Source organism: Mastigoproctus giganteus, chromosome 3 (assembly GCF_048544385.1).
Source record: "Mastigoproctus giganteus isolate SK-2022 chromosome 3, ASM4854438v1, whole genome shotgun sequence".
NCBI lineage: Eukaryota > Metazoa > Arthropoda > Arachnida > Uropygi > Thelyphonidae > Mastigoproctus > Mastigoproctus giganteus.
Window position 1 is genome coordinate 50,006,653 of NC_143577.1, and position 108,504 is coordinate 50,115,156.

At 35.9% G+C, this 108,504-nt stretch overlaps 1 protein-coding gene across 1 annotated transcript; it reads right to left on the reverse strand.

The window, feature by feature from the left end:
* Positions 1 to 11,615: 11,615 nt before the first annotated feature.
* On the reverse strand, positions 11,616 to 95,811 carry LOC150087945 (mitochondrial adenyl nucleotide antiporter SCaMC-like). Its single transcript, XM_090370523.1, has 10 exons — positions 95,542 to 95,811; positions 81,302 to 81,413; positions 70,263 to 70,350; positions 65,023 to 65,134; positions 49,954 to 50,112; positions 32,247 to 32,393; positions 26,706 to 26,816; positions 20,885 to 21,052; positions 16,470 to 16,617; positions 11,616 to 11,950 (listed from the first exon to the last, which is right to left on the reverse strand). Exons 1-10 carry the CDS (start codon positions 95,752 to 95,754, stop codon positions 11,760 to 11,762), a joined length of 1,449 nt encoding a protein of 482 aa, XP_090226649.1. The 5' UTR covers positions 95,755 to 95,811; the 3' UTR covers positions 11,616 to 11,759.
* Positions 95,812 to 108,504: the final 12,693 nt, after the last annotated feature.

A 108,504-nucleotide genomic window follows, 5' to 3' on the forward strand; every position in this document is an offset into this window, starting at 1 on the left:
GATGTATGATCTGTTTCCAGTTATTCTTCTAAACATGTATAACAAATGTCTTTTAGAGGATGTTTTTCCAGAAAAATTAAAAAAAAAAAAAAATGGAAGTCTGCTCTGTTAAAGATATTAAGGAAGCCTGGAAAAGAGGTGACCGGTCTCACAGCATACAGACCTATATCCTTGCTAGCAAATTTGGGCAAATTGTATGAGCGACTATTGTTGATTCGAATACAACAGTTAGTGGATGGTCGCAATTTAGAAAAGACAAATCAGTATGGATTTCAAAAGGGCAAATCTACAGAGGGTGCTGTAAATGATTTGATTGTAATACATCAGTAGAGAAATATGTTATGGCAGTGTTTATCGATTTCGATTGCGCGTTCGACTCCCAGTGGTTGGAAAATGTTTTAGGTGTCCTTAGGAAGCTTGAATGCAATTCCCAGGTATACCAAGTCGTTAGGAACTACTTTTCAAATAGAAGTATTCAAGTTAAAGCACATCTGTCATACAGTAGGAGGGTATATAGAGGCTGTCCCCAAGGATCGGTTTTGGGTCTAACTTTTTGGAACTTAGTATTGGATGACTGGCTTTCTCGGAATCACACACTGCCACAAGACAGCGTATGCGGACGATTTGGTTATTTGAATCACACGCAGATCTAGGAAGAAGTAGTTGCGCCTGTTTTACAAGACATAGAAAATTGGGCTGATATAAATAAATTAAAAATCTGATCTAAGAAAACAGTAACGATGATTTTTTATCACCATCTTAATTATCGGAGACCACGAGGAGTTTTAATGGAGAACAGATACCATATGTCCCCAGAACTAAATATTTAGGAGTAATCAGTGCTTTTTTTTGTGACGGTACGGTGTACCGGCACTTTTATTATCAGTGACCTGTGACATTTGGATGCAATGCAGTTCGAAATTTATAATATTCCGTAAATTTTTTCACATGTTTACCTACTGTTCAAATAAGCTTAAAATGACTTAACTAAATTTGCATTTTTTACTGTCTATTGTTAAGATATTTTCTATGTAAAACTGTATAACCATTTTTATAATTCTAAATTACTCAGTCGGACCTCTGTTTAATTATTTTGAATCCCCCTTGGAAGTTACATTTAAAATAGTTTCGGTTGAGGGAAGAAAATTTTCATGTAGCGAACGGATTAGGAGTGAATTAACTTGGTACGGCTTGTTCGCATTTCTGACCTTCAGGCAATTAGTGCTGCTGCGCGAATTAAGAGAGCTAAAGTGATTAGTATTGTATAACTTAGCGGTACCTGGTGAAACCTATCCCACATACGGAGAAGTCGCGCTGATCAAGAGTCAGCAGATCAAGGGGTATTCCCAAAGGGCTCTGGTGTCCAACCTATTCCAGTACCGGAGCCATATTCAAAAAAATTCAAAGTTTCTTTAGTGTGTTACATTTTTGATATCTTATTGCTTTTACAATCTTTTTTGCTTTTATCAATTTTACTTTTACATGTAAAAGTAAAATTGAAAATATTCAAAAATTTAATTAAGTATAATACACAATTACATTTACTGAACAAAACATTTAATGAGAAGAATTTGTTGATAATAAAATTTAAAATGCTGTTTAATTCACTTTCCTCGCGGGTCGTAGGTCGGACATCTTTGTGAATCAACTGAAAGCGGGCGCTTTCAGTTCGAGAATTAGAAAAGTGATTTTCTTTTACCCCATAAATAATCATCTGTTATTTCGCGGAAGTGCATTATCCACATTTTTCCCTATCTCTGTTTACACTTTACTTTACCTGAATATCCGAATAATACCGATATCTTGGACAGTTTCAAAAAAAAAAAAAAAAAAAAAATTAAATTTAAGAAATAGTGACAATACCGATGACGAGAGAAGGAAAACGAGAACAACGAAGGTATTAAACCTTCTAAACATGAATTGTTGGCATTTAGTGAAAATGAAGTTAAAAAATTGTCAATTAGAGTCTGAGTACGATACCAGTTTTACCAAGTGAATGTGAACGAGGATTTTCAGAAATAAATCTGATCGCCAACCAGTGCTTCGTTAATGACAAAAACAGTTTCTTCACTGATGTTCCTGCTGCGATCAAGCAAAATATGTCGATTCGTGGTTGCTTCAGAAACGTCATTCAGCAACCGATACAAAGAGCAGGAAAAGAAGTCAGCATAGGGCGTCGGCTGAGAACTTAATAAAAAGTTGGAATATTCTACAAAAACTTTATTATGAAATTATTTTTACTTATTTTACTCACTTTTTTATATACTTAAATAATAAATTTATGCTTAATAAACTGGGTTAATATACTTAATTTCTTGTTTTTATTCTAAAAAAAAAATTACTACTAAAGTAACAATATCGGGGGGGGGGGGGATTAGAATACTTTTCATATCCTTTTAATTTTCAATTTTTCCCGATAGCAAAGAATGAGTACGGGCACCTATTTTTTTTTTTTTTTTTTTCAAAAAAAGCACTGGTAGTAATAATAGATGACTGGTTTAGTTTTATGCCCCATATTGCTAGTATTACGGAGAAAATAAAGTTCACATCTGCGGTAGTGAGAATTACAAGATCAGAGTGGGGTTTACAGAAAAAGACCTTGATGCTATACTATAAGGTTGTCTTTTTACCTATACTTATGCAGTTGGAATATGGTAGAATAAAGTGATTATGAGTAAAGTTCAGATTAAAACCGTTATCCTCACAGAGGTTTATGTTACTAGCCATATTTCGAGCATGCAGAAGTGTCAACCAATGCATTGCAAGTAATGGTGGGGGTTCTACTTTTGGATCTTTATATAGTGTACAGATGGTTATCATATGCTCTGAGAAAGAAAATTCCAGCAACCATTATGGAGATCAGTATCCAAAGTAACAGTGATATTAAGAAAGGAAAAAAGAGAATACTGCAGCTTTTATGTAACTTATGGCAAGAAAGGTGGAGAAGCGAGACAGGAAAAGTTATAATGAAGTTTATTCCTGATGTAAAGTATATTACTTTTACATCTGCCAGAAAATGGTTCTGTCCCTCCATGGTCACGTGTTATATTCTAACTCGACATGAGTCGATTAAATCTAAGTTCTGTTACTTCGGATGAGACGTTGATAGTCAGCGTGACTGTGGTTTAGAAGAAACCTGGGCACATGTGGTCTATGAATGTCCACATTACTTTGACGAGAGGCAGGAACTGATGGTGCTGGTTCCATGACTACAGCCAGGAGTGGAACAGTAATTACTACTACTGGTGTAGTCTGTGTTGTAATCCGACTCCACGTGCCGAGGTTCGCCACCAGGAATCAGCTATCTAGGTGTTAGCTGCTCCCTGGTGGCAAAGTGGCCTGACATGAACAACACATACTACAGAATACACACTAATACTATGTCAGGCCTGTTTACAGAGTCTGTATTCCATCACAGAAACATTAGATGGAGATAGGCATGCACCTGTAACCACCATGGACAGGAAGCACATACATACGCCTTTCCGACTGCGCGGTAGCACAGTAGTATCGTCACCGTCCTACCCACACCGAGTGGAAAAGGCCCAGGTTCGAATCCCGTCGATGACGCGACGGGCTTTTTTTTTTTCACTCCATGGCCTAGTTAGTCGGTCTCAGGAGTAGATAGCATGGTTTTCCCTCCAGAAACTGGGATTTTTCGTCCAACAAAACAGGCAAAGCGACCGGAGAACACACCAATTATTATTATTAGCTATATAGTGCAAAAAAGTCTGAGGTTTATGCTGCACCAGCCAAAAAAATTTTCTAAATTATCCAGAGAAACACACAATGTGAGGGAGTGGGGGGAAGAGAACAAGAACCAGAAGGAAACCACCAAACACATGTAAGAGACAGTATACACAGAGCGATACGATATGGCCTAAATCGCTGATGCTCCTATAACCCTACATTGATTAAGGTATATCAGGCTTAGTGTCGAAGTTTGCAGATGATACAAAGGTTGGCAGGGTTGCTAATGACTGTGTGCTACTGCAACAGGATCTAGATAATTTGGGCAGATGGACTAAGAAGTGACAACTGAAATTTAACCTTGACAAATGCAAAGTGCTGCATATGGGTAGAAGTAACCCCAGAGAAACGTACCAACTGTGTGGTAGAAAATGAAAAAGACCTGGGCGTAATTGTGCAGTCAGCTATGAAGTTTTCTGAGCAATGCAGACAGGCTGCCAGGGCAGGTCATGTCAATGATATATAGGAATTTTGCTAAGAGGGAAAAGGAGGTGATTGTCCCTCTGTATAAGGCAATGGCCAGGCTATGCCTTGAGTTCTGCATACAGGTCTGGAGGCCTCATTTTAGGATGTAGATTTGCTTGAGTGTGTACAGAGAAGGCCAACAAGATTGGTGAGGGGATTGAAGGGATCCTCTTACCAAGAGAGGTTTAAGTTCTGCAAATTGCAGGGGCTGGAGACTAGGCACCTGCACGGTGATCTGATTGAGGTGTATAAGGCCTTGAATGGATTGAGCATGCTGAATTCTGATGGGATCCTTCCACTTGTTCAGATTACGAACCTAAGGGGGCATAAATTCAAATTAAGCAAAGACAGATGTAGAATAGATGTGCGGAAATTTGCCTTTAGCCAGCGGGTGATTAACTGCTGGAACAAACTTCCATCCGTCATTGTGGAAGTTGATAGGTTGAATAAATTTAAGGAGGAACTGGACAGACATTTGGAGGGAATGGTGTGATTTTTATTTTTTTGGCTGATGCTGCATAAGCTCATTCATACACTTGCTTTCTTGCATCACATGCCACTACTACCCTACAAGAACAACAGCAGCCAAATGGCACCCTTTTCGTCAGAGGCAATTCGTAAGTATGAAACTGTTCCTTCCCACAACTACACTACACTCCAAAATGTCTGGACACACACTGGTTTCACAATGACGTCACTTCCATTCGGATATAGTTACCATCCTTCCCACACTGGGCAGAAAAGGCCTAAATGCAATCCCGTCAATGATTCGAGAATTTTTATGGGCTGCTTTTTTTTTTTTTTTTCCCCTCCACAGCTTATTTGTTCTCTTGATAACTCATTTTTTTGTCCCAGCAAACAGGCATATCAACCACATCACATACGAAATTTACAGACATAGTATACTGTCACCTTACTTGCTTTAGCATTACATACAAATTTACACTCAATTTAATAGTGTGGCTTCTCAGCCTTCCTTTTTCAACGAGTGACCTTCAGGATTGAATATTTTCTTGATAAACGAGGTCAAAATAATTAAAGTCTACACCTAGGAGTAGATCTTAATCAGAAAACTGTTAGCGAATAAGTCTTGAATGACGCACTCACTAAATGCGGCTCAAAACAATCTCTCCTTTAAAAGGACAGTAATCATACACGTTTTAGCATGTTTTCAACTCGAAAACTTGGTTTTTTTCGTAAAGAAAAAAAAAAAAAAAAAACGCCCACAGAATGCATGCAACCGACCTATTATACACAGCGCGATATACCCTGAATTGTTAATGCGCTTTTCAGGATGTCATCAAAACCCTCGTGGTTAGCACAGTTAATATCTTCCCGCACACAGTGGAGGGCGGGAAGACCTGATTCGAATCCCATCAATGAAGCGAGGAATTATGGGCCTTCCTCACGTGACTGAGTAGAGGGTTGTAGTGTTTCACCCGAAAACTGTTTTTTCATCCAGAAAACAGCAAATTTCCCACACATATTATATAGGGCACAATTTGGCCTATATTGCTAATGCACCTAAACCCAACATCTCATCAAAGAATGGCACAATTATGAAGTTTGCATGAACCCACACAAACAGTAACCTGCAGGCATCGAAGAGGAAATTCATTCATAATATATGAAGGTTCCCATGCCCAACAATAACCACCAACAAATACGGTCGAAGGCTTAGAACCAAATGACATGAGTCTCATTAGTTCATCTGATGCTGTCAGATGAACTAATGAGACTCATGGCAGAGCAGAAAAATGGAGTGCATATAAATTACTACATGATGCAGAAGCCTACGGCACATATAAACTTTCTGTAATCAAGTCGCGAAGGAGGTCAGGCAAGTTTCAGGAATATCATGAAAAATCATTGGCAAAGAATGAAATGAAAAACAAAAACACATCTTTAGTTATGTAAATGCTACAATAAAGGGTATGGATTAATTCATCCACTTGATATCGATTGTTCAACTGGTGATAATCCTGCTCAGGTTAACAAATAAATTGAATAAGCGTTTTGCATCTACATTCACACGAGTCTTGACATGCCACATGAGGGTAGATATTGGCAGAAATGCAAAAATTTACACCACACCCTCTGTTTTCAACACTTCTGAATGATCATGGAGTTCGTGAGCTATGAATAAAGTACTTATTTTTATAATTTATTTTACGAAAAAACAGGATGCAGCCACTCATTCAGAAACAGAAGCAAGCAATAGTGATCTTATTCAACTTTGGTGTAATTTGAAATTGCACATTTCTAGATTGCATTAGAACTGAATTTTTTTCAAGTAATAAATGAAAAAAGTTAAAATATTTAAAATCAAAATTAAACACAAATCACATCTCACCACTGTTGTCTACCACACAGAGGAGCGATAGTGGAACAAAACAAAGGAAGACAGCTGAACTGTCTTCTTTCAGACTTGGTTCCTTGGTCATTTTTTTTTTTTCCCCATCTTAACTGCTCTAACTGAGCAGTGGGAATCTGTCCTGTCACTGGACATGGAAACCATCGGAAAACTAGAATAGTCCTATTGATTTCCATATATATTATGGCACTAAAGTTATCCACTTTTTTGGTTTATTAAAATTTTATACTGTATTATAAAAAATGCTTTCAAAACTACACTATGCAAACATTTACTTTTGTAGTTTATATCTCATTCTATCTGTTATTGGTCTTAAAATTGCTATTCAAGTAAAATAGGACAAAAATTATTAGTGTTAGAAAATTTTCCATTAGAGGTGACCCCACTTAACGCTGATAATTCGTTCCGGAAAAACAGTGCTAAGTGAATCCGCACTAAGCGAGCGGCACATTCCCATAAGGTAACATATGTATTTGTAAGTTGTGGTCAGTGCCATAGGATATTTCCTAATCAATAATAAACGGTAGTGAAAAGATGCACAAATGTCGGTTAAAATATTTAATATTCAAATATTTGTACATATAAAATATTCTGCATTACATAAGTATATAATTATGTGGTAACTACTTACGTAGTAAAATTAAACTTAATTCCAATTACAATCATGAAAAATGTGTCGATTTTCGGTTGAACTTTGGCCCTCTTCCAAATAAACTAAAGGGGGCTTTAATTTAAAATCCCCCACAGCATTACCACCCAACCGATCCTTCGCCGCTTTGATACCTGGCATGTTTTTTTCTTCTTTCAATATGAAACTTCTTTTAGGCATTCGTTTCCACAAAAGTCCTGCTTCATCTATGTTAAACACTTGTTGAGAAGTATAACACATAATACCCCCTCTTCAATAATTTTAACAAGTTCTTTTTTGAAAGTTTCGGCTCTTTGATCTCCACTTGCGGCTTCTCTCTGGATTTTAAATCTACTCAACCAGTTTTAAATGGTTCCACTGTTTTTTTTTTTTAGGTGAGTTTTCTTCAGATTATCATATTGGCTAATCTCTTTCTTTTTTTTTTTTTTTTTTTATATTTAACTTAACTGAATTCTGCATTGGATATTATCTTCAATAAAATTAGTTATAAAGTCTTTCCATTTCAATCCTAATAGCCAGCCTAGCCCTAGTTGCTTGCAGTGGAACAGCTATCTTTCCCACTGCTAAAATTAATTCTTTATTTTTTTATAATTGTTCTTACAGTTAAACTTGCAAGTCTTAAATTATGGCACACATCCGCTTGTCATTGACCGGAATCAATTCGCTTCAAAACGTCTAATTTAATTTTCAAATTCAGTCTTTTTCTTACATTTATAGTCTTCGTACTGCACTCAGACGCTGTTGCTTTTTCATTCTTATTGGCCATTATTAACTCTTCGAAAATGTAACTGTGTTGGTTGCATTAATTGTGATACAATGTTCGAGTAAACTGTCCGTTACACATGATGTCTAATACTGTACTGAGTGACAACTAGTCTTCAGATAAATGCATATAACACTATATTACAAGCAATATACTTGATCATTTTCTAAAAATGTTGATCTTGGAACTAAGTAACAAGTCATGGTACTGCAATTAATTTAGCACGCAAGAAAATTTCCGAGTGTGGGAAACATTTTAATGCTGTTTTTCCTATTCATTTTCAAGCTATCGACGCCATCAAATGAAACAATTTCTTTAAATATGCCAAAAATACAACCTGTAAAAGCGTTATAGTCAGATACGGGTTATATATGAACAGTATTATAGCGAATCGGCGTAAAGCAAACCACTTTATAACGGGTGCCTGCTGTATTAGAAAAAAAAAATAAAATAAAACTCCAGTATGAAATAATTTGTCTCTTCCATGCTCCAAGAAGTTTCTTCTAATACTTTGGATCAATATTATCAACTTGTTCTGACAATTTTTAGGACTGATGAATTTTTAAACAAGTTGATTAAATTTGTGTGCCAAAGCACAAGAGAAGAAAGCTGTCAAACAAGACACCTTTTTATATTATAATAAATTTTATTATTTAAGAATGCCAGCAATAAATATGCAGATATACAACAAAACCTCAACACTATGAATTGCATTATCTAGTTTAAGGTTTTAGAAAAATGGAACAGGTACATATTTTTGCTTTTTGAAAGTAAATATCCTATAAATATTTAGAAACTTTAGCTCATTGCAGCCTCAGGCTATTTCTTATTAAGAAGATACTGTTAATATGTAACAGCTTGAAATTACAATATGATTAATTCCACTAGCATAATTACTTACAATGAGACCCATTTCAGATGACTACACTGTTTCATCATAAGCTGCCATCAAAAAAAGCCCATCTTAACCAGTTTACATCTATTTTTATGTAATACTTCTCTCACAAAAAAAGTTAAATATTAATAGCATTTAACATTACATAAATTATGCACTGCTGCTCCGTAGCCAGGAGCAGCAGTGCATAGCACACGCTTCTTGATTAGAATGGGGTTCGAGCCCTTGACCACCAGATACGGAGGATGTGGAAAGGTCAGTGAATGACCACCGCATATCCCTGGAACAATATGGCCTAAGTTGCTAATGCTCCTAAAAACTAAATAACATTACATAATTTGGATTTATACAATTTTATGGCATAACTGGCAATAAACATTTTTTTCCTATTAATTTTTTATTTTATATCGACCAGTGCGTAATGATCAAAGTCTTTCTCTTTGAATTCTGAACAGAAGAATGCAATGTTTTTAAATGTAGATGACAATGTGTGAAGGTTCCCTGTCGATATCACAACATGAAAAAACTTTCTTGGGAATAATCAGTGGGAATCACTGAAGAATAGTGTTAGGCAAAATATTATGAATGTTCCTTCAGAACTTCATAAAGAAAGTCCTGTGCGAAAGAACTTACATGTATTTTTTAAAATTTATAGTTTTCTTATACTGGGGAAGAGCTGTGTTATACTGTAGTGGAAGCTGAGCATATTGATGCATTAACATTTATTGTATGTACCTTCCTAAATGGTGTTAACTTAGGTTTTAATGCATACAATAGTAATCTGAAAGGATCTCATATAGAGAGGCCAAATAATCTAACCAGTTCAGAAACAGGTAAATGTAATTTATCTGAAAAATTACTAATCAAAACAGCTGCATAATGTTACGCACTACTCAGGGTTTAAAGTCAGAAAAAATATAAGTTGACATTTTTAATAAAAAAGGCAGCTGAGCTAAAATAAATTATAAGCAGCATATTCAAATGCATTTAATTTTGGCTCTGTATTAACTGACTGTTTTTCTGCCAGAAATGCACAATGATTACAATGTCTATTAATGTTCATTCTATTTAAATGAAGAGTAGCATGTGGTCTAATAAAACAAATCAATTAAAAGCTATGGTATTCATAACATTGCAACTGATCGTTAGAGAAGCTACAGAATGAAGTGGGTCCATTTAAATGTAGCTTGCTCTCCATAACGTCAGAAAAGTTGTGGAAAGGCAGCAAAAGTCACCAAACAGAGGCAGCAAAAATCAAGATCAGCAATAGTATAGAAACTTGGATACTTCAGAAAGTATCCAAGTATATATATATAAAATTTGGTGAAAAGTCTGTTCTGTATTTGTAGAATTACTGTGTACATAATGTGGACTAATTACATTACGGCGATATTATTATATGATGCATTAAATGTTTTGAAACCAGGAAATCTTACAATTAGACAATTTATCCTAAAACCTTACCATTCCTCAGATAGTGACTAGAATTTGACATGACATACTAGTTAACTATTTATTATTATTATTATTAATAGCCATATGATGCAAGGAAGCCTGAGGCTTATGCTGCACCAGGAAAAAAAAAGTTCCCGAATTACCCTGAGAGAGAGAGAGAGAGAGAGAGAGAGAGAGAGAGAGAGAGAGAGAGAGAGAGAGAGAGAGAGATATGCATTTATACTCAGATTTAACAAATTGTTTAGTGAGGCAAGGTTTATGATGTGAAATTAAAAGAACTGTCTACTGTTTGCTAGTACATAAATGTTAGCAATGGTATAAGCATAATTTAGGGCAATGAACAATGCTGGACAGATGTGTAGCGGTAATGTCACATATATAATATACTTATAGCAACAATAATAATAATAAATAAAATGAACACTGTAAATAAATGTCTCAGAAGCAGAAGGACCTTACAACTTTCAGTTTAATATTCAAATGATGTTTTTTTTTTTTTTTTTTTAAATTATAAATGACAAGAGATTCTTTATGTATAAATACTTGCAGTGTATGAATCCAATTAACATGATCCTGTGCATGACAATCTTTCAATTAGTTAAGGGAAAAAAACAAAAGGGTGGGGGAAATGCTACGACAGACATTAAATTACTTTTTATATAAAATACACATTTCCAATATACATATACAAAAGTGATAAAACAGTATTCCAGTAGAAATTCATGCTTTTTTACATATGTTTGAAAACAAACCTCTATACACACAAATTGAATATATTAAGATTTCAATAAATAATGTAGAAGTGCTCTCCAAGCTTAAGTAAAAAATTAAATGAACAATCAAATTAAAAGTAACAAACCTTTAATTTACAATAACTACAAAATGAAAAATATGTTAAACTATACAATAACAATAAAACTGAATCTTTGTTCATCATTCTACTTTGGCTGAATACAACAGGTACAATCACATGTGGTGCATATTGTCATGTCACTCAAACAAACTATTGCATGTGTGAAACTAGACAATACATGCAAATAAATACTGAGTCCAGTAGCCAACCATTAGTTGAGCTAATTTTGATGGTATATACAATTTGAACTAGATTGGAATTTTCAAAATATGAGCAGTCAAAATTACTTGCAATTTATTTTTCATTACTTTTAGAAACACAGAATTAATTTATTTCAAGCAAACCTTGAAGAATAAAATATTATCATAACTCTGCACAACTATTTACAATTATCACAATATGTACAAATAGTTGAAATGCAAGTAAGAATGCTCAAGAGTGTTTACTTTGAAAGATGTTCAAATTTTTTCCTTCCATGGCCAGCCCCATACTAATACTCTCAGAGATATCACATGGTCCTAAAGAAGTTAAAAGTAAAGCAGGAAGCATTTAAATTCACACGACAGATACACCTAATGCCCTCCGTGTGTGCTCGTATACCACATAGCTAATGCTAACTGCAGGTGCCACCTTCATAAAGTTGGGAGTAATACCACGATACAACCCTGCCAATCCTTCATGCCTAAGTATTGTCCTGAAGAGCCCAACCATATTCAATTCAGAGGGACTACCATTATTAGAAAACACTGTTGGAAAAGAAAAAAAATTAAAAGGTGATTTCAAAAGCTGGAATTATTTTGATAAATTACATATTAAGATAAGTCAATAACTAACACATACAGAAAAAAATATTTTGCAAATCTGTTTAGTTCACAAAATGTTTGCATATACATTTATCCCAAAATGTTCCAGGCCTGATCTTATATCACAGAAGGTACAGTCAAATTAATGACTTTTCTTTGAAAATGTCCCCTGCATCTCTGTATGTCTTTTGTGGGAATACAGCCACTTCCCAACTTACGTAAGGGTTGCATTCCGCAGAACTGTGCGTAAGTCGGAATTTCCCACATACTTGTGCAGCACTCACAACTGTGCTTGCTGAATTGATTGAATCAAAAAAGAAATGCTTGACAAATATGTAAATAGAATTATCTATTGTATTTATTCAATTTATCTCATGCACAGAAAAATTACAAAAAAAGAAAGAGGAGACAGCATATAATCAGTAAGTTTTACCAATCGAGCATCATTGTCAAAATTGACATCTTCAGCTGATAAGTATGTCGCTGCAGAGGTTGAGGGCAGTGGAGATTTAGAAGGGGGTTGGCTAATCAACCTTACAAAAGAACATATTAATGGATGACTGCACAATGGCTTTTTTCTTTTCATTGTAGAATGAAAGCATATCATTCACCCCTCTGTTAACTTTTAAGAATCGTTCAGTCAGGATCCATCTTCTCAAACCTTGCCATTGCTGATGGAATTTCACAATATGCCACTGCTATCTAGTGATGAAGCATCTCGGCTCCTCATTTGGTTCATCTTGAGCTTTGTCAGCATTTTCTTCTTTCACTATTGCTGCCTGCTTGTTTGTTTATTTTTGGTTTTTAGTAGCATTAGCAACTAAGGCCATATTGCTCCGGGAATATGCGGTAGCCATTCCCTGACCTTTCTGCACCCTCCATATTTGGTGGTTACAGGCTCGTACCCCGGTCTAATTAAGAAGCGTGTGCTGCGCACTGCTGCTCCTTCCCACCTGACTACGGAGCGCCCATTGCTGCCTGCAAGTCAATAAGTTCTTCGTTAGGTAATTCCTTCTCTTCTTCCTCTATTAACTCCTCCACATCTTTGGCATCAACCTCGAACTGAAGTAGCTCTGCAACCTTTAAAATCTTATCTGTAACCTCTTTGTATGGTTCATCTTTTTCAAATTCTTCAAAGCCTTTTACAGGCCATGGGCATATTTTCTTTCATGCACCATTTAATCAACTTTTAGTAAATTTCCATCCAGGCCTTATTAATGTTTAAGATGGCGTGGTAAATATTGTAAAATTTCCAAGTCTCTTAGCGTAAGATTTTTTCACTGTCTACTGCAGACAATGCCTGAGCAAATGAAGTGCATATGTTTTGGCAACATATGTTCAATCTGGCATTTTTTTCCAATACAGAGCAGTCTCATCAACGTATGTTAAAAATTTGCTGCGTTGAATAGCCACCTTCATCAATAATTTTTTCCAAAACATCACAATTTCTCTGCAGCTGCTGCAGAATCGGCACTGGAGACTTCACAGCATACTTTAACATTGTGGAAACCAGCGCAATGCTTGAACCTATTAAACCACCCATTGCTTGCCACAAACTTTGCTTTGGGTTTGCCATACTTATATCTTCATAAATACTTGTTGCTTTTGCTTGAATGGCCATTGGACTCAGGGGCACTTGCTTCTGAATCTGATTTTCCATCCATATTATTAATAGCTGCTCCATCTTCAATATAGAACCTGAACACTGTTTTGTGATCACTGTTTAACTTAAGTGTGTTGATCCTTTGATATGTTCTTTTATATGTGCACTGTCCTTGGAGTTCCTGTATTGTTTATACACTGCACATTTATTGGTATGGGATTTTGCCATTGTGACAGCCTTTTGCAGCTCTTTTCTGCCACAAAAAAAAAAGGGAAGGTTACAAATCTGGTGGATATTGGAGACGATAGTGACTGTCTCTTTGACAAAATTGGATAAATAGTGCTGTGTGTGTTATCGTGAAAGAGGAGCTATTCCCTTATGCCTACATCTCAGGCCAACTGCAACAAATATTTGCTACTAAGCACTGTAGAACACTATTAAGTTTTAACAGTTATATCTGAAGGAATTTATGCACAATCCCTTTTGTATTGAGAAAAAAAAAAGCATAACCAACAAACAAGGAGTTTGCTTTCAACTTCACAGTACAAGCTGGAGGAAGTGCTATTTTCCCTCCATCCTTGAATGTTTCTCTGTTAAAAGGACCATACTGGAAGCATCAACGTTTGCCTCCAGCAATAGCAGAAATTGTTAATTTAGCATATTGCACCATTGTGTATCACATCTGCACAAGTCTGTTCTTGGGCCAATCTGCATGTTGTGAGGGCTGAAAAATCCATAAACTTACAGCAAAAACTATGCCTGAGATCAGTAAACTACAGCCCCGAATGAAGAGGCCTTTAGAAATTCTTCCAGTCTACGATGGAACTCTAACCCAAATCTCTTGCCACTTGTGAGGTTTCGAATTAGAGTCCCAGCTGTCACCAAGAACAATACAGGAAGCAACAAAAGTGTTACCGGCTAAGGTAAAGAAAGCCAACACAAGAACCACAGGAAACTTTTAGGAGTCAAAAGCGTTTCCCGGTACCACAGCTTCTCCCTGCATTCTCGGTAAACAGATAGTGAGAGTTATTGGTAGTGGCAGTAGAAGTCAATAACAATGTATTGATTAGTTTTTTCTTATTATTAAAAGCAGATTTTCTGAGTTTATGAGTGGGTACACCCTCCAGACTGCTCCAGTCTTAGGGTGTTTATCCTCCCTTCCCACTATTTTAACCTGATATGAAAAATGACTTCTACAGATTATGCATGTTATCGGTAGTTGCAGTAGAAGTCATTTTCCTATCAGGTTAAAACAGCAAGGGGGGGGACAAACAACCTAAGACTGAGGCAGTCTGGAGGGTGTATCCGTAAGTAAATTTCAGCTGCAAAAGGCATTACACTCATGAACTCCAATAATCTGCTTTTAATAATCAGAAAAAACTAATTAATACATCATTATCAACTTCTATTGCCACTACCAATAACACACACACACCATCTGTTTACTGAGAATGCAGGGAGAAGCTGCGGTACCAGGAAATGCATTTGAGTGCTAAAAAGTTTCCTGTGTTAGCTTTCTTTACCTTCACCATTAAGTCATAATTGCAGAAATGACTAAAATCAGCACAAATCATACACTGAGTTCCCTTTTGTTTGTCTGCCAGGCCATGCACAACCAACTTCACACAATTTTCTTTTTTCACAAATCCTCATTCAAAATTTAGTGACAACTGTTTTTGTTTAACTTTTTCCCCTAACATCTGAACTGTTAAGCTGCAATCATGTTACATATCTGTAGTACTTTTGGCAAAAAAAAGAGAAAAAAAAAATACAAATTTACCTTTTCACCCATCATTCAACATTGTGCAAAGTACAACTAATACTAACCAAAACAAGTCGGCAATAAGAAAACAAACATGAAAGAATTGCAGGTAACAGAAGTCTGAAGTACACATAAAAAAAATTATAAAAATGGCTACTGATTCTGTCTCTCACTCACAATTGGTATTGCATTCTCTAGAGCGCAAACATTTTATTTAAAATGCCTACTAGTTAAAACCAACTGAGAGTACAAGCAATGTTAACAATAGTAACAAAGGTGTTGTCATCTGATTGGCCAATAATTGATATTGCAAGATACTTAACTTCTATAACATATGACTAATTGAGCTGTTAACTGCAATCAAATCCAATATTTACAGTTGCATCAATTGTTGGTAAAAATTAATACGGAAAGTGTACTTGAAATCAATATGCAGTTAAGCTATATCTTTTGCAGAGGTACAGCCTTTAGCAAAAACAATCAAATGTCAGGTTAGATTTTCTGCAAGTATGAATAGGTAAGAGATTTCCTGATTTGTGGCTGATCTAGAATGTCCATATGCAACATGCAAAGTATAATACAGGAAGTAAAATAAAAAAGAGGAGTAAATAACTGAACCTGGAAGCATTCGTTAGATTTTTTATGAATGGTCACATATAAATGTCATTAAATATGCTGCACACAGATTTCTATTCTGTTCTGATTTTCAATTCTTCAATTATTTTAATTTAGTTCCAATCCAGGAAATTTAATTTAGATTAATTTAGTGCATTTACTTGAAGTAAGTTTATGAATAATATTAAGAGAAAAAATATAAATAAAATTTTTACATAGACATTGTTTGTATAATAAATATTTTTGGTAACTTTATAATAAAATATGCAGGTAGCTTTCATGCATATACGCAGTTTCAATTAAAAGCCTAAATTATAATACTCAGTACATTTTTTAAAAAAATAAATTCAAAAATGTTAACCCAAATATGACAAAAAATAGCCTAAACTTAAAAATAAGTTTGTTAGACCCCAGTACCTTTAAACTGAAACACCCCGTATTTTGTTTAGGCCTATATACAAGAAAACAAGAGAATTTCTCACCTTGAGCTTGTAACCGTGTACGTACAAGTGCCAATGGATAACTAGCTATTTGCCCACAAGAACTGCTCACAGTGCCACAACCAAGAAGTACTAGAACACCTGGATCAGATTCTACTGGATGCCTTCTAATGTATGCTTTTTTTAATGTCTGAATTGAAATTAAAATAAGAGACAACACATAAGTTTCCTAAAGTTATGTAGAATCAATTTAACTAAAATTCACTATTAAATAAAATTAAAAAGTTAAAAGAACTTTTAATTTGACCAACAAGATACAGGACTCAACCACTTGAAGCTTTATTATGCAGGTCTTTCCTCACTGCAAAATTCCATCTTATATATTTTGTATATTGCAACCCCAAATGTAGCCACTTTTTTCAATGGCATATTTGTTTTTAAAACCTATAATAAGTAAGCTGAATTAATAACAAATTGATAAATAAATAGCATACTTCAATCTGTTTCTATTGTTATAAAACAGTAACTACAAAATATTTTGACATACTTCCCAAAACCAAGGATTGAGCTTATGAGATCACCTTTTTCTCAGTTTCTTTACTCACACCCACCACAACATTTATATTTTGGGCAATTGGCCATCTTCAAACAAGATTGTAATTACTCAAAATATAAGTACCACCCATTTAGGACTCGCAGTATAATATAAACTCCATATAAATTTAGAGTTGAAGACAAATGGGCCTGTGGTACTGGATTCCATGATTAAAGAGTAACAATACAGTATCCAGTGACAATTTCTTCAGCAAAAGACATACACAAATACTAACAAATATAGACGTTAGATATAGAATTAAAATAAAATAAATACCAAGTGAGTTGCACATGCTCTAATGCACACATGGCTGTGTGTGTGTTTGCTGTCAGCGCTTTGAGTTTCAAGACTGTTGATTCCAAGATAGGTGTAATCTCATACCCTTGCAGTGATTTAAGGCTTTTGGACAGCGTGATATGTTCAACGATTCTAGCAAAAGGTAGTGACAGAAGTGTCGGGATTGGTTGATCACTTCACAATCATGTCTGGGGTTAAGGTCATGATGTGTTGACCAGAAATGTTCTGTGATTGCTGAGTGGTCAGTGTCACCTAGGCAAATCTGTCCGTCATGCTCTGAAAGGCGATCCTGAAGGCATTTAGAGCTCTCCCTGTGACCACTCAGCAATTGCAGAACATTTCTGGTCAACACATCATGACCTTAACCCCAGATGCAATTGTGAAGTGATCAACCAATCTCAACACTTGGTCACCGCCTTTGGCTAGAATCGTTGAACATATCATGCTGTCCAAAAGCCTTGAATCACTGCAAGGGTACTCGGCTACACTATCTTGGAATCAAGTCTTGAAACTTGACAAGCTGGCAGCAAACCCACACTCGTCCGTGTGCCAACAATGAACGCCAATCTAGTGAATAATGTTCAATCACATAGCCATGTGTGCATTAGAGCACGTGCAACTCACTTGGTATTTATTTTATTTTAATTCTATCTCTAACATCTATATTTGTTAGTATTTTGCATGTCTTTTGTTGAAGAATGGGTTCATTTACCCTGAAAGCTTCATACTTAAGTTATTAAAAAATTTTGTCACTGGATGTGCTGTATTGTTGTTCTTTAAATTTAGAGTTAATAAACTTTAAGCAATTGAAGTTATGTGTTGGTTATAAAAGTCCTTTCACACTTAATTTTTGACCAACAGGAGACTAACTGATTTATTCACTCAATTAAAAAAAGAAATGATTCTGTGCTTGGAGAATCAGTGATTGTTGTGGTCTTATTTTTTATCATCCACAAGATGAAAGGAATAAGGGAAAGAGGGAGGAAGTGGGGGAAAAAAAGCTTAATGCAGTGTCCTTAACTTAAGTAGCCAAGTTAATTTTAAATTGCTAACTAAAGATAAAGCACTTTTATAATTAATCTTCATTATTAGAATGGCAACTGTATTATTTCATAGCTCAGTGTAATTAATAAAACTACTGGACATTTCTCATATTGAGAAATCTCAACTGTAAGATCTTGCAGCAAACATGGTTGTCTACTGTGAAAGTATACAACCATGTTTGCAACTTATGGTGGTTTTACCTCAACAGCAAATATCTCTGATTTTACCAAAAATCAGATATTTTTGATGTTTTTATGTTGTGGTTTTGCAACACAAGGGCAGCTATGGCCAAATTGTGTCATTCACATATTATTTAAAAATGGGAAGCATGTATATGTTAATTTTATGATTTTATATTTGATCACAGTCAACTTTTCTTAAGTTAATTGCAAAGCCCATTCATACTGGCTATCTCCAAGTATTCAAGTAAATGTCAGTGGATATGCTGTGCCTAGGATCAATGGGAAAGCTTTCCTGGCAGGTCCAAGATGTGGACAATCTACTAGAAAGTGCCATACTGTAAGTTGGGTTTTAAACCCTGGATTCTTGCCTACTAATAAACCTCTGAGTAACAAAACTATGTCCAATTTTCAATCTTGCTAAAATTATTTCTCTTCAATTAGGTTGGAAGCTGGAATCCCAAACATTAGTTTGGTTTTATTCTGCACAATTTATTAAATTGCTTGGTTGCTCCACAATCTTGCCCATATCTATCTACTCCTCTCTCTAATCTAAGGTCTGTAAAAGGGAGAAACTGGAAATTACTTTTGTCTTTTTTTCCCAGTTTGGTTTTTTTCAGCAGGATCAGCCCTTTCATTGCCACTTGAGATCCAAAAAATCATTACATCTTTACTTAGCTCATGCAGTTCTTTGATTTTGTTTCTGACATAATGTACTAGTGGATGTAAAACAGGGTTGTTGTTGTTTCTGTCAAGGGCTGTATAGCACATGAAGAGTCACATATATATTAGAGCAGGAAAAAGTTGGTGTCTTGAGGCCATCTAGAGCCAATTTGATTGCATACAATTCAGCAGTAGGTATACTAGAAATGATCAGAATAGTTTTCAAAATTTGAAAGCTTGGAAATACTACTAAACACATCTACTAAATGTCTTAGATCCATCTGTATATACCCAGTATTATATCATTTTTAGCACTGAAAAGCATGAATCTATTGTAAGGTAAAAGCACTGGAAGCTTTTGTTTATGCCACTGTAGGAGAGAAAGGTCCATATGAAAAAAACATGTTCAAGGAGGCTCCGAGTTAATACTTTTTTGTAGAAATGTAGCTAGTATCTATTCCCCCTTCGGCAAGGAGATAGGATATCCAATTCCAACTGGCCAATTTTCATTTGGTTTGTAATCATATGACACACCAATGTGTATCAAATATTTTCTAGTTTAGGTAGGGGATAGGTGCCAAATTTTGATGCATAAGAACTAAGAGGTAGTTTCTTTCAATTTGTAGTGGAGGTTTCACTGCTTCACATATAATCTATATGGGGAGGTTCTAAAAGCTCCTAAAACAATATAGTGCTTTATGGATATCAATGCAATTTATGAAGCACAGACAGCTGCCCTATAATGTAATCGCAATCTAACAAGAGATTTATATACAGATATATACAGTTATACCCAGTTATTTATTATTTATTATTGTACTTTTATTTATTTTATTTTATTTGTACTTTATTTGTTAATAAATAACTGGGTATAACTGTATATATCTGTATTTGAAACTATGGACCCCAGTACTCCAGGCCCATTCGTTACTAAGAGATTTATATATGTGCAACAGCATATGTCCATTTGTGATCCAGTAGTATGTGGATGAAATAGACGTAAGTATATTTAATTTTGACAGACAAGTTGTACAGAGCTTTGATATATGGTCTTTAAAATTTAGCTTTGAGTCCAGTACCAAACCTAGGAAAGAAAAGCTTCCAACTACTGGAAGAGGCATATTATTCAAGTATATGATTGGGGTCTAGGTGCATAGTTTGCAACTTACAGAAATGGATAACAGTCTATTTTTGGCTGGATAATAAAAATTAATTTATACACACTGTTTATCCAATCATATACTTGGTAGGCGCCTCCGTAGCCAGGTGGGAAGGAGCAACAGTGCGTAGCACACGCTTCTTGATTAAACCGGGGTTCGAGCCCGTCACCACCAAATACGGAAAGGTCAGGGAATGACAACCGCATATTCCCGGAGCAATATGGCCTTAGTTGCTAATGCTCCTAAAAACCAAACAACAACAATATACTTGGTAAACTATAGCAGTTATGTAGAGGCTAGGAGTAAATTACACATTCTTGTTGACACTTACCAAGTAGAAACATAGCTTGAAAATTTCTTTAGAGTGGTAAAATAAAGATGGCCTGTCACTGCTAATATAGATTCTCTCTATATATAGAGAATTTATATTAGCACTAAAGAAAATTTTTTCAAGCTACACTCCCTGTTTGGCCATGTCAACAAGAATCTTTTTTTATTATTAAAATATTAAGAAATTACCTCATATATAGCAAGGTCTATGCCAGCATATGGAATTATACCTAAAAGATTAGGTATATAGCCACGATAAAAGCTTCGGACTCCTTCTTGCCTATATATTTTGCATGCTGCATCCCAAATACCAGAATACTGACCAGTTTTTCTCAAAGCTAGACGTGTTTTTAAAACCTATAATGAAAACATTGGGTTAATAACAAACTAATGAAGGTTTAATATAAAATAAAGTGATGCTACAAAGTCATAGGAAGAGCTGCATTAAAAAGTTTGTCAAAAACAAAAAACTTTGTAAAGCAGTTAGTTCTCTCTTGCGTGCACGTGCGTGTCATTCATCCAATTTATGAAACATTGACTGCTGCCCTATAGCGTAATCACGATTAACAAGGGATTTATATAGGTGCAGCAGTGTATGTCCATTTTATATGATGCTGACATTTCTTGAAAAACTATATTGAAATTTAAAATTTAATTAACAGACATTAAAAGCCAAAAAGCGATTCATCGATTGCTGCTGGGAGAACATAACTTGCATTAGAACAAAATCTCTTGTGTATTAGTTACATAGCATGTTTGCATTATCAGGGTACTTGCCCATCCACCGATGACAGGCCAACTGCTTTGAAACGGTGACCATCTGGGTGGTGGTATCCACTGAGAATAAATAACAGTAGTTTTCTCTACTAGAGAAGCGTTACTTATTCGGAGTAGTGCAATATCCCGTTGTGAAGGTAGCCACAATGAGATACAATTAAAAACGACACCTTCACACTACGTACCTAGTTTAATTTATGGGTATGGTGTATCTACACCAATATTATATAGTTAATTTAAACCCATATCATATTATGCCTTGTGCATTTAATCTTCAAATACATATTATAGATACTTTTATCACTTCAGTTGCACTAAATAGGGTATCCCTTTCACAGGCATCGAACATAACGTATAAAATGTGTTATATAGTGTATTGTCTTAAAACAACTACCGTTCAAAAGTAGTATTTTTCAATCATACCTCCATAACTCATGATCCCCCAAAGCAGCTCTGATTCAAATAAAGCTTGTGATATCCATGTTTTTTTTTATTTGCACTATATCAAACAGGTAACTTAAGATTTTTTGATATTTTCCTGTAAAATTTTTCTTTTCCATGTCAATCAAATAGTGCAAACATGGACTGTTATATAAGGTGCAGCAATTAAATAACAAGACTGTGTATGCATCCACTACATACCAAGCACCACCAATGAAACAAAAGCACAGCAGTTCACTTTGAACCTTTCCCTAGTTGTGTGCCAAGTCACATTCGAACACATTCATTCCCTTTGCAGTAGGACAGGTTTTCATTACCTTGTGTTTTTGCAGTTCAACTGAAAGTCGAGTTGTTACGTTTATACAGTTAAACTCAGTTATAGTATCAGTGACGGGCAGCAATATTATTGATTTTATAATTGAGTGATATTATATATGATATCGAAATTTCTTGAAAAACTATATTGAAAATTAAAATTTAATTAACAGACAATAAATGCATACATATAGATACTTTTATGTAGTGCTTTTTTTGGGATGGTACGCAACGGTACAGCATACTGGCACCTTTCAAATGTCACACTGCAGTGACACATGACATTTGGATGCAGGACACATGACATTTGGATGCAGTACACTTCGAAATTTGTAATATTCTGTAAATTTTTTCACATGTTTACCTACTATTCAAATAAGCTTAAAATTATTTAACTCAATTTGCATTTTTCACTGTCTACTGTTAAGATATTTTCTGTATAAAACTTTAACCATTTTTAGAATTCTAAATTGTTTGTTGTTGTTGTTTGGTTTTTAGGAGCATTAGCAACTAAGGCCATATTGCTCCAGGGATATGCGGTGGTCATTACCTGACCTTTCCACCTCCTCTGTATTTGGTGGGCACGGGCTTGAACCCCGGTCTAATCAAGAAGTATGTGCTATGCACTGCTGCTCCTGCCCACGGAGGCGCCAATTCTAAATTACTTAGTTGGACCTCTGTTTAACGAACTCCTTTTATAGCATTTTTTTTTTTTTAAATTCTCCTTGGAAGTTGCATTTAAAATAGTTTCTGTTGAGCAAAGAAAATTTTCATATAACAAACTGCCTAGGAGAGACTTAACTGGGTATGTACTGTTCGCACTTTTGGCCTTCAGGCAACTTAGGAAATTAGTGCTGCTGCTAAGCAAGAATTGAGAGAGCTAAAGGGATTACCATTCTACAACTTAATGGTACCTGGTAAAACCTATCCAACCACCTGTCCCACATATGGAGAAGTTGAGCTGGTCAACAGTGAGCAGATCAAGGGGTATTCCCAATGGGCTCTGGTCCTCCTACTGCAGTGGTGTCCAAACTTTTCCCGTACAGGGGCCATATTCAAAGTTAGATTTCTTTCGAGGGGCTGCATAGAGTGATTCAAGAAAAATTAGTGCGTTTCATTTTCCCTATCTTGTTACATGTAAAAGGAAGTTTCTGTTTTCATGTTACCCTTTTTTATTTTCAGGCTATATATAAAAAATACAAATTCCCAACACTTTTTATGTGTAACAAATCTATGTCACAAATTTATTTTTTAGATTTCATTAAAGTTATAGAAATATTTTCCCTCTCTCTGTTTACATAAGAAAAAATTCAAATTTAAGAACTAGTGACAATACTGATGACGAAAGAAGGAAAATGGGGACAACGAAGGTATTAAACCTTCTAAACATGAATTGTCACCATTTGGTGAAAATGAAATTAGAAAATTGTCAATTAGGTTACAGTTAAATGAAAGAGATACAATTTGTGGATTTCGGGAATACCTAATTGAAAAGATGGTTTCGGAAGAACTGAAGCATTTGATGGACACTGAGTACAATACCAATTTCGTCGAGTGAATGTGAAAGAGGATTTTCACAAATTAATATCATCGTCAGCCCAACCAGAGTTTCGTTGATGATAAAAACAGTTTCTTAAAATTGTGGCCCGCTGCTGACCCGCTTCGTTCAAGCAAATATGTTGATTCATGGCTGCTTTGGAAATGTCATTCAGCAAGACACAAATAGGAAGAAAAGATGTTGGCATAGGGTGTCAGACGAAAACTTAATAAAAATTTGGAATAGTCTACAAAAACTTTATTATGAAATTATTTTTAGGCTCCGTAGTCTAACGAAGGACCCTTATAATGTCACTCTGTTGTCTGTCTGTGCGTCCGTTTGTCACAGCATTGTATCTCTGGAACCACTCAACCTATTGACTCGAAATTTTGCATGGGTTTGTACATCACAAATGTGAGCCAACATAACGCCATATTGATTGTTGTTGACAAAAATTTGTCTGGGGGAGGGGTAAAATGTGGGGGGACAAAAATGTTGTCAACAACTTATAGCTTATTATACACCATTGGAAAGCGCTCAACAAGGTTTAAAATATAATTTTAAAATATTTTTAAATTAAAAGACAGGAAAATGCGAGTAATTTGTGTCCCCCCTCTATTTCTGTCACTAATGGAGCTAAAAATTTAAAAATCACATTAGCTATGTGTTATTCAATGCTTATTAAGGGAAAACTATTCTGATTGAAATCTATCATTTACTTTGTGTTAAAATAATAAAAAAAAAAAAAAAAAAAAAACAATTTTGTATTGCACTACGATAGCACGCTTCTTTGTACTAAGTAACTCTCCTTTGGGTGACAAAAAGGTTGCAAAATAATTAGTTAATTATAAAGGTCATTTATAAATTTTGTGACAAGAAGTATTTTTTTAACAATTTTCAAAGCTGGATTTGTCCCAGCAAGGAGGCACTCAGAGAGCCAGTGTTGAGGAGGCGTCTGAGCAGTCTTGCACAGCCCTCACCTGCCAGTCACTTCTCCAGGAAGAAGTCTGAGTCTCTTCTCCCAACATTCACAACAACTGGAAAGACTCAAATAGACAACGTTTTCGTTAGTTCCTCAGTTTTAGGCCAAGCCGCGGTACTATAAACTTTTCAGTTACCATAAAGCTCTCTATTTGAGATACTACACTAACACCATTCTTGACTCTGGACCCTTCATACCGAGTGCCCTGCACTCAGCAGTTGACCAAGTTATTTACTTATATATTTTTTTTTATATACAGTACTCGAATAATAAGTTTATGCTTAATAAACTGTTAATGTAGTAAATTTGTTGTTCTTATTCCAAAAACATTACTAAAGTAACAATATTAGGAAAAAAAAAAAAAAAAAAAAATTAGAGTTCTTTTAATATCCTTTTAATTTTCAATTTTTCCTCAAAGGAATGAGTACCAGCACCTATTTTTTTTTTTTAAAAAAGCACTGCTTTTATGACTTCAGTATCTTCACCTTTTATGGGGAAGATACTATGTCAAAAGTTTGTGTTTGAATGGCACAAAACATTTTTAGAATGAAGAGAGAATGTGGAAGATGAACAAACAGGCCGTCCAGTATCCATGAAAACTGATAAAAATGTGGACCGGATAAGGACACTGATTAGAAGTGTTCATCATTTAAGCATTAAAATGGTTGCATCACAAAGAAACAAACAAATTAACTGAAAATTTAGGCATGAGCAGTGTGTGCCAAGATGGTACCAAACATTTTTAACCAAGATCAAAGAACAAGATCTAAGTTTGTGAAGATGTTTAGGGAAAAAAAATTTAACTAGATTTTGAGTACAGTAATTACTTGAGGTGAAATTGACCGTTTCAGTATGACCCAAAAACTAAAAAACAGTCAATGCAATGGAAGACAAAACAACCCCCAGAAAAAAAAAAAAAAAAAAAAAAAAAACAACAAGAATGTCAAAATCAAAAATGAAAACCATGATTCTTATTTTCTTTGATATTAAAGGAATTATTATGGCTGAATACATTCCACTAAACCAGACTACCAATGAAACATACTTACATTGAAGTTCTGACAAGGTTGCAAAAATAGCACAAGCTAACAAAAGGCAATTCTTTCATGCTACTGATGGTGATGAATTCTGTAAATCTTATAACATCAAAGATGTCATAAATAATGTTGCAGAAGCTTGAGAGGTTATGAGCACTAAATATCTGGAAAAATTTGTAGCCTGACATTTCTGCAGTCAGCCCAAGAAAGAAGAAATTCTGTAGCTTAGTGAAAACCATGGTCTCTGCATACAAATAAATATAGATGTGGGTCAAAAATGAGACCTTGTGGGCTCTCATTCTATAGACCTATCTGAGCAAAAAATAGAAGCTGCTGTGTCCGAATCAGTTTAGACCTAAGTGAAGATTAACAGCAGAAAATATTAGAAAGGTCATTACAGCAGCAGAGCAGTTAAAGAATGCTTGGAGAAATAGATTATTCCAGGATAGGTTTTAAGTCAACCAATTTTGTGGATGCTGCAGCGAAACCTTACAGGGTTATTTTGCATGAGCTTGTAAAACCCAAGATCATGTTTCAAGAAGACAACTACTTCACAACCTCAGTTTCCAACATAAAAATCATCTAATTTTCTAATTTATTATTCTAAACATAAATTTCATTACTTTTCACTGCAAAACCACCCTTTTTTGAATTTCTGAGCTTCCATGATCCTTAAGTTTGTACTAAGGACCCCCCCCCCCCAATTATTTCAACAAGAGTTTCAGATAAGAGATGTTTTTCTGGAAACAATTAATCTCTTAATTTGAGACATCACTGTACTATGTAACTAAACCTTATACTATTTAATAATCCTATGAAAAATAAATAAGCTATTTCTGGACTGAACTTCATACTAAAAAAAAAAAAAAAGTTTAAATTACAGAATAACTATTGACTAGTAAGATAATATTAGTAACTAACCTCCAAAGGGTATATCGTAGTTTGAGATAAACCACCAGCAAAAGATCCAGCAATAAACCTTTCATAAATGGTCAGCTCTTTATCTTGACTACCTCGAATTATTCGTTTTGCCTAAGGGAGAAAAAAAAAGTTTATACAATAAATGGAAGATTCAGATAAATTAATTAGAGCATTAATTACAAGTGGTATTGTAGTACTTTGTTCTTTATGAACAATTACTACAAGTAATTATAATCACACATACAAGAGAAACAAACACTAGCAGTAACAAAATGCAAGTAACATATTAACTTGCAGCTCACAGTTTAGAGAAAATAGGGTTAGGAATCTTTAGTCACTTGGTCATCCTGATGTTAAGTGAGAAAAGACATGCAAAGTTCATGAAAGATGGATCTGAAAAATGTTTGATTATTTTCATGGTCAATGAAGCATAAACTTCCACTCAAAATAAGAATAAGATGGCTTTTCAAAAAAAAAAAAAAAAAAAAAACTCAATGTAAAGAATCTATCCCAATGTTATTGCCATTCTCTGATGGATTTTAAAATCCACCTCTTCTGCAGAACTGAAATTGAGGAGCTAAGTCAAATTATGACCTAAACTGTAGAAGCATCATTCTGAGATAAAGTGGAAAAGATCTGAAACTTTGACAACTTGTATTTACAAACACTAAAATAATCCAAGGTATTTAACTTCACATGAGATGCAAAATTTGAAGAAAATTATGTTTTAGGTTATAGATAGCCTGTAAATCAATGCTTCTTAGTCATTTTTGCATGTAACAACTTTTAGAAACAAACAAACAAACAAACAAACAAACAAACAAACAAACAAACCTTTAATCATTGTTTTTGTTTCAATGCACATGAAGTCATTGGTCCTGACTGTTAATTATCTAATCCCTCATTTTTTTTTTAAATTTAATGTGGATGAAAGCCAAGAATTCCATGACAACTAGAGTAACACAAGAATATGCATTGCATAACTGCAAACTTTTGAAAAGTTGGATAATATTAATAGTGGCAAATGATGCAAAAAAGCAAGCAAGGTTATACAGAATCAGAAAAAAAAAGAAAGAAAAAAAAACTTCCCACATCATCTGTCCATCTCCTCTAACACTTTGTCTAGTTCTACTTTAAATTTATTGACACTACCCATTTCTATAACATTAGATGGAATTTTGTTCCAACAATCAATTACCCTGCTAGCTGAAGACAAATTTTTACACATCTATCCTCCAACCATCTTTCTTAATTTGAATTTGTGTCCACTCGTGCATAGCTGGAAAGAGCAAGGATTCCATCAGTACTGAGCTTACTCAATCCATTCAGAGCCTTAAACACCTTGTTCAGATCTCATTGCAGCTGTCTACTCTCCAGATACTGCAATTTGCAGAACTGAAACCTTTCCTAGTAGATAGAGTACCTTCTTGTTGCTTTTTCTGCACCCGCTCCAACATCCTTCTGCAAATGAAGCTTCCAGGCCCTGAGTGTAGTACCAACACAATTGATATACATTAATTTGGGATTACTGCTACCCATATGAAGTGCCTTGCAATTGTCACTTCTCAGGCCATCTGCCTAAATCTTGTTGCAGTAGCATACCCTGATAACTATTGTTAACCACCCTGCCAACCTTCACGTCATCTACAAAGTTGGACGGGCGCCTCCGTAGCCAGGTGGGAAGGAGCAGCAGTGCGTAGCACACGCTTCTTGATTAGACCGGGGTTCGAGCCTGTCACCACCAAATACGGAAAGGTCAGGGAATGACCACCGCATATCCCGGAGCAATATGGCCTTAGTTGCTAATGCTCCTAAAAACCAAACAACAAACAAAGTTGGACATCAAAACTGAGAATATTAAGCATTTATAGGTAGGAGGAAAACTGGAGTTAGTTTGGAAAAAGCAAGTTTTCCACATTGTACTAGAAATTAGATTTCATTAAAAAATACAGATTTTATATTAAAACAGCCATAGCAAACTTGATTGCCGTAAGGAAACACTTTGATCTTAGGAATTCACAATAGAAAGTTGCTGAATGCCAAACCAAGTCTGCAATTCAAATTTATTCATAAAGCCATACAGCTCTGTTATGTGTATATTAAATATTTGCAGTTGTCACACTTGACTGGATTGCATTGGCATATAAATCACCTTGATGCAATTTATAAATTTGCACTAACACTTTCTTTTTTACCATATGTATAAAACACCTTACACTAGTAGTTTTAACACAACCTGTTTTGACATTCAAACAGTCTTTGCACTTGTCATTTGCAACTGTGACTGACAAGGAAGGTGGCTTTTACTAGTTTATTGACAGGAAGGTGGAGTTTGTTTTTATTGCTAGCCCATTGGCAATACAAGTTAGCTGCTGAAAGAAATTTCATTGAAAATAAATCTTTAATTTATTATTTTTTAATAAACTAAGTTCTTTTATTAATCTTTGTTCTTTCTAAATTGAGAGGGGGAATGATCATTTGGTCATTTTATACATTGCATTGGAAATGAAAACATGTAGAACAAAGTTTTGTTTGTTTTTTTTTGGCTAACTGAATAATTATAGCAAGCAAGTCTAAAATAGCTATCAAATCTGTATTTATTAATAATGAAAGTGAGAAAAAAATCCACAGAATTAAAAAAAAAAAAAAAAAAAAAAAAAAAAAAAATTCTGTTTTAATGTAGTTTTACTATTTTTTTGCAAAAAGAAGACAATAAAAAACAGTTTGGGGGGAAGACAATAAAAAACAGTTTGGGGGGTGGGGGAATTCTAATGGTACCAGCTTTAGTACAGTGGTGAGATGGTCAAATCATAAAGATGGAATTTCTATCATAAATTTAGAGAGCTGGCAGCTATGACAGTCACGAAACCATTTTGAAAGTTTTTAACACACCAATTACACAAGTCATAGTGCAGTTTTTACTGTGTTCAAAATAACTCATTGGGAGAAGTCCTAGTCTCTCTGCCCAGGATCAGCTAAACTACTGCCCCAACTGAAGAGACCTTCAATTCTCCCAGTTTGATGGGATTTTAAATTATATATCCAAGTGACAAACTTATTATACTGTCACAAGAAGCACAAGGTAACATCCAGCAACCAATATGAAGGTCAACAAATTTTCATAGGATATTTTCTTGCAGGGTTTCAAGCACAGAATCATAATACTGGTCAAGATATGTATAGGATAAAACAATGTACTGATACACCATTTAAGTGGTATCAGACTTCTTTGTTTTCTTTGCCAGTGGAGATGCTGGAAACTTCAGCATGGAGCTTTGTTTTCATCAGAGCTCCACATTAAAGTTATATCTTCAACCACCATTTTATAATCACCAAACAAACCTCAATGTAGTCACAAATACAATATCCTGATAGAGTCCCCACCCTCCATAAGCCAAACTTTGAGGCTGGTTATGTCATTAATGTTTTATATAGTAACCTTTGATTTTACAATTATTGTTTTTATGCAAGTTAAATTTATCTGCATTCACAAAACTCCTAAGACCATTTAATTTTTCTTGAAATTAAGTGTCTAGTTACTTCCTACATCCTGACTTGTGCACTGTCATATTTTATCATTATTAGAGTAAAGTGATGACAATAAAATACTGAAGATAAAGAAATGGATCTTTTGCAATATCAATTCTGTCAATAGCAGTGTGAGAACCTACTGGGCACCATTATGAAAGATGAAAATTTGAGTTACAGTGGTCCTTTCCTTAATTGCACAAGAAAGCATAAAATATAACAAATTATCTGAATTCATTCTTACCATTTTATAATTTCTGACAGTAATTATAAGTGATAAGTGTCAGAAAATATTCAATCAGGTGAAGGTGGGGAAGTTTGATTCAAATATGTTTCTGGTAAAGCTCCAAAAATGAGTATATATTAAAAATTAAAAAAAAAAAAAAGAAGAAAAAAACATTTGGGCTCAAATATCTGAGAGGGTGCAAAGTCAGCAACAATAGCTATTTAAAACAAATCAATAATTGTAATTTCCAGTTTTGCTCTGAGAAACAAAATAAAAATTTTCGCAATAATTTGATGTCTAACAGATAACCCAATCAGTAATCCAAAGGGCAGAAAAATCCTAATCAAACTAATGTTTGAAAGCATACTGTTCCAGTAAACAGCCCTATTGGTGTATATTTCAATGAAATTTAATTTCTAGGGCAGTGTGGACTACATAATCTCACAACTACAATTACCTAATCTTCAGCTTTTCAAAAGTAAGCAGTTATGCATATGAAAGAATCACATCAAGGTTAGAGGAATTAGAGTAGAGTTAATCCATTTCAGATAAAGGTTGCCTAGTTCCTCCACCCTTAATGAGCAGTCCCCACTCAGGAAATATTTAAACAAATGAATGCTCTGGCATTTCTCCCCCCCCCCTCCCCCCCACACACAGACACCTAAAACCACGTAATCTTAATCTTAGGAGGAGAAGACAGTTCACTTAAACCTTGGGATTCTGAAGCAGAGGAAAACATTCCAGCTGTGTTCCTGTACCAAGACACTGTTTCAATTCACATTAGTGATGACATGATTATCAAATTTATTTGACTTTTTAGCATTAGTATAGGCATACGATGCAAGTAAGCAAGCTTATGCAGCATCAGCCAAAAAAAAAAAAAAAAACCTCCCAGTTCAATCCTTTTGTTCCAAATGCCTATCCAGCTCAGCCTTAAATTTATTTAGGCTATCAACTTCCACAACAAAAGATGGAAGTCTGTTCCACCAATCAATCACCCACTGGCTAAAGGCAAATTTCTACACATCTATTCTACAACTGTCTTTCCTCAATTTGAATCTATGCCCCCTCAGGTTCTTAATCTGAGCAAGAATCCCATAAGCATTCAGTTTTCTCAACCAATTCAAGGCCTTATATACCTTAATCAGATTGCCTCACAGGTGCCTACTCTCCAGGAGCTGCAATTTGCAGAACTTTAATTAAGCCTTTCTTGGTAAGAGCACCCCTTTGTTCCTCTCACCAATCTTGTTGCCCCTCTTTGTACTCTTTCTAGCAACTCTACATCCTTCCTAAAATGAGGCCTCAAGACCTGTACACAGTACTCTAGGTGTGGCCTGACCATTGCCTTGTACGAAATGATCACCTCCCTGTCCCTGCTAGCAAAATTCCTATATATCATTGACAAGATCTGCACTGCTCAGCAAACTTGCTATTTGACTGCACAATTACCTCCAGGTCCTTTTCACTTTCCACTTCCCTGAGTGTAGTACCACACAGTTGGTACTTTTCTCTTGGGTTACTGACTTGTGAATATAAGTCTCCTCCCCAAACTAGTTTTAGTTTTAAACTTAAGCAGGTACCTGAAAGATGAGAATGATTAACCTTATGATGTGGAGTTAAACACACAAAAATTTTTGAAGTCATGTAATTAGATCAGCAATAGTCAATGCCATAAAAAATAAATAGATGAATATTGGAAACCCAATATAACCAATCAAATTGAAGTGAAAAGGTAAGTATGATTAAAATAAATATAATTTTTCTATACAAATACTAAATTATTATACCTGCTCGTAGGCCATGAATTTTAGGGCACTTTCTGGTGCTATTTTCAAAACATTAATACCATTTCCTCTCCACATAGACTTTATTCCTCCTTCTTTCAGCATATGTTGAAGGCAAGGTGAAATCCCACAAAATTCAGCACTTCTTACCTAAATATTCAAAATAATGCATTTCAAAAATGTTTTTATTTTATAAATATATATTTAATACTAATAATACATTTTTTTCCCACTATTTCTTTAATGCCTTCACGGATTATCCCAAAATATATCTTGTTTTTAGGTTTAAAAGTTATTTGGAACATACACAAAATATCTTGGGATACAATAATACACGAAGCAAACAATAACACCTCCAAATTTAGAACTGAAACACATTTTCTCTGGTATTTATCTGGTTAATTTTGCATTAGGCAGGTAAATCCGAAGTTTTTTTTTTTTCAGGACTTTCTTACAGCTGGCAGCAAACGACTGCCTTTCATTTTACTTATATTGTACAGCAATGTCAGAACAGTATCGCGTGTTCCTGTGCCACCAGTAAGCAAAATATAATTTGCCGTCCTAAATGCATAATACTGAATCCACAAAAATAATTCACAAAAACAATATCGTAAAATATTTTGGCAGCCTCTTGAACTTCCACCCCTAAGCAACACATACCTCACCTTCCACTTGCAGCAGCCGTGTGTCAGAATGTAGTTAGTTTGCAATTACTGCTTGTGGTGGGAGGTTACTGCTTGTGCGTTCCACTTGATTTTTTAAATTTATTTATATAATGAGTAATGATGACTTTCTGTGCCTTTCTTTTAGCTGTAGCGCTAATTTATTAAAAAAAAATCTGTAATTTGCACACTTTTTGGCATACCCAAGATAACTCTGATTAGCCCAAATGGGTTAATTATTTCCAAGTATTTTCTACGAAAAAATTAATAAATGACACAAAACTATACAATGAGTATTCACATGATGCATACTTTTAATCTGTAAAAAAAAAAAAGAAAAAAAAAAGTAGATCCATTTTCTGGCACATTTTCTAGAAAAAAATGTTCCGGGAAGGGGTTAATAAAAATGTAACCATCAAAACGAACAACAATTTTTCTATTACATTATACAAGCCTTGCCAAAGTTTGGAGAGCCTATAGTAAGGTACACACCTGAAATCATACAGTTTCTATATTGAGGGTTTAGTGTCAAACAACATTAATTACAAAATAATTTTTTAGTTGATGGTTTTGCAATTAACCAAAAAAGTCTGACATTTTCCTAGTTTACTGGAAATGCACTTGCAGCCAAAGCTAACTTTGTAAAGTACTAGAGAGAGATAGTTCTATGGCATGATATGCATTGTTATTTGTATAAAGTAAAACTAGTGTTATCACAAAAAGAAAATGCAATTTTGTAGTTAATGTAGTTTGACACCAAACCCTTGATATAAATTAGCTGCACAATAATTTCACACAATTTTCAGAGTTAATTTTTACTGAAACTGATATGCCATTCAAAATGAACACTAATGCATTTAACAGCTCTTTTAATCATAATAATATAGAGTTTAAGTATCCCACACCACCAGTTATCTACCAATCAGGTGTGGTGTCCTTGTTAAGTCTGCAACATTGCTTCTGTTAATCAGTTATGTTTAACTAATGAGCAAAAATAATAAATAAAAATAAAGCAGCTTCTGCTGGATGCCACACAATTGAGAACACAATTAAAAGAATGAAGGTTGATATATTTATATATATATATATATATATATATATATATATATATATATATATATATATATATATATATATATAAAGATGTGATGTAATGTAATCACATCTTTATATATATATATATATATAAAGATGTGATGTAATGTAATCACATCTTTGTGATTACAAAAATGTGCGTGGGTGCAAGGTAAAATGTTTGTTCACATACATGGGTTGGTCCAAAAATAACCAACATTTTTCGGGCAAAATCTTTAAGTTCATCGAATTTGTCTGAATTAAGAGTATTGTAAAATACAGATTTCCTCATGACAGTGCAATTCCCTTAAATCAGTATCACACTGCAGATTTATAATCTGAAGTTGTAGTTCACTTGGGGCACTATCAATTTCTATTGAAAATGAGTCGTGCACTATTGCAGAAAGTGTCAATTTTTCGGAAGTCGCCAAATCTTTGTGAAAAGTCATCATTCAGCGCATTGATAATTTCACAATATTTTTCAAATTTATTTTCTGGAATCTTCGGCAACTTCATGGTTGGAAAGTGGTCTACCTTGTTAATCAATAAATGTCAAAGGAACAACTGGAGTTTTAACTGAAATCCATTCAAACTTTTTACCATATCATGGGCATATAAATTTTTCCCTTGTAACACGGTGTTGAAAGTATTTAAGTGTGTCACGATGTCCAGGGTAAACGCAAAATCACAAATCCAGTTATCAGTTAATTCGGGAAAGTCCATAATATTTTTCAGTTTTAAAAATAGAATGTCATCTTTAAGATCCCATACTTATCGAAGAACTTTTCTTAAGCTAAGCCATTGAATTTGGCTATCATAAGGAATATCTGTGTACTCTGATTCAATATCTTGAAGAAAATTAAAGAATTGTCTGTTTCAGGCCCCTTGATCGTATTAAATTTACCGGTTTAATAATACAAGATGTGACATGTTCAACTTTTAACACATTTTTACATAATACTTGTTGATGTATAATACAATGAATTATAAATAAATTATATTCAGGATAATTTTCACAAATTTTATCCTGAATTTTCTTTAACGCTCCAACATTTTTACCTGTCAAATTTGGTGCTCCGTCAGTTGTTACGCTTATGATTTTGTTCCATTGTAAATTATATCTTGATAAGCACTTTAACTTTTTCAAATATATCAGCCCGTTGTTTAGTCTTTAAGAGATTCCATTGAAAGCTCTTCAAAAATTTCAAAATTAGAGGTACATCCACGTATGAAAATTAATAACTGTGCAGTATTCTTTTGGTCGTTACTCGTCGAGAGCTATCGAGTACCATGTTATGGATTCTAATACTGATAATTGCTCATTAAAATTTGTATCGATACATTCAATTATTCTTACCACAGTTCGCCGAGATAAACTTATATTCTCAAATTTGTGTTTAATGTCAGGAGATATAATTCCACAAGCTTCAGTCATACATTCTTTAATATAGTCTCCATCAGAAAAAGGCTTGTTGCTTTTTGCAATTATGTGAGAAATAACAAAACTTGCCTCTACAGTAGCTTCCTGTTCCTTAGTTAGGCACGTAAACACATTTTGTTTTCTATATAAATTTTGAATCAATCCATCAGCAGTATTCTTTCTCGCTTCTGGAGTTAAATTGGCACCATATTCGGAATGTTTAGTAGTGAAATGTCTTTTAATATTGTACTCTTTCAACACTGAGACACTCTCCTGGCAGATGAGACAAATAGTCTTGTTATTTATGTTAGCAAAAAAATATTTTGTGCTCCACTCTTCATTGAAGACACGATGCTCTTGTTAAATTTTGTTTTTTATTCATTTTTAAAAGGGCGTAAATATTAATCGCTATTCGAACCAAGATAATAACCGAAGATAACGCAAAAAAACTAACTGCGGAATGACCATCAGAGAAAACAGATTAGAACTGTGGCCGGTCAGCAGTCCTATCCAATTACTCCACCACCACCACAGCAAAGCCATTGTCACCGGTTATCTGTTACCATAGTTTCACGCGGTTAGTTTATAATTGCAAATTATACCGTTATAAAAGCACCCGTTGGCTCGCACACAATTTCAAATTCTATCTCAATTTGAACAATACAGAGATGATAAAACAATTTACAAGTCGACAAATTCTATAATGCATTACATATACAAATTTATTTTTCAAAAAGGCGTCGCAAAAGGCATAAAATAAGTAAACATTGTTCGAAAATACAATTAAAGCTCGCGGACCACACAAAAATGTGTGGCAGGCCGCATGCGGCCCACAGTTTGCCCGGGCCTTTTATAGATTAACAGTACCACTGGCAGAGGTGAAAGTGATTCTTGCACTGCTTCTATTGGAATGAGCAGCAGCTTGGAAAACAAGAGGCAGGATATTTCAGAGACTGCGGGGAGTCATTGCAGTACAAGTAAACACGTGGGCTGTGTTAGGGTAGCTAAGAATAGGAAAAGGTGCATGTATACTTGCATGTACACCAATGCTAGGAGTTTGGTAAATAAATTTGATGAATTTGAGGTATTGCTCAAAACATCAAAGGCAGATATTGTTGGGATATCAGAGACGTGGTGTCACACAGATATAAGGAATGCAGAACTGGAATTTGGGGAGTACAATGTGTACAGAAAGGATAGACAGGATAAAAAGGGAGGAGGGGTTATGCTATTAGGTAAGAAACAAAATCCAAGGAAGTGAAGCCAGTCGACATCCCTGGACAGTGCAGTGTCGAGTCAGTTTGGTGTGACAAGCACTGGGAGATAAAAATAGAGAGTAGGAGTGTGCTATAGGCCTAATGACTCTGATGAGGTTATTAAGAAACTGTACAGGGAAATATAGTGGGCCAGTAAATCAGAGTCTTATAATGGGGGATTTTAATTTCCCAGATATTGACTGGAATTTGTGGGTTGGTCACTCACACACTAGGAAAGCTTTTGTGGATTTATTGGATGATTGTTTTCTATATCAGCATGTTCGGGAGGCAACTAGACGGAGGAATACTCTTGATTTGATTATCAGTAGCGATTCTTCGTGCATTAAGAATCTGCAGATAGAGGAACTAGGTGGCAGTGATCACAGTGTGTTGAAGTGGGATTTACTCAAAGAGGTAACTACCATCCGGGGTAAAGGGAAGGGTTATTGCTTTCGTAAAGGCGACTACTATGGTCTGAGACAGTATTTAAATTCTATACAGTGGGACCAACTGATGATGTTGCCAACAGCAAATTCAAAATGGGAAGCATTCAAAGAACTTATCTTGGAAGCTACTAGGCTTTACATACCAACTAAGAAATATTGTTCGAGGTTTAGGCCTAAATGGATGTCAGATGAACTAATGAGACATATGGCAGAGAAGAAAAATGCATGGGATACATATAAATTAATGGGTGACATGGAAGCCTATGATAGATATAAGCTGGTCTGTAACCAAGTTACAAAGGAGATTAGGCAGGCAAAGGCTGCCAAGAAAAACAGAAAAAGAGTTCTTTACCTATGTAAACTCTAGAAGGAAGGGGATGAATCAGATTGGTCCACTTGATATCGATGGTTCAACTGTTGATGATCCTGCTCAGGTAGCTAACAAACTAAATGAATATTTTGCATCGACATTCACATGAGTTATTCAGCAAGGGGAATGCCAGAAGTGTGTGTGGTATGGGTGTTTAATGACGCACAAGCTGCTTTGGCTATATTGCGCCTATTCATAGGAATGTTGAAAAGATAAAAATAAATAAATAATGTGAAGACAGTTCAATCTCATTTCAGGCCAGAAACTAATTATAGTAGTTCATACATTCCTATTTGTTTCAAATAACAGAAAAGTTCATTAACATAAACAGAAACACTAACAAAACATTAACAAATAACAGAAAAGTTCATTTTCACCAATGATATCATTTAATGTTATCCGTTCTCGGAGATTAGCCAGCGAATTAAATATTGAAGTTCGATGTTGCTGATAATGTGGACAGTCAATCAAAATATGTTTGACTGTTAAATGCTCAGAGCACTGTGAACAATGAGGAGGATCATCACCTGTGAGTAGATGGAGGTAAGTTAGATGAGTATGTCCTATTCTAATCCGTGCGAGAACCACTTCTTCTCGCTGAACTGTCTGAATGCATGAGTCCCAAAATTTTGGGCCCCGTTTCAACTGGAAAAGTTTGTTATTTGTTTGTTTATGCCATAGTTCTGTCCATCTTGCATGGTATGCTATTTGAATTATAATATTAAAATATTAGAAATTGGAATAAAGACAGAGGTTAAGTCTAGTGTTGACGGATTTTTAGCAGAAATATCAGCCAACTCATTCCCTTTGATGGCTGAATGTGCTGGAATTCAGCAAAAGTTCACTCGTTGCTGACGATCTTCAATTTTCAACAGCAAATACTTGATTTGATTTAATTTAATACAGGGTGATCCTTATGAGAGAGATTCTGCATTGCTCTAATTGAGCTGAGAGAGTCGTTGTAAATTAAATATTTTGCAGATGGGTGAAGAGTCAAATTTTCTAGAGCTAATTGTATTGCATATAATTCTGCTGAAAAGCTGCTGTACTCAGGTGGAAGAGAGGCTGATATGATAGCAGAGGGAAACACTGCTGCTGCTCCAACATTTGAATGTGATTTGGAACCATCAGTATATATATCGGTAAGAAGTCATAATAGTTTTGAATATGGCTAGCATGGAGTTGTTGCACATTCAGAGTCGGCAAACAATTCTTTTCCCATTGGAGAAAATAATTATCGCAGGTTGGTTCAGGAAATGGAATCCATGGTGGGTGAGAATAATTCTTTCTGTGCTGCCTATTCTGGAGAGGAACAATTCCAATTTTGTGCTATTTCAAGGAGCCGTAGGCCTGCTGGTCGTATTTTATTTGGTTTATTTCTATAGAGATTGTGAAATGGTGGATTAAAGAGATATGGTTGGATGGGGTGCAGAGAACAGTTTCGTATTCGACTGCATATTTAAGTAGTAACATTTTTCTGCGGAGGTACAGAGGGGGCTCATGGGCTTCAATATATAGACTATAGGTTGGTGATGTCCTATAAGCACCAAGGGCAATCCTCAGTGCATTGTGTTGTACAGGATAGAGCCAGTGCAATACACTCTTTTCGGGCAGAATCATAAACTGGGGCACTGTAATCCAACCGAGATCTAACCAGTGCTCTATATATGAGCAGCAAAGTTGTATGATCTGCTCCCCAAGACTGGGCAGATAGCTCTTAGCATGTTCAGCTTTTTCAGACAGGTAGTACGTATTACTTTAATGTGCTCAAAGAAGTTTAACTTGCTGTCCAGTATCAATCCCAAGAATCTAATATTGTTGGCAATTGGGATGGTGGAATTTGATATCCGAAGTTCAGGGTCTATATGTAATTTACGTTGATTGCAAAAGTGGATCGCAACTGTTTTCTGATGGGAAAGCCGATATCCATTGAAATCAGCCCATTTTTGAATTTTATTGAGGGACATTTGCAATTGCCGTTCAATAGATCTCATGCTCTGAGAATGGCAAGAAATGGAGAGATCGTCAGCATAAAGATAGGCTTCTACAGTATTTGGAATTTCTTTTGAAATGGAATCAATTCTAAGAGCAAATAGGGTTGCACTCAAAACTGACCCCTGTGGGACTCCTTCCTGCAAGAATGTAGAAGAAAGGGAGTTTTGGTATTTAACCTGGAAAGAACGGCTCTGGAGGAAGTTCCAAATAAATATAGGCAGGTTGCCTCGTAGACCAAGATTATGTAGGTCACTGAGAATGCCATACCGCCAGGTAGTATCAAATGCCTTTTCTATATCAATGGAGACCATGACAAGGTGTTCGTTTTTCACAAAGGCATTGTGAATTTCAGATTCGGCCTTGATCATCAGATCTAGAGAGGACCTATTTTTGTGAAAGCCATGTTGACAATTACTCAGTAATTGTTCAGTTTCAATGATCCAGCTGAGTCAACTGTGGATCATTTTTTCAAGAATTTTACCAAGGCAACTTGACAGAGAGATTGGCCTGTAACTATTAGGATTGGAAGGATCTTTTCCAGGTTTCAAAAAGGGCAAAACTGTAGCATGGTGCCAAGAGGTTGGATAAATATTTTCCAGGAAGATCCGGTTAAAGAAGACTAGCAGCATTTGTAAGTTTTGCTCATCGAGATGCTGCAGCATGACATAATATATGCCATCTGGCCCAGTTGCACTGTTTTGTGTTGTTCCGATGGCTTGTAAAAGTTCACAATATTCAAGAGGCTGATTATATGGAAGTGATAGTGAGGTTCTAAAGTTGATGGGCTCTGTTCAGTGGAGGTCTTAATTTTTTAGAATTTCGGAATGTAATTTGATGCAGCAGAGACTTCGGCAAAGGTTTTACCCAAGGCATTCGCTATATCTAGTTGACCAGAGAGTTCTTGCTCATTGTATGAAAGAATTGGGGAAGGGATGTTTGGAAACTTCCTAGAAAGCTGTCTAATTTTCTTCCATATTAATCTGGAGTCGGTATTTCTGTTGATAGTACATGCAAACCGAGTCCAAGAATCTTTCTTGGCTTGCCTGTGAATGAACCGCGCTTTTGCCCTAAGCTTCTTGTAGCTAATTAAATTAGCTGTCGTTGGAAATCGACGGAATAAATTGAATGCTTTATTTCTTTCCTTCTTTGCTTTCGTGCACTCTTCGTTCCACCAATAGTTGAAGTGCTGTCGGGTTGGGGGGTTTGATAATGGAATTGAGTATTTTGCTGCAACTAAAAGACGGGATGTGATATAATCAGTTACTTTATCTATAGGTTGTAGCTGAATAGTTTTTGTCCAGAATGACAGCTGATTGAAATTTGGTCCATTTGGCTTTAGAAAATTTCCATTTTCTGCAGGGTTGGTCTAATGGTGATTGTGTAGTGAGCAGGTTACAGACAATTGGAAAATGGTCACTTCCCATTGGATAATCCATAGCGGACCACTGAATGACTGGAAACAGTATCGGAGAACAAATTGAGAGGTCGATTGCAGAAGTCTGTCCAGTAGGTAATTGTATGTGGGTGTGTGTACCACTATTAAGAATGGTAAGGTTCTGTTTATCTAGTAGAGTTTCAATCAGTCGGCCCTGTCTATCTAATTTAGAAGATCCCCATAAAGGGTGGTGGCCATTGAAATCACCTAGCAAGCAGATTGGGGAGGGTAGCTGTATTAAAAGTTCTTCGATATCTTTATAAGAGTAGGTATTGTTTGGTGGGAGATAGATTGAGACTAGCGTAAATACAATCTGAGTAATCAGACGCACAGCAACGGCTTCAATTTGGGTTTGAAGAATGATTTGGCTAGAAGGGATATTTGAGTTAATCAAAATAGCTAGACCACCACGAGCAGAATCTGATGTATTCCGATCTCTTCGATAGATTGTGTAGTTTTTTTATAGAAACAGAAATTTGAGCAGTTAAATAGGTTTCCTGCAGACAGAAACCCACTGGACAGTAGCGTCTAATAATTCAGTACTGAATGTCGTTGATGTTGCCCCAAAAGCCTCTACAATTCCACTGTAAAATACAAGGCATTATTTGAGTTTAGAAGAAGCTGTACCTGACGCGGCTGTCTTGTGGCGTTCTGGCTTTGGTTTATTTCTTTTTGGAAAGGTGGGGCGACCTGTGTCCATATCTTCTTCTCCTTCTGCAAATATTTCAAGAATCGGATCTTCCTGTTTGGATGAGTACTCTTGATCCATCAATGTGTCCTGAATAATCTGTTTTGAAGTTGAACTAGCATTATTTGGAATAGTAACAATCCCTGGCGAATGAAGAGATATTGCTGGAATTGTAAAGAGGCGTATTACTTGCTTGGTCTGAGTGCGTCAGAATACTGGACTGCTGCTGCTGAGAAAGGACAGCTCGAGCCCAGTCAGAGATTGATATGTTGGATGGAACAGTAACATCAGTTTGCGTGGCTATTGTTTGATATTTTTTTGCAATACCGGCATATGTACAGTTAGGTATACTGGGTGCAATTAATTTTCTTGCTTCCTGATAACTAACTTTGTTTTCGACTTTATATTTCACAATTTTTTTCTCCATTTTCCACTTCTCACATGTTTTAGAGTAAGAAGGATGGTTACCCTTGCAATTAGGACAAGTCATTTCTTTTGCCGAACAGTCATTTTGATTGTGATCAGACGATCCACAGTTGGGACAAGCTGGGTTTCCTCTGCATGCCGTCTGAGAATGGCCATATTTTTGGCATTTATAGCATCTCAACGGATTAGAAATGTAAGGACGAATGTGACAATTTAGATATCCTGCTTTTACTGATGAGGGTAGATTTGGACTGCTAAAGGTGAGAATGATATTTCTGGTGGGTGTGAGTATATTGTCCCTTTTAGTCATAATTCTTTTGACAGCAATTACATTTTGTTCATTTAGCTCTTCTGTCACAATTAAAAGGTCCCAACTAGATATAACACCCTTAGATGTATTTAGGGTTGCATTTTAGCAAAGTTTGTCGTTTTCAAGAGTTTTTCAGAATGCCTGCAGTTGACATTTTCTATTAGTAAGTCCCCTGATTGCAACTCTTAACCGTCTTGGGAGACCCTGCAATACTTTCCAAGTGTTTTTGTATTAGAAAGGGGGATAGCTTACTAAGAGCTATTCTGATAATGAATGCATTATTAAAAATGCAGGAAACTGTCGCAGAGGAAATGGTTTTTAACCTTTTTGCTTGCGAAGAGTCATGTTCGCGTTCTGTGTCTAGCCGACTGCTTGTCGGTTCTAAGGAAGGAAACATATTTTGTTCCATCTTGGCTCCTTTTAGCCCCTAGCAGATGAACTTTTCTGCCAAGATTACCGGCCCCGCCACAGAGAGGCAGGAGCAGTGCCTGGAGTGACCAAGCGAAATTAGGAGTTAGTCCATTAGATATGAAAAATAAAGAAAGGTTACTTTCCTTCCTTGCTCTCTACCAGCTTTTGATAAAAGAGCTACTAAATAAAAGGATTTCTCAACGAGAGGAACGTAAAAGAACGCAGAATCCACCTATCAAAAAGTCGCAGTGAAAGCACAAAGAGAGATCACTCAGTCAATTGCTTGGCACCCGGGGCCAATGCCAGAAGTGTATTCAACTCTGGCAGTAAGCTAGATAATCTTGTAATAACTGAGAGTAAAGTGGAAGAAAAATTGTTGAGGATAAACATAAAAAGGCACCTGGGGTGGATGGGCTCTATCCAGTTATATTAAAGGAGGCAGCAAAGGAAGTAAGCAAACCCTTAGCCATAATTATGAGAGCTTCTTCGGACTCAGGGGAGGTACCCATAGACTGGAGATGTGCAAATGTGACCCCAATTCACAAAGGAGGATCAAAGGCTGACACAAGTAATTATAGACCTGTGAGTTTAACTTCTGTTCGCGGAAAATTAATGGAGGCACTGGTTAAAGAAGCACTGCAGGATCATCTAGACAAGACTTCAGTTATAGCTCGGACACAGCATGGCTTTGTTAAGGGAAAGTCTTGCCTGACCAATTTGATTGGATACTATGATGCAGTCACAAAAAGAACTGGATGCAGGGAATAACTTTGATATTATTTATTTGGATCTTAGAAAGGCTTTTGATACTGTTGCACATGGAAGACTGCTGCACAAATTGGAGCAGTGTGGCATTGGAGGCAAATTGCTGCTATGGATAAGGGGATGGTTGAGGTCATTGTTATTTGTTATTTGGTTTTTAGGAGCATTAGCAACTAAGGCCATATTGCTCCGGGATATGTGGTGGTTATTCCCTGACCTTTCCGCATCCTCTGTATTTGGTGGTGACGGGCTCAAACCCCGGTCTAATCAAGAAGCGTGTGCTAGATGGTTGAGGGGGAGAAGACAGAGTGGTAATTAATGGACACTGCTCATCATGGACTAATGTTATTAGTGTAGTCTCTCAGGGTTCAGTGTTGGATTCATTATTGTTTTCTGTATTTATAAATGATACTGATGATGGTATATCAAGCTTAATGTACAAGTTTGCAGATGATACAAAGGTTGCCAGGACACTACTGATGCTATGCTGCTGCAACAGGATCTGGAAAGGTTGAGCAGATGGGCTGAGAGGTGGCAAATGAAATTTAACATTAACAAATGTAAAGTACTACATATGGGAAACAGCAACCCCACAACAACGTATCAACTCTGTGGTACTACACTGATAGTGGTAGAGAATGAAAAGGACCTGGGGATAATTGTGCAGGCAGATATGAAGTTCTCTGAACAGTGCAGACGGGCAGCAAGAGTAGCTCTCATGGTGTCTTGTCAATGATATAAAGGAATTTTTCTGGCAGGGATAAGGAGGTGATTATTCCCTTGTATAAGGCAATGGTCAGGCCACACCTTGAGTACTGTATACAGGTCTGGAGGCCTCATTTCAAGAAGGATGTAGAGCTGCTGGAACGAGTACCGAGGAGGGCAACAAGATTAGTGAATGGAACAAAGGGTTGCTCTTACGAAGAAAGGCTTAAGTTTTGCAAAATACAGTGTCTGGAGACTAGGCACCGGCGAGGTGATCTGACAGAGGTGTATAAAGCCTTGAATGGTTTGAGCATGCTCAATGCCGATGGGATTCTTCTTCTTGCTCAGAATAATCACCCGAGAGGGCATAAATTCAGATTGAGGAAAGACATGTAGGATAGATGTGCGGAAATTTGCCTTCAGCCAGTGGGTAATTGGTCGGTGGAACAGACTTCAATCCCTTTTTGTGGAAGTTGATAGCCTAAACAAATTTAAGCCTCGGCTGGAAAGGTGTTTCGAACGAACGGAGGGGTGAAATGGAAGTGGGGTTTTTTTTGCATCATATGCCTCTACTAATGCTAATGTTTAACCAATCAAATCGACAAAGTCTCCACATAAATAAGGTTTCCCAAACTTCTGAGCTAGCTGACTTATTGAGAAAATTACTGGACTATCAGCAATTCCATAATAAATTTTTGATACATATAATATTGGTATTACATCAATAATTTGTAAAGGGATAAAAATTAATCAGTGCAACACACCTTTTAATATTAGTCTCAAGAAATTTATTTACTTCCTTAATGATAAGGATGAGCCTGATGATTCAGAAATATTAGGCTGCAAGTTTAAGTTTGAGTCTCAGGTCACCATACACTTATTGAATGCTCAGCTTGATTCTGTTTGCTCAAAAGTGCAGTCACATGACTGAATCCAGCTTCAACTGTGTACTGAACTTGGAGATATCAACAATAATGGATCAACAACTACACAAGCATTGGATATTTAGTAGCAGTGTTTACACTGGTCCAGTAATTACAAAATCATTTACATTTAAACAATGATTTTGCCTTAAGAATCCAGACTGATTTTTTGACAAATTCTTCTCCATATTTGTTTACACTATCTTAACATTGAAAGGAGAAGTAATCTGACCAGGAACTAACATATTTTCAAGATCATAAAAATTAGTGCATCTTCCCAGAAGTTTTCAATGTGGGTTGTATAGATAAACAAGTCTATCGGAAATACCTCTTTCTGCTTCTTTCTCTAGACATAAGATTTTGTGATGAGCTGAAAATTTTTTTTTGGCAAACTAAAGATTTGCACAGGACAAATTTTTCTTGGAATTCTAATATAGCAGCATGAATGGTCAATTACTTTCTTGTAATCTTTTCCATATTTTTTTCATTGAATTTAGAATATAGGCTAGCCAGATAGAACATACTGATTTTCATACAGCCACAATTTATCATGTGATGGTTCAACATTGTTTAAAAATTCTTATGGCTATACTAGTATTAGTATACAATGCGTAATTCATCCAAATACTGCAAGGAAGAAGACTATTTCTTCATTTGCCAAGGTGGGGGGGGGTTAATTTCCCATTCAATCATACTTTATTCATCGCTAAAAAGTAATCATCCAAAAACTAATTCTGTTTACCAAATTCTCTGGCTCAACCACCGCTGCATGCAATTTACTGCAACATGCTACCTGAAGGTAAACATCATGATATCTGGTCCTGTTACCCCCGTAGCTCCTTATTCTTATTTCCTTTACCAGTGAAAAAAACTAATCTACCCCTCTCCCTTGTTCATTCCACTGATCCCCTTTACAACCTTACGGATCTCATTACTAATACTGTTTGCTCTTTTGATTATCTTCATGGAGAGATAAAAGCAAACAAGTATTTTTTATAATTTCCTTCCCTGTCAAAGTTAAAGTCTGTCCTAAATTCTTAGCTACTTGCCTATGTCTATCTAAATTCGGTCATTTTCAGTGTGCCATTTTTGGCATTCCAAACTTTATGCTAGTATATACATACTAGAATGCACAGTGCATTTCAAGTTAAAAAAATAGTAAACATTTAAATTACAGGTATAATTAAGTGAACATATCGTATAGAATGCAATGTGAAAGTTCACTACTTAGAGTAGGTAAAAAATTAGCTATGATGTAATATTTTGAGGCTGCTTCTAACCTAAACCATGGAAAGAATTTTTTGTATAACAAAAAAAAAAAAAGGTACAAGTGAGGTAGGTTCATCTTTACAGGAACCAGCTCTAAGATGAATATAATATGCCTGCTTGCCAAGACTAAGTAGAGTAGACTTTTCAGAATAATGGCACCTCTGGGGATTCAAGGTGCTGTTATTTCGATTTTTCCGTTATCTTGAAAGTTAACGTGTGGTATTGTAATCATCCTCCCCACACTGGATGAAAAAGGCCTGGGTTCAAATCCTGTATGTGAAGAACTTATGGGCATTTTCACCACTCTGCGGCTGAGTTAGTCTGTCTCAGGCATAGATAGCAGAGGGTTTTTCCCCAGAAACAGGGGGGGGGGTTCATCCAGCAAAACAGGCAAATTGACCAGAGAACAAATGCAATTTACAGAAAATACATATTAAGTTTTCGGGTGACCCTAATGTAATAGTTTGGATTACATCAAGTTTGCCACTAAGCTTTAATGTTGTTCCTCTTTTCTTCTCCGTATGAGGTTTATTAACTTTAGAAGCCATAATGAGGGGTTTTAATTTAAAAAAAAATTAAAAAAACAGTGATATAATCCATGATATCAGTACAGAATTCACTTTCAAAATGGCGAACAAATACAGTAATCAAGTGACTTGCCATATTCTTTTTTCAGCACTGCAGGACATCTGTGCTGTATGTAAATATCCGATCTCAATGTGCCATTAGCTTGAATGTTCCATTATTTGGGGTTGCTGTTATTTTGACAGTCTACTGTACCAAGGATGGGCAATTTTATGTATGAAGCTTTGATGCAATGCAAATGGTGTATCAAAGTTGGTTAGTTGTTTGATTTTAATATGGAATATTAGCCACTTAGAGACTGCTAAGTTGAGGTGATGATTATATTTCAGCCATTTTTACCTCTTAAAATAATAATTAGGTAATGCTTAGACAGAGAAATAGTGCCATCATTTTTTGAACTGTTCCGATGACTTAATTACCGTATTTCTTCGATTCTAAGACACCTTAATTTCAGGAAAAAAAAAAAAAAAAAAAAGCTTTGATTCTAAGAAAAAAAAAAAATAAATTAACAAATATTTTTATTATAATAGAATTCAATTTACTATCAACAGTAGTACTGGTATTTATCAGTAGGTATGTTATTCATCACTTCCTTCTGAATCTTTGAGCCATCGATATCGCGTCTACTTCACATTCAGGGTCCTGCCTGAGCCATCGTTATCTTCATTATTCCACAATATATCATCTTTGAGCCATCGAGAGCGTTGGTGATGCAACATTTTTTAAATGAGTGCTTTACTATTCTGCCAATTTTGATGCCAGCGTTTTCTTAATTTTTCCGGAAGGTTGTCTGTCAACAGCCAGGAATTCATATTCCTTTCTCAAGTAATCCTTAAATGGTTTGTTGACTGAAACGTCGAGTGGCTGCAGTCGGCTAGTCATGCCATCAGGAATCACAACCAAGTCACCACGTTTTTGCACGATTTTATTTTTGACACGTTCAGAAATGTCCATGAAACGTATCTAGTACTAGCATGTACGTGGGTTACGAAGACTTCCAGGACATCTATTCCACACAACATTTAGCCAGTCTTCCATAAGCTCTGCGGATATCCATCCATTTTTTTGTGCATGCACAATAACATCTTTGGGGAAAATTTCATTCTTTGGTATGGTTTTTCTATTTAAAATTAAATATGGTGGCAACTTTCGACCATCAGCGGTTATGCATAGCATCACAGTGATATGCTGTTTTTCATAGCCCGTGCTTATAATCTTGATTTCTTTAGCACCTTTAGTGTTGACTGTGTAATTTCGAGGCATATCGAAGAAGACTGGGGTTTCATCAGCATTTTCAACTTTGACTAAACTCAGTTTCTTTTTTCCTTAATTTCATCACCTGTCGCTGAAAGTTAATCAGCTTCTGTTGAAAGTCTGCAGGAATTTTTTGAAAGATAAGTGTTTGCCGCCTTAACGATAATCCACTATGACACATGGGTATGTCACACCAGACGTGACTGCCTTTAAAAATTCTCTATTCCGAGGGACTTGGCAATTTCTCCAGCTTTCAATTGCATGGCTTGTCGAGTGATGGGTAATCCTTTTGCGTGTGTCTCCGTTTCAAAATGAATTACAGCTTCATCGACTTGTGGAAATCTTCCATTCTTAGGCCCTGTAAAGCACTTGGTTGCTGTTTTGCACAAAAATATGGAATTGCGATCATTTCTCCAACAACGAAAATTTACTTCACTAATGTCAAAATGTCAACCCACAGCTTTATTTCCATGTTCTTTTGAATACACAAAAACTTTTCGTTTCACTGCGGCTTTGTAGTGCAATCTTTTTTATATTCTGATGTGCAATAAGGGATCAAAATTAACGAAATACAGTAACTCCACTTCTTAAGTAGTTTTGAAGATACAAACAAAACTTCCTAGTTTTCGCTGAGTGAGCTCCACTATAACGATGGTTTCACATTTCTAAAGCACGTGAAATCACCCAAGCCACTTTATTCTCCAATGGAATTGGAGAATGCAATAACGGTCAAACTTGGAGGCAGGGTTTCCACGTAAAAAAAGTGGGGTGCTGTGCAAAGCGTGGGGAAAAAAAAAAAAAAAAAAACTGCGATTGTAAGACTCCGATTCTAAGATGCACCCCATTTTTAGAGACATTTATAGGGGGGAAAGAGTGAGTCTTAGAATCGAAGAAATACAGTACATCAGTCAATGAGCTGTTTGTTTGTTTATTTGGTTTTTAGGAGCATTAGCAACTAAGGCCATATTGCTCCGGGATATGCGGTGGTCATTCCCTGACCTTTCCGCATCCTCCGTATTTGTCAGTCAATGAGCAAAGCATAGAAACATGGCAAGAGTAAATAGTTGACCAGTATTCTTTGCAAAGTGGATGGGTGTGGCATGCAATCAGCTGCTTCCTTGCTGACTTACATAGTCACCATTTCAACCCAAAGAGCATTTTGTGGGATTGGTTTAATATCACTCCAACCTGCATACTGAGTGAACTGATACCAATTTGTAAATGGATAATCTTACACAACAGTAATGTAGTGTTCTTAACTGTGTTGAGTATTATGTAGTTATATAAAAACAAAAAAGAATCACTGAAACAATTCTTTTCTTGTTTGCACATAACTGCAAAAGTTCTAGATTAACAAATCATTATTTAATGATAAAATATTAATTAAAAAAAAAATAATAATAACTATCACCAGTCTATAAAATAACCGATTGTGCTGCCAACATTTTCTGTAAGCTGTTATAGGTCAGTAGGTGCAGTTTGGCCATAGTAGCCCTTGTGCCATTAAACCTCCACTCCAACAGCAACCACATCAGTAATAAAAAAATAAAAAATAAAAATTATAATAATAACAATAATAAAAAATTAGCTATTATCCTTTGGCAAAAATGCAGTTAGTTACTTTATAATCTTGTACTTCTGTTTTTAAAAGGCTTTATGTGAAACTATATTTATAAGCATAAAAAGTAAAAACAAATTACAAGTTTATGAAGTACATACCTGGAGGAATACTTTAACTCTGTCTAATGGCGCTGTACATGTTCTAGAAACTGCTCCAGCTACTCCACCAGCTAACAGATGGCGCCACCATAAACCTGTATGTAGTTCCGTTTCTGTGAAGTCATCAGGTATAAGAGAACTTTCCCCTATGTCAACAAACTAGGAGTGAAGCAAGTCAGAATAAAGGTCCCATATTATTAACTTCTCTTAGCACTGCAACCAAGTAAAAAAAAAAAAAAAACAAAAAAAAACTATGCAATTCCAATTCTATATATAGAGAAACAAACCATATAAATTATTCATAAGTAATGCTCTTCTGCATGCTTTAGAAATGTGTTCCAACATTTTTAGCAGATCCCCCAACAACTCAGTTCTAAAAATGTTTGCTTGAAAAACAAAATACAGATCGTTTATTAGAAAAACTTTTGAGCATAAAGGCAAGTAAGGTTCCCAGAGTTGGTGGCCTATACCCTGTAGTTTTGAGGCAGAGTGCAAGGGAGTATATTGAACCACCAAGCTTAATTATGAGGGTATCTTTGGACTCAGAGGAGATTCCCATGGATTGGAGAAGTGCCAATGTATAACAAATATATAAAAGCAGTTCTAAAAGGAGGTTGGTAACTACAGGCCAGTTAGTCTGACTTAAACCCAAAGAGCAAGGAAAAATCTTAGAGAGTGATTAAGAGTACAATCCAGGGACAATTAGATACATATGGCATTATGAAGGACACACATGACTTTGTTAAGGGTAAATCATGCTTAACCAACTTAGTTGGCTATTTCGACACAGTTACTCATGAGCTGGATTTAGGGAATAATTTCAACAGTTTATTTGGTTTTTGGCAAAGCACTTAACTCAGTCCCTCATGAGAGGTTACAGTATAAGCTTGAACAGGTTGGGATTATTAGTAAGATTCTAAGATAGATTGCTGGGTGGCTGCAGAACAGAAGGCAAAAGGTTGTGATCCCCAAGGATCAGTTCTTAGACCACTGTTTCTAATTTTCATAAATGAGATCGAAAGGATAGAAGGCATGATGTCAAAATTTGCAGATGACGTAAAGACTGGGAGAGTCGCTAATGATCAGTGCCAAGCAGTACCCCTTCAGGAACACTTGAACAGACTTCAAAGATGGTCGGAGAAGTGCCAGCTATGTTTTAATGCTGCTAAATGCAAGGTTTTACACTTGACGAATAGCAACTCAAATAAATTATACATTTGGTGGGGCTGAATTAAAAACAGAGGAGAAAAGGGATCTCTTTACTCACTGTATGATCCATCATCAAGCATTGGTTGTGAAGCAGCTGGAACCTGAACTGGAAGTTGTCATGAATGATGTAATTAAAATTGTCATAGGAAATAACTGTATGCACTAAGCACACGGTTATTTCATAATTTGTGAGGATGGGGAGGCTGAATATTCAACACTCTTTTTCCATACAGATGTGAGAAAAGGGAGTTACAATACGGACAGATATGTTTTCTGAACAGTGTAAACAGGCAGCCGGAAAGTCTATGGTGTCCTGTCGATCGATAATTCATTGAATGTTATCCTGTAGAGCAGGGGTTGGGGAACAGGGGTAAATTACTCCAAATTGGGTAAAAGTAAAAATTTTGGGGGTAACGAAAGTTCAGAAAAAATAAAAGTAATTAATAAAATAAAAAATAATTTATTTATTGAAGAGACACTTGGATAATTTGCACTCTCATCTTTCTTCCAAACTGCAAGAATACTTTGAGAATTTGGAAAGAACTATCAAAAGGCAAAGATTGGAAAACAACTTAATAGGTACATTTGATCAACATTCAGCATCAAGAGCTAGTTTTGAAGTGGCTTGGTTGATTGCCCGAAACAAGAAGCCATATACCACTGGTGAAGAATTGGTCAAACTTGCAGCTGTGAAAATGGCAGAAATCATTTGTGGCCAGAAAGAAGCCATGTGACTGCGTTCAGTGCCTTTGTATGCAAGAAAAAAAAATTTATCTTAGCAAAAAATGTGAGGGAATGAGAGATTTCTCCAGTCAAAGAGCAAACATTTTGCTATTCAACTTGATGAGACTACTGATGTCGGTAGTAATTCGCAGCTCATGGTGTATTTTCGATACAGGGGAACTGATGTAATTGAAGGAATGTTTTTCTGTTCTCCTCTTGAGTCAAAGGTTTGCGGAATTGATATTTTCAATAAGGTTGATGCATACTTCAAAACACCAGGCACTGATTTAAAGTGGGAAAATTGTATTGGTGTGATTGCTGGAGACTCAACATGTCTCCAGGCATGTTGAGTCAAGCTAGTGGCTTTTCGGCTTTGGCCAAAAAACAAAATCCAAAAATTGAAGTTACTCACTGTATGATCCATCATCAAGCATTGGTTGTGAAGCAGCTGGAACCTGAACTGGAAGTTGTCATGAATGATGTAATTAAAATTGTCATAGGAAATAACTGTATGCACTAAGCACACAGTTACTTCATAATTTGTGAAGATGGGGAGGCTGAATATTCAACACTTTTTCCATACAGATGTGAGGTGGCTTTCAATTGGAAATGTTCTGAATTGAGTGTGGGCTCTCAGAGTTGAGCTAGAAATCTGTTTCGTGAAACAAAAGCATGCCCTTGCAGATAAGTTGAGAACCTCCACCTGGCTTGCACATCTGGCATATTTAGCTGACATCTTTGGTCATGTGAATTCCTTGAACAAGGAATTGCAAGGAATAAAATATCAATATCATTTTCGCAAGATTGCAGCATTTGGATCAAAGCTTTTGTACCGGAACCAGAAAGTGGAACAAAATAAGATAGCTGCTTTTCCAAAGCTAGCAGAGTTTTTGGAGGATTGTGAAGATCTCAGTCTTTGTGACATCAAGGAGTCAGTTGCAAGGCATTTGACCAAACTCAAAAAGTGGTTTTCAGAGTACTTTCCAGAGCTTGATTCTCATGCTGTCAATTGGGATGTAAACCCATTCAACCGTGAATTCACAAATATACCTGAGGAGCCCAAAGGATTAGCAGAGTCACTTCTTGAACTTTGCTCCAACAGTGAGGCACATGGAATTTCAGAACAAGATGGATCTCTCATCTTTTTGGATGTCAGAAACTGCAAAGATTTTTAAAATTCCACATGAAGCAATAAAAATATTGCTGCCTTTTGCAAAAATTTTCTACCCTTATGAATTTAAAACAAAATACATAAATTGGTTGGACCCCCAAAGACTGCATCAAAATTTCTCTGACATCGATGTTGTTTTATTGAAATAGCACCACTTTCCAAATCCTGAAGCGAGGATGTTTTTAAATTAAATGATTTAATTTTTTAATCCTTTTTATTAATTTTGTATTTATGTTACAAAATGTGTGGCTTTGTATATAGTTATAATTTTATTATCATTATTTAATGTGCACAGTGCAATGGCGTAGCTGTAAGGCCCTGTGCATACGTTTGTTAAAAAAAAGTAAAATTAACTTTTTTTTACCAGGTGTCTAGTGCGTATATAACAACACTCTGACAAACTAACAGGTATTAATTATATTAACATTGCTATTAATTAGGCCAGACAACTTTATTTGCCAGTGATATTTATATACATAAACTTAAATTCAGGAGAAGTATTATAAAATATGTAATAGATGGTACTTGGCTGTAAGCAGCGTCATATTAAAAAAAAAAAAAAAAAAAAAAGTCTGGGGGTAAAATCGTTTAACACAAAAAAGGACTTCGGGGTAATTCCCAAAAAAAAAAAAAGTTCCCAGACCCCTGCTGTAGAGATGGGAGGTCATAATCCCACTGTAAGATCACATGTGGAATACTGTGTTCAAATATGGAGACTTCATCTGAAAAAAAAAAAAGACACTGAACTTATTGAAAGGGACCAAAGATGGGCAACTCAAATGGCAAGACCAGCAGAAGGACAACTGTATGAGGAAAGACTGATTATGTGGGCTACAGAGCTTGGCAACCAGGCACCTCAGAGGTGACCTTATTGGGCTGAGAAGGATTAGTAAAATGAATGAAGGTGGAATTCTTACAGTTCTAAAGAATTCTAGGGTCATAAATTCAAATTGCAGGGCTTGAGGTTTACATCAGATTGTAGGAAGTTTTCTTTTAGCCAGTGAGTTGTTGATAGCTGGAACAAGTTGCCCTCACAGGTAATTGACGCTGACAATTTGAATAAATTCAAAGGTCAACTGGATACCTGTGTGAAGAGGGAAGCATATAATTTGTTTTCTTATCTACTTGGTTGGGCTTTTTTGCCTAGTGCAGCAAAAGCCTATGGCTTCCTTGCTCTGTATGGCAAATACTATTACTAGACAATAAAGATGATTTATGTATAAAATGGGAAGGGTTGGCTGATTTCTGGAACAAGGGTAAATAAGGCCAAATTGTGCCTGTTACCAAATATGTGTACAGAATCTTTTAGCTTTATTCATGATGGATCTTAAAGGTTGAATACCTGTGTAAAGGTTGAATACTAGATGTACTGTGTCCCTTAGGAGGTTCAATGAGTTCCAAAGAGCAGTGCTGAGCTGGAAGGTATTTAAAGGATGCAAATCAAGCAGCTTGTTAGTGGGGTCAGTCAAGGAGGATGTGTTTCAATATAAGTAGAGCAAGAGAGAACAGTTAGGTGAGTCCTCTATTAATAAGTGGAACCTGGCCTATAAGGTCCTTTCAAGAACACATAGGCACACCCATCTTTCCCATTCTGGCTAGATATTATCCAGAGTAATATTCTGGATTTGCATAAGTTCCTTCAGATTCCATGAGGTTTAGTTATAGTTTAGTTGTTCTGCTGAGGAGAATTCAAAAGACAAAGCCAAATAGAATGGAAGTCTCCACAGTATGATTGCACAGGTATAGTAAATCTGTCATCTTTCTCCTAAGAAACAGATGTCTGCTTATTTATATATATATATATATATATATATATATATATATATATATATATATACATACTATCATTGAATTATATTAAATAAAATTAAATTATAATAAATAAATAAATAAATGATTAAGCATTCATTAGAGGCAGCGACATGCAATTCCTCCATATGAAGCTGAAATACATCCATTATTTTAAATTAAACAAAACATAAGCCAGCAGTATGGCAAAAACTGTAGAGCGAAAATTAACATAAAAATAACCCAAATAAACAATCAAACGAAAAGAAAAAATAGATATAAATAGTAGCCCAGAAACCCTAATATAATTTCGATCTTTAAATCCAATTAACAAATACTATACAAATTTTAGAATAATGCCAATTAGTTATTAATTTAGCGGTACCCCCCCCGAGAGGTACCAGTTCCGAAAGACGTGAAATATCACCCAAAAAGGTTTAAGGAACTACCAAACGATAACCAAATCAAAATAAACTAAAATAAAATAGACTGACCATCATGCCCCATATCGACAGAGGACCACGAGGCCAATAATGGTCATGGAATCGCTGCATTTCAATCGACATACAAAACATCGCAAAGGCGGAAATATCGAAGAACCATGTTTTGTATGTCGATTGAAATGCAGCGATTCCATGACCATTATTGGCCTCGTGGTCCTCTGTCGATATGGGGCATGATGGTCAGTCTATTTTATTTTAGTTTATTTTGATTTGGTTATCGTTTGGTAGTTCCTTTAACCCTTTTTGGGTGATATTTCACGTCTTTCGGAACTGGTACCTCTCGGGGGGGTACCGCTAAATTAATAACTAATTGGCATTATTCTAAAATTTGTATAGTATTTGTTAATTGGATTTAAAGATCGAAATTATATTAGGGTTTCTGGGCTACTATTTATATCTATTTTTTCTTTTCGTTTGATTGTTTATTTGGGTTATTTTTATGTTAATTTTCGCTCTACAGTTTTTGCCATACTGCTGGCTTATGTTTTGTTTAATTTAAAATAATGGATATATATATATATATATATATATATATATGGTATGGACTAGGATATTCAGATTTGTATTAGTTACTCTACGAGCATTCATTATGCTGAATTGGATTTAGTCACTGCGATGCTCATTTCCTTGCCATGATTGGATTATGGTATGGTGAAGGCACAATGATCAGTGCACCATGTCATAGCAAAGTACCCTAAGGATATTTCCCACCCCCTAGACAAAGCTCATATATATATATATATATATATATATGAGCTACTATTTCCCATAGTACTTTGTAACACGTAACCTACATAAAGCTATATTGATAGCTATCAACAAAAAACATAACTTCAACCCATATATTATTGCAGACAAAGTTCTAGCAACAAGATAGACTTAAACCGAGTGTTCGATATCATTGACTTGTTCACCTTCACGGGGCTTTTACATATGTACATAGTAGGCACTACCCATGGAGCAAGCCACATACAGCTTACACTCATTGAAAAAGTAGTACCTATATTTGCTCCATGGGTAGGAATAAATTTCTTTATATCACTTTATATTCCTATTTGCTATAGGCTCTATTCTCCAGAGAACCATCTACCGCTCTTCATTTACACCACCGCCTATTACAAGTAAATTATATATATAATTTGCTAGTTCTTCCACCTAGATTCCAGAGGGCGCTACAGTTTTTTGGCTTTGTTTCTGATTTTATTTCACTAACTCCTGAACCCAGAGGGCACCTACATCTACCAGCATCGGATAAATAATACACATTCTCCACTTCTCGGTCTTTCTATCTTCACGTTCACCAGTGGTACGCATACTTACTTACATATTTTTTACCAGGAATTTGTTATATACATATATATATAACATCAACCATTTGGTCCTTTATATCTATATTATGCTAATTCCTTATGATATCTTCAGCTTCCTATTTTCTGTTACAGTATATCTCCTACATCTTATACGATGTGATACTTATAACCATAAACCAGGATCCCTTTCTTTAAGGGATGGGAAGTTACGCTCCCAGTTTCTTCCCATGTACATTTGTATTCTTCCTTTTTCTATACTTTTAGCTATATACTATATAACCCTACATTTTCATACCTCATGAACAATTAGAGCAATTCAAGGGGGATTGAGATACTATTGCTATTCTTTATCCTATTTACATTCTCCTTCCTTTAGCCCATGCTGCCTATTCAACATAGATAATATAAATATCTAACAACAGTGGATGGAACTCTTGCTCTATTGTATTCTTTACGCTACTAAGCATCTGTCTGGCTAATAGTCATCTCGCCCGTAAACTACTAATCTAAATCTGCTTATCAGCTTTTGGAAGTACTTATATTATAATATAAGTACTTCTAAATTACCTTACCTACTTTGGTACTATATTATTATTATTATACTATCCTACATTTATTCTAACCAAGTTATGCGGGCAGTTGACAACAGAAACAGATAGCTGCGTTAATTATGGGCCGATATATTGAGAGGGTTAGCCCTCAATGAAGTCCTTTTTGATATATCTACTAACCCATAATTAACACATTTTATAATTCTGCTCTATTAAATTTCAATTAATGTTTTTTAGTTCATTACATTTGATGTTACTACCATTACTACTTTTATCTTATTTTGCTTTACTGTCACCTTATATTGTACATATAATGTACTTTAGGTTTTTCCACAGTGCAGGCATTTGCCTTTGCACGTTACTTGGGCTGTTTTGACGCAGAGGTCATTCTCAGACTGCACTTTAACTCACTCAACTTGTTACCTCATTGCTAATCCGATATTTTTACACTACCATATCAACCTTTAATATATTTATACCATATCAAATTAATACAGACCGATGTAATGCACAATCTTTCACATAGATGGCATTAATCTGTTCTGATTTTATTAATAACCTTAAGTTATCTATGATTTTTAAAATTTACAAATAATTATTCACCTAATATGGATGGATATATATATTCTATGTTTTAGATGTATATATGTATGGCCTGTGTTCTAGATAATTCTTATCTATCTAGATCTCAAGCCACTTGGACACTTATTGCTTGGCACTCATGGCCAATGGGAGGAAGAAGAATCAACAGCTATTAAAAAAAATATATATTCTTGAAATATCCATTGTTGCCAATAAAAATTTGATCATTTTACTGGCACAAAACCAAAACTTACCAAATATGGAAACTGATAAAGTTTTTGAATAAAATACTAGGGGGCTTTACCCCCTGATCACTGTGCTCGCCTCTTTTGATAAAGAAAAATAAAATACTTGCAGAAGCTTGACACTGTATTTCTCTTCCTCTGCTACGAATATATAAATACATTACATATGGGAATCAAGCATGGTACTGCGTGGTCATGTTAGATAAACATAGTGCATGACCACACTTAAACAGAAGCTTGTTTTATCACAGCAAAACAAGCTTCTGTTACTTATTTTAGTATTTGTTATGTATTACCTCGTAACCTGCATCTCTCTTCTCCCAGTGGCTGAATAAATATCACTAGGAGGAAAATTATTTTAATGTATAAAAAGATTAAAAATACAGTGGTAATAGTCTACGCTCTTCATAATAACCCTTTTTTTAAGGTCCACCACATTAATGACCATGTGGTATCTCCCACAAACTCAAATGCTATTTTACATTTGTTACAATGACCTTAAAAATATGAATAAATTCTCTATAATGACCCAAAAATTAACTTCTATCATATTTTTTTTATTTTTATTACAATATTCAATTTCAAAATGAAAGAATACTGAATCTAATGAAGAGCTTGCAGGCCGACCATGATAAATCACTTGGCATAATCAAATTAACTTCAACTAGAAGATATTTCATTACACAGAGACTACTGGTTTATCAGTATAGCTCCTATGAAGGGAGTAACTCTGCCAATCACAGACAAAATTAATGCTTTACAAGCTATAGATAATGGCATGCATTCTAAGATCAATATTGCTAAACAATTCAGTATTCCAAAGCATACACTGCTCACCATTCTGAAAGATCAAAAAAGAATGAAAGCTCTGAAATCTGCTGCACCAGATAGGATAAGAGCATTAAAGGCAAAGTATCACAATCTTGAAAAGGCACTCTTGGTATGGCTAGTGATGATGCATGCACACATTCCTATAGATGGAAATCTTTTAAAACTAGGGCTGAATCGTTTGCAAATTGGATGAATATTAAAGATGAAGTCATAACAGATGGTTCCAGAAAGACTCATCATGGGCTGTCTTTCAAAGAAGTGTGCAGTGAAAGTGCAGCCATCAATACTAAAGCTATGAAGGAAGGGAAGAAGAATAGTTTAGAAAATGTTCTGTTGACATACAACCAAAACGACATGTTCAATGCTGACAAAACCAACTTTTCTTTTTCTTTTTTTTAAAAAGTTGCTAATGAAAAAAAAAAAAGCACATTTAAAGGTGAGAAATGCAGTGGCAGAAAAAAGGCAAAACAACAGATTACTATTCTCCTGGCAGTAAACATGTCTAAACAGAGAAGCATCCTCTCTTAATCACTGGGAAAGCTCAGAAGCCCCAATGCTTCGAAGACCGGCATTACCAACTATGTATTGAGCAAACCAAAAGGTTTGGATGTCATCAAAAATTTATGAAGAATGAATTAGACAGATTGCAAGGTGAACAGTGAGAGAACAGAATAGAATACAGTTCTGCTGTTTGTGGATAACTATACCCCTCACTACCAAGAGAATGGCTTACATGCAATCATTGAGTGCCACCTAATACAAGATTAGTTCTACACCCACTTGATCAAGGTATAATCCAGTGCTTTAAGAAAACCACCAAAGAATGCTCTTAAACAAAACTGCACTGCATCTTGAAAACAAAACAGTGAGAAATCTAGTGCTGCAGGCAATGTATTTACATATTTCGGCATGGGACCATGTTGACAAAAAAGTGATTGGCATCTGCTTCAAACATGCTTGATGTTAACATGAACGATGCAACAAATGACACTTCACATATTAGTCATGAACAGTCCAATAATACCAAAAAAATTTTTAAGATTTCCCAAGCTTGAGATAAGCATTTAAAGACCACATTGAAGTGGACAAAAACACTGAATGTTTCAGGATATACACAAATGAAAGGAACTCATTGCAGATGCAGAACCAGAAATTTGTAGTGATGAAGAGGAGAAACACTCTTGCTGGGAAAGAAGTTTTATTAAAGGACTCAAGGATTAGAACTTGTACATTATTTTTGGAAAAAAAAAAAAGACAAACTGAAGGTAAATTAACTTCTATCATGCTTCTTCCTAATCCTGTTTAAAGATTGCTCTGCCACTGAAACAGTACATTTTAACAGATTATTTTAGTCTGAACCAATTCCCAGGTCTATGGTTAAGTTATATATCCAAGTACACACACAGGCCATAAAAAATGCAAATCAATATAAATAGATGAAAAGAAAACTAATGTGGGATGATGTGTTGTCTCACTGAATATAAAGAACTGCACAGGTTGTTTAACTGCAGTAATCTGAAGCTAGAATGGGGAAAACGTGATCTATCAGACTTTGAAAAAGGTCTTATCACAGGTACACATTTAGCAGGAGCCAAGATTCAAAAAATGAAAGACATAACTAGTTTCTCAAAAGTATTTAATAAGTGACTAAAATATATCTCAAAGGAATAAATATGTCATAAAAACAATACTTCAAGAGCGAAGCCATTGTATTTCGAGGGCTGTACGAAGGAAAAAAAAAAAAAAAAAAACCCAGGACATCCAGTGTACAGCAAATAACACTTGAATTCATCAAGCCTAGAACTGCCAATTTCAACCTGTAGAAAACATGGGGAATTGAAGAAATTAGGTACTGGCAGTCACCTGCCTATTTGGAAGCCACTATTTCAGAGAACAGAAAAATCTGCTTGCAGTGGTGCAGAGAACATTGTGATTGGACAGTGAAACACTGGAGTCATGTGGTCAGAAGAATCATGATATGGTGTTTTGCACTGTTGGTAGGCAGAGAGTGTAGCAAGAACCTCATGAAACAATGGACCCTGCTTATCTTGTTAAGACAAGCCAAGCATCTGGAGGTAGCATCATGGTATGGGAAATGTATTGTTGGCACAAACTGGGTCCCCTGATACAGTGGAAGGTTGAATGTCATCCAGGGAGTACCCGTATCTTGTATCAGATCAACTGGACCCTGCAATGTTACACTTTTATCCCAAAAGGTGATGGCCACTTTAAGGATGACAATGCAATAATGCATTGTGCCAGAATCTTGCAAGAATGGTTCAGAGAGCCATCTTCCTTGGCTCCCCACATTCACCTGATTTCAATTCTATTGAGAATTGTGTGGGATATGCTTGGGGATAGGGGAAGAGAGAGAGAGAAAAAAAAAAAAAAAAAAAAAAAAAAAAACACTATTTGGCAATGAAGACCTCTTCCTTCAACTTTTTCACAGCTACGTAATATTTTGCTGTAAGAATGGTTACAATTAGCCCAAAAATTATGGAATCCATGCTGCAACCACAAGCTTGCTGCCATTTGAAACAAAGGCAGCCCAATTCAATACTGAATAAAGGTTCTCTTTTCTTTTTTAGCCAGTGTGTGTATATACATAGTTACTGTATGTATATGCTACTGTTATATAGCAATTATAGTATTTGAAGACTAAATGCACAAGGCATAATCATTATGGATTTTGGTAATTAACTATATAATATCGGTGTAGATACACCATAGTTAACCCATAAATTTGAACAATGCTTTTTACATAGTTAACCCATAAGGATTATGCCATGTGCATTTCGTCTTCAAATACATTATTACCAACACCCTTTGGCATCTCTCATATTGTGGATATAACTTTGCAACTGTGATGGCATGTTGCACTACCAGGGTACCTGCCCACCCACTGATGATGATGAAGCCCACTAGCTTCGAAACGATTGTCTGGGTGGTGGTATCCTCTGAAAAAAAGTAATAGTCTTCTCTACTAGAGAAGCGTAATTTATTTGAAGTAGTGCAACACCAGCTATCTCGTTGTGAAGGAACCCACAATATGAGATACTATTAAAACGATGCCTTTTACACTACATAAGTAGTTCAAATTTATGGGTTAACTATGGTGTATCTACACCAATATTATATAGCGATTATTGTACATAATTTATAGATTAATGTTAGTATGCAAAATGTACAAACATCATTTTCTTCTTTAATACATAATTTGAAATGCATTCCATTGGATGCATTTCATTATATTATATTGAAATAGCAGAATAACTTCCTTTTAATATAACTGTTTTTCTCATTCCATGCGGAGGGAAGAGTCACTATAAAGAACTTCAAGTGTATTTACATTGTAAGAATCATTTCAAGCTAAAAAAAATTGATACTTTGTTAGTTAATTTAATAACAAGATTAAAACTACTTTAACAAGACCTCAATAATTTAGTTGGTCTGGAAAATGGCAACAAACATAAGGTACAATGACTACAAAGATTTAGGGGAACTATACAATCCAATATGAAATTCTCTTAACAATACAATACAGACAGGCTGCAAGAACAGCAAATGATTCAGACATCTTGTCCTCTGTGAAAGCACTGTAGATTTCACCACTCACCACTCATATGGAGAAATGTGGGTTCAAATCCCATTGGAGAAATTTGTAAAGACTAATCGTAGCTGCAGTTAGCCAATTTCAGGTTCCTAAGTCCCCCCCCCCCAAAAAAAATTAAATTTTGTCAAACAGTGAAAGCAGGCAGAATCACCAAACCCTGAAAAAGGTAAAAGGTGCAACCAAGTGCTGGCAAGGTAATACTGTCAGTTCCCCCCCCCCCCCCCCGCAGATCAGCATGGTCAGCAAGGTGTGATACTAACGGATCACCTTCAAAAGGGCTCTACTGTGACAGCCAAGTATTATTCCAACCTACTCATAAGCCACATTCTGCTATAAAAAAAAAATCAGATAGGGAAGGCTGTCAAAAGCTGTGCCCACAAATGTAGGTTTGAAATATTGCCACATCCTGCTTGCTCCCCTGACCTTGCACTCTCAGATTTCTTCCTTTTACCTGCCCTTCAAGTTCTTTCTTCATGGAAAACACTTTGCTGCTGATGATATGATTTCTGCTACTGAATCACAATTTGAAAGACAGTCAGAGGACTTCTACAAAACTGGCCTGCAGAAACATATTGAGAGGCAGCAAAAAATGGTGTCATTTTGTCTGGTGACTATGTTGAAAAAGGATAACAGTGTTTGTTTAAAACTTCTACCACAACTACTTCTGGGTGAATACAAATCTTTTTTGACCCCATAGAGACTTCTGTTAATGGGAGGGAGCTCTAAAAAATTTAGAGAGCATACAGAAAAGAAAAAAAACAAACAATCAATTAATGATACTTACAAAAACAATGAAAATTAACCTATCACAGTCACACAAAGGATTGTTCTTCCTCTATGCATGCAAAAGGCACTTGAACTCCAAGTGCATATATTGAAAAATCGGTAAAAATTAATTCAAAATAGTTTACTTTTTTTTATGCCATTTTTATTTGCAATGTTTTCTGAACACACTTTTGAAAAATCCATTTTTTATATTAAAGACATTCTAAATCAATTTTTTGAAATTAAAAAACTCCCTTTAGACCTATCAGCAAGTAAAATGCAAATTAAAAAAAAGGTATGCATTTCAACAAATACATGTAATTAGACACCAGCCTGTCACTAACAGGAGTGCTGCTGCACAAAAATGTGAAGTGCATGAGTCAACAGTGAGATTCCAGACAACACTTCAATGTCGCAAAGCTAGAGTGTCCTTAACGAGGAAAGCATGCATCAATAGAGCTAACTCACTATTAAGTGTATGTAATGGATGTCAATATAATTAGGTTTAACTTAATTCTTAAATTTTCAGTAGATGAAGCACACATTGTTGAAATAGGCCTGGGTATGTAATGGTGGGGGTCTTATCAATCCCCACCGAGAGGCTGGAGGTTAAAAGCCAAATCATTAACAAAAAAAAAAGTACACAATATTGAAATGTAAGTAAAGTAGGTTTTTTATCATCTGCAGTAGAAATGTTTACAGCAAAGGCCCAATTTTTTTCACTTTAAAACCAATATTCGTTTTATAAAAAACATTCATTAATGTTTTTTATGCCGTGATAATCTCAATCCCATTCTTAAAATAACGTTTTTTTCGTCACCCTGCATTGTTTTTTTGTATTTGAAATAATGCAATAGCAAGTTCACTCTAACACCTGTATACAAAAAACCAACCATAAAAGACTTTTAGTGCATTACTTGTTGAAGAATATTCTGAATGAAAAATAACACTTTCCCTACATGTGGGGCGCCTCCGTAGCCAGGTGGGAAGGAGCAGTAGTGCGTATCACATGCTTCTTGATTAGACTGGGGTTCGAGCCCGTCATCACCAAATACGGAAGATGCGGAAAGGTCAGGGAACGACCACCGCATATCCCGGAGCAATATGGCCTTAGTTGCTAATGCTCCTAAAAACCAAAAAAACAACAACCCTACATGTGAAATGGAAGATTAATTCTAGAGTGGATGTCTGGCACCCAATACATTTGGAGAAAACAATACTCATGAGAAATTCCCAAAAATTTCTTTCAAAGGAAAACAATTAGAAAAATAAAATTAAAAAAAAAAAAAAAAAAAAACCCAGGTATATTAAGAATACAAACAAACATGAGATGTCATTATAACCAACAAAAAGAAAATACAATAAATGTTTGCATACTCTGTTCTATACATTAAACATACACACAGCCAAATTTAATGTTGAGAATAAACTTTCATGGTCTTAATAGACTGCAGAAATTAATTAGTAGGTTTGTATTTGAAAAACTAACTAGACTTAAATTTGGAAAAGTAAACCATCAATAAACTACAAGTTAATGATCTCTATAAATATGAGAAAACAGAATTGGTGAGTGTGTATACATTCAATTCTTAAGTGAGAATTCACACCAATCTTAAGAATTTCAAAGTAATTGGTGATTGGAAGAAAAAAAAGGTCTGTAGAAAAGTAAGAAGGTTAGAGCTGCAAAATTTGCTATCATCTGGTACTATACCAAAAATGTGAAGATTTAAGAGCATTGGTTCAATTTTATATTTCAAAAGGAGTAAATAAATACTTACAGTTGCATGCCTCCAATATTTCAGGATGTCATGGACATTTAAGTTTGGATGAAACAAGAGGAAATCTCTCCATTCATCAAAAGTGATAGTGAGTGAACCATCTTTGTCCATTCTAAAATATTCAGACATTAAATGATCAGTGAAAATGTTCATTACAGTGAAAATGTTCATTACAAAAGGAAACAATAAGCTAACCTAGTATATAAAATTGTAATGTCTCAGCCACATATTGACAATATAAATTACTCCACTTATTAGTTCCATTGTATTTAACAAAAAAATTAAATTTGCAAAATTAAAATCTGCTGGAAAATACTTCAAAAGAATTTTTGCAAGACCATATTTCGAAAATATTGAAAGTCGAACTGGACTAGCAATGTGTGTCAGCATAAAAAAAAAAGAAAAGCTATTTAAAAATGTTTTTGCAGTTTAGCAGCTCCATACTTTTATTTTATTTTTATTCTCCATACTTCATGCAATCAGGAGTATGCAGGATGATCTTTGCAGTAAAAACATCTAGATTATGCTTTAGTCTTGTGTGATATGATCTTTGGAGTTACTTTAACACAACCTTGTTACTACTCTGCATGGCATCTGGGAATGTCCATATTTCTGGCATTTGAAACAACGTTGCAGGGCACCTCCATAGCCAGGTGGGCAGGAGCAGCAGTGCATAGCACACGCTTCTTGATTAGACTGGGGTTCGAGCCCGTGACCACCAAATACAGAGGATGCGGAAAGGTCAGGGAATGACCACCGCATATCCCCGGAGCAATATGGCCTTAGTTGCTAATGCTCCTAAAAACCAAATAACAACAACAACGTTGCAGGTTTGATATACAGGTCTATAGGTGACATACTAAGTATCCTACTTTAATCATTGTTGGAAGTTTTGGTATGCAGAATATCAGAATGATATTCTCAGTTTGTATGACTTCATCTCTTCTACTGGATATTCTTTTAAATCTTTCAACTTCCTGTTCTTTCAGTTCATTTATTTCTTCTTCTAGGTCTGAAGATCTCCAAAGCTTGTAGTCCAACTAACGACTTGACGCCTTTGAAACAGCGGGGTTATTTACTTTTGCCTATTACCAAAAGCTTCATTTTTTCATTACCAGCCATATTTGCAACCAAGAGTAATTCTCTCCTTACTATTTTTACCACCTAAACATTTATCACCTTTAAAAGTCAGTGTCTCGTTCGGCAAATATTTAAAAAATAGACGTTTCATTAACGTTGAATGTCTTTGAACTCTTAGTCTTCTATATATTTTTTTCAAAACTGTTTCTTTCCAATGGGTATAGTCTTCTTCGACTGCAACTCCACTTTCATCAGAAATAAGTTTTTCGAGCAAGCCATGACGCTCTTTAAATTTGTCCAGCCAACCAGAACTGGCTTAGAATGTTTTTGTGCCCTAGAAAAGATGCGTACTCCATAGTCTTTTCTTTTGTTAACAGCCCTGATATCAGCATGTTTTGGTCTCGAATCAACTTCATCCACTTAAAAATTGCTTCATCTACATTTTCCCAAAGGCATAATTTTTCACACTTCAGACCGGGTCACGTTTCCTCAAACAGATTGAGTATCAAACAAGGGTTTTTCAGAATGGTTTGCACACTACAGGGACATCAAATTTTAAAGCAATTCCTTTTTTTTTTAAAATGCCACAATCTACATTATTAAGCACTTCCACTTTTTCACACTACACTAAAGTAAAATGTTTTAGCTCTTAATTCATGGAATTAAACTCTTCAGCTATTAAAAGGATTTCCTCTTAGGCACTGTAAGGTTACTTGCACAGCAGTTAAAACAAAGCTGAAATTAGGGACCACTTATAATTACCATGTAAACAGAGACAGGTGAAATTTAATGAAAGTGTGGACAACTCATTTCTTCAAAACAGATGAATTTCCGAGATAAAGGAAAATCGCTCTCCCCTAATTCTCTAATAGGATGCTTACGGTAGAAAATAGGTTGAACAGAGCCAATGCCCACATTGGGAATATGCCTCAATCTTTGCCAATGGCTGTGGACAGCTGACCAACAGGACGTCTCTGCGTAGTAGTATATAAGTTGTATAGGTTTTACTACTTTTTAGTCATTGCTAACCCACTGCTGGGCAAAGGCCTCTCCCAAACTTTTCCAACTTCTATCCCGTGCCATGGTTGGCCAGTTTCCTCCTGCAGGGTTTTACAGGTACCATTAAATTGTAAAATGTTTTAGCTCTTAATTCATGGAATTAAAGCCTTTAGCTATTAAAAGCCACAGAGTTAATCTTTAACCCTTTTAGCTCTTAATTTGTGCTTTCTACAGCATCAGCTTTTTGCCTAAAGGCTAGAAGTGCAAACAAAGAGTCCCCAAGTCTCTCGAAATCAGTTCGTTATATTGAAATTTTCTTCCTATATACGGAAATTATTTTCAATATAATGACCAGGGGTCAATCAAAAAAAAAAAAAAAAAAAAAAAAAAATTTGCTACACAGAAAAATTCACTATATGGAAGTTCATTAAAGAGAGGTCTGACTGTAATTCGTGCTTAGTCATAACAGTAAATTATCCTGAGAGAATTAACAGTTCCAATGGAATAAACCATAAGAAAGAATGGCTACACTTAGTTGACAAGAAATGTTCATGTAAGCAGTAACATTCAGCTATTGGTCCACAGGTACCAGAAGTCCAACACTTCCCCCATCAACTTCCACTACTGACACTGGATATGACGGTGTCTGCCAATTCATGTTGCTCTTCCCATAACCCCGGAACAACTAGAACTTTTTGGACTAAGTAACCTTTATCCACTCCAAATGTCTGGTCTTCCTATGCTTACTGTACTAATAAATGCTTATTCAACTGAAAAGAGTGGAGTACAGCAAGGTCACCTTTAGCTCTGTGACGGGATTGATGCAGTTTGTTTTAATATTCTTCTGCACACCACTGTTGTACTGTGCCACCATCTATTAGACTGTACAATTCTATTCACCCATATATACATAAATGTATAGACACACATACATGTTGAGGGGGTGGGTCTAACATACATATAAAAAGTTGAATGCTGAACTCTGCTGGCTTCAACAATCTCCAGCCACAGGACTGCTCTGTTAGTTTTCTAGTTACTGAGCCATTTTCACAGCTGAGGGAATTTGTGGTTACTGAGGCACTTTTGAGAAGGGGGTAGAGTAGTCTCATGATATTTGCATCATGCATGTATAGCACAACTATCATAACACGCACACCAACAGAGTTTGTGCTGTTCGCCCATTCTATTACTGAATGACCCAATAGCATAATCTCAGATAATGAGGAACTGTGAAAACATATGCACAATTGCTCATTATCTGTTGTTAGAGGGATTAATGACAAGGGACGACAAGGCCAAATTGTGTCCATCCAATGGTTAAAATAAAAGGGGGGGGGTGAATTTATAAATAGCAGACCCATTATGGCATATTCCAGTCAAATTAAGACAAGTAAAAAGTGGTTCTGTATTAGCATCTTCAAAAAGGTGAAATAATGCCAGTGAAGTTGTACACTCACAGATAAGTGAGATTTGGCATTCATTAGGAAGTACAGGCAAGCAAGATATGTATGCCCAATATTTAATCTTGCTAATAAATACCCCTGCTTGCCAGAAGCTGGAGGTCCACAGCTTTGGCCCCATTTTATATATGATAAAGTTTGCCAGTGTAACCGCTGCTGACTGGCAAACAGCAATCATAATAGGCTTTTTTTGGCAGCAAGCCCAATCTACCTATCTACGAATGCCAACGTGTCCTGGGATCCAGTAAAAGTTTGGTTGGAACTGCAAGAGCATAACTTGTATGTTTTTAACATAGGGTGCGAAGAGGAGATTGCTTTTTATGGTATAGACTGCAATAAAGGACTGTGTATATCAAGGCAGAGAACATTGAAAGTATCAAAAATGAAAAGTAATCTAGAGCTATTTTAATAGCAGTAAGGATACTGCATGCTACTGTTAATAAGGCTGAAGTTGTAAAGGAGGAGGAACTCATTATCTGATGATCTGTTTTAAACAACAATAGGTAAGGACACAGTCTCTCAAAGTGCAGTCTATTCACTGGATTATGTTGTACTTAACCGGCCACTCATCGTGTGTATGTATATATATATATATATGATATTTTTTCCCCTACTATATTTCCCTACAATGCTCTGTGCCTTTTTTCCCTATTATATAATACATAGTAGGGGAAAAAAAAGGCACAGAGAGGATCGGGTATATTCATATTGAAATAATACTGCAAACTGTTTAAAGTTTAAAAAAAAAAGTTAAAGTTAAAGTTTTAAAATAAAACTTTAATCAAAAAATCTGGTTAGATAAAATAAAAATAACACTCAGAACTGTATAAATAAAATTATTAAAAAAAAAACTATATACAATGAACCAAAAAAGTACACAAAACCAATATAAAACCTTATGAGGAGCTCTCAAGGCATTGTGCCTCTGTTAACTCAAAATAAAAAACTTGATAGTAGGGGTCAATATACCAGCAGAAGCATAGCTTTGCACAGACATCATCCGGTGTGGATAGTGGTTGGCAGAAAAAGCAAGGAACAAAAAAAAAAAAAAAAAAGCCATTGTGGAGCACTTTTGGAATGAACAGTACCTTAATTATAATCCAAATTCTAATGTTGAGGTGTTAGACTGCATTCACAACTCCCACCATTTCATGCAGATGAGATGGTGGGAGTTGTGAATCCCACCATATAGCCACAGCAGATTCCACCATTAATCGTAGTAGTGTAACTCGCATGCATCCTGCTATGGAGGCCATTATTTTACGATCTGATGAGAAATTGTGGGCTAATAATATTGCCAATTCCCGCTGCACTGGATTTGCAGAGTCTGGGGAGTAACATCCTCCTTCACTCCCACACCCCAACCACCCCCTACTCCTTTTTGTTTCTCACATTTATTTCCCTTTCCTTGCTTTGCCAATCACAATCCACACTGGTTTGTGGTTGCCAGAAAGCAAGGAAAGGGAAAAACTATAATAATTGTTATATACACTTTTTGGCATTTTTATTTATACAATTCAGTTTTTAATTTTTTTTTAATATATGTAACCAAATTTTCAGATTAAAGTTTATTTAAACAGTTTGCTGGTTGGTGCAATATTATTTCAATATAATATATACAATTTAAGTCACAGAAGTTAAATTAGACAAATGTTAAAATCTTTTCCATTAATTCCTTAATGGCAGTAACAGAATGCTCACCTTTGTAATAAGTTGAATGCTTCACTACGATTCATCATGATACCCAGTTTTTGAAATGCACTCATGATTTCATTCAGATCAATAGAGCCTGCAAGAATCAAAAATAATTGAACAAATATATGTTAAGTGGTGATTTTTCATGAAATTTATCTCTAAATAATCATTATTATACCACATGAGTTATTAAGTTAGTTTATTCAGCCTACTGACTAAATATGATTAGATGGCATTTTGGGAACCTTGATGGAACCATCAACAGACTATGCTTGGCTGTTAACAGTACAGCCAAATATGGTCTGATGATGGGTTCCAGCAAGGTTCCCAAATATTACCTAGTTGTATAGTTTTAGTAAATTAATAAGAGGAGTTTACCTCAATATAGTACGTGGAACACTTCCGTATGATACCCTCCAGAAATTAAAACGGAAAAATCGACAACTTACCGGTACATTAAAGTAAAATATAAATAATTAAAGTAAATTATAAATAATTAAATAATCAATTTAACACAATTCAAAATCAATTCAAAACAATTAAAATTCAAATTAACGCAATTAAAAGAATCTAACGAAAATATTCAAAACGATTTTCCTTCCTGAAGCTGACAATGCTTTTCGACCGACTGTCGTGATCACAGGAATGAAAATTATCGAATCAGGCTAAACCTGCAACTTAAATAGTGATTATGTGTCTTCGCGCATGCGCGTAAAGGTCCACGCATCGGAGATCAAATATGGCCGCCGAACATTAACAGAATTCTCGTGTAATTTAATTTCAACGGTTTCTGCAATTAATAGTCGCGTATAATTACGTTGAACGTTAAGTATTTTGGCCTCGTTAAATAAAAAAGTATGTTTTTCGTTAATGGCATGAAAGGCTAATTCTGACGCTGCTGAACGAGAAGCACGAACAGAGGCTTCGTGTTGATTTACACGGATATTAAGAGAAAACCGCGTGGAACCCTGATAAGACGAGTCGCAATCACCGCAAGAAATGTTGTATACTAGATCATTAATTTGTGTTGCGAACGCCGAAAGAACCGAGCGATTGTTCAGTATAGTGTGTAACTTCCGTATAGGCCTAGCTATAATTTTAAATTCGGTATCTTTAAAGAATCTGTTAAGCTGTTTGTGCCACTGTTCAACATATGGGACAGAAATAAAGTATTTTTTGATATTACTATTGTTGATTGGTGCAGTATTTTGTATCCTATCCTTAGCTTGTACCCTAATTCGATTTATTGTGTTAATGGGATAACCCCTGTTCAAGAATCTGCTAGTTAATATTTGTATTTCTGAGTCTAAAGCAGAATCCGTCGTTGAATATTTATAGGCATTTAGAAATTGATTAAAGATAATCGATCTTTTGTAGGTGAACGGGTGGTAGCTATTATAATGTAGAAGCATACCAGTGTTTGTGGGTTTTCGATAGATGCTAAATTGTATTTTATTCGAGTCCCGGGTAAGCGTGAAATTTAGAAAGTTTAATGACTTAGTATCCGTATCTTCCCTTTCCAATGTAAATTTGAGTCTAGAATGAATATTGTTAAACGAATGTAAAATATCTTGGATAGTACTACTATTGGTAATAACTAGAACATCGTCTAAATACCTCCCATAGTATGTGATACGGGGACGAAAAGGTGTCAAATGTATCTGCTCAATCGTTGAGAGATAGATCTCTGACATTAAGCCACTCAGGCTCAAACCCATTGGTAATCCAAAAATTTGTTTGTACACCTTGTCTCGAAAGGTGATGTAGTTAGCCTCAACTAATAGTTTAATTAAGTGAAAAATCTCCTTTATAGGCAGCTTCGTATAATTAATCGGTGTCGAGTTTTTATTTAACATATCCCAAATAATATCTAATGTGTATTCAACGTTTACATTCGTATATAATGATGTAACATCTAATGAGAATAAATTGTCATTGTCGCCGAGTCTACAGTCTTTAAGATTATTAAATAATGTATCGTAATTCTTAATCCCAAATTGTATAACCTGTCTAAAAGGTTTTATAATGTTATATACATGTGTGGCTAAGGCTGAAAATGCCGAGTTCCTGTAGGAAACAATAGGTCGAATTGGAAATCCAGGCTTGTGTAATTTTACCTGACCAAAAAGTGCAGGAATATTGTATGTTCTGGACTTCAATTCCTTCAACTGAACCATAGTAATGTAGTCGTTTTTACGATATGTGGTTAACGTTTTATTGTATTGATTTACCAAATTGGTAAACAGTGTCGGGTCCACTTCACAATAAGTGGAGCTATCAGATACAACTGAATCTAACTTATTAATATAATCATGTTTATCTAGTATTACCACTGTATCTCCTTTATCTGCCCTCTGTATAATAATGTCCTTATTTTCTCGAAGTTCTCGTAAAGCTGAACTGTCATGTGTATTCAATTTAGGAAGTCGTGTTTCTTTTATGTTATTCACTACTTGGTTAACTTGTTGAATAAATACATCTTTTTGTGGAACACTACGAAGTCCAAATTCAAAATCAATTACGCATTGTTTTTTTGGCAGCTTTCGAGGTGGTAAATTATAATTTAATCCTTTGGATAAAAGTGAAATCTGGTCCTGCGATAGTGTACACGAGGAAAGATTTGTAACCTGTTGATGTGTCGGTTCGTTGGATACTGGGTGAGGGGGTGTTCGTGAACTAGCCGACATATTCTGTGGTAGTGCGTTATGTGTCTGTGGGGGGGATGTCACCCAACTCGTGTGAACTTGGTCGCAAGCTCGCGACAATGTGTTAGAATTCGTATGAACGTGTCTTGAACTATTCGATAATGTTTGCAACTTATTAACGTGTCTGTTTTTTATTTCTGAGGCTTGTGCTTCCCGTCGCAAATCTATGGAGGTCTTCAATACAGACCAATCGTTCGGATGTAGATAATTTTTTAATTTATCGCGAAGCTTCCTAACCTGGGAAAGGTATTTTTGTTTATCCGAATATCGAGATTTTAAGGCAAGCTTAACAATATTACGTGATGCCGCCAGTGATAGTTGTTTTATGCCTGAAATTTTTTGATTTAAATTCACCCTGGCAAACTTCGGAACGATGTTGTTTTGAAGGCAATATTTTAGGAAAGAAATATGGTAACTTTGGGCCGAGTACCTTAGTGTAGATTTAATGTAATTTTGTACCAAGCCATTCAAAAAATCTCCCATAATTGTGTGTATCGATTGTATACTTTATATATACGATTTACTAATATCATTATCAACGTAGAACATATTGAGTATTACAGCTCTGATTCATACTATCTAGTTGTATAGTATATTTAGTCAATAAGCTGAATAAACAAAATTAAAATAAAATAAAAAACTCATGGTATAATAGTGGTTATTTAGAGAGCTGAATGTCATACATTGATCAGAACAATTATAGGATATTTTTACATTAATTTTTGCTTTATACTGACAATTCCTGATTTCTTGTAAGTTTAGATTAAGAAGCACATAAAACAGATTCTAACAATAAGTTTATTTTTCCCTTATTTCATCAAGATAGTGAATAATTAACCTAGACAGTGGATCAAAATACTCCTCCTAAAGGTATCTCCACCCTGATGTAGTGGTGGAGCTTGTATGGCCAAATGATCCTGTTGGCTAAAATGATGGTAGTCTAACTACCAGTAGGACCTCCCATGCCGGACAGGTTATAGGTAAGAGAGCTACCCTGGTCCTCCAGCTTGGGAGTTTGAGCTTGGGTCTAACAACTCCACCCCAGAAAACAAACATTATTAAAAACCACAAGGAAATAAACAGCCAGACTGTTGCAAGTGGAATTTGACCAAAAGAATGCCAAAAGGATTAAAGAGAATTTTGAAGCTACATGGAACATCCATAGTTTGTACTAACCAGGAACAAGCAAGAAATTGGAGAAAGAATTGAAGAGATACAACATAAGTGTAGCAGCATTACAAAATATAAGATGGGGAAAATTATAGAACTCTGTGAGACTACACCCAAAAAAATAGTGGAAGCAGAGACAACATTTTGGGGAACCAACCATTAAAATATGGATGATTAATAAAGATATGTTGTGAAAAAAAAATTATGGTCATTCTTTATTGAACAGCCATTGTATTTTATGCAATGCAGAATGATAAAGTTAAACAAAGTGCAAAACCGAAGTACAGTCCTATGATCCCCAGTACAAACTCAAGGTTACCATCAGATTGTCTGTTTGAGGAGTGTAAAGGAATTTGTGAAGTGGGAGAAGAGAATTTATTATTTTGTTGTAATAGAGCAAGTCCACGAATTCCACAAATTTTTTTTTTACGATTGTAAAATTTAAAAAAAGTAAAAAAAAAAAATTTAAGCAATCAATAACAATAATATTTGGATTTCAGGAAAGCTTTTTGACACTGTTGCGCATGGAAGACTATTGTACAAATTGGAGCAGAATGGTATTAAGGGTAAGTTGCTACAATGGATAAAAGGATGGTTAAGTAGGAGAAGACAGAGGGTGGTAATCAATGGGTGTTGCTCTTCGTGGACTAATGTTCTTAGTGGAGCCCCACAGGGTTCGGTGTTGGGTCCACTGTTTTGTATATTTATCAGTGATATTGATGAAGGTATATCAGGCTTAATGTTGAAGTTTGCAGATGATACAAAGGTTGGCAGGGTTGTTAATGACAGTAATGGCAGTGTGCTACTGCAACAGGATCTAGATAATTTGGGCAGATGGGCTAAGAAGTGGCAACTGAAGTTTAACCTTGACAAATGCAAAGTACTGCATATGGGTAGAAGTAACCCCAGAGAAACGTACCAACTGTGTGGTACTACACTTAAGGTGGTAGAAAATGAAAAAGACCTGGGAGTAATTGTGCAGTCAGATATGAAGTTTTCTGAGCAATGCAGACAGGCTTCCAGGACAGGTCATGGGGTTTTGTCAATGATATATAGGAAATTTGCTAGCAGGGAAAAGGAGGTGATTGTCCCTCTGTATAAGGCAATGGTCAGAACACACCTTGAGTACTGCGTACAGGTCTGGAGGCCTCATTTTAGGAAAGATGTAGATTTACTTGAGCGTGTACAGAGAAGGGAACAAGATTGGTGAGGGGAATGATGGAATCCTCTTACCAAGAGAGATTGAAGTTCTGCAAATTGCAGTGGCAGGGGACTAGGCACCTGCACAGTGATCTGATTGAGGTGTATAAGGCCTTGAATGGGTTGAGCATGCTGAATTCTGATTGGATCCTTCCACTTCTTCAGATTATGAACCTAAGGCAGCATAAATTCAAATTAAGAAAGGACAGATGTAGAATAGATGTGCGGAAATTTGCCTTTAGCCAGCGGGTGGTTAATTGCTGGAACAAACTTCCATCTCTCGTTGTGGAAGTTGATAGGTTGAATAAATTTAAGGAGGAACTGGACAGGCATTTGGAGGGAATGGTGCGATTTTTTTTTTTTTTGGCTGATGCTGCATAAGCTCATACACTTTTTCTTGCATCACATGCCACTACTACTACTACAACGAACACGGTACACACAAATTGCACTAGTAAGATACAGAGTAATAAGCTTAAAAAAAAATATGAACGAAGAGAAGATTCTGAAAATGTTTTTTTATATTACTGAAGATTTCATTGGGGGGGGGGATACATTTCATCATAATGTAAAAAAAACCACAGAATTCCAGCTATCAGTATTATCACAAATGCAATAAGATACACTTTACTACCCGTTTATAAGGAATTGCACTAACAGAAAAGCCCAATAAACTGGAAATTGTCTTCATTATTGTATGGTAGCAACCTCCAAAAATGTGCTTTAGTAAAATGCAATCTCGCAGGAGGTGAAGTGAAACCCTGAGAAGTTTTTTTTATAGGAAATTTCATTTTCACCATTATCATGGTGCCAACTAAGAGAATAAATAACAGTACTACACTGGTGTGGTAAATATAAGGACCAGTCAGGTTTTCACTTGTACCTTCTCATAGGAATGGCCTGGATATGGGAAAAGCATACCAAAGGAACCTTGTGAGGTACAGAAATGAAGGAAACAACACCGACACAACAGCGGAAACAAAATGGTACAGAGGAAATTTATTCAAAAATGGCCACATAGCACTGGCTGCCATGATACAGATGCATCGCTGCCAAAGATGGAACAAAGGGAAGAGGTGGTCCTCAGTAAGAGATATGGCCACCCCTAATGTCGATGCAGGCTTTGCACTGCCTATCCATACTTAAAACATCGTTGATAAGTTCTTGCGGTAACATTGTCCATTCCTCTGTCAGCGTCATCTTCAGCTGGTGAAGATTTTCTGGTGGGTGTGGACGTGCCGCTAGGCATCTCCCCAGAGCATCCCACGTGTGTTTGATGGGATTTAGATCGGAAGGAACAGGCAGGCCAATCCATACGAACAATATCCTCACTTTTCAAAAGCATATCAACAGCTGCGGTGCAATGGAGTGTGACATTATCATCCAAAAACACAAACTCTGAGCCAATGGCACCTTTGAACAGACACACATTGGGAAAGATTAACTCAGTACAGTAGCATGCATCGGTTACAGTATCGCCTTCCAGTATCTGGAGTTGTGTACATCCATCCAAGATAATGCCTCCTCAGACGAGAATACCTCAATTGCCATATTGATCTCTTTCAGTGATGTTTGCAGAGTGATACCATGTGCCAACCTCTCACCAGATTAGCTGACGTCCAGAATCGCTGCCGAGACTGAATCTACTCTCATCAGTACTCAAAGAGTATCTTAAGTAAAGATTTTGTGGTTGTAGCCTTTAGAAATAGTGTTGGTCCTTAAGCTTTGCACACTAGTGTAGTAAATCTACAAAGAAAAGGAAAGCAATCGATTTGGATCAGAAAATTAAAATAATCAGGATGTATGAAAACGGTCAAACATTAACAAGTATTGCGCAGAATTTACATTTATCAGTATCAACCATGAACACAATAATAAAGGACAAAGACAGAATACAAGAAGCAGTGAAGGGATTGGCACCAATGAAAAAAAATAAAATAAAATATCCGTGCCGTTTTGTTCTGGTTAGGAGTCAGCAACATGGATGGAACTTGTCGTTCCTCCATGTTGATATGTCCAGCTGAATTTTTACAAGCTGGTTGGCCAGGCCTGACACTGTTTTATTTTGATTGTTACTTATTCTCAGTGAGTACCACCACCCATACATATTTCAAGGCTACTGGCCTATCATCAGTGGGTGGGCAGGTACCCTGGTATTGCAGGGTAAATAACAATAGTCTTCTCTATTAGTGAAGCGTTACTTATTTGAGGTAGTGCAATATCATGGCAACTCGTCGTGAAAGCAGAGCACAATATGAGAAAGAGCAAATGATGCCTACAAATACTTTGTAGTTTCTTAAGAGTTGTCTATGGTGTATCTACACACCGATATTATATAGACATTCTAATATAAAATATCAGAATGTCTAATAAAATATTAGACATTCCTGGGTTACGTAAAACTCAACTTATGTAAAGTTCTGGAATGTATCTCTTATGTATGTCAAGGACTTGCCGTACAGAAAATATTAACTAGATAGTATGAATCAGAGCTGTAATACTCAATATGTTCTACGTTGATAATAATATTAGTAAATTAATAAGAGGAGTTTAACCTCAATATAGTACGTGGAACACTTCCGTATGATACCCTCCAGAAATTAAAACGGAAAAAACGAAAAAAACCGACAACTTACCGGTACATTAAAGTAAAATGTAAATAATTAAAGTAAAATATAAATAATTAAATAATCAATTTAACACAATTCAAAATCAATTCAAAACAATTAAAATTCAAATTAACGCAATTAAAAGAATCTAACGAAAATATTCAAAACGATTTTCCTTCCTGAAGCTGACAATGCTTTTCGACCGACTGTCGTGATCACAGGAATGAAAATTACCGAATCAGGCTAAACCTTAAACCTTATTGAGGTAAACTCCTCTTATTAATTTACTAAGAAAATATTAACGAAAGCAAATAAGATAAAAAAAAAAAAAAAAAAAAAAAAAAAAAATACTGAAAATATTTTTTCAGTATTTACTTTGTAACAATAAACTTCACACAAATGAAAACTAATGCCAACAGTTTATTAATTTAAAGGGATTAATCAGGTGCTATACCAAGAATCTTTTCCCCTAAGGCAGACTATGTTCAGTAGTGACCTTGTCGTACTGCGACAAGTTCATTCTTGTGGCAAACAACAGCAAACAGCTTAACATTAAAAAAAGAACAAATAGAAAATAAAGTGGAAAACCAAATTAAGAATAAGAGTACTGTAGGGGTTACACACACACACACACCTCAGAATAAAAGTAACGATACCAAACAAAGATATGTAGTGGGTTCTATCTGTTTGGTGCCAGATAGTGTTGAAATCTACAGATATACCAACCAGGATCCAATGGTTGGTTTAGCACTTTTCTATTTATATTATGAATATTCATTAGTAATAGCTGATGGAAGTGCAGAATTTCTATAGCTAAACAGATCAGTTCAATACTGCAACTGGTTAACTGAGGTAATTACCACGATACTGCAGAAAAAATATGAATGACTGTCACTATGCTGTGCAGAATCAAGAAGAGATTCAAAAACTCGTGAGACAATGCCACAAATACAACAGCATTAAAATATAATTTTAATAAATTACAGTAGACTCTCGATTTTCTGGGATAGATAGTAAAAAACAAATCCCGGATAATTGATTTCCCGGTTAATCCAAAAATACAGAAGTCCCCGACATACGTAAGAGATACGTTCCAGGACTTCTTACTTAATTGAGTTTTACGTAACTAGGGAATGACTAATAACATATTGCTACTATATTATATTATTGACAATATCTGAATTCAGCACGATACTTGTTAATGTTTGATCATTTTCATACATCCTTATTAGTTAATTTTCTGATTCAAATCGATCTCTTTCCTTTTCTTGGTAGATTGACTAGTACCACTACAACTTATTCTCTTAGTTGGCACCATGATAACAGTCAAAATGAAATTTTCTGTAAAGAAAATTCACAGGGTTAAGGCAAAAACTCACTATTATCACCCCATGGGAGCTCACATTTTACCAAAGCACATTTCTGGAGGTCACTATCATAAAACAATTTGCACTTTCCGTGTTATTGGTCTTTTCTGTTCATGCATCTAATTATAAACAGGTAGTAAACTATCTTTTTGCATTTGCAAAAATACCAATAACTGGAATTCTGTGGGATTTTACGTTATTATGGTGAAATGCGTGTCCCCTTCACTGAAATCTTCAGTTATATAAAAAAAATAATAATAAATTGCAAGAATCTTCTCTTCTTCTTTCCTACTTTTTTTGCTTGTTACTCCGTATCTCACTTGTGCGTGCCATGATCGTCATTATTGATTGCTTATTTTATTTATTTTTTTTTTGTTTTAAATTTTACAATCCTGAAAAAAAAAAAAAAAAAAAAAAAAAACGTAAATACGTAGTTGCACAAGTCAGGGACTTACTGTATCGAAAAATGTTCAGCAACCTACGTAAAAATTATGGCGATAGATAAAAATGGGGGGGGGGGAGGAACTTACTATGCACAACTCGCGTGTCCCATCCAATGCTTCCTTTTTTTTTTTGCTATGTCGATTTTAAGTCTCATAGCTTCCCTTTATTTTTTATGTGTTGCATATGGTTTGATCACCAACATTATGATTCATTAGAGATTTAATGGATGCGCCCTTTTCGAACAATTTCAAGTTTTTATTTAACTGAAAGCACAACTCTTGCATTTACCCATCATTTTTGCGATTTCTAAACAAAAAAAATTGACATCCCTGACATAAATAACAAAACAAAATTTGTCTTTTTGCGGTGCGACGGAACACAACAATCGACGCGATGCACTAACACACACTAAATATTTGGGGTTTTTTTTTTTTTTTGAGCAGTGGGTGTGAAGACAGCGGGGTTGCACGTAACAGGCACATTAATCTCTGAATGACAACTTATAATGCCACTTCTTGTTGCTTAGTTCCGACTTGCAAAACATTTGGTTATAACTATTCTAGTTATTGCTTGAATTTTATGATTTTTGGTCGATTTTTTTTTATTTGGAGTCTTGAAGTGCCCCGGTTAATCGAGAGTCTGCTGTATATTAAATTTATACAAAATACAGTACTTACCATAACTATTCACAAGTTATGCTCTGTTATACTTGATTTTGTTTCACATATTTCATTTTAGAAGTAGTTGCTCATATTTATAACCCTTGATTATAAACATTTTAAACACTGGAGGTGATTACATGGGGGTACCCTGCCCAAATTCTGAGGAATGACGGGAAAACAAATAATAAAAAACAAAGTTTGCTTAATGCAATGCAAGTTATAGAATGTTAAATTTTGTTGGGAAATAAGAAATAAAGGTTCTAAACCAATCATTTTTAATATTTTTACCCTCCAACAGGTCACTAGAAGCCTTGTGTGCAGGTTAGGTGCTGCCTAATTATGGGTTAAATACTACTCAGATCAATGTTAAATCTCAGTTACCCACTGGATAACATTCAGATAAGAACTGAGACTAGTGGCTAAGCCTCAGGCTTCCTTGCACCATATAGCCAATAATAATAATATCAAACCCATTAATGTTATATGCTTCCAAATGTGTGTGGGGGGTGAAAAGGTCTAACAGTGGATATTTAATGCTAAGAGCCTCCGTATCCGAGTGGGTAGGAGCGGGAGTGCAGTAGCACACGCTCTTTGAGTAGACGGGGGTTCAAGCCCCTGACTGCTGAATACGGTCGATCTGCCAACTCGCACTGGACCAGCGTGGCAGATTATGGTCCATTTCCCTCAGCATGAATTGTTGAGGAGGCTTCCATCCTGCAGTGGGTTGATAATGGCTGCACTTTACTTTTTATATGAAATGCATAGAAGGTTATACTCTGTCCAAGCAAATTAAATATAAATTTCAATAGCTGTAGTTCTTGAAAAGCATTTGAAAAATTAAAACCAAGTGATATAAATAGCCGATTTCATAAATCATTGTAAACTTACCGTCACTATTTTCATCTAAGCTTTTAAATACACCCATGAGTTGCTTTTCATGTTCTAAAATATAATGAACAAAATCTACATACGTCAAACTTCCTTTATCTTCAACAAGCTTCTGCAAAAAATATTTTTTAAATCTCTTAGTATTAATGTCACAATAACAGCATTATATAAATTGCATTATAAAAACAGCATTACATAAAATAATCAAAAACAAATATGTTGAACTATATTATGAGATGGATAATTTCACAGATATAGGAAGCAAATAAGGAAGAATTTGTCAAAAAACAATGGACAGTTAGTATGACTGGGACAGTACTTATAAATGGCCATTGCACTTCATGAACTAATGTTATGTATGAGTAGGGCACCACAGGGTTAGGCAATAGGCACACTATTACTACTTTTAATATTTATTAATAATATTTGATGTAGATTTCCTTCATAATTTTTTCCCTTCATTTTTGTACATTTGAAACTGATCATGGTCCAGTTTCCTTTTTCGGCATAAAATTAATAAAAAGGTGAAGGAAATGTTTTTTTTATTTCCTTTTTTTTTTATCAAAAAGATTTATTAGAAAACACAAAGAAAGGTGCATCAAATATAACATGATCATCTTTTAAATGTCGCATGACATTAAAGGAACATACAAAAATTTACGACTACAATATTTGCGTGTTTTTTGTACAAATTACTGATTTCAGTTTCAAACACTTGTGGAAATTCAAACCACATGCAGAGCGCATTCATCAATTGGTGATCCCAGTACAAAGCAATGGTTAGGTCACATTTTGAATACTACATACAGGTTTACAAACCTCATTTAGGAAATTCATCTCTTTCCAACAGATCCCTGTTGGAAAGAGAAGAGCAACAAGAGTGAGTGCACATAAGGGCATTTTACTTAGTAAGAGGATTCTGTAAATTACAGTGTATAGAAACTACACATCTGCATGGGGATCACATGTTCAAAGCTTTGGAAGTGTTGAGTAAATAAATGCTTATGGCATCTTTACTCTCAAACCCACATTAAAGGAAACACAAATTGAAAGATGGTTGCAAAATACAAGTTGAGACTAGTAGATGTAAAGGTTAGTAGTTTGTATAAATTTAAAGAATTAGACAAACTATTAAAAGGAACAAGCAAATGAATTGGGTAAAAGCTGTTTTTTTTTTTACTATCCTGTATACATTTCTTGGTTTCATGTAAATAATGAAACTCTTGCTAGACCAAGTAGCTTTGGTTTCTAAAAATTCCCATCCATTAATAAAATCTTTTCACTTTTTGACAGAAGGATCTGTGTTGTAATACCCTAATGCAGTGGTTTTCAACCTGGGTGCCGCAACAACATTCTTGGGGTGCCGTGTAATTTGGATTTAAGTTACTTAAAGCTATTATGTTTTTTCGAAATTTATACATTTATATCATTATAAAAAGGTGTACAGTATCCATTGTACTATATCTTTTTAATTTTGTTGTTATTATTATTATTAATATTTGGTTTTTAGGAGCATTAGCAACTAAGGCCATATTGCTCCGGGGATATGCAGTGATCATTCCCTAACCTTTCCGCATCCTCCATATTTGGTGGCTCACGGGCTCGAATCCCGGTCTAATCAAGAAGCGTGTGCTATACACTGCTGATCCTGCCCAAGGAGGCGCCCCTTTAATTTTGTGGTGATCTATAATTGATCTTTATTTAGTACCCCTACATAAAGAATAAAATTATTATATAGGTATATATTAAAAGGTCGAAAACCACCGTGTTAGGTATTTATTTTGGCCTAGGGGTGCCGTGAAAAAAAAAAAATAAAAAAATACTGGGACACTAAGGGCACCATGAACCAAGAAAGTTTGGGAACCTCTGCCCTAGTGAAACAGGTGTTTGTAACTGGGCTTTATCCAACCATAGAATTTTGTTTAAAAGGGCAAGACAACAGACAACAAACTAACCTTCCATCAACATACCTCTGCTGCCAGTTACTGGACATAATACAATTTCCAAGGTCTCCACATCAATTCTTTTTGTTAGAATCTTCTGCAGTTTGACTATCGGTTTAATCTGGTATAGCTTGTTTGCAGTCTGACCATGCCATAAATTCTTGCCACCATTCATACTGTCTGCCTGTAGTCAGTATATCTTGTGCTAACTTTAAATTTATTAAAGTATTTAATTATTCTTTGCATGAATTCTCATTTTCTGCACTACATGGAATTTATACATTTGGAATGGAATCTAAACAAGCAGAAAGTGGAACACCTATCATATTCTATTACTAAAATAGTAACAAGAGAGGTGATAACTGGAGTTAATGCCAAAATGGGTCCAAGCAAATTAAATCAAAATATTGTGGCTAGTTACTTCTGCATGGATTTTTGGAAATTAATGAACTTGATTGAAAGAGAAGGTTTCTAAAATTACTCTTCATCATGTCAAATGTTTGTCTCTTGTTATTAATGCTTAATAACACATACTTTCCAATGGCCACAGGAGCTCTGTTTAACATTAAGATTTAACAGAAGTTAAACAATATGATGCTTTTATAGTATTGTGCTTATCTCACTGAACAGAATTTATTAAAAAAAAAAAAAAAAAAAAAAAAAAAAAAAATTGTAATATACCAAAATTACTATCTAAAATTCAGTTTCACAATCTCAAATGAATTTCTAATGTTATTTAATCTACATTCATAAAAGAGAACTATTAAAACTCTTAAATGTATTGAATGCACAAAACTTCCCATTTCAGATCAGTGTAAGGTGAAACTCTAGTCACTTGATAGGTATTTTAAGAGTTGTTTATAAATATTTAAATTTTTATGTTGAAGGATGCAAGTGTGCAGCAATTTATCTAGATCTGTATAAATTACAACTGTTTCATGCAACTAGTTACTGCCCTAAGCTCTTAGTGTTCTACTTAATATTTACCTTAAAGTATGCTAACTAGGCTCTTTCTTTGACTGTTAATAAGACAGAAAGAAAAAAAGACAGCACAGTGACAAATATTCATCAAAATATGAACATTTATTATTTGCATACTTTTCTGCATTTAAAGAAATATTAATTAGTACCATTACATTTTCAATTATCTTCAGCACACCCCCCCTCAAATTTTTTATATTCCCATTGCCAGTGGCAGACCTAGCATTAGTGTGCATTCTGTGGCAGACAATGCATTTTATGTTTACATTCATTAATTCTTGTGCAGTTCTGAAGAACTGAAGGCATACTATTACTGGGCAATTACATTTTCTCCAGAATGTTTCGCTTCTACAACAAAATCACAATTTTGACTTTGTTATAGGAATATTTTAGTATTAATGGTAACAAATGATGCAAAAAAAAAAAAAACAACCCCACATTTCACCTCTCCATCCCCTCTAATAATTTGTTTAGTTCTTCCTTGAATTTATTCAAACTACTCACTTCCACAACAATGATTGGAGCTTGTTCCAGCAATCAACCACCTGTTGACTGAAGGTAAAACGTCTACACCTCTATTCCGCAACTGTCCTTCCTCAGTTTGCTAAAGCCATTTAAATCCTTACAAACCTCAATCAGATCACCTCGCAGGTGTCTAGTCTCCAGATGCTAGAATTTGTAGCATCTGGAGTTTTTCATTCTCCACTGCCTTGAGTGTGGTACCATACAGCTGGCATATTATTGTGGATTACTACTGCCCATATGCAATACCTTGCATTTATCAATGTTAAAACTTTAATTGCCACTTCTCAGTCCACATGTCTAATTTCTCTAGGTTTTGTTGCAGTAGTATGCCTTGATTCTTGTCATTAATCACCCTGCCAACCTTTTTGGTCATCTGGTCATTAGAAAATCTATATTTGCCTTCATCAATATGGTTAATAAATGCAGTAATGGCTCAAGGATAGAAACCTGAGGAATGCCACAAAGAACATCAGCCCAAGAGCATTGTCCATTAATAACCGACCCATCTTCTGACGCTCAATCTTTTTATCCACAGCAGCGTTTCATGTGGAATAGTGTCAAAAGCTTTTTGTTGAAATCACAGTATATGATAAATTATTTTTTGCATCCATCATAGCTAACTGGATTGGTCAGATAAGTTCTCCCTTTAACAAAATCTATGCTGCAATTGCTGTATGACCCCATTCCTTGTCAAAATGGTCATGCAGTACGTCTCTAACCATTGATTCTACTAATTTTACTGGAACAGAAGTCAAGCTTACAGATCTATAATTATGCACTCTACCCTTTAATCCCTCTTGATGAATAGGAGAGATCTCCAATCCATGGATGCTCTCATAATTATGACCAAAGGTTTGCTTATCTCTTTTAATATAAGTGGATAGATTCCATCAACCCCAAGTAACTTATTTTAGCTTCCATCTCTCTCACTTTCCTCTTGGATACCAATGAATCATTTAATTCCTAGTTAAACTTGGTATACTCTTTGTATTCCTATTACTAAAAACTTCTTCATGAACAAAGGTTATTGTTTCTCAAGAGTTTTATGACACAATGGCATCAGAACCCAAGATATGCCTTTTCTAGATTTCTTAAAATGTTAACTCATGTTTTGTTGTTTTTTATGAAAGCAGATTTATTGAATGAAACAAAATAGTTTCAGATCTGAGGAGTTACCTAGAAGGGCAGGTACAGTTCTGATTATTACATCAACTCTGGAGGCAAAGTAATCTAGAATTTCTGAACCAAGGGCATACCAAAAGAATGAGGGGTGTTTTCATTAGTTAATAGGGTGCAAGATGTGTGGCCAATTCACAGTCTAGCAAGCATTACTTCTCTGCAAGTTTTCTGATGCTGGAGTCTCATATTTGTGGATCAGATTTCATGTAATTTATTGTTGGTTTGGTTTCTCCATGCCAGGCCCACTCATCTCTTGCTCTTCAAATAACATGTCCAAAATAAGAGCCTATCATTGTTTTGTCTAGCAGCTGTGACACTGACTTAGCTGCAATATCTTTGTCACTGCCTGCTATTCTAAAGCATCCTGGAATCCAAAGGGTTATTTCAGAGGGATTTTTTTGATAGATTGATTATAATGCCAATTTCCTGTAGGAGAGGATGATAACAAGGATGTTTACCCTGTAGAGCTGAGATGGCACTAAGCCAATCAGAATATATTAACATAGAAAGTGATGACTGCAACATATTTCATTTAATGCAAGCTGGACACATAATTCTACAGAAAGTATGCTTATACTCAAATGTAGGGAATTTTGAGATGGGAATGCAACTGCTACACCTAGATATGAGTGGGATTAAGAGTTTCCCCGGAGTGTTCTGAAGCATGATTATCATGTAGCTGTTGGATGTTAACTGATGAAATGGCATTTTTTGACCACTGAGCAAAGAATAGATTAATGTCTAACTGATGTTTATCCCATACAGGTAAAGGGCACATTTCAATTTTCTTGAATTCAATTTTCCAGTTGTGTACTATTTCTCAAAAGGCATATCCTAGTAGACCTAATTTCATTAGGCTTAGCTTCATACAATGTAGGCCAAAGATGATGGTTGAGGTGGAAGGCTTCCTATTTTGGGAGTGGATTAACAGAGTGGGCTTTGTCTTCTAAGATAAAGGGGGGGGGGGGGTCACATGCTTGTAAGTACAAGCTGTGAACCAAGGTTCTGCAGACACCTAGCACAAGTCGAAAGGCACAGTGTTGAGATATAAGATGTTTTTAGCTGAAGCACCCTATAGCTCCATAGTCTGTGACTGGATTACAGCATGGTATATATTCAGCAATGACTGCCTGTCAGCACCAAGATATTGAGGATACCGCACAAACGATTTTTAATTTCTGGAGGCATGTAGTTTGCAGGTGGGTAAACTTTATGAAAATTTAGTTCGATGTCTAAAACTAAACCTAATAGTATTAGGGAATTTGTCATGGGTATTTCTATGCCTTTCAGTTTTAAGAGAGGTTCCATATAAGAGGCTGAAATTTTCAGAAGGGTATTGCTGTAGTTTTCCCCTCAGTTAAATAATAGCCACTGCATTTTATCCAAGTTTCAATTTTAGTTATTGCCAATTGAAGTTCTCTTTCAATGGTAGCCATGCTGTATGATTCACAGAAAACAGCAAAATCGCCAACACACACAAGTTTTCACCATAGCTGGAATGTCTCTAGTTATGTTACTGGTATGCAATGAAGAAAGAGTTGTGCTTAAAATCAATCCTTGAAGTACTCCTTGTGTGTAAATCATGGACAAAGCATTCTGGAATTGTGCTTGAAAAGTCTGAGATGAAAAAAATTCTCATCAATTTGAGGCAGGTTACCTCTCGGTCGAATGTTTTATTAATTGTTTATAAATCGAATGTTTCATTAATATCAAGAGTTAAACATTACAATTTGTCTTTCTTTTTTTTTTTTTAACAAAAAAATTTTAAATGTCTGCTTAGAATTTAATGAATATCAGTTGCAGACCTGTTACAACTGAAACCAAATTGATGGAACAATATAGCATTTTGATTTTCAACAATCTGAAAGAGTCATTTGTGGATCATCTTTTCCAGGATTTTCCCTAAACAGCTGGTCAAAGATATAGGACAAGAATTGCTGAGGGAGGAAGAATCTTTCAACAGTTTTACTATAGCTAATACTATTGACTGATGTTATATATTGGGATAAACATTCTCTTCAGTGATTCTGTTTGTAAAATTGCAGTAGTGTGTATATGGAGTTGGAGCATTGTGTAATAAATAATTAAAATTCTCTAGTGCAGCATTTTGGCAAAAAATATTCCATGCTTTATTTTGCATCCTTTTGGCAAGGAAGCAAATTCTTACTCACCAACCATTACATCATTGTTTGGTAGTGTTTGATTTCAGTATTGTGTTGGCAGCAGCTCCAAGCAGCTGTTCTATATGCATAGTGGCATTAACAAAAGTATTTCAGACAGTGCAAAATGTGATCCTGAATTTACGTATACAACCAAGTCAGTACAATAAATTTCCTGAAAAAGGACGATTTGGTTAAATAAATAGGGTAGTATTTCAAAACTGTAATGATATACGAATGAATATATTATTGATTCAGTATGAAGTAGAGACATTTTATTACTACTACTACTAATTTAACATTGAATTTCTTATACTGTAAATAGAAACAATAACAATACCTTCAATAGTGTCAATAAACTGACTTCCATATTTTCTATTCATTCATTTCTTCCTTCTGAAGATGAAATGGATGAATTTCTATTTAGAAGGACGAACAGAAAATATGGAAGTTAAACTACTAAGCTCATAAATAGTCAATTAGTATTATTAGAGGGTCACAACTCTTCCATCACAGTATCTTTTCTCCAAATTCTTCCAAATTTGATACACAAGCACATTTTTTCCAGGTTTCTTTGCCAATCAAAGAAAGTCCACAAATAGTTAATTCTAACAATCTATCCATAAACAGATCCTCAGTAATATTAAAATTTCTAATATATATTTTTTAAATCTGCCCAGACACATTCAAATGGCATTAATATTGCAGTTATATGGTGGCAATCTTAAAACCAGGAATCCTTTTTGTTCAAGCATGGAATAAAATTTATATTTTATTTTCGGAATGGCATTTTGCCAATCGATTGCCAAATTTTGCTAGGGAAACCAATCTATTATATCCTATTTTCTGAATGACAAGTTAGATTTGTTTAACTGTATGGACACATAGCTCGAAGGGCAGGACACATAGCTCGAAGACATGATGACAGATGGACTAAGAAAATAACAGAATGGTATCCAAGAGGAGCTAGAAGAAAACCTGGAAGTCAAAGGCGGAGATGGATAGATGGAATTCAGTTTGTGGGTAGTAAATGGATGGCCAGTGCTCAAAACAGAAGGACTGGAAAGTTGCTGGCCTTCATCCTGCAGTGGATTGAAAATGGCTGATGATGAACTGTATGGAATAATTGGGTGCATTGTTGTTTCAGATAAATTGGCTAACAGTTTAATCTGATGTGCATTTTCCAAAAATTACTAAATTCATTTGACAATGGTAAAATGCCACTGTTATGCTTGCTTTGTAACACAAAATCTGAATTAGGAATAAAATCCCATTTTTCCACCTGCACATAAAACATTGTTTTGAAGCATTCCCTGATTTATAGCTGCCACAAACATTGACTTTCCTAGCATTTACTAAACATCAAACTGTTATTGATTCAGGTTTCATCAATATAAATGATAGGCATACTTTCTCTTGTAAGTTGCAAATATGTTGTCCTGTAAGAATATATATATTTTTTTTATTAAAAAAAAAAAAAAAAAAAAAAAAAAAACTTTCCTTTGCTTTTATATTTTTTCTAAGAAAATCTGATTTCATAAAGAGATTCTAACATAAAATTTATTCTCTTTCAGAACTGAAATTAATTTAGGTATTACTGGACCACTTTTCTCATTTATGTAAGTCTTGGACAGTTTGCCTTCGATAAAATCTGTCCACAGAAGATACACCACGGCTTGTTTTTTTTTTTGGAGATTTAAAAGTGGGATTCCTATTATCTTCCCCTTCTCTCCTAAATTTTTTAATGAGTGTTTGTAAAAATGGTGTATTATATACTGTATTTTAATACATTTAGGTTGTTTCTTAGTCCTCTGCAATTCCACTGAATTGATTTTCTGCGTGCTTTGGTTTAAGATTATTGGATTGGTCGGCTTTATTTTCCCTCAATAATGTTTAGATCCGTCTCATTTTGGAAATACCAGATGACCAACATCCATCTCATAATTAGCAAGAGGACTGCTTTCTCATTATCTGATTTTCATCAATGTCCATATTTCGATCTAAATGTTTATTCTATGCAGGACTTGGATCTTTCTCCTTTGCCAATGGTCCTGACTTGAGGCATTGTGAGTTGACCTGATATTAGTAGTGCAGTATTTGTTGTATTCTTTGTTTTTGTTGCTGTCAGTGTTTCAGCATCAACGAGGAAAGATATTTTAGGAGGAACTGTAACATCCATCTGTGTTGAAAATTCTTTAGTGTGTTTGACTGCATTGGCAAATAACATTTTTCAGGATGGGCATCCTGACAATTGGGACATTATTGTTACATCAGTGTTTTCAGATTGTGAGTTGTCTTTTTAGCCACATAGCATTAGTAGAGGCATTTGATGCAAGAAAGCAAGCTTATGCAGCATCAGCCATAAAAAAAAAAAAACCACTTCCACTTCACCCCTCTGTTCGTTCAAAATACCTGTCCAGCTGAGCCTTAAACTTATTTAGGCTATCAACTTCCACGACAAGGGATGGAAGTCTGTTCACCAACCAACCACTCGCTGGCTAAAGGCAAATTTCCGCACATCTATCCTACATCTGTCTTTCCTCAATTTGTATTTATGCCCTCTCAGGTGATTATTCTGAGCGAGAGGAAGAATCCCATCAGCATTGAGCATGCTCAAACCATTCAATGCTTTATACACCTCTATCAGATCACCTCGCTGGTGCCTAGTCTCCAGACACTGTAATTTGTAAAACTTAAGCCTTTCTTTGTAAGAGCACCCCTTTGTTCCATTCACTAATCTTGTTGCCCTTCTCTGTACTCGTTCCAGCAGCTCTACATCCTTCTTGATGTGAGGCCTCCAGACCTGTATACAGTACTCTAGGTGTGGCCTGACCATTGCCTTATACAAGGGAATAATCACCTCCTTATCCCTGCTAGAAAAATTCCAATATATCATTGACAATACACCATGAGCTACTCTTGCAGCCCGTCTGCACTGCTCAGAGAACTTCATATCTGCCTGCACAACCACCCCCAGGTCCCTTTCATTCTCTACCATTGTCAGTGTAGTACCACAGAGTTGATACGTTGCTCTGGGGTTGCTGTTTCCCATGTGTAGTACTTTACATTTGTCAATGTTAAACTTCATTTGCCACCTCTCAGCCCATCTGCTCAACCTTTCCAGATCCTGCTGCAGCAGCATAGTGTCAGTAGTGTCCTTGACAACCCTGCCTACCTTTGTATCGTCTGCAAACTTCGACATTAAGCTTGATATACCATCATCAATATCATTTATGAATACAGAAAACAATAATGGACCCAACACTGAGCCCTGAGGGACTCCACTAAAAACATTAGTCCACGATGAGCAGTGTCCATTGATTACCACTCTGTCTTCTCCCCCTCAGCCACCCCTTTATCCACAGCAGCAATTTGCCTCCAATGTCACACTGCTCCAATTTGTGCAGCAGTCTTCCATGTGCAACAGTATCAAAAGCCTTTCTAAGATCCAAGTATATAATATCAAAGTTATTCCCTGCATCCAGTTCCTTTGTGACTGCATCATAGTATCCAATCAAATTGGTCAGGCAAGACTTCCCCTTAACAAAACCATGCTGTGTCCGAGCTATAACTGAAGTCTTGTCTAAATGATCCTGCAGTGCTTCTTTAACTAGTGCCTCCATTAATTTTCCTGGAACAGAAGTTAAACTCACAGGTCTATAATTGCTTGTGTCAGCCTTTGATCCTCCTTTGTGAATTGGGGTCACATTTGCACATCTCCAGTCTGCGGGTACCTCCCCTGAGTCCAAGGAAGCTCTCATAATTATGGCTAAGGGTTTGCTTACTTCCTCTGCTGTCTCCTTTAATATAACTGGATAGATCCCATCCACCCCAGGTGCCTTTCTTGTGTTTATCTTCAACAGTTTCTCCTCCACTTTACTCTCAGTTATTACAAGATTCTCTAGCTTACTGCTAGAGTTGAATACACCTCTGGCTTTCCCCTCGCTAAATAACTCCTCATGTGTGAATGTCGATGCAAAATATTCATTTAGTTTGTTAGCTACCTGAGCAGGATCATCAACAGTTGACCCATCGATATCAAGTGGACCAATCTGATTCATCTCCTTCCTTCTAGAGTTTACATAAGTAAAGAACTCTTTGCTGTTTTTCTTTGCATCCCTTGCCAAAGATTTCTCGTACTCTGCCTTCGCCTGCCTAACCTCCTTTGTAACATGTTTCAGATCAACTTGTATCTATCATAGGCTTCTGTGTCATGTGTTAATTTGTATGTATCCCATGCATGTTTCTTCTCTGCCATATGCCTCATCAGTTCATCTGACATCCATTTAGGCCTAAACCTTGAACAATATTTCTTAGTTGGTATGTAAAGCCTAGTAGCTTCCAAGATAAGTTCTTTGAATGCTTCCCATTTTGCATTTGCTGTTGGTAACATCATCAGTTGGTCCCACTGTATAGAATTTAAATACTGTCTCAGTCCATTGTAGTCGCCTTTACGAAAGCAATAACCCTTCCCTTTACCCCTAATGGTAGTTACCTCTTTGAGTAAATCCCACTTCAGCACACTGATCACTGCCACCTAGTGGTTCATTTATCTGCAGATTCTTAATGCATGAAGAATCACTGCTGATAATCAAATCAAGAGTATTCCTCCCTCTAGTTGCCTCCCAAACATGCTGATGTAGAAAACAATCATCCAATAAATCCACAAAAGCCTTGCTAGTGATCAGCCCCCAAACTCCAGTCAATATCTGGGAAATTAAAATCTCCCATTATAAGACTCTCTGATTTACTGGCCCACTCTATTTCCCTGTACAGTTTCTTATTATACTCATCAGAGTCATTATTCCTATAGCACACTCCTACTCTCAATTTTGATCTCCCAATGCTTATGTCACACCCAAACTGACTCGACACTGCACTGTCCAGCGATGTCCACTGGCTTCACTTCCTTGGATTTTATGTATTTCTTAACTAATAGCATAACCCCTCCTCCCTTCCTATCCTTTCTGTAGACATTGTACTCCCCAAATTCCAGTTCTGCATTCTTTATATCTGTGTGACACCAAGTCTCTGATATCCCAACAATATCTGCCTTTGTTTTGAGCAATACCTCAAATTCATTTACTAAACTCCTAGCATTGGTGTACACACAAGTATACATGCACCTATTTCTATTCTTAGCTACCCTAACACAACCCATGTGTTTACTTGTACCGCAATGACTCCCAGCAGTCTCTGAAATATCCTGAATCTTGTTTTCCCGGCTTCTGCTCATTCCAATAGAAGCAGTGCAAGAATCTCTTTCACCTCTGCCAGTGGCTACTGTTAATCTATTCGTCTTTGTATCCCCCCCAAGCTAGCAGTTTTCCGACCCACCTAACACTGCCTCGATAGCATCAGCAAATATTCTTGCACCCTTTCTATTTAAGTGTATCCCATCCCTGTAGAAGCAATCTCTCCTGTTAACAAGTACAGTCCAGGCTGAAAAAAATTCTACCCCTTGAGCCTTGCACAATCTTTCCAGGGCCGAATTGATCGACAAGGCTCTCATCATATACTCCCTCCTATCGTGTCTGGGCAGAATTGCAGACACTTTCAAATTCAACCCTATTTCACGGCCTTTTTTTTTCAACAGTGACCTGTACTTGTTAAGCAATTCTGCCGGTCTCCTACTCTAGATATCATTAGTGCCAACGTGTACAACAATATCATCTTTTGTGCCCTTAAAAGATGATATCTGCTCTACAACAACATCAACCTTTGCCCCTGGCAGACATATATAGGAGACAGACAGCTGCTACCTGACATAGTATTTGGGAATGCCCATACTCCTCGCATTTGAAGCATCTAGGGGGATTTTGAATATATGGACAGGTCTTACAATAAAGACAGTCAACTTTCTTGTAAGAAAACTGATGCAAGAAGAGTGCTGAAGGTAAGAAAAATGTTCCTTGTGGAGTTAAGACCACCACGAAACCTTCAGCATTTCGTACTGAAGATTTCTTCGGCAATTTCTTCCTCGGAAATGTTATGAATGTTACATTATGTTCCATTCCAAAATGATCCCTTTAGAGCTGTTTAATGTTCTGTGTGGGGCTACAGAAATGGGAAGTCCTCCAACCAAATTATCATTTGTTTTTGGACATATTTTCATCAAAGAGAAAAACTTAAAGAAGATGCAAACTCCAATTTCTGGAAATCCCAAGCTAATTAATTTTATATTTTCATTACTTTGATTATCATGTAACTTTGTTCACATTAAGCACCATTTTCACTTTACTGGTATGTTATTATTTTAAAATAAATAAAATAACATACCAGTTCTATTAATTAGAACTGCTATATTATTATTTTTGTTATTAAAATAAATTGTTCTATTATTAGAGTTTATTGTTATATATACTGCACAAACATGGTTTTTCATTAAAATTTGTAAATACAATTCCATTTGCATTGTGTATATTTTTGTTAATATACTGTCCTTTTAGGAATTGTTTTCGGTTTCCAGCAATAAATTAATAAATAGAGGAGAAAAAAAATACAATATCATAAAACAATACATGAAGTTTGATGTCTCTTTTTTTAATTTAAATGTACTTAACTCTGCAGATGAAGCCTTTTCAAATCTGTTAATTTACATTTGTCGAACTTCTTGCCACTTAATATAATGCTTTTATCTAAAACGACAATTTTTTTTTTAACGTGATGGTTCAATGTTAAGAGATTTAAATTACCAAAAACAATTATTTGTACGTATATCATATTCGTTTTATTTTTTGCTTTTTAAAAAATAACAATTTAAGTCAAATAAAATCTAACATCCACATTAAGATAAATACATAATTTATTATTAAAATTCACCAATGACGATTTTTTTAATTACTTTACATTAGCAATAATATTTTTAATTATTGCATTCGAACTGGATTTTTGGTTTATTATGAAATAAAAGTGATAGTCAACTTCAGTCTTCAAAATCAATGTTACTTGCAGTTATTTATTTATTTTTATATTGTCTTGGCTTTTTTTTTTTTTTTTTTCCGGCTTGCAATGAGGATCGAATCCTAAATCTATATTTATATTTGGCGTTCCATTTATTTACTTTTAATTTAAAGTTAATCGGGCATTGTCAACCATTCAATAATACATGTATACCTTTAGCACCGTTGTGTTAGGCCCTGGTCATAGGGCTCAGGATATACATCGAAAGTAATAGTTAAATACCAATAGAAATTTCGGTGCTAAAGTACTGCTGTCGTCAGGTCGTATATTAGTTGTACAGTATGTCGAAGATGACTATTGACGTGTATCTTAATTTTTAGAACTTACGGTGGCAGAAAAAAAAAAAATAATAATAATAATACTAAATATTAAATAATAAAATAACAAAGGAGACAAAAAAATAATGGCCGTGGTAGAGGGGGTCAATAGCGGTGAATTTTGCCCATTTTAGGTTAATACACATAAATTTCATAAAAAGTGTTGTACTTACCTTAATATCTTCGCGACCTTCGGGAATTCCCATTTGTAGAAAAGCTTTAGTGAGATCGTCCAAACATATTCTGCCATCGCCATTCACGTCCAATTGTTTAAATAATTTGTAAAGACGTTCTACCTCTTCTGAAGATAATTCTTGATACTGTTCGGAATGAGAATTTACAAGCACAATTCCAATATCGATTTTATTTCTCATTTTTTCACACATAAACGATTTAAAAAAAAAAGTCGCGCACCTTACTAAAGAATAAAAATATATACTAATCAAAGTATCAATATCCAAAACCATAAAGAAATACACCACCCATTCATTCAGAATGCCGGTACAACTACATTTGCCGCGTTAAAGCTGCATTATATATATATAGCAGCACAAGCTATCTATCAACATATTACAGCAACTGAAGTTCCGGAAAGCTACAACGTCGCCACCTATAATCATTAAAAACTTGGAATTTACATCATGTAACGTTCTAATATTTTCCTGGAGGAAATTTAAGTTCCATAAAAATACAGTATTTCATTAATGTACACGAATCCCATTCCATCTCAAAGTCAGAAGGTAACAAAATAAAAACGCCATGACTACTGCGTACAGGTCTGGAGGCCTCATTTTAGGAAGGATGTAGATTTGCTTGAGCGTGTACAGAGAAGGGCAACAAAATTGGTGAGAGGAATGAAGGGATCCTCTTACCAAGAGAGCGGCTTAAGTCCTGCAAATTGCAGTGGCTGGAGACTAGGCACCTGCGCAGCGATCTGATTGAGGTGTATAAGGCCTTGAATGTGTTGAGCATGCTGAATTCTGATGGGATCCTTCCACTTGTTCAGATTACGAACCTAAGGAGGCATAAATTCAAATTAAGAAAAGATAGATGTAGAATAGATGTGCGGAAATTTGCCTTCAGCCAGCGGGTGGTTAATTGTTGGAACAAGCTTCCATCTGTCGTTGTGGAAGTTGATAGGTTGAATAAATTTAAGGAGGAACTGGACAGGCATTTGGAGGGAATGGTGTGATTTTTTTTTTTTTTTTGGGTGATGCTGCATAAGACTACTACTATGTGATGCAAGAAAGCAAGCATTAGCGAAAAAAAAAAAAAAAAACAATTTAACATAACCAATCCCTCTAAAAGTTTGTCCAGTTCCTCCTTGAATTTATTTAAGCTATTAACTTCCACAACGACAGATGAAAGTTCGTTCCAGCAATTAACCACCAGCTAGCTAAAGGCAAATTTCCGCACATCTAGTCTACAACTGACTTTCCTCAATTTGAATTTATGTCCCATCAGATTCATAATCTGAGCAAGCGGAAGAATCCTATCAGAATTCAGCCTGCTCAACCTATTCAAGGGCTTATACACCTCAATCAGATTACCTCGCAAGTGCCTCGTCTCAAGCCACTGCAACTTACAGAACTTAAGCCTTTCTTCGTAACAGGACCCCTTCGTTCCCCTCACTAATCTTGTTGCCCTTCTTTTTTTTCTCTCCTTCTGTGTACGGGATAGCTGTCACCTTCTGAGGGCCAACAGGGCTGGTTGTTGAGGACTGCCTCCGCGCGGACAGGATGGATTGCTGTGGAGGCTTTTTGGTTTTGTCACTTCTAAATTATAAATTCACAGTGTCCTGTATGAAAGCAACAGATTTAAATGGAGGAGTGGAATAAACGTTCCTGGTGCGCGCCAAACCTATGACTTGCATACATAAATACATGCATACATCCCATTAACCTCAAACCACCGCAGAGCTCGTAGAAACTGGTGCCATGATCATGTGACTTGAAGCCTTGGCAAATGGGGTACAGTTCTGTGAGTCCTATTTTAACCCAGGAATAGATTCTAGACGTTATTTCATCTGGAGACAACGAGGAATGCGGTACCACCCCTCCAACATCAGAAAAAGGTACTATCCCTCCAACACTTATGGTGTAGTTGGTAGTGAACAAAGGGCAGAAAAATGATCAACGGCCGCAAACCTCTTTGGTTTTTGAAAGGAATACTGTAACTGTGCAGAGGTACCGAGAACAGATCCTCGAGCATTATGTGCGACTTTTTATCGGTGCAGTTAGCCCAGATTTTCTTTTCATGCAAGACAATGCCACTGACAAGTGATGGAGGAAGATCTTGAAACTGAAAGTATCCAATGACTGCCGTGACCAGAACGATCACCAGACTTAAATCCGATCGAACGTGAGTGGGACGCCCTTGGGCGTCGCATTGCACGCTGACAGCCAAGTACTCGGTAACTTGGTGAGCAAAGGTCTGCGCTGATGGAAGAATGGGATATGTTGCTACGAAATTTTATAGACTCCCTTATATTGAGAACAGCTCACCGCTGTTAGGCCTGTTTAGCCTTTGGAGGGGGATCTATGCCGTATTGATGTCATGTGACCATATTTTCGAGCATCTTGTATCGACTTCTGTGTAATGTGATATTTTTGGCAATTCTTATACACATCTATAAATGATTACAACGATTACAATCCCTATAAATGTCCTTATACCTGTACCAAGTTTCGTGCTGTCTCTTCATTTCATCATTATTCTATGGTACACCAATTATATCTCTCTTCATTTTAAGTTGTACAAATTACACCACGTTTTCTAAGTGATCTGTTAATTTTGCCGATCAATGTAGTCAACGCTCACATTCGCTTTACGGTCAGTTGGATTTAAACTGCATTGCTCATAATGCAACAGTCTCAATGCCCACAACAAACCGAATTTTGCCTTCACAACGACTTTTCATAGTTAGATCGCCAAAAGGTTAATCCTTCATTTAGCCATTATTTTATCTTTTAAGTAAATGGCATATTTAACCTTTTGGAGTGGTCTTTTCATTTTAAAGTACTCGAATATCAGGACATCCCCTTTTTAAAATCAAAGTTTGTTGGCTGTGAGAATTAATTAAGACTGCTGCATTAACTGAGCAGTTTAAATCCCTGGTGACAAAAATATGAGGCCAATGACAAAAATTTAATTCTAAAATCATATTGAAAAACATCAGTTGAAATAAGATTGTACTTATCACTTAAATAAATAATTCCTATTTCCGTATTATCTTTGATTCTACTAAATTAGTCTATAATTCCCTCCACTGACGCTGATTGTTGTAGGGCTTTAGGCATATCAGCAACTGAGGACATATTGCTGTATATAAATTTCTTGTAAATTGCATGTGTTCTGTGATCGATGTTGTTTGCTCGATAAAACCCCTGAGTTTCCTGGATAAAAACCATGGTACCTCTTCTGAGACCAACTAACGAAGCCACATTGTGAAAAAAGATCCATTAAAATTCCTCTAGTCTTAGATGGGATTCAAAATGAGGTCTTTCCCAGTAAATGTAGGTTGGTTGGTTGTTGTTGTAGGACTTGAGGCGCATTAGCAACTTAGGCCATAATCCACCCTATTTATAAATTGCGTGTGCTCCGTTTCGCTTTACTGTTTGCTGGAAGAGAAACCCAAGTTTCCAGGAGAAAAATCATGTTACCAGGATGTGTGACTGATTAACACAGTCACATTGTGTATTATTATTATTGTGTATTATAATTATTATTAGCCATATAGTGCAAGAAAGCCTAAGGCTTATGCTGCATCAGCCAAAAAAAAAAAAAAATTCTGAGAGAGAGAGAGAGAGAACAAGTGTCAGAAGTAGAAGGGAATCACCAACAAGAAAGAGAAGAATGATGATATCTAGCTCAAGACCCATGGTGTGCCAAGCCCATACTCACCAGATGCGAGCCCCTGGGATTAAAAGGCCCATAAAAGTTCCTAGCGTCATTGATGGGATTCCAACTCAGATCTTTTCAACCCGGTGTCGGGAGGACGTTGATTATATTAATGGTGCCTCCGACTAGGGCCTGACGCTAGTCCAACCTTCAGTTATGCCAACCTTCCATTGGCATAACCAAAAACGATTCCAACAATTTTTGTGTCATAGTTCATCATAACTCATGCTTAAGATTTTTAAATTTAGAAAGTGTTTTCCACAATTCATTTGAGTGCAGACTGTCAGTAAACCTTTGTCAGCAATATATGCAGCACAAGGAATATTATGCTTTATTATTATTATTATTTCGAAGATACACGATACACATGCCAGTATTCTAATCTCACGCACTGTCATATCTTCAGCACAAATTACGTTATGCTACCATTTACCAATATTATTTAGTTCTTCAACCAAGTGTGCACAACAGAGTGCATGGGATGGGGGAGGGACCTAGCAGAATTCAGGTTCTCCCAAAGCAACTCCATTAAAATAAAAATACGAAGTGAGTGATTTCCTGTAGACCAAAGCAGTGGCCCTGATTTTCAGCCTCTCCGCCTTTAGATAAATTCTCTTGTCGAAACAAAAAGATTTGCTAATGTTGTTGTCAAATTTTTTCCGCACATGAATTGCAAGATTTTTGATGAAAATAACCTTCGAAGTGGTTTCACAAATATTTTAATTCTTCATAAAAATAGATGACGGAGATGACTTTCTGATAGCCATATGTCAGAAATTTCTAAATCGACATTATAATTGATCGTAGCGATCAGTTATAATGTCGAATTAGAATCTTTATAATCAAATCAATCTTGTTTTTCCAATTGCTGGATTGTGCTGTCTAAAGTGTCGAAATGTGGAGAAAATTTCTCTTCATTATTGTTCCAACTTTGTTTTGAAGTTCATTATGATTCTTTTCCTGTGAAAAATTCTTTTTAGCTCAAATTCAGAGTAATTTCCAAATTCAGTTTCCAACTTTTTTCGATCGTCTTCAAGGCATTCCAATTTATAATCCATTCTGCCGGCTTCTGAAATCAAGCGGCACAGCTAATAATATACTCAAATTGACCACTTACAGGTTTCTCATGTTTATTGGGATCAAAATGTTGCACCACACAATTAGACAGCAGATAAATTTGTTTTAATAGTTTTATTTTTCAAAGGTCAAAAATTTGGATCCTAATTGCCTATATAGGATTTCTTTTTCAAGTGTTCACTTGATTTTTGATTGAGAGAGATTGATGCTTTTTGAATGATGTTGCTCTTTCGATTTTTTAAGTTTTCCTAAACTTTGGGAGCCTTCGGCCAATGCCATGATGGCTCATTGCTTAAGCCGGACCTAATTGCCAACATTAAGCCAAAATGTTAATCATTACTGACAGATCGGTCCAGTGCATAACGTATCAAGTAAGACATAAAGACCATCAGTTCGAATACTGCCTCCATAAAGGTGCCGAGATTGTCCAATATTTTTTAATATGAGGTAAATAATGCGATATGATTTCAGCAATCGAATCGCCTTAAAAACTAAATAACTAGAGAGAGAGAGAGAGAGAGAGAGAGAGAGAGAGAGAGAGAATATTTATTACGACTAGATAAATACAGTGTAGATAAATCTAAGTAAAGCTGTAATTGTCCCGTCACGGCCAAAGGCCAGGGGCTCGCATCAGATTTAAATAACTAATCATGTACCGAACGTTATAAAAAGTAAAATTTTAAAAATATAACATGCTACCATGATTCCTCACATGATACAGGTGTTAACTGTATTTACATGGTACATGACGTAAAGTTATATAGTATTTACAATATAAACTGAGTGATCGCTGAATTATGACCACCCCCCTGTGAAAACTGAATGCGACCCGTTGACCACCTGAGGTACAAGAGTGCGGAGTTACATGACCTGCGTAGCATAGAATAAGGTGTCTGGTTCAGTACGTAGTAAAATTCCGAGCGTGATGGGTAAAAGGAAGGATTTATCGGACTTTAATAAAGGACAGATTGTGGATGCTCGACGAGCTGGTGCCTCGATTTCCCAAACGGCTGAACTGGTGGGGTGTTCGAGAGCCGCCGTAGTTAAAGGTACCAGGACGCGTAAAAATGGTCAAACAATGACCCAACGGCAAAACTTCAAAGGTCAGCAAAAGGTTCATGTTAGAGGAGCGCCGGGTCCGACGACTCGTGCAGGTGAACAGGCGCAGCACTGTTGAAGAGGTCACTACTACCCAATACAACATGGGCCAACCCGGAACAATATCTGGCATGACCATGCGTTACACGCTCGCATGTATGGGCTATACCAGCAGGCAACCCCTACAGCATCCTCTCCTAACCACCAAGGTTCATCGGCGTAAAAGACTCGCCTGGTGAAAATAGCATGCAAGTTGGACGTTAGAAGACTAGAAGAAGGTGTGTTGGTCGGATGAGTCACGTTATTTACTCCTCACCGTGGATGGTCGTGTACGGATTTGGCGTCAATAATATAAGGCTCTTCATCCACCATGCATGGTATCAAAAGTGCAGACCAGTGGAGGCAGTTGTATAGTGTGGGGCATGGCAGGAACTTGGACCCCTGGTGCATGTGGAACAACGTATCAGTGGTCTCCGCTATCGTCAACTGCTTGCTGACTGTATACACTCCGCTATATTACACTTTTTCCCGAATGGAGATGGTCTTCCAAAATGACAATGTGCCGAGCCATTGGGCACTTGATGTGCTGGAATGGTTTGAAGAACACAGTTATGACGTTCAGCATATTGATTGGCCTCCGAATTCCACCGATATCAATCCCATAGAACACTTGTGGGACGCTATGGAAGGCATATCAGGCGTCTGGATACACCAATCACCTCCATACCTGCATTGCTGACCCATTATACACAGCTTGGTTGGCCATACCTCCCGAACGCTTCTGACATCTTGTTGAATCAATGCCACGTCGGACAGCTGCTGTATTGAGGGCAAAAGGAGGACCTACGAAGTATTGGTAGGTGGTCATAATTCAGTGATCACTCAGTGTATATAATATACGCGAATGGCACCCTCTGTGGATGCGCATCGATGCGCTCCTGTTTAAAGCCGTGTGGTGAGACATTGCCATATAGCAAACGAATTTTGTCATAGGACAGGAGAGCTTGACAGATGGTGTGGAGAAGAGCACGAGCTTCTTATTGGCGTCTGTGATTTGAGCGAGCTGCTAAGACTTCATTCCTGTAGGTTTTATTGGTACAAAACTTATACAAGTCGATATCTAGGTGCTGTACTTTCGTTAGCATATGATTTAGGAGGAAGCGATCTGAGATATGAAGTCTCCAATGCTTTGAGCAGAGCATTGGGGTTGACCAAAGTTCTGGCTTGGGTATTCGCCAGTAACAAGAATTACAAATAAACGGTGTTGAGATTTGGTCTGTGACCATCTTAACTGTGGCTAGCAGTCGTTGTACTTCAATAATATCAGGTAGTTTTCCATCCCTAGTAAAGTGGCTAAGGTTCTAGTTCTGTCCTGTGGTGGGAGACAAGCTTTCCTGTTGACCCATTTAAGGAGCCAGAATTCTGCAGTGGAATTGGCTTCTTCGTTGTAGTAGCTGCTGATACCCACACTTCAGCGGCATAGAGGATTGGAGAATAAATTACTGTTCTAATGAATTTCTTAATTATTTGAGGATCCTTGACATAGATTAATTGTTGTTTAGCTGCTCATCAATAAAGAGAGGCTGCTCTGGATGTGAGCTTGTGTACAAAACTGAAGTTTGGGGTCAAACATTATTCCCAAATCTGCGTGGGTAGGAATGGCAGATATTAAAATTATATCAAGTGTTGAGGGCTATTACTGTTGAGATTTTTGTTTTAAGGAAAACACCATTAGTTTGTTTTTTGTGGATTGATTGATTGATCATTGAGAGTCCATACTGTATGCGGTAAGAGGCTAGGTTGATGGGACTATAATTACTACATGCTGTAGCTTCAAGATCATTGTTGGAAGCCATAGGCATTAGAATTTTTATATAGTCTGCGTATGTGTTGGTCTTCACGGGTAGGTAGCACAGTGGTATCGTCCCCGTCCTCCCCACAGCGGGTGGAAAAGGCCCGGATTCGAACCCCGTGGCTTTTTTTCACTCCGTGGCTGAGTTAGTCGGTCTCAGGCGTAGATAGCAAGGTTCCCCCCCCCCCCAGAATCTGAGGTTTTTCGTCCAGCAAAACAGGCAAATCGACCATAGAACTCACGCAATTAACAGACATAAGACACACAGCATGGCATATGAATTTAATTATTCGGGTGGCCTAATATAATAGTTTGTTTTGTTTTGCATATGTGTTTATTTTCTCATTGTTACTGACAAGAGGCCTGATGATGGCTGTAAATAGCAAGCCAGATAGGACTCCTCCTTGTGGAACACTAGCAGAGGTCACCTTCATGTGCGAATATCCATGGGCATCAATATGTAATACTCTGTTGTGGAGGAGTGATGTTATGAACAGAGGATATTAACTTGGACAAGATAGTGGGCTTCAAGCAAGCAGAGTAGTGCTGGCACGTTGATGGCGTCAAAAGCAGCTTCGGTATCTAGGTACGTTATTACGAATCCCTGGTGCCGTTCAAAATCAGACAATATAGTATTTGCGGTTGCAAGGAGGTTCATCACTGTGGATCAGTTTCGGATGGCGTAGTCCCTTTTTGGTGACTTATCTCCAAGAATGTGATTCATTAAGAAAGGCAGCATAATTTTTTTCCAAGATTTTTAGGAGCGTTGAAGATTTTAATAGTATTACTGTACTATTAAAATCCTCGCGGTAATATTATAGTTACAATCACCTCCCATCACAGAGACCGAATAAGTCAATGATGTGATGAACTTTTATAGTCTTTCTTCACTCCATAGCTGAGTTAGTCAATCTCAGGCAAAGACAGCAAAGTTTTTCTCCTGAAAACTCGGTTTTTTGTCCATATAAACAGGCAAACTGATTAGAGACCGCATGCAATTTGAACATAATACACATGGTTGGATGGAGTTGTTTTCGGGTAGCCCTAATATGACATTTTTTGTTTTTTACTGTACTATTAAATACTGTTCTGTGAATTAGTATTGAATATATCACAAAATGAATGACTTATACGTTCGGACAACATAATAACAATGACATGCAGTCTAGGATATGTAAAGCAGAAAGAAATTACTAATATTAAAGTAATGAAGAAGGCAAAAGACCTAGAGGTAATTGTACATCCCGAAATTAAGTTCTCTGAGAAGTGCAGACAGGCTGCTAGAACAGTTAATGGGGTTCTCTCAATAATGTAGAAGAATTTTTCTAGCAGGGATAAGGAGGTGATTATCTTTTCTATAAGGGCATGGTTAGGCTACGCCTTGAGTACTGCATGCACATCTGTAAGCCTCCAGTTACGAATGATGTAGATCTATTGGACGCATGCAGAAAAGAGCTTTTTCTTTTCTTTGTTTTTAGGTGCATCGGCGGCTTAGGATCATTGCGCCGTATATTATGTCTAAATGCATGTATTCTGTGGTGCATTTTTTTGCTTTTTTGTTGGACGAGAAACAGAGGTTCCGGAAGAAAAATCCATGTTACCCCCGCATGAGCCCGACTAACTCAGCCACGTTATGAAAAAGACCCATAAAAATTTCCAGCGCCATTGACGAGATTCGAACTCAGGTGTTTTTCAACCAGTGTGGGGAGAACGGCGATTCTACCAACATGAGAGCTAAGAAGAATAACAGAACTGTTAGAAGGGATGGACAGGTGACACAGATAGTCTTTTTATTTTTTATTTTTGTTTTCTGACTGTATAAGTTTGCTTCCTTGCATCATTTGTCACTATTAATACTTACTCCATCAAAAACATATTTGAAGCATATATAGAGTTGGTACCTGGAGTTGAATATAATTTTCATGTTTCTTCGACAATTTATTTTTCATAAATCTACTAATTATGTTTATTATTTTATTCAATATATTTTTTGGATGAGAATGTTACTGAAGAATGAATTTTCAGGTGTGCATCTTTGAGTGACCGTGATTCAAGCCACGGTTGTACCCTCGCGCGTTGATTATGTAGCTGTTCCAGACCAAAAAAAGAAAAAGACACCTGATGTACCTCTGGAATCGCACTCAGTAAAGAAGAGGTTTCAGCCTTTGCTCTTTGCAAACCAATTGAGTAATAATAGTTTTTTTCAGAAAACCTCTTAATAATTAATAAATAAAATAACTGTATTGCAATTATCAAAAATAAAATTTCCATAATTCTTATTGTACCACGCTTCAGTTGAAAATGCTCTTTATCTCCAATAAGTGAAAAAACAAATTTGATAAAGGCAAGGGGAAAAAAAGAAGACATTTTTTATTTTTGGTATTTGTTTTTAAAGATGCTGAGTTCTTCTTCGTGCAACATTATATGACAGTTAAGAAGAGGTGACAGCAACCCACATCACTGAATAGGATCACCTTCTCAATTCTCAATTTTGTATTTCAATAGCAATCTACCTAATAGGCTGCTATTGAAATTTTCATACAATGGTACATGGAAACAACAGCAAACTATTTATATATGAGAAATAATAAAATTTAATCCTCCAATATTAAATTTTATTATTTCTCATTGGGGGGTTTCCCTAATTGGAGGAAACCCTGGTTTATCATGACTTGTAACACTATGTCGTATGTCCTGGAGTGATGTGGTCAAAGGAGTGTGCTGACGAACATGTCTTTCTAGTTTAATGTGCACATGCTCAATAGGAGTAAGAATCTAGGACTAGGCTGACAAGGGCACATATTTGGGGCAGTAGACGGCTAAAATGCATCCTAAAAAAAGTGCCTCTGTCCATCGAGATAATAATGTAGAACTGTTGGATGCATCTGATAAGCAACAAAGTTCAGATATGTTCTGCGATCCACAATCCCCTCTAATGGGATCATAGAGCCAAGGATATGCCATAAAATTTTGTTGCACATCCTTACGCCTCCATCATCAGTCTGATCGCTGGGGCGCCACAAGATGGTTCAATTGCCTTGATAACCGCTCGCTCCAATATTGAGTACCTCTCTCCAACATATACATTTTCGGCCGCAGTTGCTATCGGTTTGCGAATGTTTTCTGAGTGTTTTTCCACTCATTACAGACTCAAATGGCACCAGTCTTTGAACACTCAAAAAGTGCAGCCGTCCTCTCTGTTACAACACCTGATCTGCGCGGATAGCACAGTGGTATCGTCACCGTCCTCCCAAGACCGGGTGGAAAAGGCCCGGGTTCGAATCCCATCGATGACGCGAGGAACTTTAATGAGCTTTTTTCGCTCCGTGGCTGAATTAGTCGGTCTCGGGCGTAGATAGCAAGGTTTTTTCCCCCAGAAACTGGGGTTTTTCGTCCAGCAAACAGAAAAATCGACCATAGAACATACGCAATGAACAGACATAAGACACAGCACGGCAGATGAATTTAATTATTCGGGTGGCCTAAATTTAATAGTTTGGTTTGTTACAACACTTGATAAATGTGCACCCACAATCATCGCTCTTTAGAAGCGTTTCAGATCCACTTTTAGATCCAATTCTCCATTACTGTTGAACTGTACTGGACAACGAACTGACTAAATAAGTTCAAAGGTATTGAAGTCAAGTCACACGACTTTCCATCGCTTTCCTGAATACGTCATACACCATGTAGCTTCTTAGATTTACACATTTTAGTATAGATTATTATATATAAACCAAACCTACATGGTTCTAATAAGGTGGGTAGTAGTCTTTATACCAAATTTAAAATATATGGAGCGCTCATGGGTAGCACACTTGGTTCGAATCCCGTCAATGACACGAGGAATTTTTATGCGTTTTATAACGTGGCTGAGTTAGTCGGTCTCAGGCGAAGGTAGCATTGTTTTTACCTCTCGGAAACTTTGATTTTTCATCCAGCAAACGGAAAATTAACCACAGAACACACAATTTACAGACATTATATACGGTAATATGGCCTAAGTTGCTAACGCGCTTAAACTCCTACAACAACCAACCAATAACATATATAATAAATTTTATAATAATTCATCTTCAAAACTGCTTGCATATTTTATAGTCATACACAATTTCCTGCAACCAGAAGTGTCTATCCGATGATTTTTGGTAGAATCAGTGCGTCATTCTGACAGTCTGTATTTATTTTTCCTCCTTTTTATACACATATAATGCTACTAAGGAAGATAGTTTTGAAAATACTAGAATGAGAACTGACTAGTCAGTGTGATATATTGTATTATGAAATTAGAAGATGAGATAATTACGATTATCTCTTAATATACTGTGTAATACTGCATTACAAAAGAGACAGATAACATGTCTTAGTTTGTAAATGCTTATGAATTATGCTAAGTAATAAATTATAATTTCATAAAGCACATTTTTTTATTTATTGAAATCTGTATACTGTACAATGTTTAGTTTACTTGGAAATGCTCATGTGTTATCTTATGAAAGTTGTTATAAGTCGGGGAGAGATAAGCCAGGTTGCTGATTGTGAAATCTTTCTTAAAGTACATGAAGGGTAAGTGACCGAAATGAAAATGTTTTATTGGTGAATGCTCTTCACTTCACATAATGTGCTTAGTGATTGTTTATATAAAAATCATCCGACGTTCTGCCTCTCCTGGTTCCAGTTACTATTTTAAGTTGCAGATATCGCTGTACCGTTGATAAAAAGCATATATTCAGGGTTGTTATCGATGTCGGGGTAAAGGGTATAGCTAATTTTAGTTTCTATCAGTTTTTCCCATAAAAGAAAGTACTAGTTTGTGTGCACTTATCTTCTGAAAGAGCCATTTTCTTGTTGAGCAGGTGGCAGCATAAACTATATTAATTTAACCGCTACAGTGATAAAAGTAGAAATTTAAATATGATTTCCATTCTAAACGTTCAAAAAATTGAACAAAATTAGTGCTGGATCCTGCCTGCCAGTATAGCACTCTGAGAGGGGGCTGTTTCATCAAAGGCATTTCCTCACCTATGTACTTTGCACAAAAAATGAAAATTAAAATCTCGCATCCTTCTATAAATCAAAGAAAAAAAGTGACAGTTATAATTATGTATTTATTTTAATAAAATATACACGGGAAAAATATCAAGAGAATCATAGTTACAGGAAATGGTTAAATGTTAAGCTCTCTCGGTCGATCTGGACTGCAATAAAA

What these genes read in the sequence shown, in the direction of transcription:
- LOC150087945 (XM_090370523.1), bottom strand. Translation starts at nt 95,754, where the DNA reads ATGTGTGAAAAAATGAGAAATAAAATCGATATTGGAATTGTGCTTGTA. An exon ending in CTTAGATGAAAATAGTGACG is followed by an intron (nt 70,351 to 81,301) that starts GTAAGTTTACAA and finishes TGATTCTTGCAG; the next exon opens with GCTCTATTGATCTGAATGAA. An exon ending in AATTCATGGCCTACGAGCAG is followed by an intron (nt 26,817 to 32,246) that starts GTATAATAATTT and finishes TTTCTCCCTTAG; the next exon opens with GCAAAACGAATAATTCGAGG.